Source organism: Nicotiana tomentosiformis, chromosome 7 (assembly GCF_000390325.3).
Source record: "Nicotiana tomentosiformis chromosome 7, ASM39032v3, whole genome shotgun sequence".
NCBI classification, from domain to species: Eukaryota; Viridiplantae; Streptophyta; class Magnoliopsida; order Solanales; family Solanaceae; genus Nicotiana; species Nicotiana tomentosiformis.
Window position 1 is genome coordinate 30,595,327 of NC_090818.1, and position 140,209 is coordinate 30,735,535.

General features: G+C 38.5%; 10 protein-coding genes and 1 long non-coding RNA gene across 12 annotated transcripts in view; 5 read left to right on the forward strand and 6 right to left on the reverse strand.

Moving 5' to 3' along the window:
* LOC104120979 (protein trichome birefringence-like 43) overlaps positions 1-321 on the forward strand; it is a 2,008-nt gene extending 1,687 nt beyond the window's left edge. The window contains exon 5 of the mRNA XM_009632861.3: positions 1-321. This exon is cut by the window's left edge and continues 243 nt beyond it. Coding sequence (XP_009631156.1) covers positions 1-7 — 7 coding nt within the window. The 3' untranslated portion in view covers positions 8-321.
* A 20,732-nt stretch (positions 322-21,053) lies between these two features.
* Positions 21,054-22,322, reverse strand: LOC138895129 (uncharacterized). The gene is made up of 2 exons (XR_011409331.1): positions 22,190-22,322; positions 21,054-21,297 (listed from the first exon to the last, which is right to left on the reverse strand). It is a non-coding gene; the product is annotated as an uncharacterized lncRNA (long non-coding RNA).
* On the forward strand, positions 21,944-24,778 carry LOC104121590 (protein trichome birefringence-like 43). The gene is made up of 5 exons (XM_009633616.4): positions 21,944-22,527; positions 23,180-23,351; positions 23,713-23,891; positions 23,997-24,155; positions 24,254-24,778. Exons 1-5 carry the CDS (start codon positions 22,121-22,123, stop codon positions 24,498-24,500), a joined length of 1,164 nt encoding a protein of 387 aa, XP_009631911.3. The 5' UTR covers positions 21,944-22,120; the 3' UTR covers positions 24,501-24,778.
* An 8,837-nt stretch (positions 24,779-33,615) lies between these two features.
* LOC138895423 (uncharacterized) lies at positions 33,616-34,317 on the forward strand. Its single transcript, XM_070180109.1, has one exon. The coding sequence runs from the start codon at positions 33,616-33,618 to the stop codon at positions 34,315-34,317; it is 702 nt and encodes a 233-aa protein (XP_070036210.1).
* Positions 34,318-62,120: 27,803 nt separating this feature from the next.
* LOC138895424 (uncharacterized) lies at positions 62,121-62,804 on the reverse strand. The gene has a single exon (XM_070180110.1). The coding sequence runs from the start codon at positions 62,802-62,804 to the stop codon at positions 62,121-62,123; it is 684 nt and encodes a 227-aa protein (XP_070036211.1).
* A 3,404-nt stretch (positions 62,805-66,208) lies between these two features.
* Positions 66,209-76,253, forward strand: LOC104098751 (probable LRR receptor-like serine/threonine-protein kinase At1g07650). 2 transcript variants are annotated; one of them, XM_009605562.3, is made up of 24 exons: positions 66,209-66,466; positions 66,577-66,751; positions 67,822-67,893; positions 68,000-68,068; positions 68,175-68,246; positions 68,975-69,046; positions 69,154-69,225; positions 69,510-69,581; positions 69,731-69,802; positions 69,887-69,958; positions 70,070-70,141; positions 70,705-70,776; positions 70,878-70,943; positions 71,219-71,284; positions 71,367-71,405; positions 71,556-71,617; positions 72,057-72,451; positions 72,536-72,731; positions 73,220-73,372; positions 74,037-74,155; positions 74,329-74,539; positions 74,649-74,889; positions 75,412-75,562; positions 75,787-76,253. In XM_009605562.3, the coding sequence occupies exons 1-24, from the start codon at positions 66,355-66,357 to the stop codon at positions 76,156-76,158; spliced, it is 3,075 nt and encodes a 1,024-aa protein (XP_009603857.1). In that variant the 5' UTR covers positions 66,209-66,354; the 3' UTR covers positions 76,159-76,253. The 2 variants fall into 2 exon arrangements, with proteins under 2 accessions (XP_009603857.1, XP_009603858.1); XM_009605563.3 differs by having other exon boundaries at positions 66,210-66,466; positions 71,559-71,617.
* A 1,657-nt stretch (positions 76,254-77,910) lies between these two features.
* LOC104098750 (uncharacterized) lies at positions 77,911-82,480 on the reverse strand. Its single transcript, XM_009605561.4, has 10 exons — positions 82,157-82,480; positions 80,837-80,922; positions 79,914-79,980; positions 79,473-79,615; positions 79,274-79,322; positions 79,053-79,190; positions 78,855-78,935; positions 78,593-78,769; positions 78,411-78,497; positions 77,911-78,253 (listed from the first exon to the last, which is right to left on the reverse strand). The coding sequence occupies exons 1-10, from the start codon at positions 82,478-82,480 to the stop codon at positions 78,191-78,193; spliced, it is 1,215 nt and encodes a 404-aa protein (XP_009603856.1). The 3' UTR covers positions 77,911-78,190.
* Positions 82,481-82,697: 217 nt separating this feature from the next.
* Positions 82,698-86,421, forward strand: LOC104098749 (uncharacterized). The gene is made up of 8 exons (XM_009605560.4): positions 82,698-83,101; positions 84,140-84,356; positions 84,439-84,576; positions 84,730-84,808; positions 85,107-85,175; positions 85,579-85,654; positions 85,986-86,048; positions 86,135-86,421. The coding sequence occupies exons 2-8, from the start codon at positions 84,195-84,197 to the stop codon at positions 86,211-86,213; spliced, it is 666 nt and encodes a 221-aa protein (XP_009603855.1). The 5' UTR covers positions 82,698-83,101; positions 84,140-84,194; the 3' UTR covers positions 86,214-86,421.
* A 2,970-nt stretch (positions 86,422-89,391) lies between these two features.
* On the reverse strand, positions 89,392-96,504 carry LOC104098748 (ubiquinone biosynthesis O-methyltransferase, mitochondrial). The gene is made up of 9 exons (XM_009605558.4): positions 96,186-96,504; positions 96,017-96,106; positions 94,804-94,882; positions 94,531-94,608; positions 92,877-92,925; positions 91,539-91,588; positions 90,603-90,752; positions 89,854-89,934; positions 89,392-89,751 (listed from the first exon to the last, which is right to left on the reverse strand). Exons 1-9 carry the CDS (start codon positions 96,449-96,451, stop codon positions 89,626-89,628), a joined length of 969 nt encoding a protein of 322 aa, XP_009603853.1. The 5' UTR covers positions 96,452-96,504; the 3' UTR covers positions 89,392-89,625.
* Positions 96,505-117,659: 21,155 nt separating this feature from the next.
* On the reverse strand, positions 117,660-119,573 carry LOC138895425 (uncharacterized). The gene is made up of 5 exons (XM_070180111.1): positions 119,319-119,573; positions 119,054-119,191; positions 118,679-118,807; positions 118,155-118,480; positions 117,660-118,101 (listed from the first exon to the last, which is right to left on the reverse strand). The coding sequence occupies exons 1-5, from the start codon at positions 119,571-119,573 to the stop codon at positions 117,660-117,662; spliced, it is 1,290 nt and encodes a 429-aa protein (XP_070036212.1).
* Positions 119,574-120,308: 735 nt separating this feature from the next.
* Positions 120,309-121,127, reverse strand: LOC138895426 (uncharacterized). Its single transcript, XM_070180112.1, has one exon. It carries the CDS (start codon positions 121,125-121,127, stop codon positions 120,309-120,311), a length of 819 nt encoding a protein of 272 aa, XP_070036213.1.
* Positions 121,128-140,209: the final 19,082 nt, after the last annotated feature.

Consider the following 140,209-nt stretch of genomic DNA (forward strand, 5'->3'; position numbering starts at 1 on the left):
TTCCTAGTTTTAGTATATTTTGCTTTGTTTTAATATATTTTTGTTTAAACTTCGCTTGAAAATTTACACAAAATTATAGTCCCTTTAAACCTGGGAAATGAATTTTGGCAATTCTGAGTATCTTTTCGTCTAACTTTTCTACTACCTCTAAGAGGAAAAGCAAGTTCACCTGATACTTAATGATCATATTATACGTTCAAGACTATAGCTCTTACTTTTAATTTGATGAAATTTAGCTAGCTATAGCAAGGACCATATGTAGGCTGTCCTGTATTAATATGCTCATCTTTATATGTTAAATAAAATGAGGGGTTTACTGTATTTTTTGACATAGAAATGAAAGATGTATTGTATTTTATTTTTCTTGAGTGATAGCATGTCTAACTAGTAAAGACTTGTTCGACTAGGAACTCTACATAAACATGTTTCAATTTCATTATTCACTATGTGTATACGAGTGAAACCGGGTCCATGGGACGCCCTGATTTCCAATAAGGTAAATCGAGAGAGACGTGATGATAAGGAACCGGAATCAAGGCAAGGGTCTCATCGAGCCAGGGTCCGGGGGCACAACGCCCGCCCTCGGAAATGTCGGGGCCATGACCCCGGGATCGGTCCAAATCCCAAAAGACTTCAGAGAGCATTATCGGACAACCGAGCACGATCAACAGAAGGCCGTGATATCCGTGACCAGCCAGGTATAACGACGTGAATCTCGGCACGTACCAGCGGAAATCCGGTGATTAGTTAAACAAAATATTTTTACCTTTTATAGAATTGTACCTAGGGTAGGACTCCCCTACAATATAAAGGGGGTCTGATTATTCATTAACAACACGGTAACACGTATATCAAGGAAATATACTATTATTTTCTTTGTTATTCAAAGTTCTTATTCTTGTTCATTAGTGCTTGGTCATTGTGAATCCGGGATCGAGGACAGATATGTCATTAAGGATGTTGTTAAGTCAAGAATCACCCTCCTCAAGTGGTTTGATAATTTATTGTCTCCTTTATTTGTTTAATCTAGCGATATTTACCGTTTGTATTGAATTAATCCACGTATCCTTAAAATCACTTACAAATTTAATTGTTATTCATTTTTTAGAGTAAACAGTTTGGCGCCCATCGTGGGGCTAAGGATAATAGTGGCAATTTGATACAAATTTCAATAACACACCTTATTTTTCACTTGTTCTTTGAAATCTTTAATTTTAGGTCAAAGCTTAAATTGACGAACTCCCAATATGCCCCTTTGAATGTGGATACTGAGTCTGGGCACCATGGCGAGAACAACAATGTGGTACCCACTAACGAGGTGCCCCCTGAGTTCCGACCGCGGACTCGATCGACGCTAACTCACATATGGCCATCAATGCAAACTTGCCTACCGATCCTGAGAACAGCATCTGTGGGGGAGTCCGATCGGTAGCCCAAAATGCACATGACGGTGAAGGCGATGGGATAAACTTACGAGCAATCTTTGAAATATTGCAGGCTCAACAAGCAGCAATAGCCCAGTTGCAGAACCATAGCCGCACCCCCAGCAGAGTCGAGCCCGAACCATCCCATGAAAACGCTCACAGAAATGAACCAATCGTAGAAAGGCTGAGTGAAGCTAAACCCGAGACCAACCCCGAGATTATAAAGATTCTTGAGGAACTGACAAAGCGGGAGGAATCAGGAGAAAAGAAAATCGAAGCCAATGACAAAAAAGTAGAAACCTATAATTCCAAGGTCGACCAAATCCCAGGAGCACCACCGATATTGAAGGGCCTGGATTCCAAGAAGTTTGTTCAAAAACTTTTCCCTCCGAGCGCAACTCCAAAGATGATCCCAAAGAAGTTCTGCATGCCCGAAATTCCTAAGTACAACAGAACAACCTCCTACACGTGCGCCATCAAGGGGAACGACTTGGAAGATGATAAGATCGAGTCTGTCCTGCTGAAAACGTTAAGAGAGACCTTGTCAAAGGGAGCTATGATATGGTATCACAACTTACCCCCTAATTCTATTGACTCGTTAGCTATTCTTGCAGACGCCTTCATGAAAGCACACGCCGGGGCCATCAAAGTCGAGACCGGGAAGTCAGACCTTTTCAAAGTGAATCAAAGAGATAATGAGATGCTCAGGGAATTCGTGTACCGATTTCAAATAGATTGAATGGACCTGCCTCCGGTCGCGGATAATTGGTCCATTCAAGCCTTCACCGAAGGACTCAATGCTCAAAGCGCATTGGCTTCACAGCGGTTGAAGAAAAATCTGATAGAATATCCAGCGGTAACTTGGGCCGACGTCTATAACCAGTACCAATCAAAAATCAGGTTCGAAGATGATCAGCTTGGGGGCCCTTCTGTTTATCCCGTCAGAGCAAGTGACAGATCCAAAAGAGACATTGATTGTGAACCAAGATAAAAAAGAGACCGATATCAACCATATAATAGAGATCGAAGAGGTAATGGGCCTGGATGAAACCTTGTGAGAAGTGAAAGAAGAAGCGACCGAGGTCAAAAATAATCGGAGACTCATGAGCAAAAGCTGTTTTGACAGACCCAGCAGGCCTAAGGAAACGTCGAGGTTATCGGAGTACAACTTCAATGTCGATGCCGCTGCCACCGTATCTTCCATCGGATGCATCAAAGACACCAAGTGGCCTTGATCTTTATAGTCTGATCCTGCCTAAAGGGAACCCAACCTAATGTGTAAATATCATGACACTCACGGCCACAGAATTGAAGACTGCTGACAACTGAGAGAGAAAGTAGCTCGGTTATTCAACAACGGGCACCTCCGAGAGTTCCTGAGCGATCGAGCCAAAATTCATTTCAGGAATAGGGACTCCAATAAGCAGATCGAGTAAGAGGAACCTCATCACGTCATTAACATGATCATTGGTATGGTTGACATTCCCTAGGGGCCGATGTTAAAACGCACCAAAGTGTCCATCACAAAGGAAAAACGGAGTCGAGATTATGTGCCAGAAGGAAGCGTATCTTTCAACAACGTGGATGCTGAAGGCATCGTACAGCCACACAATGATGCACTGGTAATATCTGTACTCACAAAGAAATCTCGATTTAAGCGTGTGTTAATTGATCCATGTAGCTTGGCCAATATCATCAGATCGAGGGTCATTGAACAACTGGGTTTTTGAGACCAAATTGTGCCTACAGTCCGAGTTCTTAACGGATTCAACATGACATGTGAGACCATTAAAGGGGAGATAACCCTACCGATGAACACCGCCGAAACCTTTCAAGAAATAAAATTTTACGTGATCGAAGGAGACATGAGATACAATGGTCTGCTTGGGAGGCCAAGGATTCATAATATGAGGGTCGTACCCTCGACACTTCACTAGGTGATGAAATTCCTAATACCGGGAGGGATTAAAATGATTTACGGAGAGCAACCGGTCGCAAAAGAGATGTTCACAGTCGATGAGGTAGTCCCGATATCCGCACTCTCGATATCAAAGAACCTGAGTTCAGTCACCAAGGAAGAAACCAAATAGTAATCACCATTACCGGTCCCGACCGAGCCATAAAAGCAGGGGACGGGCGAGGATGATGACTACGGAGTTCACAGGTCTTTCATAGCCTCCGACGCTACCGATTCCACCAAATCAATGGTCGAAGATCTGGAACAAGTCATAATGATCAATCATCTTCCAGATCGGAAGGTATACCTGGGCACAGGGTTAAGTCCCGAGCTCAAGAAAAAACTCATTGAATTCCTTACAACTAACATAGATTGTTTTGCCTGGTCCCACCTGGACATGACAGGGATCCCGTTGGAAATAACTACTCACAAGTTGAGCCTGGATCCGAAGTTTCACCTGGTCAAACAGAAAAGAAGGCCTCAGTCCGAAGTCAAGCATGCATTCATCAAAGACGAGGTATATAAAATCCTTAAAATAGGATCCATTCAGAAAGATAAATACCCGGATTGGTTAGCAAACGTAGTAGAAGTCCCTAAAAGGGGTGTAAATTAAGAATGTGTGTAGACTATAAAGACTTGAACAAGGCATTCCCCAAGGACTCTTTTCCCTTGCCCAACATCGATCGCATGATCGATGCAACGGTCGGCCACGAGATCCTCAGCTTTCTCGATGCCTATTCTGGGTACAACCAAATTCGGATAGACCCGGGTGACCAGGAAAAAACATCTTTCATCACTACATACGACACCTACTAATATAATGTAATGCCACTCGGACTAAAAAATGATGATGCCACTTACCAACACCTTGTAAATCAGATGTTCGAAGAGCAAATAGGAAAATCAATGGAGTTTTATATTAACAACATGTTAGTTAAGTCCCTGCGAGCAGAGGACAATTTGAAACATTTGCAGGAAACCTTTAACATATTGAAAAAATACAATATGAAGCTGAACCCGGAGAAATGCGCATTCGGAGTCGGGTCCGGGAAATTCCTCGGATTCATGGTGTCCAACCGAGGAATCGAGATCAATCCCGATAAGATCAAGGCCGTAAAGGACACTATTGTGGTGGACAATATCAAGGTCGTTCAAAGGTTAACCGGGCGCATAGCCGCCTTGGGTTGATTCATTTCAAGGTCCTCCGGTAAAAGCCATCGGTTCTTCTCATTATTGAAGAAGAAGAATAACTTCTCGTAGACCCCGGAGTGCCAACAAGCCTTGGAAGAACTCAAGTGGTACCTTTCGAGCACGCCTTTACTTCATACTCCGAAGGTAGACGAGCAACTATACACGTACTTAGCGGTATCCGAGATAGCGGTAAGTGGAGTCCTAGTCCGGGAAGAGGAAGGTACGAAATTCCCTATCTATTATGTTAGCAGGACTCTAGGCGAGGCCGAAATTAGGTATCATCACCTGGAAAAATTGGCACTCACTTTGCTAAGCGCCTCTAGGAAGCGTATCTTTCAACAACGTGGATGCTGAAGGCATCGTGCAACCACTCAATGATGCACTGGTAATATATGTACTCATAAATAAATCTCTAGTTAAGCGTGTGTTAATTGATCTAGGTAGCTTGGCCAATATCATCAGATCGAGGGTCATTGAACAGTTGGGTTTATGAGACCAAACTGTGCCTGCACTCCGAGTTCTTAACGGATTCAACATGGCATGTGAGACCACTAAAAGGGAGATAACCCTACTGGTGAACATCGCCGGAACCGTTCAAGAAACAAAGTTTTATGTGATCGAACGAGACATGAGATACAAAGATCTGTTCGGGAGGCCATGGATTCATAACATGAGGGTCGTACCATCGACACTTCACCAGGTGCTGAAATTCCTAAAACTGGGAGGGATTAAAATGATTTACGGAGAGCAACCGGCCGCAAAAGAGATGTTCACAGTCGATGAGGTAGTATGGATATCCGCACTCTCGACATCAAAGAACCTGAGTTCAGTCACCAAGGAAGAAACCACATAGTAATCACCAATACTGGTCCCGACCGAGCCATAAAAGCAGGGGACGAGCGAGGATGACGACTACGGAGTTCACAGGTCTTTAATAGCCCCCGACGATACTGATGGCACCAAATCAACAGTCGAAGAGCTGGATCAAGTCATATTGATCGAGCATCTGCCCGATCGGAAGGTATACCTGGACACTCGGTTATGTCCTGAGCTTAGGAAAAAACTCATTGAATTCCTTACAACTAACATAGATTATTTTGCCTGGTCCCACCTGGACATGACAAGGATCCCGTCGGAAATAACTACTCACAAGCTGAGCCTGGATCCGAAGTTCCACCTGGTCAAACAGAAAAGAAGGCCTCAATCTGAAGTCAAGCATGCATTCATCAAAGACGAGGTATTTAAACTCCTTAAAATAGGATCCATTCGGGAAGATAAGTACCTGGATTGGTTAGCAAACGTAGTAGAAATCCCTAAAAGGGGAATAAATTAAGAATGTGTGTAGACTATAAAGACTTGAACAAGGCATGCTCCAAGGACTCTTTTCCCTTGCCCAACATCGATCGCATGAACGATGCAACGGTCGGCCACGAGATCCTCAGCTTTCTCGATGCCTATTCTGTGTACAACCAAATTCAGATGGACCTGGGTGACCAGGAAAAAACATCCTTCATCACTAAATACGGCACCTACTGATATAACGTAATGCCACTGGTACTAAAAACGCTGATGCCAGTTACCAACGCCTAGTAAATCAGATGTTCGAAGAGAAAATAGGAAACATTAATGGAGTTTTATATTAACAACATGCTAGTTAAGTCCCTGCGAGTAGAGGACCATTTGAAACATTTGCACTAAACCTTCAACATATTGAAGAAATACAATATGAAGCTGAACCCGTAGAAATGCGCATTCGGAGTTGGGTTCGGGAAATTCCTCGGATTCATGGTGTCTAACCGAGGAATCGAGATCAATCCTGATAAGATCAAGGCCATAGAGGACACTATCATGATGGACAATATCAAGGTCGTTCAAAGGTTAACCGGGCACATAACCGCCTTGGGTCGATTCATTTCAAGGTCCTCCGATAAAAGCCATCGGCTCTTCTCATTATTGAATAAGAAGAATAACTTCTCGCGAACCCCGGAGTGCCAACAAGACTTGGAAGAACTCAAGTGGTATCTTTCTAGCCCGCTTTTGCTTCATACCCCGAAGGCAGACGAGTAGCGATACCCGTACTTAGCGGTAATACAGATAGTGGTAAGTGGAGTCCTAGTCTGGGAAGAGGAAGGTACGAAATTCCCTATCTATTACGTTAGAAGGACTCAAGGCGAGGCCGAAATTAGGTATCCTCACCTGGAAAAATTGGCGCTCGCTTTGCTATGCACCTCTAGGAAGTTAAAACTGTATTTTCAATGCCATCCCATATGTGTCGTGACTGCTTACCTGTTGAGAAACATAATGCATAAACTCGAGCTCTCGGGACGATTGGCCAAATGGGTCATGGAAATCAGTGGATATGATATCGAATATCGACCCTGAACCGCCATCAAATCTCAATATTTTGTGAACTTCGTGGCCGACTTCACGCCAGCCCTAATACCCGAGGCCAAAAGGGAATTGTTGTTGAATTCGGAGACTTCCTCGGGAATTTGGACTCTTTACGGATGGTGCCTCGAACGCAAAGGGGTCCGGACTTGGCATCATGTTGAAACCACTAATGGGTAGTGTAGTTAGGAAATCCATTAGAACTGTAAAATTGGCTAAAAACAAGGCCGCGTATGAGGCCATGTTTGCAGGTCTCGAACTGGCTAAAAGCCCGGGGGCCGAGGTGATCGAATATAAATGTGATTCCCTCCTTGTGGTGAACCAAGTTAATGGGACATTTGAAGTCAAAGAAGAACGAATGTGAAGGTACCTGGATAAATTACAGGTAACGCCACATCGGTTCAAGGAGTGGACCCTGCAACATGTACCTTGGGATCAAAACAGCGAAGCCGATGCTCTTGCGAAGTTGGGATCGTCGGTTGATAACGATGAGTTCAGCTCGGGAACTGTAACGACCCAGCTAGTCGTTTAGAGAGTTATAGCCTTGTTTTCCCCATTTCTACTTCTTTTGTGTTATTCAGCTGTATTATATTATATCGGGTTAGTTGGTTCGGGATCGGAGTGGTTTCAGAGTGAATTGAGACACTTAGTCTCTTAAGTAGAAACTTAAGTTGAAAAAGTCAACCGGATATTGACCTATATATAAACGATCTCGGATTTGAATTCTGATGGTTCCGTTAGCTCCGTTAGGTTATTTTGGACTTAGGAGTGCGTCCGAAATATGATTTGGAGATCTGTAGTAGAATTAGGCTTGAATTGGCGAAATTGAAAATTTGACGATTTTAATCGGCAGTGAAAAATTTGATATCGGGGTCGGAATGGAATTCTGGAAGTTGGAGTAGGTTCGTATTGTCATTTGTGATGTGTGTACAAAATTTGAGGTCATTCGGACGTGGTTTGGTTGGTTTTGGCATCGGTTGCCGAATTTGGAAATTTAGAAGTTCTTAGGGTTGAATCCGACGGTAATTTGATGATTTGATGTTGTTTTGAGTGATTCGAAGGTTCGACTAAGTTGGTATGTTGATATATAACATGTTGGTATTTTTGGTTGAGTTCGGGAGGGCCTCGGGTTGATTCCGGGTGGTTAATGGATTTGTTGAAGTTGGAAATTGCAGCTGGAGCTGCTGCTTCTGCTATTTCCGCACCTGCGGAAGAAAGGGCTGCAGGTGCGAGGCCGCTGGTGCACGTGGGGAGTGCGTAGGTGCGGGAGATGCTAGGCCAAGGCTAGGAATGCAGGTGCAAAGAATTGGCCGCATCTGCGAGCCCGCAGGTGTGAGGCCTTGAGCGCAGATGCGGAGATGAGGCGTTTGGACTGGTTTCACAGATGCGCACTTAGGACCGCAGATGCGACTCCGCAGGTGTGAGGATTCGGTCCGCAGATGCGAAATCTGTGTGATTAAGTGAGTTGCACAGGTGCGCACCGGTGTCCGTAGATGCGGAAGCGCAGGTGCGAGAAAATGGCCGCAGGTGCGAAAAACCTGGGCAGAAACTATAAATAGAACCTTTCGCGAATTTTTGTCATTCTTCACAATTTCAACTCGGTTTTTGGAGCTTTTGGGAGAGGTTTGAAGAGGGAATCAAGGGGATTTCGTTGAGGTAAGTTACTTCAGCCCTAATTCTTGTATATATGGTGATTTCCCATTGTATTAATCATGGTAATTTGTGGAAATGAGGGGTTAGGGATTGGAATTTTTGGAGAGTAATTTAAGGATTTGAAGGACCAAACGATGTCGGATTTTGATGAATTTGGTATGGTTAGACTCGTGAGTGAATGAGATTTCTAGTTTTCTAAATTTTGTTAGATTTCGAGATGTGGGCCCGTGGGCCGTGTTTGAGCCAATTTCGGGTTTTGGTCTAATTTTGAAGCTTTTCTTGTGTAATTCATTCCATTAGCGTATATTGATGGTATTATACTGATTGTGATTAGATTTGGAGCATTTGGAGGCCGAGTCCAGAGGAAAGATCATTGCGAGATAGAGATTTGACCGGTTTGAGGTAAGTAACGATTGTAAATCTAGTCGTAAGGGCATGAAACCCCGGATTTTGTATCATTCTACTATTTTGGAGTGACGCACATGCTAGGTGACGGGCGTGTGGGCGTACACTGTTGGGGATTTGTGACTTGGTCCGTCCCATAGCAACTGTAAAGTTGCATACTTTGTTGAAACCATTGATACTTATATGTTTTAGAAAGATTTTCTGTAAATTGGGTTGAATGCCATGTTTGGGCCTTGCGCCAATGCTGTTTGGACCCTTAGGGGATGTTTCTTACCATCCTCTAACTGTTTTCGATTGAAAATCTATACTCAGTCATGTTTATACTTGTTTACCGCATAACTCAGTTTTATGACTCTATTTTGATGCATATAAATGTTTTGGGCTGAATGCCCTATTTTACTGAAATGCCCGAGTGGCCTGATTTGTGAGGATGAGTGTGGATCGGGGCTTCCCTCTTGCAGTATACTTTATGACTGAGTGAGGCCGAGGGCCTGATTTGTGAGGATGAGTGTGGATCGAGGCTGCCCGCCTGCAGCATACTTTATGACTTAGTGAGGCCGAGGGCCTGATTTGTGAGGATGAGTGTGGATCGGGGCTGCCCGCCTGCAGCATACTTTATGACTGAGTGAGGCCGAGGACCTGATTTGTGAGGATGAGTGTGGATCGGGGCTGCCCGCCTGTAGCATACTTATTATCACTCGTGAGTTTTTCGTGCAGATTATAGTGCTTGGGCTGAAGGAGCCCATTCGGAGTATGTACACACCCCCAGTGAGCGCAGGTACCTACTGAGTGCTAGTACCGAGTGCCGAGTGCTGAGTGACTGGGAGGCATGAGTGATTGTGAGGTATACCCGAGTGGCAAGAGTGATTGTGAGGTATGCCCGAGTGGAAAGAGTGATTGTGAGGTATGCCCGAGCGGCACGAGTGACTGCGAGGTTTGCCCGAGGGGCTGTATATGAGTGATGTTTTGCCCGAGGGGCTGTTTATGATTTCATCATTTTTGCTCACCTTTGCATTGAGCCTTTGTTGGAAAAACTGTTGGAAAAATATCTTTAAATGATTTTTACTGGAACTGGGTTTAAACGAGATGTTTGATTCAAATCCTTATTTTAAAAGCATGTGGTATTTTACTGAGATTTCCTGATGAACGTTATATACTTTATTGCTCGTCACTACTGCTCAGTCTTTATTTATTATTTTTACTTACTGAGTTGGCGTACTCACGTTACTCCCTGCACCTTGTGTGCAGATTCAGGTATAGATGGACACGGTAGTGGTTACTGAGTGTTCTGATTGCAGATTTTTTTGGAGATAGCAAGGTAGTTGTTTGGCCCGAAAGTGCGCATTACACTCTTTTTACCTTGAACCGGTTTAGTCCCAAATGGGTTTTTCGGTAAGGTTTTTAACAAGGCAACAGTAGATCGTGCTAACTTAGAATTGAAGACCGGTTACGAAACAGAGTCGAGAGTCGCATCAACAGTATCCGAGCCCTATCAACGATCGATCTCTAATACTGGGGCCATCACCCTCGGATAATGATTTTAGCTTGGAAGAAAACTTTATGCTTGAACAATCTAGGGTCGGTGGATAGGATTCATTGTAAGGTCCAAACGGTCAAATGAATTGTGCCCACATAGAACACTTAAGCCATAACATGAAGCTTGTAAACATTTGCAATCTTGTATGTTACGCACGGAAATAAAAAAATGTTTCTACCTTGCAGATATATATTTTGTCCCTTAAGGATAGATATTGAGCTCAAGGGCTGCCTCTATCTGTATCCAAGAGATCACCCCAACTCGGCGACTGTCATCCAAGGCAAAATCGGGCGACTAGAGCTATCGAAGCTCGGGAGCACAAAAACCTTTTAGGCTGTGCCAAAAACATAAAAGGCTACGACCACCACCAATAGGATATTGTCATCCTAGGCAAGCCCAGACGGCTCGGCTGTCGAAGCCATGGGGTACAAAACCTATTAGGCAATGCCCGCATTTAAAAGTCTACGGCCATCCTAGAAATAGCTCAGAGACGTCCGAAACCCGAAATCAAAATATAAGGCCTTCAAAAATTCCAAACCGGTCCAAAGGCTACCCTCGAAAAAACTATAATCTAAAACATTTAAGTAAGCACTTTGGGGAAAGCTTCCGGTCATACCAAGCCCCCACGAGTTTCAAACAAAATTACATCGAGAACAAGCCTTATTCGAACCTCCGAGCAAGACCCTATACTACATTTTATTTCGTGCTAAGGCATTTGAAATCTTTGTAATCATAAAGAAAAAAAAACAAAAGAAACAAGCTCAAAATTTGCCAAAGGAAACAAAATCCTTATATATATTCCAATAAAGAACTTTACAAAGGTCAAACGGCCACAACAAAATGAACAAAAATAAAAAAACAAAAGGAAAATCTCTAAGGAACCTAAGCCTGATCTCCACCAAAGCCATGCTCGTCACTAGAGTCATCGGGGTCTTCTCCGCCCTCGGGTTTGCCGGACACCTCAGAGCCTTCCTCGTCTTCGGGGTCAGCCAGCTTCTTGGCCTTGGCCTTGATCCTTTTAGCATCTTCGATCTCGGCCGAAAGGTCGAAACCCCGGGCATGGACCTCCTCGAGAGCCTCTCTTCGAGACTACCACTTCACGTACTCAATAATGACTTTTAGGTTGTCCTTGGTTGCCTCAGCATCAGCTCTGTACTGGGCCACCATCACTTTAGCATCGACTCTGGTTATTTCCATCACTGACTTAGCTATTTTAAGCTCATTGCCAAGGGAATCCCATTCAGCGATGGTCGAAGCCCAGTTGAGACTGGAGGTCTTTGATATTTTGGGAGCGAGCCTCAGCTTTATCCCTCGCAGCTCAAAGTTGGACCTCCACCGAGGCCAGTTGCTCCCAGGTAGTCTTCTTCTCTGAAGCCAATCGCCCATTTTTCCCTTCCATTCTTTGGCCATAGCCTTGACCTCGTTCATCTCGGCTTGAAGTTGGTCACCCAACCCGTAGAAGTCTTCCAGAGCGATTGAGTCCACACCATCAAAAAAGCAACAGAGGGGATCGTCCACACTATGAACCCCTTCGTTGGACCGCACCTTCATTGCTCGGGCTTCATGGAATCTATAAACGAAGGCGACCCCAAAATTTCTATAACACAGGGCGTAGCGGAGCCGACGTCTTGAGAGGTCTCCACCCTCACCTCTACACTAGCCTCCTAAACCTGAGGCAGATTAGCCTCCGTTGTTTCCCCCTCGGCTACCACCTGCTCCTTGGGGATGGACGGCTTGCAGGCCACAAAAGGTTCGTCCTCCTCGGGCTCATACCTGAGCTGGTAAAGCGAGTTCGAGTCAGTCACTCGGGATATGGAGCTTTTCTTTGGCTTACGAGCTAACCTTCTCCTTGGCTTCTTTTTTTCCGAGCCCGGGGAACTCGGAGCCCTACTTCTTTTCTTGTCTATTGTTGCGGCTTTGGGCTGCCCCGAAGTAGAGGGATCAACAGGCAAGTCTTTACCCTTACTAAGGGCCTAAGATCGATGGTCTTAGGCAAGCCTGCAAAAAGAGAAGAGAAGGAATGAGAACATAGTGTTGAAAAAGAAATTTTGGTGCTACATATTCAGGAAAAGAAATCTTATCGTGGTAACGGGCCTCCCAGCGGCCCTTCGAGAGCTCAAGCCACGAGCTCTCGGCATAAGGCATCTATGAACAAATGCCCTCGATCCACTCTTTGAGACGAAGAATGGCATTTGGGACTCTAGCGAGGGCTACACCACAGCAATACTGATGAGGAAAAAGGAGGTAAAATGTAAAATCAACATCCAAAAGAAAGGGACACTTACGTGCTACATTCCACTTCTCGGGGAATGAAATAAATGCGACGGTATCAGGTCGGCGGTTCTCACCCGTACAATGCATCCTTACCAACACCAATCTCGGTCCTTGCCAATGCTTGAAAATGGGGCTTTGTTGGCCCGGTGCACGAGCTTTATCAGCCCCCCACCCCACCCCTCCCCACCCCCGAAATATTTGGGGACTTTACAAGCAGAGTAAATGATCGATGGTGAACAATCAGGAGTCGATCTTATTCACAAAGTATCAGAGGAGGATTACAATCCTCCACAACAATGGGTGAATCTGACCGAGGCATACGTCATACCTCCTGCAGAAGTTGAGGATAGCCGGGTTCATCAGGCCCATCGTGAAGGGATAAGTGTACACACTTAAATACCCCTCCACATGGGCAGTAATGTCATCATCAAGCCCGGAAACTACTATGTCCTTATCCACCCAGCCATAGTCCTTTCGAACCACGGGAAGGACGACCTCGGTGATAGAGCAGATGTACCTGGACACTGCCTCGCCTCGGGCTTGCACCGATGAGGGATTTTCGACTTTAAAATCATCTGCGACCGAACACCCCCCAGGGATGAACATTTTCAACGGGGGCTCAACTGTCGGTTCATCGTTATCCACGCCCGGAGCGGACTTCTCGAGGACAACCACATCAGGGGTGGTCTCATCGACCTCGGTGGTCAGCTGTGAGAAAGAAGAAGCACCTTTTGGGGGAACAGACTTGGAAGTCTTTGTCATTGTTATCTTGAAAAAGGTTTGAAAGTGTGAAGGAAGATTAGGAGATGAAGGGTAAAACCTTGCTAAGAAAATCAAGCACGCTGGCTTGGGTAGAGGATAAAGAAAAGATTGCAATTTGTTGAAATATCTTGAAGAACGAAGGTAAGAATATTAGAGTATAAAGAAAGCCAGTGATATCTTGAAGGATCGAAGATAGAAGCGTGCTCAAAAGTAAATAATGAACAAAGAAGGGAGTATTTACATAAGCTTTGCGCCGTTTCACATCCAGGGACGGCCTGACGATGGCTGACACGTGTTTAAAGTCATTATGACGTGACTGGCGGGGCATTTCAGTTTCTTTATTGTTTCTATCACGGCGAGTTGAAGAAGGAATTGAAGAGCTCATATCGTTCCTCGTCGTTTCCGTAAACTTACTCTCTAAGAAACAAGGGGACTATTTGTATACGGATGAAACCAGGCCCATAGGATGCCTCTATTTTCAATAAGGTAAATGTGGTACGTGATGATAAGGAACTGTAATCAAGGCAAGGTTCTCATCAAGCCACGGTCCAGGGGAACAACGCCCGCCCTCGAGAATGTCGGGGTCATAACCCTTGGATCGGTCCAAATCCCAAAAGACTTTATAGTGCATTATCGGGCAACCAAGCACGATTAACAAAAGGCCGTGACTTCCGTGACCAACCGGGTATCACGGTTTGGAACTCGGCACGTACCAGCAAAAATCCGATGATTAGTTAAATAGAAGATTTTTACCTTTTATGGAATTGTACCTAGGGTAGGACTCCCCTACTATATAAAAGGAGGTCTGATTATTTATTAACAATATTGTAACACGCATATCAAGGCAATATACTATTATTTTCTCTGTTATTCAAAGTTCTTATTCTTGTTCATTAGTGCTTGTTCATTTTGAGTCCGGAATCGAGGGCGGATATTTTATTAAGGTTGTTGCTAAATCAGGAATCACCCTCCTCAAGTGGTTTGATAATTTATTACCTCATTTATCCATTTAATCTAGCCATATTTACCGTTTGTATTGAATTAATCCACGTATCCTTAAAACCACTTACAAATTTAATTGTTATCTATTTTTTAGGGTAAACACTATGTATTCTCTTTTTCCCAATAAAGATGATTATTTAATAATAATAGTGGGAAAATAAAATAACTATACCACCTACGTCCCCTCCTTACATGATATATCCTAATCATGAAAATTACATATAGAATCTTATAACTAATTACATGGTATAAGAAATATAGTAAAAATTTACTCTTGGATTTTTTAACGACAGTTTATTATATGGGATAATTGTATAGGTCAAAATTTATCTCAGTAGTTGGGACTAAGTAACATCGAGAAAAGAGTCTACTGAGGTAGACCAGGAGATGTCAAAGCCCGTGGTCGAGATGCAAAAGATGGTCGATGTCGAGCATCGCAAAAAGTGTTATAACGGCTAGTTTATTAGGGCAGGATATTAAAGAGAATATTCCATTGGATATTCTTTGTACTTGTACTATTATGATTTATTGGGGGCATGTCCTAGATAAATAGAAAAAAAGATAAGGAATAGAGGCATGTGATATTCATTGTGATAAGATCAGACTTTGCAAAGAGATATTCTCTCTCTCTCTCTCTCTCTCTCTTGTAAAGATACAAAGACTACCTTTTCATCAAGATTCTTGCTCATATTATTCCACACTTTTCCATCAGATCCGAGAATATTTCGAATGTTCTAAGATCTGTCTGTCATTCATCATTGTCAGGAGGAATAATCATTCATCTCATTGTTTATTGGATGAACCACTTCTCATATTTACTTAAATGTCATTTATTGCTATTTATTATCAATTACCCTTTCATTATTGCACATACTTTGTGATTATTTAATGTTTGTTATTGTCAACCCCTTATTGGTTCTGTCCACCTTAGACACGTTTTCAAGATTCACATCTAGAGATATTATCGTTAATTAGGTTTAACCCGTTATTACATAAATATAATAGTTTTAACCGAAAGTTATACTTTTTAGTCAAACAATAATATCAATATTGTGATTTTTTTCTCTCCTAAATAACTATTAATTCCTCAAGACACACAGCAGTAACCAATCTCCACTATTAGTCCACTTTTTCTATGAAACTACAGTATTCAATCTAAAACTACAGTATTTAATTCAAAATTTTAATATTACTATATTAAAAAATGCAGCATTCATTGAAAACTGCACTACAATATTCAATTCAAAGTTACCATATTCAAAGCAAAACTACAATATACAAATAAAAACTAGCAGGATCAGATATGCGTTTTGGGAATGAAGGGCTCATGGACCATTGTCCTACTCTGATAAACTGGGACAATGGACCTCAGCAGAACCAACACAGATTCAGACGACACAAATTTTCAGCAACAAGTGAAGGAAAGTTGGGACAGGAACATAGACGGCACATGCATATATAGACTGGTGGGAAAATTTAATTTAACAGACTTAAGTCTATTCTCAAAGCAATAAACATATGCCAATTTAGTAATGTTGAAGGCAAAGTTGTACAAGCACAAAGAGAATTGGAGGGCTGTCAACAAGCACTGCAGAGGGACCCTGCTAATTTGGTACTAATAACTAAGGAAGTCCAACTTGCCAAGCAATGCCAGAGATGGACACAAGCAAGGAATCGGTACCTGCTGCAGAGGCACTGGTTGAATGCAGGGGACATGAACACTAAGTTTTTCCACAGCATGATTAAAGCCTGAAGGAATACCAAAAAAATCTTTACTATAAGAGATAGTGATGGGGTTACAAAACAATGATACACCTGATATAGCTGACGCTTTTGTGGAGTTCTACAAAAACTTGCTAGACACTATATGCTCAAACAGAATAAGGGTATATAGTGCAACTGTAAAAGAAGGTCATGTAGTCTCAGTTGAACAAAGGAAAATGCTGACAATAAAATTTAATGTTCAGGAGAACAAGCAAGCTTTATGGTATATTGTTGGGGACAAGGCACCAGGGCCGGATGGATATGGAAGTCAGTTTTTAAGGATTGCTGGGATACTATTAAAGAAGATTTAATAGCAGGAGTGATGGAGTTTTTTAGAGCAGGGAAAATCTTGAAAGTATGGAACAATATAGTACTCACTTTAATTCCAAAGTCAAACCATGCAGACACAGTAAGTGACTATAGGCCAATTGCATGCTGCAACACTATATAAAAAATAGTGTCCAAAATGCTCTCTAACATGATGAAAGTAGTCATGCATGAAACCATATCTTCTAATCAAAGTGCATTTGTTGATGGGATAACTATAGTGCAAAACATCCTCATATGACAAGAATTGGTGAGGCTCTACCACAGGAAGCAGACAACTAGTAGTTGCTTGATTAAAATAGATTTGAAGAAAGCATATGATATAGTGGAATGGGAATTTGTGGAAGAGATGCTACATGTGATAGAATTTCCCCAGCAGTACATCAAATGGGTCATGAATTGTATTACAATTGTGCACTATTCAATTGATATTAATGAAGGACTGTATGGTGGTATCAAAAGGGAGAGAGGACTGAGGCAAGGGGATCCAATATCCTCATTGCTATTTATCGTATGCATGGAATATTTTACTAGGATAATGGGGGTTGTAGCTAAACATGAGAGATTTAAATACCATACCAAATGCAGAAGTTTGAAACTGAACCATCTATGTTTTGTTGATGATGTATTAATGTTTAGCAAATAGGACTTCCAATCAGTACTACTACTTCTCAGGGGATTAAAGACATTCTCCAACACATCATGGTTATGCACAAATGGCAACAAATCAAATATTTTCAGTGTAAATATGCACCCTCAAAGCCTAAATAATCTGCTTGAAATGACTGGATACAAAAAAGGAACCCCCCTTTAGATACCTTGGTGTGCCCATTTCAGCCAGAAGAATCTCTAAAATGGATTGTGAAGTTCTGCTAGACAAGATGACTACAAGAACTAAAGGTTAGGGTACCAGACCTCTTTCCTATGCTGGGAGAGTGTTGCTTGAAAACTCTGTGCTTCTATATATTCACATCTATTGGTCTTTCATATTCATACTACCAAAATAGGTACTTAAAGCCATTACTGCAATATGCAGAAACTTCCTCTAGGATGGAAAGGTTGTCACAAATGGACCTCCATTAGTGGCATGGGATCTAGTATGTAGGACCAAGAATGAGGGCGGACTGGGGATCACAGATAGTATGAAGTGGAATGAGGTAGTTATTGCAAAATATGTCTGGAATGTTGCACAAAAAGCTGATAACTTATGAGTAGAATGGATAAGCAAAATATACTTAAAAGATAAGGAATGGTGGCAATACACATGTCCAATGGATTGTTGTTGGTACTTAAAAACAATATGTAAAATTAGAGATGTGTTTGAACCTAGATTTATACAAGATGGGTGACAACACACTAATGGACAATACACTATAAAAAGTGGATACCAATGGAGAATGGGAGATAAAGAAACATGGCCATGGGGAAGATGGGTGTGGAGCAAACTGAATATACCCAAGCACAGCTTTATATGTTGGCTGACCATGCACCAACGACTGATAACTAAATCTAGACTATGCCACCTTGGCATAAATCAAGATGATAGATATTCTATTTGTGGGATGAATGAGGAAACTACACAACATTTGTTCTTTGAGTGCCCTTTTCCCAAACAATGCTTACAAGAACTGCTCATATGGATAGGGATAAGACTATAACAAACTGATATAGTTGAAATATGGAGAAGGATGTCCAGAATCACCAAGGGCAAGATATGTCGGGAAGTGGTAATTGCTACACTTGCAGACTGGTATACTGGATATGGAAGGTGCGAAATAATAAGATTTGGGAACTAAAACTACCAACTACAATGTATATGATATAGCAGATCAAGCAGGAATGTAGATTGAGGAAGATAAACTTTTAACTAGAAAGTTAAGCGTTGGAGAAAAAGAATGGCTAGACAGACTACTTAGATAGATTTATTGGTTTTTTGTTGGTTTTTGTTGTCTTCTGAAGTGTGTAGATAGAATACAGAAGGGGGAGATATAGTTAGAAAGGAGAGAAAAGGAATCATGTAACAGGCTGTGGTGATGAATCAGTAAAAAAAATTCTTCACCAAATAAAAACTACAATAACAATTTAATCTTATCTAGAAACAAAAAATTTCATATACCATTTTAGAAATGATTTGGCAAAAATATAAAAATGGACACTTAAAGTTTCACAAATTTAAGATACATAAATGTAAAGGAACACAATAACTAGATAAATAAAAAGAACGAATTAAGAACCACTACAGCAATGATAGCAGCTTAACTTCAACGAGAACTAATCTGATGAACCGTCTCAAATCAGGAGTAGACATTTAAATAAAAATATCAACACCCATTTCTCCCTCTCGTAAGTAAGTTACTTAAAAGGGTGTAAACATTTGAGAAGTAAGAAGATTCGAAGAAGAAATGACTAGGGTTTGAGACAATGAGAGGAGCAGTGAGAAAGCTTCTAGAAAATTCTCTCTATTATTATTGAAAAGTAAAGGAAAATGAATTCAGCTTAAACTAAAGTGAACTACATATCTATCTATATATATACTAGGATGGAAAACACTACTGGCCCAACTCCTATACATAAAAAAAAAAGCTATCATATATTATATTTGGGCCTATATATATGGAGCTTTAAACTTGGGCTTCGTGTTGTTGTTATATACTTCACTCCCCCCCTCCCCCGCAAGTTGGAGGGGGAAACAACCCCCAACTTGGAGAACCAGTGACTGACCTCCTAGTGTCAGGGTGTATAGCCCAGCCACTGTCACAATATGCAAACAATGATAAATCTGAAGAAGCAGTAAAGAAGATACAAAAGTTAGAGGTGCCCTTTAAGTATCTGAGCAAGTGAAAGGCTGCAAACATGTGAGGAACCCTTGGGGACTATATAAACTGGCTCGGGTGTTGAACTGCAAAGCATAAATAAGGTCTGGTGTGCGTAAGAAAATTGAGCTTGCCAATCAGACTTCTGAATTGCTTAGGCTTAGGCAAAAGAGTCCCAATATATGCCTTGAGTTTATGATTCAGATCCAAAGGGCATACAGCTGGAGCAACTTTTCTGCCCTTAGTGAATTTAAAATCAGCTGGATATTTATACAATTTATAATATTTGTCGATCAGATGGCCAGGTTTCTTGCAGTATTTGCAAACCTGATTTGCCCTACTCTAGTCAAATGATACCCTCTAATTATAATGTCTCTGAGGAACAAAGGACCTGAAAGGATTCACAGGAGTAGCACTAAAAGCTTGGGGGGAGGGGGATTTGTTGTGGTTTCATTGAAAGAAGCTGATTCAGGGCTGAATTGTGAGGAAGGATTGACATGTCTCTGTCTTTCATCCTGAAGTATTATATTATATGCACTGTCTAGTGATGATGAGGTTGCATCATGAGGAGATTGCTTCTAACACTGATATATGTATCATTCACACCCATAAGGAACTGATGTAGTTTATCTTCCTCTTCCTCTTTCTCAATACCAGCTTTGGTAGCACAAATGCAAGTACTATCATAGCTGGTATGCATAACCCTCAATTCATCCCACAATTTCTTTAATTTATTGAAATAGGAATCAACATCAAGAGAGCCCTAGTTAGTGGAAGCTAATTCTTTTTTAATCTCAAAAATTTTAGTCTCATTCACAGTACCATACCTCCTATTCAATTGTTTCCAAATATTCTCAGCTATTTCAGAGTATTGTACACTCTCAGCAATATTAGGAGATAGAGAACTGGTCAACCATGAAATGACCATACTGTTACATTGATACCACTATTTAGACTCAGGTGAGTTGGAAGGAGGTCGAGGTAAACTACCATCAATGAACTCAATTTTATTTCTAGCAGACAAAGATACGATAATACTCTTTCTTCAACCCCTAAAACCCGAGCCTGAGAAAGGTACAGTGACTAGGGACATGCCACGCATATTAGAAGAGTGAAGGAATAATGGACTCGAAGGTTTAGGAACAAACTTAGAAGGTTCTCGACTACTAGAACTAATACCAGTATCGGAATCAGAGGGAGCCATAACAGAATCAAGTATCAAGCAAATATGAGAATGTAGAGAAGATACAGAAATACTCGTTCCTTTTGCAACCGAAAAAGGCACGGCCTTGACAATGTCGACGAATCAGAAGAGATAGAAGATTCTGGCCTTCGAAATTTGAACAAACCCCAAAAAATGTTGGAATCCTAATTTTTGACGAATGCCGACGAAGACGAAAACCATGACAGAATGAGATGAGGGTACCACCGGAAGATGCGTGACGCCAAGATCATCCCTAATTGTCGCTCTGATACCATATAAATATTTGAGAAGCAAGAAGATTCGAAGAAGAAATGACTAGGGTTTGAAACGATGAGAAGAGCATTGAGAAAGCTTCCAGAAAATTCTCTCTGTTATTATTGAGAAGTAAAGGAAAATGAATTCAGCTTAAACTAAAATGAACTACATATCTATCTATATATACATTGGGCTTATACCTGAAAAACACTACTGGCCTAACTCTTATACATAAATAAAAGCTATCTTATATTATATTTGGGCCTCTATCTCGAGCTTTAAACTTGGGCTTCCTGCTATTGTTATATACTTCAACAAAGGGGTGAGCCGATCGTATCAACCTATACAATATACATAACAGATATTTAAATTAGTATTCAATAATTCAAATGAAATAATTAAAGCTCTGTACGTGACTATCATTTAATTTACTTCATCCTTCCCATTTTATATGATCTTCTTTGACTTGGACGGAGTTTTAAAAAAATACTTTTGAAACTTTTAATCTAAAATAGGTTATAGACATTTGCGAGTTTCAAAGTTAAATTATTTCTAAATTTTAAAATATATCATTATTTGCGGAACATACTAAAAAGAAAAAGGTATCATATATATATATATATATTGGTTTAGAGTGAGTGTAATATTAATTATCTGAGTAATAACTATATTAGTAGTGAAGATAAATATAAAATAGGTTTTCTAAAGATTCCCAGTAAAACACAAGAAAATAAGTATTAACGGGATTGTTACACAAATAGTGATTCAATATTTATTTTTTCTAGTCGGTATACATTGATTATACATTAATTATATATATTTTGTACATATATTATATTAAATATCTTACCTCTATTTTAGTTTAAGAGATTGGGTGGATGGCTATATAATCGTGTTAATCCTTCTTCTTTTTTAAACTAAAGTTGGAAACTTGCAAATTAGGAATGCCAATAATCCCAGAACTGCTAATCAATTTCCTTCTCGCAATATGCATGAACTAGATTGAATGAAGATAGGGAAAGTAACAAATGGCACAAGAAAATTTTCTAATCAAGTTGTCAATATCCATTGAATAGATAAAACAGAAATCAATAAATTGGAACTAAGGAAATCAAAAATGTTTAACCGATAGGAGAAATTAAGGATTACTATTTATGATCACTTATGCATTATATGAACAAACACAATCATGCATTCCAATTCAAAAATTCATTTAATGCATTTCATCTTCACCTATATATTGCACACATACAGAAGAGAACTCGAAGTTTTCTGATGGCCGTTTGTTATTCTGTATCTGCCATTGCCATTGTATCAACTTTTTTAACCATCTTTTCACTTTCCCTTTTCTTGAATTCGAAAACCAAGATCTTCAATAAAGATATAAGCATATTAGGAACAAACGGATGCGATATTTACAAAGGAAGTTGGGTTTTTGATGATTCATATCCACTCTATAATTCATCAACTTGTCCCTTTATTGAGGAATCATGGGATTGCCAAAAGAATGGACGCCCTGATAAAGATTACCTAAAATATAGATGGCAGCCCTATGGATGTAATTTGCCAAGGTATAAGTTTGTTTATCCTTTGATTAGTCATTAAATGAGTTCGATCGATATTCTTGAATTAATACAACATCAACTATATGTCTGTCCCAAACAAGTTGGGATTGGGTATAAGAATCCTCAAATCTTCATTTAAGCTCAACTCATATCATCATTATACCAGATAAACTAAAAAAGAGAAATAAGTTAAATATATACATAAATAATAGTAATATTATAAGTTTTCTAACATATCCAAAACATATTCCCAACTAGTAAATATCAAGAAATTGTAGATTTCATGGTGTTCCTATTTTTCTTATGACTGTTGTGGTGATACTAATATTTACTAATATTGTCTCCCTTTCTTTGCATCTTTCTTCTGGATTTCATGGTGTTCCTATTTATCCTATGATTGTTGTTGTGATACTAATATTGTCTCCCTTTTTGCTCTTTTGTCTTTTTTTTTTTTAGCTGAGGGTCTTTCGGAAACAGCCTCTCTACTCCTTCGGAGTAGGGGTAAGGTCTGCGTACACACTACCCTCCCCAAACCCCATTAGTGGAATTTTACTGAGTTGTTGTTGTTGTAGATTTCTCGAGACAACTTGTTTCCACGTAATTTTAGGTCTGTCCTGTCTTATTCTTAAATTAATATTTGATTTTTTTTTCCTTGTAGATTTAATGGAACAGAATTCTTGTTAAAATACAAAGGAAAGCGCATCATGTTTGTTGGAGATTCACTTGGTCAAAATCAATGGCATTCACTTGCGTGCCTGCTTCATGCATCACAACCACAAGCCAAGTATATTATGGATAAAATTGGAAGGCATTATACATTCACCATCCCGGTAAGCCTTTTTTTGTTTTTTTTGAATTTAGATTTCATATATAAAATAAATTATGACACTATTAAATTAGCTAAAAGATAATTACATTTAGTTCATAAACAATGGGATTAGTAACCTGAAAACTAAGACAGGTTGCTTATTAGTTTATATAATTAGTTAAATTCATTCTTTTCATGTTTTGTTCACTTTTTACACAAAATCTCTAGGAAACATCTTGATTTTTTTGGTCAAAGTAGACAAAAAGAGAAAAAGAAAGTTTTTATCAGATGTCTTTCTTTTGTTTTTTCTTTCTTATTTTTCTCCATAAAGACATGATTATAAATATATGATTTAATGGAATACTGGTGAAACGTAACTGTAGGATTACAATATTTGGTTATTGTTTCTTGGGAATCCTCTCATTGTTGACATTATCACGGAAAAGGGCTCAAGAGTACTGAAGATTGATTCAATCAGTTCGGAAAATGTCTGGAAACAAATGGATGTTTTGGTGTTTAATACATGGCATTGGTGGAATCGCACAGGGATTAATAAACAAACGTGAGATACATTATATTGGATAGAGCAATTTTTTCAACATTCTTTATGTATAGTATATGTTTATTCCCTACTAATTATTAATAATTAATTCAAGATTTTTTGCAGTTGGAATAGCATTCAAGATGGGAATACTACGTACAAAGATATGAACAGATTAGAACTTTACAAAAAAGCACTAAATACATGGGCAAAATGGGCTGATTCTAATCTTAACTCCACAAAAACAAGAGTCTTCTTTCAAGGAGTTTCTCCTGACCATGAGAAGTAAATTTCATTTTTCCTTTTAACTAAGTTTGTTCTTTTCTAAGGTAAATATGGTAATTAATATCTTGAAATTAAAATATTTTATTGATTATACTCAGATGTGAAGGAAAAACAAGACCAGTGCAAAGTCCAGGAAATTTGTTTCCAGGAGAAATAGAAGTAGAGAATGTTCTGAAAACAATGTCAAAGTTATATGTTCGCTTGATCAACATAACGAGATTGTCACAATATAGAGCAGACGGTCACCAATCCATCTATAGCTATAAAATGGACTGCTTGCACTGGTGTCTACCTGGGGTCCCTGATGCTTGGAATCAACTCCTTTACCACCACCTTGTTTCATAGTTTTAGCATATTTTGCACTTTTTTTCTTCTTAATATACTTTTCTTTAAAATTTCGCATTGAAATCTACACGAAATTACAGCCCCTTTAAACCTGGGGAATGAATTTTGGCAATCCTGAGTACCTTTTCATCTAACTTAACAACTACCTCTAATTAAGAGGAAGAATTCTGATCTTGTTATACATTCAAAGCTATATCTCTGTCTTAATTATGAGGAAATGAGCAGCCAGCTATAGCAAGGACCATAGGCTATTAATTTGGTTGTTATTAGATGAAAGACAGGGCCAGCTTCCTAACTATCCAGATGTAAGTTAATGTTCTTAACGTCGACGTACGAGGTAATGTTTAAATCGATAATAATGGTAATTTATAAATGTTTAGATTTTATGTTCAATTTTCTCTTGGAGTAAGAGAACGTAAACTTGATTCAACTTTCTATCTAAGGTTAGTCTATTGGAGTATCATATTTTGGTAAAGAACGGAGACAGTTTGGGTGGACTACTACAATTACATGCCCATATTTTAATGCAATGCAATTGAAATCAAGTTGCATTAATCATCTTTCGAAATTTTAAAAATTACTACTGATCAAAAGGTTAGGATGGACTGCTAGCTCTACATTCAATCATACCACTGTATTAGGTAAAATATGTTATGGCACGTGGCCATCGAAGAAGGAGACACGTGGAGCCTAAGTTGGGAGGACGAAAAACCAAGGCATTGAATACTCTGCGCCCGGTAGCATTCAATGAGGAATATTCCGTAGCATTAAAGAGCAACGGCCCGTTACAGAGAATTTGGCATTTATGTTCACCGTTACATCTTCATTAATGCTCTTCATAATTGACAGTAAAGAAGGGCACAACCCTAGTACCTTCTTCATATCTATAAATAATAAGCTCAATGATCATTGTAAGGGAGATGAATTTTCTCGCTAACCTATACTACATCCTATACAGAATTTTAATACCATTTTGCTTTCTCGCTTTTTGATCTCATCATTATTGTGCCCGAAAACCTTGTTCCCGGACTCGTCGGTTCTGTCATTTTATCTACATTCTAAGGCTAAGTATTTTATATTTCATCAGTTATTCCGTTACTTTTTGGATCAAGTTAATTCAATTGTCTAGAAACTACGAACAAATTCAACTGTACCGTTTTACGGGTAAACAATTTGGGGGCCACCGTGGGGCCTAGGCAGCTGTGCAATTAAATTGATCCTTGCCTTTTTTACTAACGTATTTTGATTACTTTGTCTTAGCAAAAAATCATAAAAATGGCACATAACACTGTTAACAGCACACGCAACCCTAAAATTCAAGGGGAACAGCCTCATTTCGAGGATTCAATCAGTGACACTCGCAATGAGGGGAACAACGCCACACTGGTACATGACAGGCGGTACCCTCGACAGGTTCGGGAGGTAACTCCTGATGATGTTGATGAGGAGCATCTAGCGGATGTAGTAAGGGTCATGCAAGAGTAACAGGGAATCATTCTAGGCCATCTCACTCGGCAGGATCAGGTTATGACGGAAGTGAAGCAGGCGCTATCGGGTGCCTCAAATAAAGCAAACATGCGAGATCTCGTTCCTCCTGATGTTCCCACGAACCAGATGACGTAGAGAGTGGATAATAACACTCCTAGGGACGAAGTTGGCTCCGACGGGGCTGGGGGAGTAGATACGGCCTCTACAACGAGAATGATCCGTTCAAGGATGAACTTTTACGGTTCATGAAGGAAGTAAACGCCCGCATGGATCAAATCTCGGGCGCACCACCAGTATTAAAAGGCCCAAACTCGAAGAAGTATATTCAATTACCGTATAAACCAAGCGCAACCACGGAATTAATCCCGAAGCGATTCAAAATGCCCGGAAGTGCCGAAGTAAGACGGAACTTCAGATCCACAGGAGCACATTACCACCTATACAAAAGCGGTGAAAGAAAATGATTTGGCTCCTCACGAAATTGAATCCGTATTGCTAAAGAAATTTGGTGAGACTCTCACGAGGGGAGCTTTAACGTGGTATTCATTATTGCCCGAGCATTCCATAGATTCCTTTGAGATGATCGCAAATTATTTCATCAAGGCTCATGCTAGTGACGAGCGCAAAACATACACTTAAATTGTGCTCGCTAGTCAAAGATAGTATAGTATAATTATCGTCTCCACAGGGATTCGATTTAAACAGTATTATCGTAGTTCGTAGTTCGTAGCTCGATTTCTATCCAGGAGGATCAATAATGGAGATTTATACAGTTTAAGAATTGAAACTAAATAAGAACCTAAACTATTGACTAATGAAAATCTCAATAAAGGTAAGCAAGGAAGTGATCAATGGGAGCAAATATGGGTTGATAGGATAGGTGCAAGATAATTATTCGGGATCTAACTCTAGATAATTTACTTTTAATGTTCAAGTGAACCTGTCAAATTCACTTAATTATCAGTACAATTATTTAGTAGGAACTCCTCTCTCGATTAAGTCTCAACCTCACAATATGAACCAATTTAAGCTCAGTGAAGATATGCAAGAATTCGTAATGGATTGGTCTTTAGGAGAACCTCTTTCGATTATCCTGCTAACTAGGTTTAATCAATGATTCAACTAGCCTCTTTCGATTACTTAGAAGAATTTATGAACTTAACCAACAATATAGTGCAAATATATCACAAGTTATACCTCTTTCGATTACAAGAACAAGTGAACATTGATGCAACAAATAAATCTTCCAAAAACGATTCAAATGCATAAACATAAAGTTATAATCCACTAACAATCATCAATACACCAAATCCATCAAAACCCAAAAGGTTCTACTCCATAGACATGAAGAAGTTCTTCACAAATGAAACAAAAGTATAGGAAAACATAAATACAATCCAAACTCGGATCTTGAGTGAGGAAGGAAGGATAAAATCATTGTGCTCTAGCTTCTCCCTCTTCTCCTTAGCTTTCTTAGGTCTTGGTATGTCAAAAGTGTGTCAAAATGGTGTTTTGGGGTATTTAATCTGCCCCCAAAGCAAATGTCGGACGAAAATACCCTCTCTTAGCGAAATAGGGCCTTTCCCGGACAGGACATGCACGACCGTGCACCTGGTCGCGCACTTTGCACACCATTCTGCCCAAAGTATGCGCCCAGTGCGCGACCGTGCACCTGAGTTGTATAAGTTGGGAATGTGGGGAAGTGTAAAATATGAAAGTTGTATTCCTTTTAAATATATTTCCAACGATATATTGTGGTGTCAACACGGAGTTCCGAGCTAAAAGTTATATACATTTTACTCGACACTGCGCAATATGCCTGTTCGATTCTTCGTTTCGTTCCACTATCATCCGTTGATCCCGAACTCGATCCCGACTTAATCCTTGTGTTTTTACTCAAACTTCAAAACTAAAAATAGCATGAATTCATGCCACAACATCTACATAGCTCGGAATCACTCCTACAGGGCATAAAACACACAATAAGTGCAAAACGATTCAAATACATAAACATAGAGTTATAATCTACTAACAACCATCAATACACCAAATCCATCAAAACCCAAAAGGTTCTACTCCATAGACATGAAGAATTTATTCACAAATGAAATAAAAGTATAAGAAAACATAAATACAATCCAAACTCGGATCTTGAGTGAGGAAGGAAGGATGAAATCCTTGTGCTCTAGCTTCTCCCTCTTCTCCTTAGCTTTCTTAGGTCTTGGTATGTCAAAAGTGTGTCAAAAATGGTGTTTCGGGGTATTTAATCCGCCCCCAAAGGAAATCTCGGACAAAAATACCCTTTCTTAGTGAAATAGGGCTTTCCCCGGATAGGACAAGCACGACTGCGCACTTGGTCGCGCACTTTGCACACCATTCTGCCCCAAGTATGTGCCCAGTGCGCGACCGCGTACTTAGTCGCGCACCTGAGTTGTATAATTTGGGAATTTGTGAAAGTATAAACATCAAAGTTGTAGCACTTTTAAATAGCTTTCCAACGATATATTTTGGAGCCAAAAAGGAGTTTCGAACGCAAAGTTATGTGCATTTTACTGGATATTGCACAATATGTATGCTCGATTCTTCGTTTCGTTCCACTATCATCCGTTGATCTCTGAACTCGATCCCGACTTAATCTTTGGGTTTTTACTCAGACTTCAAAACTCCAAAATAGTATGAATTCATGCCACAATATCTACATAGCTCAGAATCACTCCTACAAGGCATAAAACACACAATAAGTGCAAAACACGCCTAATTAAAGCTCAGCATAAGTAAAGTGCAGTGAATTAGAGTGAAATAAGCGACTAAAATACGGGATTATAGCCTACCATCAATACCCCACACTTAAACCATTGCTCGTCCTCGAGCAATCAAACTACACTCCACTTAGACATGACCTTTTTAAGCAACTCTCCTAACTCATCACACCAAAAATATTAGAACAGATTATGCACAAGACCGTAACATCCTCGCCTCAAGATTTGACTCAACAGCACCATGCATTTTTCACAACCTGCTCACTTACTCTAACACAGAGGTCAATGACATTACCATTCCTTCATAAATCAAGTGCCCTCACATAAGAATAGAGAGTGGTTCCACAAACAATAAAGTTTAAGAACAATTAGGAACTCAAGATAGGAAGAATTTGCTCACTCTCAGAACAACATTCATGTGCAACAAAAGATGTATCATAAGCTTGCCCGTAGTGTACTACTCTACTAATTGAGCTTATTTAGTCAAGGATCAAGTAGGACTTCAATTGGTTGTAATGTAGGCTGTGGGATGGGTAGGATACATTTGGATATATTGACTACACCTCCCTAAGCACTTTAATACATTCAATTGACCGTTCAAAATCCAACACTTATGTCAAACCATAACTCTACCTTCACATCAATATACATTAATTCCCTACTTTTTTAAGCACAATCACATCAAGTAACCACTATCAAGGAATATTTTTCACAATCATACACTTATTTTTTTTTCTTTTTCAATTCAATTGGCTCTTTCTTTTTCAAAATAGTGCACATTTCTCCTTAGTTCAATAGTTCCACTCAAAAGCCAAACCAACCACCCCACACTTCAACTTTTACAAAGTTCATAGAATTTTAAGTGCTCACGAGAGGTAAATGGTTTAAATAGATGGTCAATTCAAATAAATGGATAAGGCTTATAACGTGGTTGCCAAAGAAACAAGATTATAGGCTCAAAGGGGTTAACTACGATACATAACAATTAGGTAGGTAAAACATATAACTGGCTCAATAAAGAAATGCCTATATCACTTCCAAGACTAAACAAAACTATTATTTCACTTTGCAAATACACGGGGCAAGTTGTAGACATCAAATGTAATGCACAGAATAACACAAAACCTCACACGCACATGGCACATGACTCACTCGATATTGGATTATCACAACACTCTAGTAAAAGCAATTAAGCATAGTTAAGACTATACAATTTAAGGTACTTATACAAGTGTCAAAAACTGAGTCTAAGTGTCACGACTAAAGCACTCACTATTCTCAAAGCATAATAAAGTCAAGAGATATTGTTTCAACTCAAATCATAGCACAAGGTTTTCTACTACTACAAAAATAAAAACTAACTACACCCGGTTCAAACAAAACCCTTGAAAAAGAACCGCGGCACAAAGAAAAACTAAGAGGGAATTATTATACTAACTAAAGAAAATATATATATTTTTTCTTCGACTTTAAAACTTTCAATCAAAAGAAACGAAAAGACACATAAGAACAAGAAACGGAAAACAAACAGTTATTTTATTTACATATTTACATCTCCACCCTACACTTTAAATTGTGGCATGTCCCCATGAGACACAAATAAAAAGCAAGAGGTAAAGAAAACTCCCCTGGACTTTTTCCGCTTCCGAGAACTTGTGAACTCCACCCCTAATTCTAAATGCATTTTTCGATTTTGCTCCTCGGGATTCTTTATAGAGCTCATCAGGCCAAAGTCCTTTAGGGATTTTTGAAAGACCCGCTCTTTTCTTTCTTTCTTGGCCTCATTTTGAGCGGAGGATTGTTCTTGTAAGATTATCCTTAACTTGTTTTTGCATTCATTTACAAGATCAATCCCTGCATATTCCTGTAAATCCCCAAAAACAAAATTCACATGATCAAGGTTAGAGTAAGAAAATGAAGAGGAAAGGTCATGTGAGTACTCCTCTGGAAAGTCTAAGACCATTTGTTCCTCATTTTCTTCTACTAAAAATTGTAATTGTGGATAGGTGTATAGAGGGTTGAACTCTTCTTGTATTGCTTCATAATCAACCAAAGGCTCATTTTCAATCATTTCAGTTGAAACAGAGTCCTCTTGCAGAGTGGACAACTCTCTGTAGATGTTCATCATCTCGGATAGGCTCATTCTCACCGGTTATCTCCTCCATATATTCACCATCACAATGCAATGAGCTTTCTGAAAGTGTACTTATTATTTGACTCACTTGCATTGTTAGGTTGTTAATGGTTTCATCATCTTGTGTAAACCTCTCTTCCACCTTATTTATGAACTTGTACATAAGCTCTTCTAAACTACCATTCTCAGCTTGAGGTGGTTGTCTCACTTCGCTTTTATTCCAGTCATAATAAGTGTATTTATCCCAACCAGAGTCATAATTGTAACCATATGAATCATCATACTTGTATGGACTAGAGACAGAGTGGGAGTTTTCAAAATGTGAAACATAGGAAGAATACCTACCTGCTTGACAATCAACCCATAGATGATTTCCACCGCATTTAAAATACATAGCAGATCGTTAACAATATTCAGTTGCTAACTCTTCAACCGTTTTCTTAGGCTGGTTGTACTCCATCTTTACAACATTTAGAGTTCAGTATCAAGAATATGCTCTTCAAGATTTCTTCATCAAAAGAAATTTTGAAGAGAAATTAACATAACAAAACTAAAAATAAGAGAAAGAAAAAAAAATATAAAAACTAATTCCTGAATTAGCACTACAAACTATTTCAAACACTATTGATTGCCAATCCCCGGCAACGGCGCCAAAATTTGACGAGCGCAAAACACACACTTAAATTGTGCTCGCTAGTCAAAGATAGTATAGTATAATTATTGTCTCCACAGGGATTGGATTTAAACAGTATTATCATAGTTCATAGCTCGATTGCTATCCAGGAGGATCAAAAATGGAGATTTATACAATTTAAGAATTGAAACTAAATAAGAACCTAAACTATTGACTTATGACAATCTCAATAAAGGTAAGCAATGAAGTTATCAATGGGAGCAAATATGGGTTGATAGGATAGATGCAAGATAATTGTTCGGGATCTAACTCTAGATAATTCACTTCTAATGTTCAAGTTAGTCTCTCGAATTCACTTAATTATCAGTACAATTGTTTAGTAGAAACTCCTCTCTCGATTAAGTCTCAACCTCACAATATGAACCAATTTAAGCTCGGTGAAGATATGCAAGAATTTATAATGGATTGGTCTTTAGGAGAACCTCTTTTAATTATCCTCCTAACTAGGTTTAATCAATAATTCAACTAGCCTCTTTAGATTACTTAGAAGAATCTATGAACTCAACCAATAATATAGTGCAAATATATCACAAGTTATGCCTCTTTCGATTACAAGAACAAGTAAACATAGATGCAATAATTAAATCTTCCAAAAATGATTCAAATGCATAAACATAGAGTTATAATCCACTAACAACCATCAATACACCAAATACATCAAAACCCAAAAGGTTCTACTCCATAGACATGAAGAAGTTCTTCACAAATGAAACAAAAGTATAGGAAAACATAAATACAATCCAAACTCGGATCTTGAGTGAGGAAGGAAGGATGAAATCATTGTGCTCTAGCTTCTCCCTCTTCTCCTTAGCTTTCTTAGGTCTTGGTATGTCAAAAGTGTGTCAAAAATGGTGTTTTGGGGTATTTAATCCGCCCCCAAAGCAAATCCCGGACGAAAATACCCTCTCTATAGGGCCTTTCCCGGACAGGACATGCACGACCGTGCACCTGGTCGCGCACTTTGCACACCATTCTGCCCCAAGTGCGCGCCCAGTGCGCGACCGCGCACTTGGTCGCGCACCTGAGTTGTATAAGTTGGGAATGTGGGAAAGTGTAAAACATGAAAGTTGTATCCCTTTTAAATATCTTTCCAGCGATATATTATGATGTCAACACAGAGTTCCGAGCTAAAAGTTATATGCATTTTACTGGACACTATGCAATATACCTGCTCGATTCTTCGTTTCGTTCCACTATCATCCGTTGATCCCTGAACTCGATCCCGACTTAATCCTTGTGTTTTTACTCAGACTTCAAAACTACAAAATAGCATGAATTCATGCCACAATATCTACATAGCTCGAAATCACTCCTACAAGGCATAAAAAATACAATAAGTGCAAAACATGCCTAATTAAAGCTCAACATAAGTAAAGTGCAGTGAATTAGAATGCAATAAGCGACTAAAACACGGGATTATAGCCTACCATCAGCCGGTTCCAGATAGGTACAAGTCCAAAAGGCCGACATATTCAGGATCGTATAGGGAGAATCTGAGTTATTATGAGAGTTCGTTACCCGATTCTAGAAGGAAAGGATGTTACTACCAGCAGTCCCGGATGAATGGGTAGCTGAAGCGTTCACCAGAGGTTTAAATCCAAGAAGTTCAGACGCTTCCCGAAAGTTGAAGTAAAGTCTGCTCGAGTTTCATGCGATGGCTTGGGCGGATGTCCACAACCGGTACGAGTCAAAAATAAGGATTGAAGATGATTAGGTTGGCTTTCCATCGTCGACCAAAGGATGGGAGAAGAACATAGAAAAAACAAAAGATGATATTGACACGGATAGACGAACTTCGAAGGGCCGATTTTTGCCCTACAAGCGGACAAAAGGTTGTGGCAGGAGCTTTCAACAACAGACAAGTTCACCGTTGATAGAAGGACCGATCGTGGCCAGAACAGCAGATCGCTGTAGGATAAAGCAATCTTGGGGTCACTAGATTCTTCTTACCCAAAGTTATTAGAGTATAACTTCAACGTTAGTGTAGTGGAGTTGGTGTCAACCATAAGAAATATCATAAAGGCACGATTCCCGAGACCTATGAGATCTGATCCCAACCAGAGGGATCCTAATTTATATTGTGAATACCATGGCACTAACGGCCACCGGACTGGGGACTACCGACACCTCCGGGAAGAAGTGTCAACACTGTTAAAGAATGGTCACCTCAGAGAATTCTTGAGTGACCGAGCTAAAAACAATTATGGTCGGAACAGGGGTGATGCGGAACCCTCAAAAGCAGGAGAAGAACCCCCACGTCAAACGATCAACATGATCTTCGGAGGAAATGAGATTAATGGGGTCACCTTTTCAGCAGAAAAGAAGACAAGAGTATCGATAACTCATAGTAAACGGCTCCGGGAAGACGATATCACATATACGAACGAAGATGCAGACGGATTGCTGCTACTGCACAATGACGCACTGATAATTTCTTTAAATGTCTTAGATATTAAAATTAAACGTGTTTTAGTGGATCCAGGAAGTTCAGCTAATATCATACAATGGAGAGTACTGGACCAAACTAAACTCACCGGAAGCATTATCCCGGCAACGAAACTCCTCAATGGATTTAACTTCGCAAGCGTGACAACCCGGGGAGAAATTTTGCTGCTCACGAACGCTGAGGGAGTAATGAAGACAACTCTCTTCGAAGTGGTAGATGGGGACAAGGGGTATAATATCATCTTGGGAAGACCATGGCTGCACGATATGAAAGTTGTGCCTTCAACATATCACTAATTGTTAAAGTTTTTGACACCCGAGGTAATTAAACAGATAAGGGGTGATCAACCGGCAGCAAGAGAAATGAATGCAATTTCATTCTCCAATAGCAAAGGAAAGGAACGTGCGGCATAGCAATTACTGGAACCGGCACCAGCCCCCGAACCAGAGGAAGTTAGCCCAGGGGCAGAAGAGTCGGAACAATATCAGGTACCAAGGTATTTTCAAGCACCAGAAGAGACGGATGCGATGAAGTCCACGGCAGAAGAACTAAAGCAAGTTGCATTGTTCGAAGAATTCCTAGAAAGAAAATTCCATTTGGGAACAGGACTGCACCTAGTATTAACGCCGATTATTTTGCACCAAGGTATTAACGTCGATTGTTTTGCATGGTCGCACGAGAATATGACAGGAAAACCGATGGAGATAGCCATACACAAGTTAAGCTTGGATACCAACATACCTCCGATAAGGCAAAAGAAGCGCCCTATTGCTGAAGCAAGGGATAAATTCGTCAAAGAAGAGGTAACTCATTTACTTAGTATTTGTTCAATCCGAGAGGTACGATATCCGGACTGGCTAACCAATATAGTAGTAGTTCCTAAGAAAAATAATAAATTTCACATGTGTGTAGATTATAAGGATCTTAATAACGCGTACCCGAAAGACTCATTCCCATTGCCAAATATCGATCAAATGATTGATGCCACAGCCGGGCACTAGTTAATGAGTTTTCTGGATGCTTACTCTAGGTATAATCAAATCAAGATGAACCCAGAAGACCAGGAAAAGACTTCATTTATAACGAATTTTGGTACATATTGTTAAAATGTGATGCCCTTTGGGTTAAAAAAATGTCGGAGCCACTTATCAATGGCTCGTGAATAAGATGTTCGAAAAACAAATTGGATAGACTATAGAAGTATATATAGACGATATGCTCGTTAAGTCTTTGAATGCAGGTGAACACCTGAAGCATTTACAAGAAATATTTGACATCTTGAGGGAGCATAATATGAAGCTTAATCCCGAGAAATGTGCTTTCGAGGTCAGTTCAGGTAAGTTCCTAGGATTCCTAGCCTCACAAAGGGGAATTGAGGTAAATCCCGACAAACTCAAGTCCAGAGAGGACATCCCGGATCAATTGTCTAACGTAAAAGAAGTCTAGAGGCTCACAAGGAGATTGACAGCTTTGAGCAGGTTCATATCCCGATCATCAGAAAGATGTCATCGCTTCTTCGCACTACTCAAAAAGAAAAAACAACTTCGAATGGACAACGGAGTGTCAGCAAGCCTTGAAAGAGTTGAAGAAATATTTGTCAAGCCCTCCGTTGCTCTCAAAACCCAAAGAAGGTGAAACATTGCTAGTCTACCTCGCGGTTTCAGAAGTTGCGGTAAGTGTAGTTTTAGTCCGAGAGGATAAAGGTACGCAATCTCCCATTTATTACGTTAGAAACATTTTAACGGGAGCAGAAACTCGCTACCCACATCTGGAAATGTTGGCCTTAGCTCTCGTAGTCACCGCTCGGAAGCTGAGGCCCTACTTCCAATGCCACCCGATAGCTGTGGTGACTAATTTCCCTTTGAGGAATATCCTCCATAAACCCGAGCTCTTGGGTAGATTGGCCAAATGGGCTGTCGAAATGAGCGAGTTCGATATAGAGTAAAAACCGAAGACTGCAATTAAGTCGCAAGTCTTGGTTGACTTAGTGGTTGATTTCAGTACGGGACTATTGCCTCTGGCAGCCAAGGAGGCAATAATGGTGTCAGAATCGACATCGGGAGTTTGGGCCTTATTTATGAACGGAGCTTCAAACGTAAAAGGGTCCGGGCTCGGAATAGTATTCGTCATGCCTTCGGGGGAAACCTTAAGGCAAGCCATCAGAACGATTCCTTTAACTAACAATGAAGCGGAGTACGAAGCTTTGATTGCAGGGCTCGAATTGGCCCGGGGACTTGACTCTGAAGTCATCAAAATCAAATGTCATTCGCAGTTGGTGGTAAATCAGGTCTATAGAACTTTGACACGAAAGAGAAACGTATGCAACAATATATGGTAAAGGTTCAAGCTTTATTGGCGTGATTCCGGGAGTGGTCAATTACTCATATCCCGAGGGAAGATAACGCGGAAGCAGATGCATTGGCAAATTTAGGCACATCGACAGAAATCCAGGGATCGAAATCAGGGACGGTAGTACAACTGATGAACTCAGTCTTGGACACAGATGGTTTTGATGAGGTGAATTCGACTAGTTTGGTCTGGGACTGGAGAAACGAAATAATCAATTATCTCGAGCATGGAAAGTTTCCCAAAGACCCCAAAGCATCAAAAGCGTTACTCGCCAAAGCTGCACGATATAGCTTCAAGAAAGGCCAATTGTACAAAAAATCCTTTCGAGGCCCGTTGGCCCGGTGATTAGGAGCATCAGAAGCTAACTATGTCATAAGAGAAGTCCATGAAGGGATATGCGGCAACTACTCAGGTGCAGATTCTTTGGTGCTTAAATTAGTTCGGGCAGGATATTACTGGCCCTGTATGGAAAATGATGCCAAAGACTTAGTACGAAAATTTGATAAGTGTCAACGCTACACACCACTAGTACATCAACCGGCAGAACCCCTACATTCGGTTCTGTCCACGTGTCCGTTCATGAAATGGGGGATGGACATCGTCTGACCGCTACCACCAGCTCCTGGAAAGGTAAGGTTTCTTTTAATTTTGACTGACTATTTTTTTAAATGGGTGGAAGCAGGTCCTTATCAGAAGATTGGAGAACATAAAGTGGTCGATTTCCTATGGGAAAATATAATTTGCAGATTTGGAATACCAAAGGAGATTGCATGCCGCAGTTTATCGGCGCAAAAGTTACAAAGTTCCTTGAAGATCTTAAGATAAAGAGGATCACCTTTTCACCCTATCATCCGAGCACAAATGGTCAAGTAGAATCAACAAATAAAATGATTATTCAAAATCTCAAGAAAAGGTTGGAAGCAGCAAAAGGCAACTGGCCTGAAGAATTACCTGGGTTCTTCATCCTACCGAACAACGGCCAAGTCAAGCACAGGAGAAACCTTTTTTTCCCTTGTGTACGGCGCAGAAGCTTTGATATCGGTGGAAGTAGGGGAACCAACCTTAAGGTATTTCCAGGCGGACGAAGAATCTAACAACGAAGCAATGCTAATCAACTTGGAGCTACTCGAGGAGCGCAGGGACTTGGCGCATGTAAGAATGGCAGCTCAGAAGCAAATAATGAAGTGATATTATAATCGAAGAGCCAACCTCCATTATTTCAAAGTAGGAGACTTGGTCTTGAGGAAGGTAATTTAAAATACTCGGGAACTCAATGCAGGCAAGTTAGACTCAACATGCTTACCAGGTTTCAACTATCACTAGGAAAGGATCATACGAGTTGGAGAACCAGAACGGAGACAAGTTACCCAATAACTGGAACGTGGCTCACCTCAAAAGATATTACTACTAACGAACAACAGTCAAACGGAAAGTATGTGCTATACTCTTTTTTCCTTTGTTCAGTTTTGTCCTAATTGGGTTTTTCTAGCAAGGTTTTTAATGAGGCAGCGACGAAAAGCATACTACGAAGACAACAGTGATAAGACCTTTGATAAAAAGGCAAACAAACAAGTTTCCACTCGGGGACGATTAGATAATCTTGCTTCGATAGAAAATTCCCACTGGGAAGTTAAGTTTGCTGCCTAACAGAGGTTACCCGACTATTCACGAGCACAAACCACTAGAGGTCTGTTAGGTATTCTTTCGCTCGATAGCATGAATTCCTAAGGGAAAGCAAAGTATGTTACCTAGTAGAGGATTACTTAGCAATTCATTGATGGAGCCTTCGAGGGTACAAGACTTCCAATGTTCCAATTCGCACTCTCCGCCTTCGAACACTGGGGGGGAAAAATATGAGGATACAACAACAATGACTACCACGTCAACCGGGAACGAAAATTCGAAAATAAAAAGCTTCATCGGGACTGGGGATTGCACAGCCAGCCCCGCAGAAATAAGTTGTACAAGATAGCCACATGTAATGGAAATTTTTTTTGTATAGCAAGATGCTTATGTATTGTTTGAAATAAAAGGAATAAAATGAAATCCTTTTGCTTTTATCTTGTTTCTTGTCTGAACGATGAGCCAACCTTGTTATTTGAAAGTTAAACAAGTACTGCAAATGTTAGTGCCGTAATAAACAAGAGACGTCCTCTTCAAGAGCACCGTAAACATAAGAGGGCCCTCTCTTATAAAAACCCTCACGTTAAAGGGTTGGTTCTGGAAGAATTTATGTCTTGAATCAAAAATGCTATCGGAGAAAAATACACCCGAAACAGCATATGAAAAGGACGCAAAAAGCAAACTTTCGCAAATACTTATTGAAACCCTCACGTAAAAGTGACAATTCTTAGAAATAAAGTGCATCGAAGAAAATACATCCGAGACCACATACAGAAAAATGTGAACAGAAAAACATGCGCGGAATCCATAAAAGAATATAAGGGTTAAAACACTTGCACGGATATTCAAGCAAAAGTAAGACTCAAATAAAATATTTGAGCAAAAATATGTCTTCATGTACAAGAACGTGCCAAAAGAAATACAAAACGGGAAAAGATAAGTAAAACTAAACTGCAGTGCCTCCGGGCCCAGGAGAAAGAGAAGTGTTCACACCCCCGGGAGTGGTAGACGGTTGCATCGATGGCTCGAGATTTTTCCCAGTCTGATCTTCAATGTCGTCGCCCTACGATTCTTTTTCAGTTCCCAAAAATTTGGAACCAGAACCAGATGGGCCCGATACATCGGACCTCTATGATAGGCCAGTCTTAGCGGCTAACTCAAGCTCACGTGCCTTAGCAATTTTGGCATCAATATCAATGACACCGGCTTTGGATTCTTCCAAGGTTTTTCTCATCATACTGTATATGGCGTAAGTTTTTTCAATAATGAGGGAAGCCTCTCAGCGCTTGAGTTCTTCTTTGAGTTGAGTTATCTCTGCAGAAAGATTTTCCCGGGCAGACCTAACAGATTTAAGGCTGACGTCAAGCTCGCGAACAGTTGAATTAAAGAGCCTGTTTTGCTCTATAGTTTTCCTATACTTCTCTTCTAGTTGGGCATGTTTCGCCCCCGCGCTAGCAAGATCTTCGACTTTGGAGTTCAAGGCTGCTTCCAATTCAGTAGCAGCAGCCTCGTGCTCGGTTGCAGCAAGAATGGCGTCCTGGACTTCAGCCCATTTAGCCTTGGCTTCATTAAATCTAACCCTCAGCGGGCCAACTTCTTGGCTGAGGGTTATCACTTCTTGCTAGCTTTAATGCAAACGAGCTTCCAAAACGTCGGCCTTGGTGGCTCTGGTTTCCAGTTTTGAGAGACGGAGAATGGTTTGGTACCGTTACACTAAAAGCTGATCCCGTTCAGAAGTAAGTCCTTCCTTCTCACGAATCAACCTTTGAAGGCCCTCAGAAGCAAGGAAGTTGGCCTACAAAACAAGAAGAGGTAAAACTTAAAATACATTATATTCATTCAAAAGTAGAAGAAATAATAGAGGAAGAAAGAAATGTACCGCTGCGGCGCTATGCATAGCATTTTTCAACAAACACTCTCCCGATAATGTCTGAATCTTTTCCCAATCCTTCTCTGAAGCCAAAGGCTTCAGATAGTTAGCAAGCTCCACCGGCCGGAAAAGAATATTTCACCCGGTAGAGACAAAAAGAGTATCATTCCTCCTCCTCTGAGGATCTTCAGAAGGGGCAGCATAATTTTGCCCTAAATTCCCATGAACTGGGGACTATGGAAGAGGAACGCCCTCTTCATGGTCAGGTGCGTCCGCTGGAGATGATGTTGCTGGTAGAAGAGTGGATGAAGATGTAAGTGATGTAGTAGTTACTGGTGTTGAAGAAGGTGGTGATAAAGCTCATGGGGTAGAAGAATGAGAAACAGTTGTGTCAAAAGCAGCACTGGATATTGGGTGCTCGCCAACCGAAGACGGCAAGGGCCCGGTACTCTGCCTCGCAGTGTCGGGCACAACAATTGGGGCCTGAGAACTGGAGTTGGCAAGATATACCAAATCAAATTCTCCCCAAAGTGCCGAGACAACATCCACGGTTGGTATGACTATCTCAGCAGGTTGAGCATCTTGTTGAGATGATAAGGATCGTCGCATTCTATGAAGAGAAACTCCCTCATCACTAGATTCTTCAGCATCATCAATTATCACACTGTCTATGACCGGCCCGGAAGGAGGACCAAGCATCATCGCCATCGGAGCGTCCTGAAGCAGCCTCGCTGCATCAACGGGATCAGGCAAAACGTCCTCCTCGGGTACAGCAACAGAGCCCGCAGGTAGACCTAATTTCATAAACAAGTCAGAAGGGTTCAATCGATATGTAAAGCAGAGAAAGATAGAAGCGAGGTAAGTTCACATTACCATGATTTTTGGCCTTCCACTCGTATTTCGGGGCCAGCTCTTTCCACAATCGAGTTTCGGGCGTAGCGGCGTCCAAAATTTTCTAAACCCATCGGTCTAAGACTTTCACCACGGGCGGAACCCATCGAGTTGCTGAAACATACGAAGAATGAAAACATAGCCATAGAAGAATATTTAATGAAAGAAGAAATATTCGAGATCTTACAAGCGCAGTTCCAAGCGGCTGGAAAGGATGAAGCCGTTGTTGGAATGATACTGCTACTGGCAACCGCAGCAAACTGTTCCATCTACATGCGGTCACTATCATCATCCATACTAGTCAACAAAGCATGGTGTCCTCGTTTGCAGAGATTTATCATAATCCCCCCCCCCCCCCCTCCCAACCCCTCGAAAAATCTTTGGGGAGTAGGGATTCATCATGTGAGCTAATGTTAACTATTCTCTAGTTTCTTGGAACAAGCGTCAAAGGAAGGCAACCGTTCTCCACACAGAAGGACTTACCTGCGCAAACACACCTGATAGCGGAGGCAAAATTCCACAATCATGGAATCAAGCTCTCCACTCAAAGAAAACACACCCAAAGTAAAGGGATACATGTAAAAGTATGACCATCCTTGGGAAGGGCCATTCGCTCCAATAAATCGAGAGCGATGATATCCAATTCATGGCAATGACAATCTTCCTTCATAGCGAGAATACTGGAAGGACGAATGAATGAAGGGTACCTTCCAACAGCCTATGTACGAGGGTTAGTAGAAGGGAATTTCTCCTCAAAATCCTTTGCGGTATTGAATATTTTTGGTATGATGGAGTCTACGGTTGGAATGACAAAGTCGTCGGTTTTGTTTTTGCCTTTTGAAGAACCAGTACGTTTTAAGGAGGAAGCAATCGAAAAAGAGAAAGGGTTTTTGTTTGAAGAATATGAAGACTTAGTAGCCAAAATAAGATGAAGGAAGTTGGAATACAAGGGGGAAGTTGATACGTATAAGTAAAGTTTTGGCGGCTAAATTCTTGGCTAAGATTACCTCAATAACCGGTAAAAAGCATGCTAAATTATGGGAAGACGCGTGTTCGGGGCATTAAATACGGAGAGACAGGCATCTAATCAACCGGCAGTATCCTTCAAAAGGAATTATAGTAATTCCCGCCAAAAGAGTGTTTCTACCAACTTCCTGGTAACACAAAGTTATGTCACCGGAATCAGAGGGACTATCTGTATAAGGTAAAATCTGTTATGGTACGTGGCCACCCAAGAAGAGGACACGTGGAACCTAAGGCGGGAGGATGAAAAAACGGACGGAGATATCCCGTTTGTCACCGAAAAAGATAACGTTCATGAAGGCATTGAATACTCTGCGCCCGGTAGCATTCAATGAGGAATATTCCACAACATTAAAGAGCAACGGCCCGTTACAGAGAATTTGGCATTTATGTTCACCATTACTTCTTCATCAATGCTCCTCATAATTGACATTAAAGAAGGGCACGACCCTAGTACCTTCTTCATAGCTATAAATAATAAGCTCAATGATCATTGTAAGGGAGAGGAATTTTCTCGTTAACTTATACTACTTTCTATACAGAATTTTAATGCCATTGTGTTTTCTCGCTTTTTGATCTCATCATTATTATGCTCGAAAACAGAGACGGACCTACCTTGGAGGTAGGGGGTCACTGGAACCTGTTAGCCTCGGCAAAAATACTGAAAAAATATTTTATGCACATTTATATATATACTAGGGACCCCTCAAATAATTTACCTGGCCCCCTTAAGTAATAATAGCCGGACAGAAGTACTGGTTTTGTAGCCTGCTCAAGTGCTTTAGTTAGTTGATGGACCCAGGTTCGAAACTCAACTCCGTCACCTAACTCCTTCCCTTTTCCTTTTTTAATTCAACGATTGTTTACTTAGTACTAATCTACTGCTTTTTTTTATTTTATCTTTTTTGATTTTTTTAATGCTTGTACCAATACTCAACCTAGATTTTTAACCTTTTTAAAAAACCATCGCTCACTCCTTCTGCTTAAAAATAAATATTCTTTTTCAATTGATTTTTTTAACCTTTTTCTGTATTTGCTGAACTCTAATTGTACGAATCAGCGACAGTGACTCAGTTTGAGACTCTTCTTCAGCTGAAACAAGCCCTTAGTAAGTTTTTTTTTTTCTTTTGAAGATATTAACTTAGCAAAATAATCTGCTATCGAACTTTTGCTTTCTGCAAAGAGCCGAGTTAAAAGAGAACGCCAAATTAATGTCGTGGCTAGTAGGCATTTGAAAATTGAGTGCTAATGTTAATTTGAAATATTCTTTCACTGAAGTGTTTGTCTTCAAACAAAATTGTGTTTGAAAATTAGTATAAAAGCAAAATTTCGAATTAGGATATCTTTTATAGGATTAGGGTGAAATTTTAAACTTGTTTAATTTAATTAATACTTGTTCCCATAATAGTTAAGTTAAGTAGTAAGCCTTAAAATCTTATTATAACTTGAACATTGGAACTGTTTTTATTAATAAAGTGTATAGTAGAATAATATTCATTTCTTACAAATGGATTTTGGTCTTAGGATAACTTTGTTGTCCACTTGGTAACTTTTGCTTTCATCAAAGAGTTGAGTTAAAAGAGAACGCCAAATTAATGTCGTAGCTAGTAGGCATTTGAAAATTGAGTGCTAATGTTAATTTGAAATATTCTTTCAGTGAAGTGTTTGTCTTCAAACAAAATTGTGTTTGAAAATTAGTATAAAAGCAGAACTTCGAATTAGGATATCTTTCATAGGACTAGGGTGAAATTTTGAACTTGTTTAATTTAATTAATACTTGTTCCCATAGTAGTTAGGTTAAGTAGTAAGCCTTAAAATCTTATTATAACTTGAACATTGGAACTATTTTTATTAACAAAGTAGTAAGCATTAAAATCTTATTATAACTTGAACATTGAAACTATTTTTATTAATAAAGTAGTAAGCATTAAAATCTTATTATAACTTGAACATTGAAACTATTTTTATTAATAAAGTGTATAGTATAATAATATTCATTTCTTACAAATGGATTTTGGTCTTAGGATAACTTTGTTGTCCACTTGGTAACAATAAGGTATTTACGTATATAAGTAATGATATTTAATAAAATTAAAGTTTGTATTTTGCTGATAATTTATCATAATTATATGTATTTATACTATGTATTGACTCCCCTTAATTTTTTGATATGTTTACTTTTATATATTTGGAAACCCCTTAACGAAAATTATGGATCCGCCATTGGCCAGTAATTGATACGCTTAATATAATAGTGCTCCCGTAATGCTCAAATCCTGGGTCCGCCTCTGCCCAGAAACCTTGTTCCCGGACTCGTCAGTTCTGTCATTTCATCTACGTTCTAAGGCTAAATATTTTATATTTCATCAGTTATTTCGTTACTTTTTGGATCAAATTAATTCACTTATCTAGAAATCACGAACAAATTCAAATATATCATTTTACGGGTAAACAAACAAATTTGCAAAAGTGGATTGAATTTTTTTGTGCCAATTTTGCGTAGTTAAAATATATTTGAGAGGTGAGTCTGATTTTGACACTTCTAGAATATTTATAATTTATTGCTAAAAACACACTTCAAAAGTTGATGGACTGCTGGTCAACGTCAACAAAGCAGCCAAGTAAGTGCCAATGCCAGCTAATAAGTTTAAAAACTCAATTTGCAAGTGGACTCATATCATCTGCAGTATAAAAGTGATGTTGTCTTTATCAGGGTCGTCTCTCTCAGAATCTTAATCACTATATCAAAATGAACAACTTTTTAATTAACCTCGTAATTTTTATGGGGAACCTATAAATATTACTACATAATTTAATGACACAAAGAACCCCACGATTTTAACATTTTTTGGTGGTTTCATAAATTTAAAACAGCCTAAATTGTGTCCCCATCACTTAGTATTGCCATTATTAGTGACTTAGTGTTGTCTCTGAAGATATGGGGATGAAACATTTTAAAACAATAATAGATGAAAAATATTCCATGAAGACATTAAATTATCTTAAAGAATGGGAACATCATTTATCAAAGTTGACTAGTTAAAGTAAAGTTTTTCGTAATTGCAACTATATAAGCAACACTTCTAAAAGAAACATCAATTCACCTTTAAAATTTTGAAACTCTAAGGGAGAAGATTGCATCTAATAAAATAAAGTGAAATACTCTATTGAAATTCACACGAAAGCAGAACAGAAACCCAAGGAGAAAGAGCATCGAATCCAATTTTTGCACAATATTATGGAGTAACCTTTTTGAGGGATCTTTATCCAACTAGCCGAGCACATTTATTATTTATATTTTCTAGCTGGTATATATATATATTATACATAAATTATATATATATTATACATAAATTATATGTATGTTATATATTCGTCGATTATTTTTTATTTAAGGTGGGTGGACGGTTATTTAAGTTAATTATTTCTATTTTAACTCTCCTCTGTTTGTGATAGTGTTGGTATCTACATCCTCAAATTAAATATGATAATTTGACTAAATTACCCATTTATATCTCCTCAATTCACAGTTAATGATTTTTGTTTTCCTAAAGCAACACTTATTTCGAACCAAATTAATTTACACTTATTTTTGAAAAAAAACTACTAGTATTCAAATGGTAAGCCAGTACAGTATGTTATTTCGTCTTATTCAAATTCAGATACTCTATCAAAATCAATTTATAACAAGATGAGCTTATGACAAACGCGTTTTCCTGCCAACCTTCTTGTCTCTAATTTCCCTTTCCATAATCATAAGCGCGTTTGGGCAATCACACCGCAGCCTTTGAACTTCTTTATAAAAATATTCGCCATGCATGCAAAATAAAGAAAGAAGGGACAAAAGAAGACTTAAGTCAACTTTTTAATTTTAATATTTGTTCTCATTCAAAGAACTACAATTTGAAAAAAGCTTCTGATTTTTTCAATTATTAATTATTCAAAAGATTATTTTATCTTGGAAGTGTTAGGATTTAGATTATATATGTTCTCATTCAAAGAACTACAATTTGAAAAAAGCTTCTGATTTTTTCAATTATTAATTATTCAAAAGATTATTTTATCTTGGAAGTGTTAGGATTTAGATTATTTATATATATATATATATATATATATATATATATATATATATATATATATATATATATATATATATATATATATATATATATATATATATATATATATATATATATATATATATAACTCACGTCCATTTTGAAAATTTATATACTCCATCAGTATTATTTTATGTATGTTTATTCGTCTTTGCATAGAATTTAAGATGTAAGGAAGATTTTTGTATCTTGTAATTGTTTACCCGAAAAATCGGATAATGTTAAATTTATGTATGATTCTAAGGATACGTAATATCCTTTGATACAAAGATAACAGTACAAGTGTTTTGACTATGAGAATGAGAATGAGAATGATGAACGGAAAAACATGCCCAAGGAGAAATCTTTGTCTATAAGAAAAGGTCTTTTGTTTTTCCAATCTATCTGATGTTTACAGGGATCCCCCTTTTATAATAAAGGGTCATTACATTATTTATAACAAAAATAATAAAATAAAGCATATAGTGGAGAACCCATGATGATTTGTCTCTCCCTCGATTACCGCCAAGATTCTCTCTCTTGGTGCGGTTGTAACGGCTCTTGTCTGTGAGCTCGATACTGGCTCGAACTCGGTACTGGCTCGAACCCGTCACTGGGCGGCCTTTCGGTCTTGGCTTGAGTTCGACCTTCGGGGTAGGCGTGATGCACTTCCGACCTCGAAGCAATGCCTCTTATCGAGCCGACTCCTCGAGCAGCCTTCGGACTCGAGGCTCGTTTGTTCTATTTTCGTAGCTTATTGCCAAAATCCTACTACGGTTTCTTGCCACTCGATCTCGATCGAACGTAGAAAAATCGAAATCTATTTTGACCGCAAACAGATAGTCCCCTCGATTCTCATAAAAAATATTGTGAGAATCGACATGATCTTCGACGGTTCGATCGGACAACAATCTGACGTTTTATCAGGGACCGGTTATGACGTATGTGATAGATGTCCCATCGATTTAGTCTTTCAAGGTATTTAATGCTTGTCAGATGATGGTTGACCATTTCTGATATTGAATCGGCGTGATGCGAGCCTATAAATAACCCTTCCATCTAACTTTTACCACTTTTACGCCTTCGCTCTTCCAAATTCTCTTATCTTTTCCCTCTGTTTCGTTGCCCTAGAGCCATCTACACCAGAGTTTTGGTGTCGTCAATTTTTCATTTTCTTTTATCTTTCTTCCTCTCATATCAATGGCAAAAACTTCAAAAATTGTACCTCAGAAGGAGAAAGCTTCTTCTTCGCGGTCGTCCGGCGACAAGGCGCCGGCAGAGCCATCCACCTATGACTGCGTTCCCGGCCCGTGCACTCTGAAGATCGATTTTAAGATTGAGAATCCTTCATCTGTTCCGGGTCGATGCGAGCACGTGTCGATGTACATGTGCTCTATAATGGAGGGTCATCTCGAGACCGTCAGAAAAGACTGCAACTGGGGTCCCGAGGTTGTATTGCAGATCCCATCTCCTGAAGAGAACGTCATCACTCATGTGGAGGGGTTTTTAAGTGTTTACACTTATCCCTTCACGTTGGGACTCGTCGACCCGATGAGCATTGATTTCTGCAAAAGATATCAGGTCACCCTCGGTCAAATTCATCCCTCTCTATGGCGTATAGTGATCTTACTTCGCTTATTCTCTATCAAAGCCGGGGGGCTGGATATTTCTCTAAATTACCTCATACGATTGTACCGGCCTCAAATCTTTCGAGGACTAATTAGACTTCACCGTCGGTCATCGAAGGCTTTGATGTTGAGCATCGACGAAGACAAGGATCGAGGTTGGATGGGTCATTATATTTGGGTGAGGACCTGTGACCTTATTCCGGAAGGGAGGATGTCGTTCCCCGAGGAAAGGAATTTCGACCGTAAGTGTTTCTTGATAGTTTTTAGTGTCTTTTCCCGATTATTTCTGATGTCTTTCTCCGATATTCAGCTGCCCCGTGGATGCCACAAACGGTACCTGACCTCGAGGACTGGGTTCGGAAGTTAGCCTAGACTTCCTCTTATGCCGAACGTGTTTGGCGTGATTTGGCTAAAGGTAGATGGGAGGCCAAGAACCATGGTAAGGCTTCGCTTTTTGTTTCCTTCGAAGTATTCTTTGTGCTCTATCTGTTATTGATTTCCTTTCATGCAGGTGTAACCAAGGATGCCACTTTGAGACCTTCGAGCGGTGAAGAAGAAACCAAGTCCCTGGCTCCGAAATCGGGGAAAGATAAGAAGCGAAGAGCTGCCTCTCGGTCAGAGGACCTCAAGCCCAAAACTCAGAGGGTGAGGAGGAAGGCAATTGCCCTTCCGATTGACTCGATCCAACGATTGAGAAAAGAAGAAAAAGAAGAAGAAGAAGAAGAAGAAGAAGAAGAAGAAGAAGAAGAAGAAGAAGAAGAAGAAGAAGAAGAAAAAGATAACGCCTCAGCTTTGGTGATCAGATCTGCGAAAGCTATCGAGGTTGCTAGAGCTCCTGAGCCGATGGCGGCTGTACCGCTCGGGGTCGATCCTGAAATACTGAGTCTTGATCGGAGCACCCCAAGTGATTTTCTCAGGGTTATGATAGTGGGTCATTCGCCTTCTCTTCCAACCTTTTCCGAGGAGGCATTAAAGGAAGCTCGAGAATTAAAGACCCCCGATATGGGCGGAGGCTCTAGTGTAGAGGACCCTTTTCGGGATTGCTTCACTGGTGTCGATGATGCTTCCGATATTGGTGACGCTTCTCTTCTGCTAGAGGAGGCCCAACGTTTCATTACTCGGGTAATGATTTTTCTACACTTGGTCTATTTGTTCTTTTCCATACTTGACTTGTATTTTTTCCCTACAGTGCAGGCCATTAGTAGGTTTCAAGTCGATCTCAGTCAGTGTGAGGCCGAGCTTCAGAAGGTCTCGGGTGAGAGAGACGCCCTGCGGCTTCTTTGCAGCCAAAAGGACGAGGCTATAAAGGACCTCCAAGCGGAAGGGGCCGAACTCGATAAACAGGTGAGCCTCGTTCTCTTAAAGTATGGGTCTGACTCAACTGTGGAAGTTAACCCTTCGTTGTCTCAGCTGCAGCAAAAGGTTGAAAAGATCGGGTTACTTCGGGAAGAAGTCGATCAAATAAAAGTTGAATGTAATCGGTGGAAAGAGACTATCGACCGCCTGGCAGCGGAAAAGGAAACCATTTTGACCAAATTACTATCGGTCGATGTTTAGCTTTGAAGTATCAAGCAAAATGGGTCGGCTCAGGCAAAAAGGATCGAGGAGCTTGAAACACGTCTCGCTGAGGCCAAGGCGGAGGTTGAGTGGTCAAAAGTCATGGCGGATAAGTCCATTGCTGTGTATCGGGACGATGCCGAGGCCGCTCAGATGGAGGCACGGGAAGCGGCAGATACTGCCGACGCTCGAGCTCATTTGGTTGCCGAACTTGCTAAATATACATCTCGGAGGGAGACCCTCGAGGAGATACATGCACGAGGTTTCGATCTTACCGAAGAGATAAAAAAGGCTAAAGAGCTCGAAGTTGAAGCTGAAGCCTTGGCTTCTGATGATGATGATGGGAGCAAGAGCGGATCCGAGGACGGGGAAGAGCCCGACAGAGAAGCGAACGCCCCTGAGGATGACCCGGAAGCTTAGTTCTTAATTAATTTTTCGTATATCATGTAGACAATTCTGTATATATCACGCCAATCAATCATGTAGACAATTTTGTATATATACAACTTGGTCGACAATTTTGACTTCGTAGTTTCTATGATCGATCGATTGTTTTTTCAGACTTGAAGTGATGTAGCCCTTAGGCTTGCTATTTAAGTTAATGGTTCGAACTTGAAAAAACATAGCCTTTAGGTGTGATGGTCGAGCGAGTGCTCGCTCAAACTTAAAATGAAAGCATCTTATAGGCTTAATATCCGTCAAGTGAATGGTTCGAACTAGACGTAATATAGCCCGTAGGCGTAATGGTTGAGCAAACATTTCTAGTTTAAAGTAATGTAGCCCGTAGGTGTAATGGTCGAGTGAGTGCTTTCTCAAACTCGAAATCAAATTAACCCGTAGGCTTATTAATCGAGTGAATGTTTCGAACTCGAAGTAATGTAGTCCGTAGGTGTAATGGTCGAGTGAGTGCTTGCTCGAACTCGAAATCAAAGTAGCCCGTCGGCTTATTAATCAAGTGAATGTTTCAAACTCTAAGTAACATAGCTCGTAAGAATAATGGTCGAGTGAGTGCTTGCTCAAACTCAAAAATAAAAGTAACCCGTAAGCTTATTAGTCGAGTGAATATTTCGAACTCGAAGTAATGTAGCCCGTAGGCGTAATGGTCGAGTGAGTGTTTGCTCAAACTCGAAATCAAAGTAGCCCGTAGGCTTATTAATCGAGTGAATGTTTCGAACTCGAAGTAACGTAGCACGTAGGCATAATGGTCGAGTGAGTGCTTGCTCGAACTCGAAAATATAAGTAGCCCGTAGGCTTATTAGTCGAGTGAATGTTTCGAACTCGAAGTAATGTAGCCCGTAGGCGTAATGGTCGAGTGAGTGCTTGCTTGAACTCGAAAATATAAGTAGCCCATAGGCTTATTAGTCAAGTGAATGTTTCAAACTCGAAGTAATGTAGCCCGTAGGCGTAATGGTCGAGTGAGTGCTTGCTCGAACTCGAAAATATAAGTAGCCCGTAGGCTTATTAGTCGAGTGAATGTTTTGAACTCGAAGTAATGTAGCCCGTAGGTATAATGGTCGAGTGAGTGCTTGCTCGAACTCGAAAATATAAGTATCCCGTAGGCTTATTAGTCGAGTGAATGTTTTGAACTCGAAGTAATGTAGCCCGTAGGCATAATGGTCGAATGAGTGCTTGCTCAAACTCAAAATCAAAGTAGTCTGTAGGCTTATTAGTCGAGTGAATATTTTGAACTCGAAGTAATGTAGCCTGTAGGCATAATGGTCGAGTGAGTGCTTGCTCGAACTCGAAATCAAAGTAGCCCGTAGGCTTATTAGTCGTCGAATTTGTCTTGATTCTGATTGTGCAATAAATCTCAAAAATAGAGGAATTTTCTTGGACGTTGGTAAAGAGGGAGGACTTTCTTTGCAAGTCATTACACATGTGTTCACGTTTTGCACCTGAGTTCGGGCCAATCCACATGAGCATTGTTCGTTTTCGACCATTTGGCTCTTACAATTTATGGGAACCATGTTGTTGCGAAATAACTTTCTTGCATCTAAACTCGATGTATTTGAGGGCCTACTACACCCCCCCTCCCCCCCCCCCGTATTCGAGGTCGATTGTAAAGAGGCCTCATATATTATTGTAAGTGCAGCATAATCAACAGTTGCCTCATTAAAAACCTTGCCGAAAAACCCATTTGGGATAAAACCGATCTAAGGGAAAAAGAGTGCAACGCGTGCTTTCAAGCGGAAGATCCATCTTAGCTCTTGTTCGGACTCCTGCAGGGGTCAGTTTCAAAATGTAAATGAATATGGAAAGGTCGTACCTTAGCAGTAGTATCATTTTAGATGTGATACATTCCAGTTGCTTGATAACTGTTTGCCGTTTATAATGCCGAACTTATACGATCCCTTTCCGACGTTCTCGAGCACCTGATATGGTCCTTCCCAATTTGGTCCTAGTTTTTCTTCGTTCGGATTTCGGGTATTGATGGTGACTTTTCTTAACACTAAGTCCTCGGGTTTGAAATGGCGGAGCTTAGTTCTTCGATTATAATATCTTTCGATTCGCTACTTTTGGGCGGCCAATTGGACGATAGCAGTTTCTCGTCTTTCGTCCGATAATTTGAGGTTGGTATTCATAGCCTCGTTATTTGATTCTTCGATCGTGAATCAAAATCTGGTACTGGGTTCACCGACTTCGACTGGTATCAACTCTTCGAACCCATATACTAAGGAGAATGGGGTCGCCCCCGTACTGGATATGCCCAAAGGACTTCGGGCAGGATTTCCCTCCATTTTCCTTTAGCGCCGTTCAGCCTCTTCTTTAGGTTTTGAATGATAGTTTTGTTCTTTGATTCAGCTTGTCCATTCCCACTGGGATGGTATGGCGTTGATATTATCTTTCTTATTTTGTGATCTTCGAAGGAATTTTGTTACTTTGCTGCCAACGAATTGTTTCCCATTGTCGCATACTATTTCGGCGGGTATCCCAAATCGGCATACGATGTGATCCCAAATAAAGTCTATAACTTCTTTCTCTCTTATTTTCTCGAACGCCTGCGCTTAAACCCATTTAGAAAAATAGTCAGTCATAAATAAAATGAATTTGGCTTTACCTGGAGTCGATGGCAGAGGGCCGACGATATCCATTCCCCATTTTATGAACGGCCCCAGGATAGGACTGAGTGAAGTTGTTCTTCGGGTTGATGGATCATTGGCGAAAACCTTTGACATTTGTCGCATTTTCGAACAAATTCCTTCGCATCTTTGTCCTTATTGATCCAATAATACCCTGCTCTGATTATTTTTCGAACTAATGTATCGGCGTCGGAGTGATTCCCACAAGTGCCATCGTGCACTTCCTCTAGGATGTAATCGGTATCTCCTGGGCCCAAGCATACTGCCAATGGCCCATCGAATGTCCTTCGATATAGCGTTCCGTCGGAAGCCATGGTGAATCGAGCTGCTCTAGTCCGTAAATCCCTGGAATCTTTAGGGTCCGATGGGAGTTTTTCACTTTTTAAGTATTCAATATACTTGTTTCTCCAATCCCAGGTTAAGCTTGTAGAATTTATTTTGACGTGACCGTCTTTGATTACCGATACCGAAAGTTGAACGACAGTCCCCGAGCTCAAGTCATCTACCCCGACCAACAATCCCAAATTCGCAAGCGCATCGGCCTCATTATTCCGTTCTCGTGGAACATGTCGTATAGTCCATTGTTTGAAATGGTGCAAAGTGACAAGTAGTTTGTCTAAATAACTTTGCATTCTACCTTCTCGTACTTCGAAGGTTTTGTTTACTTGACTCACCACTAGCAAAGAGTCACAATTGGCTTCGATGACTTCTGCTCCCAAGTTTCTAGCTAGCTCGAGACCTGCAATCATGGCTTCATACTCGGCCTCGTTGTTAGTCAACCTGGTAGTTTTAATAGATTGCCTATTAGTATTACCCACGGGCGATTTCAAAACTATGCCAAGTCCGAACCCTTTTACGTTCGAGGCTCCGTCCGTAAAAAGGATCCACACCCCCGATGATGTACCCGATTTCAATAGGAGTTCTTTTTCGACTTCGGGTACGGGGGTTGGCATGAAATCGGCCACAAAGTCTGCTAAAATTTGAGACTTGATGGCGGTACGGGGTTGATATTCGATATCGTACCCACTGAGTTCGACGGCCTACTTGGCCAATCCGCCTGATAGTTTGGGCTTGTGCAAAATATTACGAAGTGGGTAGGTGGTTAATACGCATATGGGGTGACATTGAAAGTACGGTCTTAACTTTCTAGGGGCGTTTATCAGTGCAAGCGCCAATTTTTCTAGGTGTGGATACCTGGTTTCTGCTTCTCCTAAGGTCCGACTTATATAATAAACGGGAAATTGCGTACCTTGCACTTCTCAAACTAGGACACTGCTCACGGCGACTTCAGATACTGCCAAGTACAAGCAAAGTTTTTCGTCTGTTTTTGGAGTGTGAAGAAGTGGGGGACTCGATAGATATCATTTTAGTTCCTCTAATGCTTGTTGGCATTCCGGTGTCCAAGCAAAACCGTTCTTCTTTTTTCGTAGAGAGAAAAACTTTTGACTTCAATCTGATGATCTCGAAATGAATTGGCCTAAGGCTGCAATCCATCCAGTTAGCTTTTGTACAGCTTTCACGCTGTCCACGATGATTTTTTCGGGGTTAATCTCGATTCCTCGATTTGACACCATGAAGCCGAGGAACTTGCCCGAGCCGACCCCGAAAGCACATTTTTCGGGGTTGAGCTTCATGTTGTATTTCCTCAAAATCTCGAATGTTTCCTGCAAATGGGTTAAATGGTCCTCTGCGCATAGGGATTTGACTAGCATATCATCAATATAAACTTTCATTGATTTACCTATTTGTTCTTCGAACATTTTATTTACTGGGCGTTGGTAAGTAGCCCCTGCATTCTTTAGTCCGAAGGGGATCACATTATAGCAATATGTTCCATATTTGGTGACAAACAAAGTCTTTTCCTGGTCCTCTGGGTTCATCTGGATTTGATTATATCCGGAATAGTCATCGAGAAAAGTGAGGATCTCGTGGTCGGCCGTGGCATCGAACATGCAATCGATATTGGGCAGCGGAAAGGAATCTTTGGGGCATGCTTTGTTCAAATCCTTATAATCCATACACATTCTAAGTTTGCTACCTTTTTTAGGCACTACAACTACATTGGCTAACCATTCGGGATATTTTACCTCCAGAATGGACCCTATCTTGAGAAGTTTGGTTACCTCGTCCTTTATGAATGCGTGCTTTTCCTCGGACTAGGGTCTTCTTTTTTGCTTCACCGGTCTGAACCTAGGGTCCAAGCTTAACCGATGCGTCGTTATGTCCGATGGGATCCCTGTTATATCTAAATAGGACCAGGCAAAACAATCAATGTTATCGATAAGAAATCGAACAAGTTTTTTCCTAAGTTCGGGGCTCAACCCTGTCCCCAGCTATACCTTTCGTTCGGGCCAATGTTCGATTAGTATGATTTGCTCCAGTTCCTCAATTGTTAATTTGGTGGCGTCAGAATTATCGGGGATCACAAAGGATCGAGGGATCCTCTGATCATCATCTTCTTCGATCTTCTGGTTATCTGGCTGGGTCAAAACCGACATCTGTGATTGCTATTTGGTGTACCGTTCTTCTTCTGATCCCGATCCCTTTATCGGCGAAGGTGAGGATATTGATTTCGCTTCCTCGACGGTGAACATTTCTTTTGTGGCCGGTTGTTCTCCGTACACTGTTTTGACACCTCTCGATGTTGGAAATTTGAGGACCTGGTGTAGGGTCGAAGGCACAATTGTCATGTTGTGGATCCATGGCCTTCCAAAAAGGGTGTTGTATCTCATATCGCCTTCGATCACGTGAAACTTTGTTTCCTGGATGGTTTCAGCCACGTTTATTGGTAGGATTATCTCACCTTTGGTGGTTTCACATGCCATATTGAATCTGTTTAGAATCAGAGTCGCGGGTACTATCTGGTACTACAGACCGAGCTGTTCCACGACCTTCAATCTGATGATGTTGGCCGATCTACCTAGGTCGATTAACACACGCTTAATTTTAGTTTTATTCACGAGTACAGATATTACCAGTGCATCGTTATGAGGTTGGATGACTTCTTCTGCATCTTCATCGTCGAAGGACAAAGTCCCTATGGGTGCATAATCTTGAGTCCGAGATCGTTTTTCCCTCACAATCAATGTTTTAGTGCGTTTAAGCATCGGTCCCTGAGGGGTATCGACACCACCGATGATCATGTGAATGACGTGCTGCGGTTCCTCTTGCTCGTTTTGCTTGCCGAAATCCCTATTTTTAAAATGATTCTTCTCCCTATCACTCAGAAATTCTCGAAGGTGCCCTTTGTTAAATAAGCGGTCTATTTCCTCTCTTAATTGCCTACAATCATCCGTTCTGTGGCCATGGGTGCCATGATATTCGCACATTTGATTGGGATTCCTTTAGGCAGGATCGGTCTGCATGGGTCGAGGCTATTTAGTGTCTTTGATGCGTTCGATAGCCGACACGATGGCGGATGCATCAACGCTGAAGTTATACTCTGATAACTGAGGTGCTTCTATAGGATCAGAATATTTATCAAATCCTCTTTTGCTCATAAGTCCCCGAGAATTTTTCCCTCTATCAATCCTTCGATTGTTCCGAACTGTATTGCATGTTGAACCGTTGTTCATCCGATCTGTGATGTACGGTTGGTAGCGGTCCCCGATTCTTGCTCGTTTGATTTGACTACGGCGGGCTCCGTTCTGGGGTAATTTCTTGAAGCGGATTGGAATCCGGCCTGCTCTGTATATGCGTTTGGCTCTGTAACTGAGCTATCGCTACTTGTTGGGCTTGTAGCATCTCGAAGATCATACGCAAGTTGACCCCGATTTCCCCCGCGTTATGGGTGTCTCGGGCTACGGATCGAGTTCCGCCCTGAATGCTTCTTTCCGGTTCGGAACGCTGATGCGTCTCTAGAGCTATTTGTGAATTGACATCCAATGGTACTTCGGCTCGTATTTCGAGTGCTTCGATTCGAGTCTCAGTGCCATTATCGAAGGGCCTTCCGGCCCCGGGTGCCAAGTTATTGGTTTCACCTTGAAGGCCGGCTTCGTGGTCGATAGGTAAAGCCATTGCTGATTTGAAGTTGTACGCTGGTGTGTACTGTAGGTTTATATCAAACAATCACTGTTATCCTTAGCCCCACGGTGGGCACCAAACTGTTTACCCGAAAAATCGAATAATGTTAAATTTATGTATGATTCTAAGGATACGTAATATCCTTTGATACAAAGATAACAGTACAAGTATTTTGACTATGAGAATGAGAATGAGAATGATGAACGGAAAAACAGGCACAAGGAGAAATCTTTGTCTATAAGAAAAGGTCTGTTGTTTTTCCAATCTATCTGATGTTTACAGGGATCCCCCTTTTATAATTGAGGGTCATTACATTATTTATAACAAAAATATAAACAAAGCATATAGTGGAGAACCCATGATGATTTGTCTCTCCCTCGATTCCCGCCAAGATTCTCTCTCTTGGTGCGGTTGTAACGGCTCTTGTATGTGAGCTCGCTACTGGCTCGAACTCGGTACTGGCTCGAACCCGTCACTGGGTCGGCCTTTCGGTCTTGGCTTGAGTTCGACCTTCGGGGTGGGCGTGATGCACTTCCGACCTCGAAGCAATGCCTCGGACTCGATAAGATTATCGAGCCAACTCCTCGAGCAGCCTTCGGACTCGAGGCTCGTTTGTTCCATCTTCGGAGCTTATTGCCAAAATCCTAGTCCGGTTTCTTTCCACTCGATCTCGATCGAACGTAGGAAAACCGAAATCTATTTTGACCGTATACAGTAATCTTAAACTAAAGGTGTGTATATAACATTACCAAAAATACCTTTTGAATCTTATGGTTTGAAACAGTTCTTGCCATTCATATAATGTAGTATCATTAAGGATAATATGAGAATATTAAAATTATGAACTTATAAAATATAAAAAATAGCAGTTTTTTCTTAAACAGACTAAAAATAAAAGTAAAAACACGTTCACTGAAAGCAAAGGAATAATAATAAAATTTCAGCTCTTGCTTAAAATAATATTTTCTAAGTTAAATAGATCAACACCTAAATTCAGATTTATCGATGAACCAGAAGATTTATTTGATTTGATTTGTTAATTTCTGTCGGACTAAAGCATAGCTGAATACCCCCAAAAATAATGTAGCACTGTTTAGTTGTGCTTTCTAATGTTTGTTGTTATAATAAGACTTCAAAATATTTTTCTTCAAACTATTAACTAATTAAGAAAGCAACAAACAGATCTCTCCAATACCATCCTAATCATAGGTACCAATTTCGTGCTTTCGTTTTCTCTTATTTCACCCAATAGAATATTCCATCCAATGTTTCTCTAGTGTTAATTAGAAAAGAATTTCGTGTTACATAATGGTTTTTTCACAATCTTGCAATCCTTATTCACCAAAACTCTATCACCACACGATTTTACTATATCAAGTTAGCTGCTAAGTTGTGTTTTTCAAAAGTCAAACTAATAATTTTGACAATCACTTTAAGTTAATAGCTATTATAATTTGGAAAGTTTATAATATATTTATATATAATATACTTCCCAGTATTTAAATCTAATTGAAAAAAAAATTAGATTATGCCCGATAACAAAAGTGAAGCTAGCATGACGGACCAACCTCCATTGTTGGCTGTCCTCAAGCTTCTACAAAGAGAGAAATGGAAGGTTCGAGAGAGAGAAAATTGGGGAATTTTCTGTATGTTCTTTTTCTTTATTAACTACAGTACATATATACATGTATATTGAAAAACAAAACACTAATGACAGCTAATTACTAAACTACCCTTGTAACTATCCAACCAATCTCAGCTAACTAACTGATAAATATAATACACCGATGTGCTGCAATTCTATAATCTCAACACCCCCCTCAAGTTGGAGGTGAGGAACGCACTGGCAGCTTGTCTAGAAGATCTGAATGTTTAATTCCTGTGAGAGCCTTTGTTAAAATGCTAGCTGATCATGAGTAGAAATGTGATGAAGCGTAATTAGACCATCATGTAGCTTGTCTCGCACAAAGTGACAATCGACTTCTATGTGCTTTGTACTTTCATGGAACACAGGGTTCCTAGCAATGTGTACAGCTGTGCTTTGTACTTTCATGGAACACAGGGTTCCTAGCAATGTGTACAGCTGCTTGGCTATCACAAAACACTTGAATGGGATCAGTACATGGAACTGCGACTTCCTCCAACAATCTTTGCACCCATACCAGCTCTCCAACCACCTTTCTCAGTGATCTGTACTCTGCTTTTGCGGAAGATAGTGAGACAATAGTCTGCTTCTTTGATTTTCAGCTAATGGGGCTACCTCTAAAGAGCACTAGATACCCACTTATAGATCTTCTTGAGTCAGGGTATGCTACCCAATCTGAGTCACAATAGGTTATGACCTTGTAAGAAGGATCATTGGACAGAAAGATGCCTAGAGTAGGATCATTCTTCAGATACCTGAGTACATGTATAGCATCCTTCAGGTGAGGCTCTCTTGGTGCCTGCATAAATTGACTTAGGTGTTGTACACTGTATGCAATATCCAGCCTTGTGTTTGTGAGAAAGTTGAGTTTCCCAACTAGTTTTCTATAATATGATGGGTCAGACAGCAGAGTACCCTCTTCGGCCCTCAGTTTGATTGAAGACTCTAGTGGAGATGAAATAGCAGAATACTCCAGGCAATCATACTCTTTTAGTAGGTCAATGGTGAATTTCCTTTGGGAGATCAACACTCCATTACCCTTGTAAAGCATCTCTAGTCCCAGGAAGTGGCGTAACTTGCCTAAGTCTTTTATTTTGAATTGATTATGTAAGTAAGTCTTCAGTGCCTTAATTTCCCCAAGATTAGTCCCAGTAAGGATCACATCATCAACATATACAACTACAAAAACTGATGACTCACCTTGTTTTTTGTAGAACAAGGAGTAATCATTGGTTGAATGTCTGAAACCTCTAGAATACAGGGACTCTGTCAGCTTGTCATACCACTGTCTACTAGCCTGTTTGAGGCCATACAAAGACTTCCTTAGTCTGCAGACAAGTTGTGTGTCTTCTACCTTCAGACTCTGTGGGATTTCCATGTATACCTCTTCATGTAGGTCTCCATGTAGGAATGCATTATTCACATCCAGCTGATAAAAGTCTCATCCTTTCTTTACTGAAGTGCTAATCAGGGCTCTAACAGTGGTCATCTTCACCACAGGGGAGAAAGTATTTGTATAGTCAATCCCAGCTTCTTGTGTGTATCCCTTTACCACAAACCTTGCTTTGTATCTTTCCACACTTCCATCTGCTTTGTGCTTTATCTTGTACACCCACTTGCATCATATGGCCTTCTTTCCTGCAGGTAACTTAACTAGATCCCAAGTATGGTTAGTATATAAAGCTTCAAATTCTTGTGTCATTGCTACTTGCCAGGCAGGATTCAAGGTTGCCTCCTCATAAGAGTATGGTTCACACTCATGTGAAATGTTCTTAACTAATTGCTGGCTATTATGGCTCAATGTGTTGAAAGACACAGAATGGTTGTTGGAAAAAAGAGCAGTAAGTGAATTAGGAGTAAGTGAAGCAAGAGCTAATTGATGTTCAAGGTTTGTGTTGTTGTTTAAGTGACTATTTGGTTGTAAATTGGGCAGTGTATAGACATAGTCTTTGAGGTGTGAGTGTGTGCTAAGTGTCCTGCTTGATCTTCTATGTTGATTGGTTGGTTGATCAATATTAGGCTCTATGTTATGTAGTGCTTGGTTGAAAGATGCAGTGTGGAGTTTTGAGTGTTCTACAGATGAAGCATTTGATTCTGGATTTAGGCTTACATGTGAAATATGATTTGGTGTGCTTGTAGAGTTTGACAAAGGGCTAATGTCTGGTGTATCAGATATAGGACTTTCAGTGACAGAAGTTGATGCATCTCTATCATTATTACAATGATCATCAAGTGTATTTACTGTGGAATTGGGACATGGGGAATTGTGGTTTATCATATGCAACACAGAAGGGAAAGAGGAATGTTCATGTGAAATGGCAAAAGGGAAAACATCTTCATGAACATAACATCTCTAGACATATGTACCCTCTTTGTGGCTAAATCAAGGACTTTATATCCTTTGGTTCCAAAGGGATATCCTACAAACACAGGAGGAGTGGCTCTAGGTTCAAATTTGTCTTTGTGAGTTTTGAGTGTGGTGGCATAACACAAGCAACCAAAACTTCTAAGATATGAATATGTTTGTTTTATGTTGTGAAGGAGCTCAAAGGGGCATTTATTGTTGATAATTGAAGAAGGCAGTCTATTTATCAAATATATAGCAGTTAGTATACACTCTCCCCAGTATCTCATTGGCAATTTGGATTGATAAAGTAAAGCTCTAGCTGTTTCTAGCAGGTATTTGTGTTTTCTCTTAACCACACCATTTTGTTGTGGTGTGTATGGGCAAGTTTTCTGGTGGATTATGCCTTTCTCTTGAAAAAATAACATGGTTTTATTGTTCACAAATTCCAGCCCATTATCTGACCTGACAGTCTTGACTGATGTACTAAACTGATTTTCAATCATAGAAACAAGAGCTTTGATGGCTTGAAAAGTGTTACTTTTGCTACTTAAGAGATGACTCCAGGTTGATCTACTAAAGTCATCAACCATGGTAAGAAAGTATTTGTAACTGTCATGTGTGGTTGTGTGATAGGGCCCCCATAAATCTATGTGTAAGAGTTCAAATATTCTGGAAGTGGATGAAGTTCTTTAGCCAAAAGGTAACCTTATCTGCCTTGCCATAGGACAAACATGGAAAGTGAATGGCTGCTTGTGGAAAAATTCAACAGGTATAGTGGAGATAGTTCTCATTTTTACAAAGGGTACATGGTCCAGCCTGTTATGCCATAGATTCTAATTGTTATTTTCATGAGATGATGAAGACAACAAAAGAGAGAACTCACATTAAAGGAAGAGTCAGTTTTATTGCTTGAGTGAAGAGTATTTACATTGACAGTGTTATGTGACTGAGATGACTTATTTACACTTGACAAGGATTGTATGGGTGAATTGTGACTCTTTCCTCTATTTACAACATCAGTCAATGCAGGAAAACAAGAATGAGAGTAAAGATTGACAGGAACAGAAAATGAACCAGACTCTGAACACCCATGACACTCAGGGCAAAGGAAGTACAATCCACTCCTTGCCTTACCAATCTCCAGAGGCCTCTTCATTGAAGGGGCCTGCATCGTGCAAAGGTATTTACTGAAGTTAACTATGTAATTGAGGTAATCAGTTAAGGAGTAAATAGAGATGAGGTTGTATTTGAAAGTAGGCACATATAATACTCTAACTAAGGTTAGCATAGGACCAAGAGATGCATCTCCAATTTCTGTCACTTTCACTATATATCCGTTAGGTAAGGTAACTAGGAAAGGATAGGGCAAGGTTCCAACATTATTTAAAAAGAATTTTCTATATGTCATATGATTTGAGGCTCCACTATCTAATATCCACAAGTCAGCAATTGATTTAGAACATCTACACACGGTTGTTTCAGCAATCTCTTTATAGGTAGAGCAAGCTAGAATACCTGCGAAGTTTGCAGCTCCACAAGTCATGTTGTTGTTAGGACCTTCTCATGTGTTTCTTCCTCGGAATTTCTCCAGTAAGCTAAGTAATTGGTTGTACTGCTCTTTTGTTAGGCTCTAAAGTCCCTGACTTTGATTTTCTTCTTTCATCTCCTCATAATCTACACGAACATTTGCAGCAGATGCTGCATTTCTCCCTTTTGTGAACTTGAAGTCCTGTGAAAACCCATGAATTATGTAACAGGTGTCCCTGGCGTGTCCTGGCCTTTTACAATAGTCACAGAACATTCGAGACTTAGCAGTTGGATAGTTTGATTTGTTTGAATTGTATGGGTTTAGCCCAGTACTGCCTCCTCTCTGATTGTAATTGGTCCTGAACTTGGCATTACCGGGTCCATTTGCACTCAATGAGGTGGACTCCATGACTAATTTGTTGTTTGGTCTGACTTCTCTCTATTTTTCTTCCTGGATAAGGATAGAGAAAGCCTGAGCTATGTTGGGCAATGGATTCATCATCAATATACTGCCTCTCATAACTGTATAAACTTCATTCAGGCCCATTAGGAACTGAATTAGTCTTCGATCCTGCTTAGCTTTATGCATATTTGCCTTTGCACCACAAGTGCATTGGCAATTGCACTGTGCATGTGCATTCAAGGTGTTCAATTCCTCCCAAAGTCGTTTCATTTTAGTGTAATACCCTGTGATGTCCAAAGCCCCTTGACTAAGGTCACTAATTTCCTTTTGCAGTTGATAAAGTTTTGCTCCATTAATTTGATAATATCTGTCTTCTAACTCTTGCCATAACTCCTTAGCGTCGTTGACATATTGTAGACTATCAGCTAGATCCTTTGAGAGTGAATTCAAAATCCACGATGTAACCATATCATCACAACGAGCCCACTGATCGTAGGTCGCTTCATCAGTGTTAGGCTTCTTACACTTTCCTGTGATGAATCCGACTTTGTTCTTTACTGACAAAGCCCTAAGGACTCCTTTTCTCCAGGATCTGTATCTGGTTCCGTCAAAAACAACAGGAACTAGCGTCGTTCCGGCACTTTCCGACGGGTGCATGTACAATGGGTTAGTTGAATTCAAATTACCAGTTGTACTTTGAGTTTCCTTATCTCCAGCCATCGATTGAAGTGGATCGGAGCAATTGATTTCTCAATTTGAAGAAATTAGATGAAAATTTTCAGAAACCCTTCCGTCAAGGCGTGAACTCGTACTTGCTGAATTTGAGAATCGAGAAGAGAAATTGATGAAATTTAGAAGGATTTATGTTGAGAAATTAGAGCTTAGCTCTGATACCATAACAAAAGTGAAGCTAGCATGACGGACCAACCTCCATTGTTGGCTATCCTCAAGCTTCTACAGAGAGAGAAAGGGAAGGTTCGAGAGAGGAAATTGGGGAATTTTCTGTGTGTTCTTTTCTTTATTAGCTACAGTACATATATACATGTATATTGAAAAATAAAACACTAATGACAGCTAATTACTAAACTACCCTTGTAACTATCCAACCAATCTCAGCTAACTAACTGATAAATATAATATACTGATGTGATGCAATTCTATAATCTCAACACCCGAAAATCTGAACATTGATAAATAGTGTTCTCGATAAATAAAAGAAAAAATAAATTTTCACAACCATACTCTTTTTATTCCCTTTTACTTGTCACTTTTGCCTTTTGTACAACACTTAAGAAAAAATAACTAAAAGGATAATTTGACAAAATAACCGTCATTATATTATCTCAAATTTTTTACTGCTTGTTGTTTTTACCACATTAATCTCCCTCTAGATTTATTAAAGTAAGGTTAAAATTGAAAAAGGGAATCAATTTTCTCTTGTTTTTTTTTTCCGAAATTGCAAGTCTTTTGAAACAGTAATTTTGTAGTAAACGTGACAAGCAATACGGAGGGTGTAATAAAAAATGTTAGAAGCGGATTTCACCATCAGCTAATAGAAAGGGGACCGTGCCGTACTATTTCACAACGCGTAAAACTGTGTGTCGTTTAATAAGTTTGACCGGTTCTCATATATTCTTTCTCCCAATTAGAGGCTATTATTGGTTAGCAAAAAGCATTTAAGTAACGGGTTGACAATTTTATGTATTTAGATCCTTTGACTTTACGGGTCAGATCTTGTCAATTAATATACTGTCGGTATTTCGCCTCTTAATTTTCTTTCCGAGAAATTAAAATAAAATAGTCCTTTTTTCGTCAAACGAGAGATAATTTGACCAATGAGAATAGAAGCTTAAATTATAGAGAGGCAAGAAAAGAGCCAAAACAAAAATATTGTATTATTATCGGACGTTCAAGTAGCTTAACCCAAGGCCTCGTGGTGATTATGCACACAATTGTTCAAGGAGTGGCTTACTGAACAAATAAATATTCAACAAATTGTGAGTCGCAGTTGGGAAATCGGACCACTATAGGAAGCAGAGGCGGATCCAGGATTTAAATCCTATGGGTTCAATTTTAAGATTTTTAACATTGAACCCATTATATTTTTAAAGTTATGGGTTCATATCTACTATATTTGTAATTTTAATGAATTTTTATATACAAATTTTTACTCCGCATCGAAAGTTATGGGTTCAGTTGAACCTGTAGCTAGTAAGCTACATCCGCCTCTGATAGGAAGAACATTATAGACAAAATGACAGTCCACTTCTATGTGTTTGACGCACTCATAAAAATTATACTCCTAATAATGCATTGTAGATTGGTTGCGCAAAAAAGATAACCTAGTCGAAGAATAAGGACATCAAAATCACTCAATAAACAAATCAACTTAGTAACTCAGCAACAACTTTTTGCAGCTCAATATTCAGCTTATATCAGTTAGTCTGTCATTTTTTTTGTTGACAGAAAAAAAGATAAGGAAATGGCTCCATGTGCTCTGATTCATTATTTGGGAGCATTACCAAAGTGTTTCAAAGGTGGGATTATCTTGACGTACGTCTGTCTCTGCCCTAGATCAACCTAAGTTTAATGAAGTCTCTATCGTTCTGCTGAAAAAATAAAATATGAATAAGGAAATCGCGGTTTGCTTTTTAGACTTCTATCGATTAGGACTACTTATGAGTTGAATAAAGAAGTGGCTTGTGTATATAGAGAAGTCATCTATAGCAGTCATGTAAGTATTCTATGTAGTTAGTACTTGAGTAAACTGTAAAGTATTTGAGAACATGATAGGCAATATACTTCTGAGGATAGAGAATGAAGGGTTTGCAAAAATTGACTTAATTGTTGTGTAGCAAAATAAATGTCTGATTGTTCGAGCGTGTAAGAATATGTTTAACTAGTCAAATAAGTTGCCTATTCGAACTATGATTAGGCAAATAAGCCACTATAATCATGCTTAAGTTTGAAATTAAATATCTGGGAGACTTATAACAGAGAACACATCTAACATGAAACATTAGACTCTGCAAACAAATCCATGCATGGTAAAATTCTTTTGGCAAATCAATAAACCATTAGAATCGAGAATGATCTTAACCCAAAGAAGGTATGCAAAGTGTCTAAGTCCTTAATTTTGAACTGCTTAATTAAGTGATATTAAGATGATGAGAAGTGGATAATTTTTTTTTATTTCAAGTCACAGATTTTATTACCACTACTTATAAATGCAAAAGTTATAGTGTTGAGAAGAGTGGATATATTTACCTGCACATCGTGTATGTTTTAATAAAATAAACACATCACATGCGTATTTTAAATAAATATTATTTATTCAAATTAATTAAAATGTAGTCTTATCTTAATTAATTACTGGTCCATGGTAAATTTAACTCGGTCTAGTACATACTACATAGATAAAATGCAGACTTTTATCGAGAAAGAGGTGGAGTGGCTGGTTCTGTAGTGTGTATGCTACATTTGTATTGATTCCATAGTGGCAAGCAATCTCTTCTTTTATCTTTTAAGGAAATCATTATCTGAAAGTACTAACCGTTTCCTGAATCGTGTCTAATTTAACATCTCAATTCTGGTCTAGACAGATACTTGAAATAGTAAAATAGAAGAATTATTCAGTGTTTAATATGAAGATATTAGGTCTTAATTATGTGCTAAGTACTATTATTGAATTTTTTAGAATAAAATACAAAAAATATAAACTAAATATAATAATAGTTTTATATAACTTTTTACAAAATATAATATGAGTAAATTTTATAATTTTGGAAAAGAAAGTTATTTTAACAAGTAAAGAAAAAGAAAAATAAGGTAGAGTAAATGTGGAGTTTGTTTCAGTTTGCACTAAAAGGTTAAATTGGTCGGTGAAATGAGTTCACTATTCAATCAAAACGCGCCAAGTGACAGTACCGAATGGGAGAAATTTAGTATACAGTGTTTCAAGAATCTGATTAAAATATTAAAAACACCACAAAAATAATTAAGAGAAAATTAATCTTAAAGAATTTACAATATACTAGAGTAATAAAAAGATCCAAGAAAGGGGTGTCGCAATTGTCACTACCAACCAATCCCCTCTTTGTTCAAATTAATTCTCTTATCTCCTACATATATATAATGCCCCCACCTCATCAGCACTTCACTCTTATAAAATGAACTTTCACCCAATCTTCTTTTTTCTATGCTCATAAAGGAGTACTGAAATTCTCAAGTATTTCGTATTGCTTACAATTTAATTATAGGTAGCTAGAAAATGAGCATAATGCTTCTTAAATCTATATTCTCTTCTTCTTTTTTCCTAGTTTTCTTCACAGTTCACTGTTTAGCAGCCAGTAATTCCAAGTCCAAGCTCCATCCAGCAGAAGGTAATTATAAACTTGTTTAATTATTGTCTACACATATATATTCCTACTTTGTAAAATATTATCTGGTTTTTCAATTCCCCTTGGGTTCATTTTTGGCTATATATATGCAGTGAAAGCATTGAAAGAGATAGCCAAAAAGCTTGGGAAAAGAGATTGGGATTTTGACAAGGATCCTTGCAGTGGAGAAGGGAATTGGAGTGTTGCAGTTACTGTTAAAGGACTTGAGAGTTCTGTTGCTTGTGATTGCTCTTTTAACAACAATTCGACCTGTCATATTACCTCCATGTATGTATAACATCCCCTCTATCTAATTTGTTTTTGAACAAACATAATATAATCTGCGGGAAGGGAGTCTCGGAGCAACAGCAAAGTTATCTTCACGTGACATATATCACGGGTTTGAGCCATATAGTCAATCATTGAGGCTTGTATTAGGGTAGGCTGACTATCATTACACTCTCTTGGATGCGGCCCTTCCTCGAATACTGCATGAACACCGGATACAGACTGTCTTTCTTTGTTAATAATAAAATTTGCAGTTTTTTATTTGTTGGCAAAATGAGAAGATTGAGGTTAAGGGAGTTGTTCTTGATTTCAAGTTTGAAAGGTTGAGACTTTGATTGAATCTGTACATTTGTTTTGATCCTGCTAATTCTACAGGGGCTCACCTTTTGCGAGTGGGAAATGAAATGAATGTGTTCACTTTAAGTAACACTTACTTCTATGGTTCACTGAAAATTGAGTCAACGTCTTATTTGGCTGTCCACTCCAGCTTGTAATGAGGTGTCAGTGGACCCATGAGCTTAAGTAGCATTGTCTTAGTAAAGTTTTCAAAAACTTAGAGATATTTCAATTTTTCCAATAAGTGTATTAAAAAAATACTATTTCGAGAAAAAAATTAACTTATAAAAATTATTTAGAGTTCCAAGTTTTGTAATTCAGATTACCAATTTCATTATTATGGACAACACTGGTAGTTTGGTACAACGGATTAGTATAATAATTCGAGGATAAAATTTGTAATTGTATTTATTTTATGTTTGGTCATAGGTATTAATTAATTTCATGATAAATTTTACACTAAAATGACGAGATTAACTATCCAATATGGAAGGCGAGATAGATAATTACATGGGATATCTAAGCCCATGCAAGTTTATCCCAAACGACCCCCCTAGTGTATTGAAGTTGAACTTTCTCAAAAACCTACCAAATAAACAACATTGTATACTTCGTCTTTGTCTCTATTAAGTTATGTAAAATTTCATTTAGCCCATCTATGTTGAACTTACATGCAAATTTAATGCAACGCCACTAGTCGCAATTAGCTAAACACCAAATTTTATATGCCACAGAGCTCTGAAAGCACAGAATATTTCAGCAAATGTTCCACCAGAATTCGCCCAACTTCGCCATCTTAAGCAATTGTAAGTCCTCGTTACAACATTACTTAATAGACTTTATCCTTTGATATATATTTAAATGTTTAAAACTTAGAATCTGCACTAATCCAACAAAATGATGATTATGCAGGGACCTCAGCCGTAATTATCTCAATGGTTCAATACCGTCTCAGTGGGCGTCACTGCGCTTGCTTGGCCTGTATTAACTATTTCTCACCTTAAATATTTTCATTACTGCTTAATTTTTCTATTCTGGTTTAGAATATGCTATTTGGCATGTAAACACTTGTTATTTAAATTTGCAGCTCTGTTATGGGAAACCACTTGTCTGGTCCATTTCCAAAAGTTCTCACCAAAATCCCTACGCTTAGGAACCTGTAAGATCAATTCTTTTTATGATTCCTACTAGTCATTTATACTGTTGCATTTAGTTTGTGCTGAAATGTGTTATTTCAATCTGTTTTCACCATAGAGTTTAAGTTCTCTTCACTGACTTTATATAATATTTATACAATTAGGTCATGTATAAGGTAATTACAAGTAAATTTCTATGATAAGCACCAACCTGGTCAAAATGGTAACTTAACCTGGCATTATAGGTTAAATTACACTGACAATATAAAACAAATCTTTGCACTGTCTATGACTTAAATCCTTTACCATTTCAGTCTGGTGATTTCTTGATTGAGCATATTACACTACACTGTGATACTGAATTGAGAATCATATTGTGGCGTGTAGGGAAAAAAATCCCTATAAATCATGTCTCTATGTGTACATTTTTTTTATTATCCTTTTCCTAAAGCATTTTACTGGTAGGGTTTTGCCCTGAATTTCTTACCTATTACGACTCTCTTTTTTGAACGAGGAATAAATCTTCTAATAATAAATTATATGTAGGTCGATTAACCAAACCATAATAAACTATTATGCCTAGTTTAGTATATTTTTCTTTGCATGCATCATGTTAGCTTCCGCATGCACCGTGTTATTTAGATCCCAACATTTATTTCAAAAGCAAACTGCTGCTCAGACAAAGAAATTATGATCACCTGTATTGGGTTCTGTGAGAGTTAAAATACTTCTTCTATGATTGTCAATACAGGAGCATTGAAGGAAACAGATTTTCAGGATCAATTCCTCCAGAAATTGGCAATTTGGTTCATATGGAAAAGCTGTAAATTCTTTTTTTCTCCTATTATATTTATGCATGTTCTTTTTTTCGATCTGGATTTCTTTAGTCATTTTCACGTTTTATTAATGCATCTCTGCCTTAATTTTCAGCGTGTTGTCCTCGAATGAATTCACCGGAGCTTTGCCACCCACATTAGCCAAGCTAACCAACTTAACTGATTTGTGAGTTCACAGTTCAAATTCTCTCTCATTTTGCTCATTCTTTCTTTCCTTTGTGATGAATGATCACATAATTAACTTTCTTCTTTTTGAGTTTTCTTTTGATTGCGGTTATAGCACTAGCTTCTATTACTAACTGTCTATTTCTTCCACTGATTCTGCTACAATATCCTTGAGGATCTTAAGTTGACATTTCATTTTATAACTATTTTTGTTCTGCTATTTGTTCCTTTGTAATCAAATTCTACAACTAACTCATAATATGCCATGTTGTTTGGCGATATTAGGAGGATAAGTGACAACAATTTTACTGGAAAGATACCAAAATTTATCAGCAACTGGACAAAAATTGAGAAACTGTAAGCTTTCTTTTTCCCCTACTACTCAGTAGATGAACTCTAGTTTCTAGTTTCTCAAGAATATTAGAAGGCAAAACTCCAAATTTTCCTGCATATTTCAGTTGTTGCTTTGATCTCATGAACCTTCAATGTTACTCTAATTTTTGCAGGCATATACAAGGCTGTTCTCTTGAGGGTCCTATCCCTTCTGCTATATCTTCCCTTACAAGCTTAATTGATTTGTAAGTCAATGTGAAACTCCTGTTCAGCTGTGGTTTCTTTAAGAAGTAAACTAACTAATTCTTTTTTTCTGTGATGAATTTTAGAAGGATCAGTGACCTAAAAAGTGGAAAATCTGGTTTTCCACCATTAGATAATCTAGAATCCATGAAAGTACTGTGAGTTTCTTTACTTCCTCTTCCTCTAATGGACTGATTGGAGGGCATTCCATTTCAAGAATTTGGAAAGATTTTCGATCAAAGATTCTTAATTGCTCTTGCGCAATGCAGAATACTAAGGAAGTGCTTAATTCATGGTGAGATTCCTGAATATATAGGGGACATGAAGAAATTAAAGACACTGTAAGTTTTAAGAATTTCAATAATTCTTTTTCGATTGAGTTCTCCTGTTTATTGAAACCTTTACTTTGGGGAAGGGGGTTCTTTCTGGCAGTGCCCTGAAGAGGCAAATGCTGAAGATACCAAACCTCACTGTTCTGTGTATGGAGGAAACATGTTGTGATTAGTCAAAAATTAATAACGGCAATCAAAGATGATATTTTCCAGGAAATGGACTGGGGTAGCGGAGTATCTTAAATGTCTAACTATTAGGATATTGTTACACTGACAACTTTTCTATTGATGATTATACATCTGAAATGAAGGAAGTATCTTTTCCTCCTTTGAACCGATGAGTTATTCTATATTTTGTTCTATGAAAGTCTTACAAAAATTGAATGAGGTGCACAAAATAATGACTGTGGCCTTTTAATTTAACTCTGACAGCATCTTTTGATTTGTATCTTCAGGGAAAGAAAAATGTCTATCTGTTTTCATGCTATATACACATTCGTTATGATTATGAAAATTTTCAGCTGAGATTTGTTTTGCAATGGAACTTACTATTATTTGCTTTGTGAATTTAGGGACCTTAGTTTTAACAGCTTGTCTGGTGAGATCCCGTCATCTTTTCTACACCTATCCAAAGTAGATTTTATGTAAGTGGATATTCTTCAGATATCCTTGTTTCTTTCTAGCCATATGCTTATCAATGTAATTCTTACATTTTTCTCTTCTTTTATTCTTCTGGTACTTGCAGGTATTTGACAGGAAACAAACTTACTGGACCTGTTCCTGAGTGGATATTATCAAGAAATAAGAATGTGTATGCTGTTTTCTCCAACTTAATTCCTATAAACTTGAAATCAGTTGGCAATTGCTGAATAAAAATTTGTTTATGACCTGCATCCCTTTTGTGCAAATAGTGGCTTATATTGAGTATATCATTGCCAAAGAAGAACCGCAAAAAAAAATAAAAGATAGAATAGATTATTGCCAAGCTTCAAAACCGATCGTGGAAGAGGTTATTATTGTTATTATTGTTATTATTGTCGACTTCCTAAACTTTCGTTTTAATTTGGTCGTTTGTTTGCCTCACAGAGACGTTTCGTATAACAATTTTACATGGGAAACCACAGCACCTATTGAATGCCCGCGTGGAAGCGTGTAAGTTATCTGATAAAATTGGTTATTCTTCATCTGACTTATTTGTTTGCAGTAATTTCTAACAATAAAACAATTTATCCAGAAACTTGGTGGAGAGCTATTCTGCGTTGGGACAAGAATCGTAAGACCAATGTGCCTATGTCTCATTTTTCTGTTGCAGTGATCCTTCAGAGGAAACTATTGTTTTCTTGAGTTTTCCTATAACATTTGCTATATGATATAGAACTTTTCTAAGCACACTAACGACTTTTTTGTTGTGTCTTCTGTATAGCAGAAACAAAGTTCATCCTTGCCTGAAGCATGATTTCCCTTGTTCAGAACCAACAAATAAGCGTAAGTAGAGTTTTACGAGTTCATTACCTGATTGATAGCAGAACAAAACCTTTGTCTCCTGTCAGATAAATAGGTGGACTTGTAGTGTGAGGTCAGCTGTTGGTAGAAAATACAAAAGTGAAACAACATTGTCATTTATGAGTTTTACACAAATTTGACTAGCATGCTGAAAGACGAAAGCTTATGGCTGTTGGATCGATAGAGAAGTATCTTCTTTTCTGAATTGAAAAAGATCTATGTATAATAACTTTCCATTTGCTTACAATTTATCTACTTAGGCATATGAAAAAATAAGGGAACTAATCATAGCGATATCCAGTAACATAAATTCAGGAATTCTAATACTGAGAATCCAATAACCGTATTACTGTCTTCTGATCTGTCCATATGATTTTCTGCTGAACTTTCATTAAGAATTCCATTGTTTACTGGTGAGCAGAACAGTATTCTTTGTACATCAATTGTGGAGGCAAGGAAGTATCGATCAAGAATGGTACAAGCCGCAAAACATATGAAGCTGATTTAGAAGCCAGAGGTGCTTCTATGTATTATTCAAGACATAACTGGGCATTTAGCAGCACAGGAAATTTCATGGACAATGACGTTGATTCTGATGTCTATATCGATACCAATGTCTCTGCCCTGCTTAATGTCAAGGCTCCAGAAGTTGAACTATACAAAACTGCACGTGCATCTCCCCTCTCCCTCACATATTATGGACAGTGTCTAATGAATGGAAACTATACTGTCAAGCTCCATTTTGCGGAGATAATATTCACAAATGACACTTCATTCAACAGTCTTGGAGAACGGATATTTGATGTGTACTTGCAGGTAAATTTCATAGACGGGAAAAAGAATGAGTATGAATTTCATGTTTGCTGTTACCAGTGTATTTATTCTGTCTTCTTGAGACAGGAAAATTTGGTGTTGAAGGATTTTAACATTGCAAAAGAAGCTGGTGGGCCGGGGCAGCCCATTGTGAAAACTTTCACTGCAGCTGTGACAAGCCACACGCTGAAGATCCATTTTTACTGGGCAGGAAAGGGGACTACAGGAATTCCCGTTAGAGGGGTTTATGGTCCTCTAATTTCTGCTATATCAGTGGATCCTAGTATGTACCTTTACTCTCTTCAAGTTTACAGTTATCTTACTCATAGTTGCATATATGAATCCTATTTACTGAATGCCATAGGGGGCATATATCAAGGCTTATAAAAGGTTTTTAGGTTGTTTTGAATGGAATAACCAATTCACACACTGGTAAAATTTCAGGTTGTTATGTGCTTTGTTATTAGAGAGCACAAGGCTTATCATTTTAAGGGTCTGTAACCATCTAATTGTCATATGTTAGTGTATTTACACTGGAACCTAAAAAAGGTTGTCATATACCCTTAGTTTGCATGATGCATTTTGAGTACAGTGAGGGGGCCTCTTATACGTCCCCAATTCAGTTCCTTAATCTTGTTTGGTAGTGGAAGCATCCGGATTTATACTACGATTTACTAGAAAAGTGTTTCAAATTGCATATGCAAGTCAGACTGGCTTGCCAAAATTATCAAAAGTCTTGAGATGTCACATTCTTTTTCCTTCTCCATGCAGATTTTACACCTCCTTTGCCTGCCGCTCAACGGAGTAAAATTCATGTTGGCATATTGGCCGGGGCAATAGCTGGATCGGTGTTTGTTTTCCTTCTGATCATTGGTATCTTATATAAGAGAGGTTGTCTTGGAGAAAAAGTATCTGCTGATAAAGGTAAATAACTATTGGAATTTTACTTTTGAAAGTTCTACCATAATATCATTTACATCCCGTTTTATTTGACCTTCCTATTGGAGGGTTAACAAAAATCTTCTTTGGTCTTCTTTGTACCGGGCATGTCATTCATATTAAATCATTTGACTACAACCTTCTTTTATAGACTGTTAACCTACCGCAACTCTCCTCCGTTCTCCTCCTTTGATAATTTGACCATAATCCTGTTAACTTTGTTTATGAAATGATTTTGAGTTCAGTGGTTGTTTATCTTGTTTCCAGATACTTTCCAACTACAATTGGCTGTTCTTGGGTACACAACCAAAATAAATATGGATGGGTACATGTGATGGCTAGACACCCAGACATGCACCTACTGGCACACACAACAAAGAATATAATGCTTTTGTACAATATCTTAAGTTAAACGCTAAGCTATATGAATAGTTCTAGCTATTATTTTACTTCTTACCAAAGTATATCACCTTATATACTTGAAGTTATTCTTTACATTCTTTTGACTCGTTCATCTCATCAATCAATTTAGGCTTTCAAAATCATTAATGGTCTGAAGAACTTGACCAGGTCCTATATGAACCTCGAAAGAAACGCAGTAGTGTTATAGCCATTAGCTCCCACTGAGATACTTTTCCTCTTTGAACAGAACTTCAAGGACTGGATCTACAAGCTGGACTATTTACTCTCAGACAGATTAAAGCCGCGACAAAGAATTTTGACCCAGAAAACAAGATAGGGGAAGGTGGTTTTGGCTCAGTTTATAAGGTAATCATCTCTCCCACAGCATATTAGATCAACCAAGGTGTACTATCTCCAGTAAAATTAGCATGTCACGGCTATGCAATATAGGATTCAATCTATAGTCATCTTGCTAGCTTAAGTTGACCATAAGCTGCTCAACTGTGAACTGAGTTTTGAATCATGATTCTTTTATACAGGGTCTATTATCTGATGGAACAGTAATCGCAGTGAAGCAACTTTCTTCAAAGTCAAAACAAGGAACTAGAGAATTTTTGAATGAAGTAGGCATGATATCTGCAGTACAACATCCGAATCTCGTGAAGCTTTATGGATGTTGCATTCAAGGAAATCAACTATTGCTAGTGTACGAGTACATGGAAAATAACTGTGTATCTCGTGCTCTTTTTGGTAAATACTTCCTTACTCTCACAAACAAAAACATGTCTGCTGCTTATGCACTTGACATTGTTTATCTTACTGAGCTGATTTATTCTTATTTTTCTTTCTCTTACATTAGGCAAAGGCCCAATCTGCAAAATGAAATTAGACTGGCCGACACGAAGAAAAATTTGCCTAGGAATTGCAAGAGGTTTAGCATACCTTCACGAGGAGTCAAGCATGAAGATAGTCCACAGAGATATCAAGACCAGTAATATTTTGCTTGACAAGGACTTCAATCCTAAAATATCCGATTTTGGCTTGGCAAAGCTACATGAGGATGATAATACCCATATTAGTACGCGGATTGCAGGAACTGTGTAAGTATGATGAAACTAGTTCCTCTTGTTCCAATACCATTAGAACGACCTTTGGTTGATACGATTCAGAGAAAATGGTTTGACATTTAATCCTCTCATGTATTTTGAAAAAATCATGGTACTGTTCTCATCACACAACATTTTTGCAGGTATAATCTCCTAAAAAGCAAAGAAAGCCAAAAACTTATTAGTTACCTAGAGAAATATAGCTTTTTTCTAGATATTAAACCGCCATTATATCATATAACTCCACCTCTCTTTCCCTGCCATGTAACTCCTTGGTTTACTAATTTTTAGCACCATGACATCCTACTTACTTTAATTGTAATTCCCATTTTGGATTTCAAAAGAGCTATTAGTGAACTTAAAAAAACACTAGCTATCTTATTGCTACTTCAAATATTAAGAACTGAGGAGATTGTTTAATGTCAGAATTCTCTGTAAATTAGCAAGTAACTATATTAATGGCAAGGAAACCAAGATCTGATGTGTTGTAACTTCTTCGGTTATTTGATGATACAGGGGTTACATGGCTCCAGAATATGCAATGCGCGGCTACTTAACTAGTAAAGCAGATATTTACAGCTATGGAGTTGTTGCATTGGAGATTGTTAGTGGGAAAAGCAATACAAATTATAGGCCAGCGGAAGATTGTGTTTATCTTCTTGATTGGGTAACTGTATTTTCCCTCTTAAGATTGAGTATTTTTGCTTCCATCATCCTTAAAAAGGACTTCCCCTTCTACTTTCAACTTAATTAAAACTGAGTAATGGCATATTATTATTGTTCCCTACATCAACTTGAACGTTCAGAATCAAAGAACTTCTCAAAATTTGCTTAGCATGTCATATTTTCCCAGTACATTAACTGTTATTTATTTTGATCTGTTTGGGTTAGGCTTATGTTATGCAAGAGCGCGGGAGTATATTGGAATTGGTTGATCCAGACTTATGTTCCAACTACTCAACACAAGAAGCAATGGTGGTACTAAATGTTGCACTTTCATGCACTAATGCATCTCCAACACTTAGACCAACAATGTCTCAAGTGGTAAGCATGCTCGAAGGCCAAACTCTCGTTCAAGATGTCCTTTCTGATCCAGGGATTTCAACAACCGGTTCAGGATTCAGATCGATGAGAAGTCACTTCTGGCAAACTCAAAGCCTGTCAACTGATGGTACGCGTACTGATTCCACTATCTCAATTGGAGATGGAGAAGAAAATGGTATACTTCAAAGAGTTGAATCTTCTGTACTATCTAATAAGTAAACAAAATGTCCGTTAACACATGTAAGTGTACATATGAACATTTAAATGTAGAATGAATCATTACTTTATCCAAAGAGCTGCAGCTTGAATCTTCATACCAGTCTTAAACAACTACTAATAGAATCTTTACTATGTCATGGTAATGAACATAATTTAAGAAACTAAAGAGGCCTTTATTTAGATCAAAGTGTTAACGAAAATCGTACAACAAATAGGCAAACGAATTTATTTGAATTGCGAAACGAATTGATGAAATGAGTTGAACATCTAATCTAAACCTTACTGAAGTGACATATAAAGCAGCTCTTTATCTTTTGTAAGATAGAAGGCTGAATCACTAAGAAAGGAATTCATAAGAAATATTATTCCTGTTTTCAAATTCCAAAAAGAATATGTTGGATATGTTTTACGAATATGGTTTACTAATTTGAACATTAAATATTGCATGATTATTGGCAAAGGACCTTAAGATAGGTTCACCACTGTAATATGAGAGGGGCCGCTTACTACTACCAAGTGCCAACCTCATCCTAATAATTGCCGATGATAATTTTGGACATCATCATTTATAGTTCTACTTTTTTTCTTTTTTGATACGTTAGAAAATGCTAAATAGAAATATTAAAATCTTATGCAAGTTACATTGCTTAAATCTACCAGAATCAAAAACTCCACCTCTTTTTTCGCCTCTTCTCATACTAGTAGATCTTGTTTATGTCTATGATCTTCATTTGCGAGAAAGTCTGCATATTTGTTTGTAGATGTGTATGATATTTTTCTTTTTGGCTTCAAACCATTGTATCTGCAATCTAGCCCTAAGATCATGATATTGTATGTCATCTTCTTTGATAAGCTTAACAACAAATAGATAGTCCGTTTTCACTCCTTCAAATGAGATAAGTGGCTTACTAATCAGTTATAACTTGGATGTCCCTTTTTTTCCACTTGCATCCAACACTCTCTATGTCACCGATACCAGATAGAAAACCAACCACATCGACAATGTCAATTGAAAGAAGTAGTCATTTCAAAATTACATTGGTATAAAGAAAAACGTACCAACAAACATTGATCGTAATCAGTATACCTGATAACATGGTGTTTGTTCAACCTTGAGTCGATCATTTTTGGTTTTATAAACTAAAATCCATTCATAGGAATATTAACAATATCTTCTCGTTGTTTCTGGAACGCAGTTGTTAGGAAGAAAGAAATTTTAATAGTACTTGTCACTGGTCTATATTCATTTGCTATAGCGGCTGATCTGCGTGTGCTAGTTATTGTCGCTAACTTCGTTCGACTTTTCAGTGAGTACTTTATGTTTTCCACCACTTGCTCGTCCTTTTGCTGGATAAATTGCCATTTGATGCAATAATTGACTCGTGTATTGAATTCTCTATTTGTGTGCAGCTCTCAACATTTGGAACTTTCTTTTACTTGCAATTAAACAACAGAATGATCTTTGTCAAGATTAACCTATAAAAAAAGATTTTAAAATATTAGTACTACTTTAGTATAAATTGGTAACTATTAACGAACTTAGTCTGGTACAGTTTCCATCTGTGGAAAAATGACGGAATACATTCTGTGAGGTCCATTTCGATATATATATATATATATATATATATATATATTTTAAATTAGGAGCACTGATGAGCGGAATTTGTTTGTAGTATAAGCAGGGCCTTATAGTTTTTGATCAATCTGCCTCAGATGCAGTTTTAGCTATCTTGCTTGTAAACTTCCAAATCGTCAGCACAAAGCACAATGAATTTAATTATTCTATTCTCACTCGGAAAAGGTAACACTATCTCATGGTCTGCTGAGCTTACTTCTCTGCCCAGATTCACTTTAAGTGAAAGAAAGAAAAATTACCAGGGAAACCATAAACACTGATTTAACAATAACACTTGCATAGAATATGTACGGTTTCACCGCATCAATATCTATCGAAAGCCCATACTGCCATTAACATTCAACAACTGAAGCTCGACTCAAAGAATAAGCACGGATGATGTCCTTAATGCAAAGCTCAGGCGCCAATGTTCTCAATCACAGCACCTTTGTCCATCCTCTTCACAATACCGGCAATAACCTGAAACATAGGATTCCAAAACAAGCACTTGCTGAAGCAATGAGACTATAGGTTATAAAGCCATAAGCTGCCTCTCTGACCATAGTGATTTTTAAATCAAAGTCGCCTAATCAGGTATAGCAGTTAACTGAAGATTTCTGAGTGTTATGAGTCTCACCTTTCCAGGTCCTAATTCATAGCTCTTCTTTAGCCCTTTTGTTAGGAGGGTTTTCACTGTGGTCTCCCATTGAACTGGTGAAGTCACCTGCATAACTCAAACACGGCAAATCAACATTCGCAGATTGTGTCCATCCATAATTAATTAACTTAATGCTGTGGATATACTGTTTGTGTCCTTACCTGGCAAGCTAATATTTTCTTAATTGTGTCTGGATCTGCATGTGGTTGCGCATCAACATTTGATATTACTGGTATTCTGGGAGTTCTGATCTCTGTTGCACCTAGAGCAGCTTCTAGTCTTGAGACAGCTGGATTCATAAAACTTGTATGGAAAGCACCAGCAACAGCTAGACGTACCTGGAACAATCAAAATCCAACGTTAAGATGTGAACACCATTGGCAGTTGGCAGCCAAAACCACAGGATTTGGAGAGAGGAAATACCGTCATTCGAGCTTTGAATGATTTTGCTTTTGCTTCTACCACTTCCACTCCTTTAAGACCTCCGGAGACTGCATAATTTCCCTACAAAATATACAATGTCAACAACAAAACTGGAAAATGCTTAGCCAGGTGCAATATTGCAAAATGTATAATAAATATGGAATTTAGTCTGGTTACAGAGCATTTGAAAAAACTCACAGTGCACAAGAAATTTGCAATCTGAACTTTGTTTGCTTCATCAACTTCCTCATTAGCTGCATCACACAGTTTTTGTACCTTCTCGGAGTCCAGTCCAATTATACTAACCATTGCACTTTTTGCAGCATCAGCAGCGTCCTGAAGGTAAGGGAAAGAGTAGATATTTTTAGAGTTCCATGCAAGATATATATTTTTTTTATCATTGGATTGTTGAACATTACCTGCATAGCTTCTCCTCTTAGCTTGACCAGCTTAAGCCCATCCTCGAAACTGGCAGAGGCAATAGATTAATGGGGACAATAATGAAATTTAAGTACATGCCTTTTAAAGAGTGGTAAACACTAAAGGATAAAAAGTAACATCTAATACATAAGCAACTCCTAATGTATGTCTTTCCATGAGGTTATGCAGGGTAGCAACCTGAAAGCTCCCGCAAACGCCAGAGCAGTGTATTCGCCCAAGCTTAGACCACATGTGACATCAACAGAATCAATTATTTGCTGACCGCCCTCACGAGCACGGAGTATCTCTACTGCAGCTAAGCTAGTGACATAGATCGCTGGCTGGGAATAAGTAAGTTATGAGCGAGTCAAAAATTGATGTTAAAGTTATATCCTATTGTCATCACAAAGATGATCCATAAAATCATCTCTGAGAAGAGCAAAGCAAAAAAACAAAGGCATGCATTAACAGCAAAATGTGCATACATTACAGAAGCCTTCTACTTTTCCTTTTCAGCATATTGTTTAGGGAATCAATATGTTGTAACTATTAGGAAGTCATTTTATAAAACCTCAATACCAAACAGGATATGTGGAGCAACACAAAAGGAAAATGAGGAAATGATTAATGAAAGAATACCTGACTTAAAACAGTGGAGTCTAACTTCTCTTTTGGACCATTAATACATATATCCAAAAGGTCAAACCTGTAAACCAAGAATAAAGGAATATTAAAATAAAATGCTTGAATATCAATGAATACATCTAGACTAGAGAAAGTTAGAAATGACCACATTTTCAAGAAGGTTCAAGTAGTACACATCGAGGATAAAATGAGAGGTCGCTTGACAAGGTATGGTCATGTCCTGCGTCACCACCAGATACACCGTCCAGTAAATGTGAAATCATTGGTGAGTGGAAGTGTTAAAAGGGTATGAGGTAGACCTAAAATCACTTGGAAGAAAGTTGTACCGAAGGACCTATAATTTCTTGGTGAGTGGAAGTGTTAAAAGGGTATGAGGTAGACCTAAAATCACTTGGAAGGAAGTTGTACCGAAGGACCTATAATTTCTTGGGATCCATGCAGACTTACCAAAAGATAAGACACAAGGAAAGAAAAAGATCTATATAGGACATACCTTGTAGTTGAGAATATGTTTGGTTATGTTAGAACTTTTACTTTATGCCTATGCTTTTCTAGGAATTGTTTAGCCTTTTAGAGATTTATACGTCATAGAAAATATAAAGAACTTCTAGTACTTTTTGTCTTTATTTTTATTTTTACTTTATGTAATATTGGCCTGAGATGAGTTTAAATTGAGTAACATAGTCAATGAGGATTCGGATAGTCGACCCCGACCTCCCGACTTGTTTGGGACTGAGGTGTAGTCATTGTTGTTTGTATCAATCAATACATCATTAACCCTGAATATTAGAAAAACACAATATGAAGATTTTTTTAGAAAAAGAAAAAAGATTAATTGCAGATGCACTTATGCGATAAAGCAACCTTCTGAGAATGTTGACTAAAGCATTTTAGGAGACTTGAACCAATGTATTTACCCCATAATTTCATTTGCTCTCTTGTATAATTCAGCTGCAGCAGGCACCTTCTGAGCCTCTGCACCCATTCCAACAGATTGTGCCCCCTGCAGAATATAGTGCAGATAAAATAGTTTGCTACGAACTTACGGAAGCTCCACTAATCGGATAATTGTGATCTTAGTGACATGACTGTTCTAGAAATTAGCCATCTACAGTAATGACCAAGAGCTACTTAACCAGAGACCCGATATCCACTAAATTAACAATGGGCAGATAGGTTTAAACTATAGCTGCTTGAAGGTAGACAGAGTAATTGAACCTGGTCAAAGTTGAAGCATGATGGCAGTAATTTACTGCATATTATCTGGAAATACTAACATGATAATATTCCTAGCTTCAGTCAATATCTGCCTTTCTCTGGTTACATTACACCGTGCTGAAGAAAACATTATTCAAGCATTCTTAGGGACAAATACTCATCAAGTGATTATGATCATTTTGATTCAGCAAGAATTCTAATCAAGTAACTAGACAAAATGAATTAGCACAAATCACACATAAAATGAATTTAAAGCAAGCAAATTTTCCAACATATTTTCAAAAATCAGTTGATGCAACAAAGCAGTTATACAACGTATTTAAGATGAAGAGAGAGAAAATTTATCAAATAATTATCGTCATTTAAATCAGCAAGAAGTACCAATCAAGTGACTAGACAACTGAATATAGAATTAACATAAATTCCACACAAAATGATCTCAAAGCTAGCAAACTTTCAATCTAACTTCAAATCACTTGAAGAAGTAAAGCAATTGTACAACATAGACTTTCCTTTTTCCATTCAAAATCTAATCAAGTAGCAGAAATGTAAGATAAAGAAGAGACGAAATACTTATCAAGTGCTGTTTCCGTCCCTATTTGTATGACATTGTTTGACTTAAAAAATAAAGAAAGGCTCTTGAAACTTGGGGTCTAAAACACGTCTAAGACATTAATGGTAAAATGACGATTGTTCCTAAATATAGAAAATTGTCACTCTTTTTGGGACAAACTAAAAAGTAAAGTGCGAAAGCTAATATGAGACAAAGGAGTAATTATCATGTTGAAAAAAAGAGAGGGAGTAATTATCATCATTTCGATTCTGCAACAAATGCTAATCAAGTAATTAGACTAGTGAACTACAGAATTAGGCATGAAAGGCACCTAAAATCATCACAAGAGCTAGCAAATTTTCAACCAATCTTCAAACCAGTAGATGCAATTATACAACACAGACATTTTTCTTCTTCTCAATCAAATCCAGTACGAGAAATGTAAGAATACAAAAGAAATTGAGACCTGTCCAGGGAAGAGAAAAGCATTGGTGGGCTTAAAGTCAGCGAACAAGGCATCATCGACGGCAGTTCGAGATCCAACGGAAACGCTCATGAAAACCCTAGACTTATCCAAATGTATAGGGCTAAATCTTCGGGTGCCATTGCTTGAAACGAAGCAATTCAAGGTGGAGAGGGAGAGCGGGTCGCGGTTATGGAGAGAAATGGAAGGAAGAAGCAAGGAGGAGGATGAGCTCATTGTGGAGATGGAGTGAGTGAGTGACCGAGTTGATGGAAGAGCGAGTCGACTCAGTGGATGGTGTTGATATTGGCGGAGGAATGCATGCATTTGGGACAAGGGAGACGATTTATACTATGAGAAACTTATATATCGTGCTGCAATGGCGGAGTTAACGAAGTGCTCTGGTCTTGAATTTCATAATATAATATGTTAGGAGTTACAATATAAGTTTAAAACTGGACGATATAATGTGCTGGAATCAATATTACCTCCATAATTCAGTATGGTGGAACATGTTTCAATAAAAGTTTTTTATTACCAATCCGAAAATTAGCGGACTACTTTCAGCTGTAAGCCAATCACACAAGGAGTCCACTTCTTTTCTTCCAAAGCCCATCTGGAGACTGTTTTTTCACTAATTTGGGCCCGAATTTTTCAATCCAAATTCGAAGGCCCCATATTTACCTGCCAGCCACAGCGCGTAGGAACACGTGCTCCAACGCTTTCGATATTACTTTAGGGATATACCAACCAAACCTCTCATCGGCGTATTCGTCTTCTTCCATCAGTCGATCAATTCTTGTATTTTCAGTATTTTTCATGAATCCTCCAATGCATTGAAGTTTGTAAAAATCATATTGCAATTCATATTCCTTTTTCTCAAGTTCAGATTTCAGATTTCTCTTTGTCGGAGTCCGTCGGCCGAATTTCAGCTCCGATCACGTGCGGGTGAGTCAGTTCTCTTTTAGATCCTGTTTTCAGTAATAATTTTATAATTCGATCCGTAAATTTATATACCTGAAGTTCTTATGCTTAATTCACGTTTATTTGATTTGCAACTTCAATATTATGCCTACAGCTTTGTGGAATTCAATGATCCAGTTGATTTGATCTGTTAATTGTGATTACCGTTGACTTATAATCTTCCGGTCGGTTACTGTAGGATTAATCGACGCCTTAGATCATTGCTTTATGTATAATCCACAAATTCTAAATTTCTGAAAATTTTACTCTCTCCATGTCAATTATGTGAACTATTTGACTGAATGAGTTTAAGAAAGAAAGAAAGACTTTTTGAAGCTTATGTGTCCATATGTGTGGCGAGAGGCGGATTCAGGATTTAAACTCTATGGGTTCAACTCTTAAGGTTTTTAGCATTTAATCAATTATCTTTTTAAAGTTATGGGTCACATTACTATTTGTTGCAATTGTAATAAATTTTACACATAAATTTGTACTCCGCGATAAAAGTACTGGGTTCAGTTGAACCCGGTATCGATGGGCTGGATCTGCCCCTGTGTGTGGCTAGAAAAACTTCTCATCAAGGGTAAATTGTTTTCAAATATAGAAAGAGTCATTTTTTTGGAACGGACCAAAAAGGAAACATGATCAAATAAACTGGTAAAGAGGGACTATTTTGAGTCTTTTCTAGTATTTCCTAAAGCAATAATTTTTTAAGTGGAGTCAGAGCTGTGTTACATTACTGAGAGTTGCTTAAATTTCGACATGTGTGGAATTATGTAGTAAGGAATATACTCAAGCATCATTTTGTAACTTTTCATAACCTGTAACGTGAAACAAGAAAATTCAACTATATATGTGCAAAAAGTATTTTTTGGAGTACAGCAAGAAAGGTGCAGAAGGTTAGAGGCCTCAAAGCAGGAAATTGTTGTTTGCCTGGCTTACTATTGGATATACTAAATATTTCTAAATTTGGATTATATTCGGCCAATTTTTTCTTGCTGCTGATTAGCTTTTCCTGTGAAGGTGTAAGTGGCCAGAATAGATTGGAGCAAATAGTCGGCATAAACAACATATAACAATGAGGCGTATGATTCCTTCACTGGTAGATTTATGTGTTCAGACAGCTATAGATAATGTCAGATACCTAGGGGATGTTGGTGAAACAGATTCTCATCTACTAGAGCGCATTTTGCCTCACTGTACTCTTGAACAGTTAATACATGTGGAGAATTCGACACAAGTAAGAAACTCTATGTTTAGGTTATCCTCTTACAGTGTTCCAGAGCAGGCTAAAAATTTTAACTTTTGAATTCTTCTTTCAGGGAAGAGATCTCAGTCAAGTGACGGATAGACTTTGGAAGAGGTTCTACCAGATTCAGTTCGGTGAGAAGAGCACCAATCAGGTGGTCGAGAGAATGAAGCAAAAGAAAGTAACATTTAAATGGAAACTGTTGTATGAGGTGATTTATCGTTTCATATCTTGTTCTCCCATTCCATGCTTTTACTCCTTTATTTTGATGTATGTCAGTATGTTTAGTATTAGATCATGTCTTTTTCTTATTGTGATTACCAAATCATTCAACATTTACAAAAGGGTATAAATTTACTTGCAGGCAAAGTCAAAAGAAGTGGAGGAGACTCAACAAAGGTCATTCGAAAGAATCAAGGAATTGTATCAAAAGGAAGATGCAAGTATGTGCTTTACTTCTGTTTTCTTTGTTCTTTGATTTGTTTTCCCAGTAAGTATTACCATCCTCTCCTAGTACTTTTAAGAATAAATTACAAAATTCCATACCAGCTCAAGAGTATTTAAGCAAATCCTCCTCAGAAATTTTAATTTGGTTATTATGGTGATAGGTTGTGTCGTGATCACATCTGACTATATCTAGTTCTTGAAACTTGTTTAGTTTATTTCTCTTGTAGTGGAGATGTGGTATAAGTTTACCATTATATTTGGCTTATAGTCGGACGGTCTCTTTTGTCTTTGTAGAACGGCAAAGCCGACAAGTTCGAGTCTGCACAAAGGTTCCACCTTCTAGCAATAAAAGAAGCTTTTGGGGTACGTTCATGTTTTCTTCTGATCCCTTTTCATTGTCAAAGTCAATACGTAATGTTTATTGGAGAATGTATGGTATTTTGTCATAAGATACACCTTACAAGGTAACAAGGTTACTTCTCTAAACCCTCAGGGGTTGGCCTGGTGGCAATTGACTTGAGCCTTGGGGTTTGCTCCCTTTCAAGGTCTCAAGTTCGAAACCCACTGGGTGCAAACAATTTCTGAGGGCCATCGGACTGGGTAAAACCTGAATTAACCGTGGTGCACTTGCGGGAAACTCCTTGCCGAGGGCCTGTGCACCCCCGGGATTAGTCGGGGCTCAAAGAGACTTGGACACCCGGTGCAAATCAAAAAAAAAAAAAGGTTACTTCTGTATTTGTTCCTGAGTAAAGAGGGTAATTTGTAGGTAGTGGACCTGGTAGCAGTTTTTGCAACACAAAGAGTACCTTGATGAAGAAGGCAAAAATAGAGTTTGTCAACAGGTAAGTTTGGCCTCCGTTGGAACACATGGTTCTGATATTGTATTCATGCAACTATAGGCACTCTTTCCCCCACTCCATATTGGATATCCTTCCCAGAGTTTGTGTTTGTGTTCTTAAATTTGTCCTCAACGGTCTCTATCTTCATGGGCGTGTGTCGAATGTATATTCTTGGTCTTTAGCTTATATGCAGTTTGATTGGAAAATTATGTTAAGAAGCTTAACATTTCTAGTAACTTGTATATGTTTTTGTGTGAGTTGCTCAATTAGCTCCGCTTCTTTGAAAGAGCCTCTTTATTCAGGTAGCTGATTCTGTTTCTGCCGTTTCTTACAGTCGAGAAGTAAAGAATCTCGCAGCTATGAAGAATAAGGCTGTGCAAAGAAATCACAGCCACAGGTAAAGATCTACTTACAGTTTTGATGCTTCAACATACTATATTCTATTATTCTCTAATCTTCTTTTTAAATTTTCAATTTTCTCAGCCAAATTTCCCCTGCAAAAAAAACAGGTGGTTTTTCCTCTATGGCTTCTTCCTCGAGATCAAAATTTACAAGGCGGTAAGAGAGATTCTACACTGGCATTTAAAGTATCAAAGTCGGCTGTTGAAGAAAATGATGATTACTTTGTTTTGTGCAACATCAAAGCGCAATTCTGTATTTTTTCATAAAACTTTTGCGGGCTTGAGTGTATACTTTCCATTGTTTTCAATCCATAGTATTGCAAAGTAAAAATGACATTGTATAGTCGCGGTAAAAATAATAGCCAAAAACATGTATAAAAAATGTATATTTTTTGTATATATATATTCTGTATATTATATACAAAAATTATACAAATTTTATACACTTTTTCGGCTACCATATGTAAATAGTTTCTGGCGCGGGCTAAAAGTGATCGTACATCTTTTGCAAATAGTGCTTTTGGATTTCTTGTAAAATAGGAAATTGGAAGTGTGAGAACATCAAGAGCCTATTTGGAAAACCACTTAGGAATTGGATTTGGGTGTAATTGGGTGTAATTACACAATTTGGCATCTTTGTCTGGCCAAGTAATTATTTGGTCAGCATGTAAACTCGGTGTAATTGGAGAGGTGTAATTACATTCTCCAATTCTAAGGGGAGGTGAGAATTGGTGGTAATTACACTGTGTAATTACAAGGTTATTTTTTAATTTCTTTACATTTTGTTTATATTTTAACTTATTTTTTTTATAACTTTTTATTTTCATTATTTTAATTTTTTATTTTATTTTTACTTTTTAATTTCTTTTTTAATTAAAATATATTTTTCTTTATACATTATTTATCTTTTATTTCTCTACCTTTACTTCTTGTGATGCAATGTAGTTGCTCGTATATTTTATTTCTTATTTTCTTTATTTAGCGTAACTGTGTTACTATTCTAGTTTTTGAAACTACACCTCCTAATATAAGAATTAATGAGTCATTAACAAACCTGGCATATAATGAGTGTTGTCATTAAAGTAGAATTCGTTATTGAATGAGATTATAAACTTATTATGTTTCCTAATCTTAAATTGTATCGAAAGTTATTTTTATTATGTTGGAATTTGACATATGTTCAACTGGTTTTTTTTTTGAATTTTGAATTTTGAAATTGTGTTATATTTATGGTTTGAAATTACTTGTTTTTGTAGTATTGGCTTGTTATTTCATACTGCATGTTATTTATTTTTTAATTAGAATTGATAGATTAGTTTTGTCAAACATTTTAATAATGTTATGACATTATATTTATAAATATTAATTTATTTTATCAAACATGTAGTCCATGATGTTCTTACAAAACTTATGTTTTTTGTTTTTGTAATTAATTAAATAAAATATTATTAATTTAGAAAATATATATCAATTATTTTTACAATATTAGTTACAAATATACGATTACTAATTAATGTATATTCAAGAAAAAATATGCTTCTTAAATACCAAATTTAATATCATTTATACTTATAAGAAATCATTTATAGGCATATATTTATTATATTAACTTTTAAGTTTTGATAATTACTTCTTTTAAATTTAATCTAGTTGTGTAATTACACGTGTGCAACCAAACAGTATATTTGTAATTACACTGTAATTACATTATGACAAATAAATAGGTGATCGTAATTACTACCTTAGTAATTACATCAATTTTAATTATCTAGTGATTTTCCAAACAGATCCCAAATAAAACTAGTTTCATATGAATAGTGTAAGAGGGGCTCAATGCGAGATGTTTTACCTGATATAGGGCAAGGCATGGCATACGTCCCGATGCATGGTACGCCTTGTTAACTGTTAAGTTTTAAAATTTTACTATTCATAAATTAATAAAGTAGTAAAAGAATTCAAAATGTTGAAAATGTGTTACAAATATTTTCAACAGTTGAAAATTTAACATATTATAGAAGCATGCAAACCTAGTACTAACAGTATAAAAATGCCTTAAGATACTAAACAATTACAACATCCTAACAAATCAAACAAATATTGATAAGAAAAAAACCATAAATTATATAAAAATAATATTATCAGAGTGTACATCACCTCCTTATGAGTAAACAAAGAATTCTCCTCCAAGACTATTCCTTCAATATTGTTTTCTACTCTGAGATGTAACCAAATTTCAAAAGAAAAATGTGTTTATCTCCAAGTGAAACAAGTTACAATTACATTATATAACCCACGTGTTATATGTTCCTCAACAAGTAATTTAGTCAAGCAATAGCTCTTAGTACTGTAATTAAACTATGGGTATTGAGGAGTCGAGAGTTGGCCAATTTAAGTTTATTTTATAGTCACCAAAACTAATTAAGAAATTTCACGCTGACTTGTACAATGCAGAAATGTATGTCCGTGCATGTCTGGTGAACAAGTCAGCGTGAAATTTCTTGCATCAATGCATCAAGACGAAACTGTATAGAGCATGCCCAAACGCACGAGGTGTATGTCTCACAAAGAAAAAAGTCTATGTTACGTCTGCTTCATGGTGTTAAACGACGAGATCCATTTTAAGACATTGCATTTGAATATTAAGTTTTCTCGTCTTTGTATACCTAAAAATCATCTCAAACTTCCCTAACATTCACTACAAATCAGAAATTGCGGGATTGCTCAGATGGTCAGCACCCTCCACCTACAACCCAGGGTCGTAGCTCCAACAAAAGGGGGATCAAAGGGGAAGGGAATAAAAAAAACAGAAATCGCGGAGAAGTATGATGCAACCAAATAGTACCACAAAATTCACAACGAGGTTCTTTAAAATCTGTCTTAAAGCTTTTCGTGATTCTATACCAATGTCTGAACCCCACAAATTCTCGTCACAGGACTTACATGGATCTTGTACTAACTTGATTCTCAACCTGCTACGGGAGGTCAAGCTATGACCCCATTAGCTATTGTCTTCTGATTGCAGTTGCATCCCTGACCGACTATACATATTCTTGATAGACGAATATCCTTACCCTACTAGCTCGATGAATAAAATAAATAAGATGAAAGGAACAATCTGTGGGGAAACATGCGTAGACACACCAAATAAAAAAAACATAAGCTTCGCCTACAATAGAAGGAAGTTTGCCATGAGTTGCACAAAGCAGCGAAATTGGCATGGAGATGTCTGGAATGCACTCCCTTTTTCGAGGCTCACCGTACTGTATTTATATAAGAAAAGATTTCTTCGAAAAATAGTAAGAGAAGTGGCCAGACTTTAGTCTGCTTATACTATTCCAGTTTTGAAATTTGCCTATAACTTGATGTATTTCCCAATACCATGATGTCTGCTAGTAATTCAGAATATTCAAAAAGAAAAATTACATAGCTCAAACCCTCCAAGGGAAAACAAAAAATGTGAGAACAGATGGGCATTGCATTCACCATCCAACAAAGTGGAAAAAAGAGATTACATACAATTACAGGATGGCTTAAGAGATAAGAGCAGAATAAAATTGACAACTTTATTGCAACTTAATCTAGAGTTTCATCGCTATTGGCTGGTTTTGTTCCCAAAGCAATATAATTAACACTGATGTCATCAGATAAAAACCAGCGACCTGTCAAAGGGTTGTATACAAATCCAGCCATCTCTTGCACCTAATAAATGCACAAGATTACCATTTCAGAGTGGCGCAAAAACATAGAAATGGGGTTTGATAATGATTTAGCTGAAAACAGAAAGGCAGGTAGTCCACTCACAGTTATAGAAGCACGTTGAAGAATAAGGACTAGTTCTTCTGGGGTTACAAAGCTTGACCATTGATGTGTCCCTTTAGGAAGCTGCAAAGTCCATTCAGGGTTATTAGAATATGTTAAGTTAAGCTGGCAGCAATATGATCAATGTACAACCATTATGTTCTTGGAATGGTAAAATCAATCTTAACTCTTCGTCTCTTCTAACTCTAGGAAAGCAAATACAAGAAGGCGACAAACAAACACAGACGTGGGAAGCAGGGCTCAGGGCTGATACTCAAGGAGCACCAACTTTCCATATTTCCTTGCTACAGATAATCAGCAGAAATTTTCCTGCTAACATGGCAATTCTCGTGCACAGATAACAATAGTATATATCAGCAAGAAGACTCGTAACAAATTCAATAGCAGAACGTAATTGGCATACCTTGAAGCATAATCATCTTTAAATCCAGGACATAACATGCTAAACAGAATTGTTTCCATTTACACGTATGATAAAGCAAGAACATAAAAATGATCCGCATAAATTGAAAGTTCAATTTAAGCTAAAAGAAGAAATACATAGAGAACTATACAAAAACACCTTTGCTTTAACTGGATCCATAGTTTTAAAGTGCACCGGCAAATAGCATATATGCATATCTATGGGACATTTTGGGATCATTTAAGTTTTGCAAGAAATCAATCCATATGTGTGTAGACATAAAACCAACAATGACCAGAATTTAGTAGAAATTACTAAATATATGTACCCATTGTAGGAGATACTCTGCTGCAACAATCGTTGTTGCATATGCTCTCATTGAACGATTAATTGTGGATATAACTGTAGCGCCACCAGGGATTGTCAATGCTGATACTGACTTGCAGAATCCAGCAGGATCTGCTACATGCTCAATCACCTACGCAAAGACGAAAATAAGATTCACATATTAGTAGAGATCAGATCAAAAGTTGGGAACTCGGAAGAGGGGAGGTTTTGACCCAACTGTTGCATTTTCACTTCAGCATTCAGACTTCCTAGCTCATGTTCATTATGTCCATCGCTTTGTAACATGTCATTTACATTTAATCATTTAAGAGGTTACTTATACACTACTCCAGTCCAGTATATGCTTGTTTATCAGCTTAAACAAAAATTAAAATAACCAAACCCAACTATAAAAATGCAGAATAAAAGATCATGCACATGGACTTTTAAAAAGAAAAAACAAGGAGTTGCAATCACCTTTAAACCAGGCCCAAATATTCTCTTCCCGCACCCACTTCCCTCACCCACACGAAAAAAAGACGGACTTTAATTTCCATTATTCGTTTCATATGTTCATGTGTGATGTGTATACAAATGTTTATATCTGACCTGCTTGATCGCCATCAACTTCATCTTATTTAATTATAGTACAAGTATCAAATTACATAAATCCATCCGTATCAGTAAATGTCACAGTCTGACTCTAACAGCCTCCAATTATCAGACTAGAGAAAGTGCAACAAAGCTAAAAAAGTGTAAATCTGCTCAAAAGACCAAGGACTTAACTCAATGTACGGCGCAAACTCCAAATTAATAGTGAAAGCTTGCGAAGCAAAAGATACAAATAATGTAAGTACAGCTTACTAAAACTGTCGGATTGCAATTAAGAAGTTAAAATATCTTAGAACAGAGTTAGGTATTACTTACTAAATCATACCTCTAAAGAAATTACAGCATCAAATTGTCTCTGTTCTTCGACCAGGTTTTCTGTTGACATAACATTCAATAGTGTCATTTTTCGAAGAATAATCTTGAGATTCAGATAAACACAGGATTTTAAAATAAGGTTACCGAAATCTTTTTTCCTGCAGTTTCAAGACATATCTCAGCAGCCAAGGTTGTTATACAACATAATTAAAAACTATCAACATACACAAGCATCAAATCATTAATGTTTCCGTGTCTTTGTGACATAAGAGTAATTGCCATATAACTAAAACAAATAGCTTGAATGCTCAAACACTTTCAGTAGCCGCTCTGGAATTTAATTAGGTACAGGCGTCATGGCAAAGTCCATTTCTTTTTCTACTTATAATTTCTTCAGGAGAGCAAACATAACGACAAAGAAAAAAAATTTAGAATTTAAAGCAGAGACACAAACAACTAAGATCGCCACAAAATAATTATTGCATACCTTTTTTCTTTCACCAGGATCTCAAGCTCCAATAATTTTGCAAGTTCAAATACCATAATTGAATACGCAATCTGTTTTAAATTCAAGTCTTTCTGAAGCTTGACGATTTTATCCTTTTTGAGTAATAAGTGTTTTTTTTTATATTACACTCAAGAAAGCATTCATGGAGAGAAATAGATAAAGTAGACAGAATTTAATATAGTAGACCAAGTACATGACATTTCAATTGAGTTTTCTCTGCATTCATCTGCTGGAAAGTGAAATTCACAGTGAGGACATAACCAACCACACAGGTCAGTGAATGCAGCGAGTTTGCGGCTTTAACAACTCTTGTGCTGATTATCATGAATAGCACACTATCCCGATCAACTACCGACCTCCATAATCTCCATAAGGAAAAAAGAGGCTAACCAATGATGATCTGAGGATCCAACAAATACTGAGCACTCTTGTGGTTCACACAGTTAAATGGCAATAATTTCATACTATTGCAGCTCAAATCAGAACCACACAAAATTTGCAAAAGGCAATGACATACAACAGTTTTGATCAGAATCCACTTCAATTATGTAGGAATGAAAGTGAGGGATGCCAAAATTCATTTCAAATTGATAGGTTGAGCAGATAAAAGCAGTGTTTGTCCATTGACATGGTTTCATAATGATAGCCGATGTAATGCAGACTAGTTCTCCAATTCTCAATCAAAGAAGGCACCAACAAATTCCGGCACCTAAACCTGCTCATAGATCTGTTCCTTTTTAAATGGTGTCCGATCACTGTATATTGTAATAGAAATTTAGCATGCACATAGAAGTTAGCAATATTTGAACTTAATTATTATCAAACAAGACAGACATGTACCAGCGGTTGTGCACCGATATTCAATTGAAGAAGCTTTTGGATCCAAATCCTGAAAGAAATATTGAAGTCCATAAGTATCCACTACATAGCAAGGATACGGGTTTGACTGTCATATCTGTATAGGTATGACATGGAGACACACGAAGATAATAAGTGGAACTGAGTCACTGACACCATTAAAACACTATATCATGTATTATATATGTCACTCTCTACATAGCAGAATCAACAAAAAAGATACTGGAAGAAGCATAAGAAGTAAATTCAGAAATAATGCAATATCAATTTTTTATTCTTAAAAATAATGCAAAATCTGTTTTAACAGAATTTAACACCAGAACATGAATTCTAGACACACACCCATAAAACTAAGATAGAATTTAAAATAGGATTTACAGCTTAATAAAGCAAAAATAATGCTGAATCTATAAGTGTAAATATAGCTTAGAACTCCTTAAACTGGAAGTTAATCAGTTCTATGAAGTTGTTTCGATTACTTCATCACCAATAAGATTTTAGAGAACACACCCCGTGTTTTTAATTTCTTAAACTATTGTTTGGTACATAAAGACCCGAAGTTGTCACTGAAAACTGTTGTCGCGGGCTCAAGAGTTGTGCTTTGGTCTCTTGGAAGGACAAGCACATCTAGATACGGGGATATGCTGTGAAGAAAATATAACGTAAAATAAGGAACTACTTTTTTAGTTCATATACCAAAAGTTAGTACCCTACATATATTTTATCCAATATGATTACGACACAGTTACATGGACTAAAGTTCAATAAAAAATGCAATCTTTTGAATATAATCTATTTTTCTGGTATATATCAATCATAGGAACAGCTAGAGTGCAACTTCAATTGGCGAACATCCCAGAACATCACAGCATATATGATTGCACGAAAACAAAGATCTAGAGGATAGTCTGGCTTGTTCCCATTTTATGCAAAAAGGAAGAGACTCAAAGAGTGGAAGAGGCAAACAGAACTTTGCACATTTTGGTTAAAATATGGCAAAATCTATACATCTTAATCAGAGTGTCTTGTGCCAAATTTACTAAAACCCTGGACTTTGTAATGTGTCTACTTTATCTGCTGGTCAAACTTATGACACTATTTCTACGCCAGCAGCATGAACCACTGGTCTGAATGAACACCAGTTTATTGCTCCATCTCCCCCAATAATGCCTCAGATTTAACCATTTCTTTATTTTCAGATCACCTAGAAGGGAAGAAGAAAGATCTCGTTTCTTTAACAGTTTCATTGCTTCATCTCTAGTGGACCTTTGAGTAGGATTCAAAACCTAGACAGAAGGAACTTCAGATAAGCAAATGTTCTATATTGGAACTTTTCTTGCATTTTCTGTCAACATTGGGTACTTCTGATTCACAGTAAGCATTCTAGTGATAAGCTCAAAACTTTTCTAAACGTTAAAATCCTAGTACCTCTTTCTTCCCAATCTCTTTGACCATCAAAAGAACTATAATTTTGATGGGAGCAAAATTGCAATTGTCCCTCAAGGTAAGGTCGTAACGATGACTACAGTAAAATATTTCATGCGCGAAAGATCTTCAGAAACTATACATTAACCAGACAAGACTTAAAACAGCAGTTTAATAGTGCACAACGGGAACATCTAAGAGTAAAACATACCGCATGAAGGCGAGCAATCTTAATATTTTTGTCCACAGCGTCAACTCCCATGACAGTAGCTCCCATTCGAGCCAAAGGCTGAATTAAGAGGGAAAATGAGATGTGTGTATATATCTTGCAGCATGGTTACACACACACACACACACACACTGGGCGCCATTGCCAAGCCATACGTTTCAAATAGGCAAATAACTATATTCACAGGAGAAAAGTAATTTGTCATGCAAATGTACAAGTGAACTCAATCAAGTACTAAGCTTGAAGAATGCATACCTCAGTTAAAATTCCCCCTCCACAGCCAACATCGACAAACTTTAATCCTTCAAAAGGTCTAGTGCAATTTGGATCCTTCCTGATACAACGAAAAAAGGTTTAGCTTCCAGGGATACAACAAGAGTAAAAAGTGCATGTAGAGCAGTGTCAAGATGTACAAAATACACTGCATGAATAAGAATGCACCATCTTGAATCAGAGTAATTCACTCGGTTTGAGCCACACATTGTGTTGGTGTTATGTGCATTTTAATATTAAAATTATAATATTAAAGTGCATTTCTTTTTGTGATGTTAGTGGCTATAAATTGGCAAGAAAGTGGTCATTATCTTTGGTATAACTCATATAACCACTAACACCATGATCTACTACTAATTACCCACTAAAACTTAAATTTGTAACCACCAACCCATGTTCTAAAATTTTATTACCACATTACCTTGTTATTTATTTTATGGAAGAAATTCTACACCTATAAATAATGGTGTTTCTTTCTTGTGTTTGGATATCGGAAAAGTGTTGTAGTGTACATGAAAAAGTGAGGTTAGTGTAGTGAAAAAGAGAGTTGAGAGAAGAAGAAAACTAAGTTTCCAACTTATTCTCTACAATAGAGAATATTATTTCGTTAAGGAAGGTGTTCATTTTTTGTGGAGCTTTGGACTCAATAACTTGTCCAGAATTTGTTCGAGTCATACGACATTGTCGGGCAGTTGTGTCCTGGAAGGGACAAGTCAAGAGTGTTTACTGCGGGGCCGGTGAGATTCTATCGCAATGGGCTTGAATCTCCTTAAAAAGAGCGAGATATCCGTGCCTAAGCGGGAAGAATGTTTATTTATTTTTCTTCATCTTATTTTTTCAACTGTAATTCCTTGTATTTTCACCAACACATTGTTAGGACGTTGATACAATAAATACAAATAGCTTCTTTATAAAGACATGCACTTCTGAGAGTTTTCGAGTAGAGCCAAAGGTAGGGATAATTTGATTTTCTGTTTTTTAATTTTAAGTGCAAATTTTGTAGTAACTTTTTCTAGAAAGTATAACGGAAAATAGGAACCAATTGGCTGATTACCCAATCTAAAAAGGCAGGGGCTTGTTACACACAAATTGCAAATAAGGGAGGTCAATGTACTAACGAACTCTAAAAACAGCCCAGCATGATTTTTTTAAAATAAGCATGAAAAGAAGGCTGCTAATATACTATAATAATTACCTGAAATGGCGACAAAGAGAGGACCTAATGAAAGCAAGTCTTGTAGGGTTCATCATATGTAATGGCTTAAACGGTCCTTCTGCATCCCACCTGATTTTAAACTCAAATTCAGTACCAAAAACAACTATGACTCAATTAGAAGAAAAAATTGCGAAACTTTATATGATACCAGGTCTCGGAAATGGCGGAGAATTTAGCAAGTTCAAATTCATTGAGAGAACTTGTAGAGGTGGTGGAGGGATTAGGGGATGGAGGTGGTGGAGGATTTATAGGAGTTGGCTGAGAAACTTCCGAATAAGATCGCCATTTTACTTGATTATGTAACGAAGGGAAGTTGGAATTGGGGTCTCTCAGTTTATTATTGAAACGAGCATTGCTGAGTTGAGAGATTCTGCATAGGGTTCTCAGTCGGTTACGAACGAGTTTCGAAGCCATGGCTGACGAGCTCGAAAATATGGTGTAACGTGTTGCTAATGGGACAACAGCTTTGTCGCAACAGTTTGTGTTACACAGTTAGGTGACCCCGTCATCATTGGGCCTGATTGGGTTGGCCTAAACTTGTTTCTTGGGCCATCAACTTAAAAGGAATTGTTATACAAATAGCCGGCTAAATTTAATATTTACTTTATCTGTGGCCGGTATACATAGATTATAAATTAATTATACATAGTTATACATATATTGTACATAAATTTTATATATATTATACATTCGACTGCTATTTTTAATTTAATAGAAAATGTGGACGGCTATTTGGGTTAATTCTTCACGTTAAAATAAATAAGAGATCTTTACACAAATAGTCGGCCATATTAATTGTTTACTTTTTCTAGCCATATACATAAATTATACGTTGATTATAGACAATTATACACATTTAATAGATAAAATATGTATTTATTATACATTCACCAGCTATTTTTAAATTAAGTCATAGGGTGGACGGCTATTTGGGCTAATTCTTCAATAAATAGTCAATTTTGGGCCGCTAATCAAGCTTTAGCCACTATTTCAATAACTATTACATATTTACCCATTCTTTTGACGTGAAAAATGTTGAAGAATTAACCTAAATAGTCGTTCACCCGACCGCTTAAACTAAAAATAACCGATTGAGATATAATATATCCATAATTTATGTGTATATATATATATATATATATATATATATATATATATATATATATATATATATATATATATATATATATATATATATATATATATATAAAATTGTATATAATCAATATATAAATTATGTATATGGCTAAAAAAATTTAATAAATATGGACGGCTATTTGTGTATAGATCCCAAAAAGGTTTGGACAACAATACTCCAAACTAAAACACGAAACAACTCCACTTAAAAATTTGTTGGAATTTCAAATCTCAGAAATCCTCATGGGTTAAAAACCTTTATAAGTTTAAATTCACAATCTAAATATAAAAATTTGTCGTCACAATGTCGTAGTGACTCAATATTTCTTCGCTCCAATGGTTTAAAATCTTGAATAATTAATTCCTTCCCCCCTTGCCGTTGATTTAAGGAAGTCTTAAACATTTTTCTTTCTGATCTTACGGCTTGGGTATTTAAGGACAGGGAAGAAGTGGCCAAGGGACATTGCTAGTCTACAAAGAGTATTTGCACTATTCAAGGACTGGTTTGCCCACGTGAGGGTGTGACATTTACTGTGTTTTCTTCCTATAATAATAAGTGTGTCTATGTGAGGGCCAAATAGAGTTAATAGTTAGTGCTTCGTATTTATATCAGCCAATAGGTATTCTTTTGCCGAAAATTTTGAATTAGCCGATTGTAAATAGCTGATGGTAAGTTCGAAGTGCTAAAATTTTTTTTGCTGAAACTGATTTTTTAAATAAGCATTTACTTATTGGATCATGGAACGGGGGGTGGGGCGGGAGGTAGGGCAGGGTTTAGGGGTGGGGCGGGAGGCAAGGGAGGTAAAGGGAACAAGGGTGTCTGTAGGTTGAGAATTGGGTCATGGAACGTAGGTACATTGAGGGGTAAATCTATAGAGTTGGTGAAGATCCTCCAGAAGAGGAGGGTCAATATAGCGTGTGTCCAGGAGACAAGGTGGGTAGGGTCGAGGGGCGAGGGACGTGGACGGGTATAAACTTTGGTACTCAGGAGTCCAGAAAGGTAAGAATGGAGTGGGCATCTTGGTGGATAGGGAACTTAGAGAGTCGGTGGTTGAGGTTAGACGAGTGAATGATAGATTAATGACTATTAAGTTGATGGTTAGAGAGTGCACCATAAATATCGTTAGCGCCTATGCGCCGCATGTGGGCCTAGATGAGGAGGTTAAACGACGCTTCTGGGAAGGGTTAGATGAGATTGTGCATCAGGTTCCGCCTGCTGAGAAGCTATTCATAGGAAGGGATTTCAATGGGCATATTGGGTCGACCGCAGGTGGTTATGGCGAGGTGCATGGAGGCTTTGGTTTTAGGGAGAGGAACGGAGGAGGTACATCGTTGTTCGACTTCGCTAAGGCTTTTGGGTTAATGATTGTGAACTCTAGCTTTCAGAAGAGGGAGAGGCATTTGGTTACTTTTCAAAATGCGGTGGCGAAGACCCAAATTGACTATCTCCTCCTCAGGAGGTGTGACAGAGGGTTGTGCAAGGATTGCAAGGTGATTCCGGGTGAGATACTCGCGACGCAGCATAGGCTCTTGGTGATGGACGTTGGTATTATGTTAAAGAGGAGGAAAAGGTCTACTCGAGGAAGACCGAGAATAAGGTGGGAAGCCTTAACTAAGGATAAAGTCCAAGCGTTGGAGGGGCGGTTGTCGGCTATGGGAGCTTGGAGGAGCAGTGGTGACGCGAGCACTATGTGGTTAACGACAGCAGACTGTATTAGGGAGGCTGCGAAAAAAGGTGTTAGGGGTCTCGACGGGTGTCTCTGGTGGGCACAAAGGAGACTGATGATGGAATGAAGTAGTCCAAGGTAAAGTGGAAGCAAAGAAGGCGGCGTACCTGAAGTTAGTGGGGAGCATAGGTGAGGAGGAGAGGCGAGTGTGCATGGATAGGTATAAGGCAGCTAGGAAGGAGGCTAAGCTGGCGGTCACAGAGGCTATGACTGCAGCTTATGGTCGTATGTACGAGGAATTCGGGGGAAAGGTGGGGAGAAGAAGTTATTCCGGCTGGCCAAGTTGAGAGAAAGGAAGGCTCGGGATTTGGACCAAGTGAGATACATCAAGGACGAAGATGGTAGAGTATTGATGGAAGATGCCCAGATTAAGAGGAGATGGCAGACTTACTTTCATAAACTTCTGAATGAAGAAGGGGATCGGGATATTGTGCTAGGCGAATTGGAGCATTCCGAGAGTCACCGTGACTTTGGGTATTGCAGGCGTATCGAGGTTGAGGAGGTCGTGGGAGCTATGCGTAAGATGAGTAGGGACAGAGCGACCAGGCCAGATGAGATTCCGGTGGAATTTTAGGAGTATTGGGAGAGCAGGTTTGGAGTGGTTGACTAGGTTGTTTAATATTATTTTTAAGGGGAAAATGATGTCGGATGAGTGGAGGTGGAGTACGATGGTTCCATTGTATAAGAACAAAGGTGATATCCAGAATTGTAACAATTATAGAGGTATTAAATTACTGAGTCATACCATGAAAGTGTGGAAGAGGGTGGTTGAAGCGAGGGTGAGGATGACAGTGTCTGTATCCGACAACCAGTTCGGGTTCATGCCGGGTCGTTCGACTACAGAAGCTATACACCTTGTTAGAAGGTTGGTGGAACTATACAGAGAGAGGAAGAAGGATCTGCATGTGGTGTTTATTGACCTAGAGAAAGCGTATGACAAGGTTCCTAGAGAAATTCTCTGGAGATGCCTGGAGACAAAAGGTGTGTCAGTTCCCTACATTATGATGATTAAGGACATGTATGATGGGGCTAAGACTCGGGTTAGGACAGTAGGAGGCGACTCTGAGCATTTTCCTGTTGTAATGGGGTTACACCAAGGTTCTGCGCTTAGTCCGTTCTTATTTGCCCTGGTGATGGACGCGTTAACACACCATATTCAAGGGGATGTGCCATGGTGCATGCTATTCGCCGATGACATAGTTCTGATTGATGAGTTGCGAGCCGGTGTTAACGAGAGGCTGGAGGTTTGCAGACAGACTCTTGAGTCTAAGGGTTTCAAGCTGAGCAGAACGAAGACGGAATACCTGGAGTATAAGTTCAGCGCTGAGTCAGGGGAAGTGGGTGTGGATGTGAGGCTTGATTCGCAGGTCATCCCGAGTAGAGGCAGCTTCAAGTTCCTTGGTTCGGTTATCCAAGGGGGAGGGGAGATCGACGAGGATGTCACACACCTTATTGGGGTAGGATGGATGAAGTGGAGGTTAGCATCTGGAGTCCTGTGTGACAAGAGAGTGCCACCGATACTCAAAGGTAAGTTTTATAAAGCGATGGTTAGACCGGCCATGATATATGGGGCTGAGTGTTGGCCCGTTAAGAACTCACATATCCAGAAGATGAAAGTAGCAGAAATGAGAATGTTGCAGTAGATGTGCGGGCACACTAAGATAGATAAGATTAGGAATGATGATATTCGGGAGAAGGTGCATGTGGCTCCCATTGATGACAACATGTGGGAAGCGAGGCTTAGATAGTTCGGACATGTTCAGAGGAAAAGCCCAGATGCTCCGGTACGGAGGTGTGAGCAGCTGGTTACATAGGGCACGAGAAGAGGTAGAGAGCGGCCTAAGAAGTATTGGGGAGAGGTGATCAGGCAGGATATGGCGAGGCTCCAGATTTCCGAGGACATGACACTTGATAGGAAGATGTGGAGGTCGAGTATTAGGGTTGTAGGTTAGGAGGTAGTTGAGTCGTGCCTTACTTCGTAACATGGTGGGACTAGCCATGTAGGATTTTTGTCTAAGATAACTAGTGGGAATATTGTGGCTTACTATTTCGCTTTTCAGTGCAGGTCCTATTTACTAGCTATCAATTTTGCTTTACATCTTTCTTCTAGATTTCATGATGTTCCTATTTTTCTTATGACTGTTGTGGTGATACTAATATTTACTAATATTGTCTCCCTTTACTTTGCATCTTTCTTCTGGATTTCATGGTGTTCCTATTTATCCTATGATTGTTGTTGTGATACTAATATTGTCTCCCTTTTTGTCCCTTTTGTCGTTTTGTTTTTTTGAGTCGAGGGTCTTTCGGAAACAACCTCTCTACTCCTTCGGGGTAGGGGTAAGGTCTGCGTACACACTACCCTCCCCAGACCCCATTAGTGAGATTTTACTAGGTTGTTGTTGTTGTTGTTGTTATTTGGATAGACAGGCGAAAACTGATAATAAGCAGTTGATGTGTTTGGTAGAAAAGTGCCGATAAATTGTTCTTTTATTAACATGGCTAAAATATCCTTAAAAACTTTACAAAAGGTTATAAATTAAAAAGTTTCTTTGTAAAGAAAAATATGAACAATGAATATGGAATAAAAAGAAAGTTAGAAAATTTATTTTGGGAAAAATATTTTGTGCATTAGAAAATATTATTAAGGATAAACTAGTAAAAGTCTTGGTCAAACTAAAAGTGCTTATAAAGTCATAAGTTGGGGGTGACCAACTTATGACTTATAGCTGATTTTAGCTTATAAGCACTTGGCTTATAAGTATTTTGGATATTTATCAAACGCGTAAATAAGCCAAAAAGTGTTTATAAGTCAGTTTGACCAGCTTATAAGCATAGCCAAACACCCTCTTATTGTGTTCTCTCCAGTTTCTTGCTGTATTTAAGCTATCAAGTAACAATCCTTTTCCAAAGGCATAATGTGGCAAAACTGTATCAAGGCTTGGGAAAGCTCATTCATTTTATATAACATGAGTATAGTAATTGATGATTGTTGACATTTGTTGTACACTTGTGACAAGTGATTGAGTGAACATTACACTCGCTCCAATTGGAAAAATGTTCCCTATCTACAAAAACAAAAGGTAGGTATTATGTTCTTTTCAAAAATACTAGTTTTGATCTCCCTTAAGTTACCTTCTTCACGGGATGATTATATCGTAGATAAATCATTTTTTTTCTTCATAAATCATAAATAGGGTCATTTTAAGTCCCCTTTTCCCAAACTTGAGTTAATATAGCACATGTAGGGTGTGCGTGCGTTAATTTGAGTCAATATTATCTATATTTATATTATATTAAAAGCATGAAGGCCCTTAGCAAAATATCGTTAAGGGCCTTTATAACAATATATATATATATATATATATATATATATATATATATATATATATATATATATATATATATATATATATATATATATATATATATTGTTACAAAGAATATTAAACCAGTTATGTCAATTTGCTAAATCCATAAAACCAAATCAATTAAAATTAAAAAGCGTTTGCGCTGCATTGTTCATTGACTAAAATAATTAATGTCCTCGTGTTCAATATGAAGATTTTGTCTCATAATGGATTGAAGGTAAATCATGACTTTTCTCTTTATAGAATAATTGAGATTGGGTTTTGTGAAGCTATCAAAAAAGATGACTACAATAGGGTTGTTACATTGTATCGTATTGTTACTTTAAATATAATATTTATTTTGATTGTTACTTAAATTTTATTGTATCGTATCGTTAAATCCCTCGTTACATAAACGACGAAATGTGTCACTTTATGTAACGACTGATTTGGTGTGGTCACATCGTTACCTTGTCTTTTTCTCTCATCTTACCCTTTATTACTTTTAAATAATTTTATTTTATCATTTACCCTATCTTTTTGTATAATAATTTTATCCCATATCATAATTTTTGTTTATAATATTGCAGTTCTATTCTTCATATTGTTGGTGCGTGATATCATAAAACGATGGAAAACGATAAATCCATCCAAGCATTGTATTCATCAAACGATAATGTACAATACAATATAATACAATACAATACAATACATTATGAAAAGATATGTAACAACCATCCAAACAAGTTGTAAGCATGCAGTGAAAAAGAGCAAGTTGTTGGAGACTGAGTTTATGAGATTTTGTACATATAATAATGCACGTTCATAGCAACAAATTTTGAGAATAGATTAATTGAAAAGGTTCAAAATTGTCTCTCGACTGTTAGAAATAGGACGGATTTACCCTCCATTAAGAGTTGGTATCATTTGTGCCCCTGCCATGACCTAAAGGGGTCGTTAATATCCTCATTCACTAACGGACGCAATTTTCAAATTTTTTTATTCCGAAAAAAGTATTTTTCTCTTTTTTAAAATTCACCTAGCACACCACATCCCCTCCCTCTCTCCATTTCTTTTTTCTTTATAAAAAGGGTAAAAACAATGTCCGTGAACTATACAAAATGGAATAATTAAGTCTAAGGCAAACGAAGAGAGAACAAACAACTACAACAGGGAGAAAGTTATGACTTGGAGAAATCAAGAACCCCCCATTTGCGTGGTTGCCACTTTTTCACACACGATAAATGGTGATTTATGCCATCTGCTGTCTCGTATTAACGAAAGGGAGCATTTGGGATAAAATTACACTGACATGCATTGTATTTTTTGCTGTAAGGACAAAACGATGTATCTATTTAGGTTTTGATACTTGTAATTTTTTTTCTCCTTTATTTTCCTATCTTCTTAATGAAAGCACATATTGGTGAAAAACTCAAACCGTATCATGATTGGATTAATTCATGCGAAAAGAAAAATCTGGAGTTGTTGCTACAGTTTTGCACCGGAAAACAAATAGAACAATTATACCCTTTCCCAGCCCCTTATTTTATTTATTTTTTTAATTTTTTTTTTCTCCCCCTCGTTTTCTTTCTCTTTTTTCTTCCTATCCTTTCAACCTAAATCGATGAACCTCACCCAAAACCTCCCAAGGACCCCAAAAAATTTTCCAAATAAAGTAACACATGCTAATAAAATTACACTTACGCTCACTTACAAATGTACAAACGTAGCACACCATCATGAAACTTTCATGTTCAAGTGAATCTTTAGTATAATTGTACTTACATACCATGCGTGCTTTAGACGACTTATCTTTCTACTAATTGGCCTTTTTCCTCTTGGTTTGATTTTCTTCCGGTGAATGGATACATCAACCGATATATACTCCATATGTTACGACTACATGTAAAGGAAGAAAGTAACTCAAACTAAAGAAAATTTCAGACATAACACTAGTGGGAGTTAAAACATGATTTTTGGTAGACAAGGCTTCTTTGGCAACCTTTTTATGTAAAATTTAAATTTAAATTGTAAATTTTGTAACACAAAGCATTCAAGGGGAGATCAACTCGTGAGTGAAATAAAAATTTTGCTCTTTTTAAAAAAAAACTATTTAGTTACATAAAAAGTTAAAACTCTATTAACGGTAAAGCTATCCTAGTCTTACATGTTCTCTTTGCAGCTAGCATCGTCCTCATTAATCTTGGAGGGTTCTATGCTATTAATAGATGATGGTATACACAACGTAAATTTATTAGGAAGTAACTTATCGAAAAGAACCAATTAGAGTTTAAGAGATTATATCAAAGAGAACCAATCTATTTTAACTGTTGTATGGGTCAAAATCTATCTTTAAATTTTTTTTAGTAAAAATAGTATTGGTGGAACGTTCCAAGTTGTCACTTGTCGAAGTAATCTAAGAAATGGCGAAGTCTGTGGTCGATGAGTCAATAAGAGCTGAAGCTGAAGAGTCAGCAAGGGCTGAAGCCGAAGAGTCGTCAAGGATTGAGGCCGAGGTCGAGCACCTTTGACAGAGCTATAACGGCTAGTTTCAAGATAGGACATAAAAGAGAATATTCTAGTGGATATTCTCTATACTTGTATTATTAGGGTTTTTAGGAACATGTTCCTTATAAATAGAAAGAGACACAATGATAGAGGACATGTAATATTCATTTGTAAAATACACTTTGACTTTAAATGAGAGAATCGGATCTTATTGCAAGCATACAAACACAACCTTTTCATTAAGATTCTTGTTTATATTTTTTCACTGGATCCGAGAATAACCCAGATATTCAAAGGATGTCCATCACTCATCATTGTCAGAAAGAACATTCTCTGATTCCATCTTTTCTTGGATGACTCATTCATTCTATTTACTGTCATTTACTATTATTCATCAATATTTAATGCTACATTATTTCCTTGGACTTCTTAAATATTGGTTGTGTGCTACTGCTGCTATAAAAATACATCTACATAGTATTTATTTCACTTCTGAGAAATTCATCTTTGGCATATTATTGTTAACTAAGATTAACCCTCATTTATATAAATTTAATTAGTTGAACCAAGATCTATATTTTTTGGTCAAATAATTTGGCGTCGTCTGTGGGGATTTCTTAGGTAAATTTTCAGTTTCCTCTAGATCTATAGCTAACGCAAGTCACTAACCTAACAAACCCCGAGATCTTCTTTCTTTGTATGTACAAAAACCTACATGGAAGGTAACCAAAGAGAAAGGACAAAAATAACAAGTGATTTCCCTTGCAACCTCATGAACACTATCAACGAGAGTTGCGAAACTGTAGGTAAGGACGTGACACCCAACGCTTCCCCTAGGCGAGATAGGTTGCCTCCCTCTCACTACATCATAACAAAACCCAGTGGAAAAGGGGCCTCCACGTACGTAGAAGAAGGGATACCCCCAGCTATGAAAAAACTCCTCGAAGCATGGCTAACCGATATGCTGGTGAGCGTCCTCAACAGACCCGCTCCAGGCATAACTACAGAAACCAAAAAGATCTTTCACGATACGATAAATGGACGAGTAATGCAACTAACCAAGCCCTCCGATGACAGGTATGACTCACAGTATTACTAACAGTACAAGTGACAGTGCCCTCGCTGTCGTCCTAAAGAAGATGGAAGAAATGGATAATGAAAACAAAATACTCCGAGATCAAATGAAAGAACACCAAGAACGAGTCGACAAGATACCGGGCGCTCCTAAGCTGTTGCCAAAAAGGGACGCCGGTAGATTCGTAGAGCAGCAACGATGACGCTTCCCCACATGCCATACCAAATACCTTCAAAATGATGCCTTACCTCAGGATATACGATAGAACGACCGATCCTGAGGATCATGTGACTCATTACGTCACCGCCGTGAAATGCAACGACCTCGCCAAGGAACAAGTATCCTCTATTTTGCTGAAGAAGTTTGGCGAAACCCTTACGGGAGAGCATTAATATGGTATTCACAGCTACCAGCCCGCTCCATAGAAACTTTCGAGAAAATGGCCGATAAGATTGTAACCGCCCATGCTGGAGTCAAGAAGGCCGAGGCAAGAGTAAACGGTATGACAGACTCGAAGAAAGTATCATTTTCGACGAGTCAGATGCCAACGGTTTGACTTTTCCTCATAATGATGCCCTCGTTATTACTTTACGCATTTTAGTAATGATGTCAAACGTATCATGGTGGACGATGGAAGTGGTGCATGCATTATCCATCCCCGAGTCCTTACCCAAATGAGACTCGAGGATAAGATAGTGTCGCGCTGCATCACGCTAACCTATTTTAATAATGCAGTTGAATGGACATCTGGGGAAATTACACTCCCCGTCTTGGCCAGTGGCGTGACTCTGGAGAAGACATTCCACATCATAGACCAGGCCATCGCGTACAACGCCATAGTGGGATGACCATGGATATATCCCATGAGAGTCATCCTCTCTAGCCTATACCAAGTAATTAAATACCCAACATCATGGGGAATATTCAGCATACTCGGAAAACATCGCACGTCACGAGAATGCTACCGCATTGCCTTAGACAGCACGACAACCCAACAGAAAAAAAAAACAAGGAAAAAGAGGCATAGCAATCAACAGGGCCGAGGTCAACGCAAAAAGAGACCGGGGACGTCATCATGGATCCTGAAACGGTCGAGGCTATGGACTCAACCATAGAAGACCTCGACCCCGTTCAATTGGACATCAATAACCTTAGAAAAAAAGGCCTATATCGGGTGTAAACTCTGAGAGCCAAGTAAATTCAGTCAATTCTTAATAACTAATGCATATTTGTTTGCCTTCAGCCATGCAGATATGTAGGGCATCCTAAGGGAAATCACCACACATAAATTAAACATCGACCCATTCTACAGGTCAGGCATAAATTCAAGTCCGCCATCAACGATGCGATCTGCGAGGAGGTAGAAAAGCTGCTAGAAAACGGCTCCATCAGGGAGTCAAAGTACCCTAAGTTGATCACCAACGTAGTGATGGTCAAAAAGAAAAAAGGGAAATGGTAGATGTGCGTGGATTTCACAGACTTGAACAAAGCATGTCCGAAGGATTCGTTCCTATTACCCCATATCGACCAACTCTTTGACACAACATCCGGGCACGAACTATTGAGTTTCTTAGACGCATACTCAGGCTATAACCAAAATCTTATGGAGGAAGAAGACCATGAGAAGACCACGTTCATCACCCACCAAGGAACGTATTGTTATAGGGTCAAGCCATTTGGGCTGAAGAATGCGGGGGCTACATATCAAATATTGGTGACAAAGATATTCAAAGACGACTTAAAGTACAAGGGCAGCGAATTGACGTTTTTTTTTATTTTCAGTATTCTACGTAGTTGACTAGTTTGCCAATTAATCGACTAGAGATAAAAATAGAATAATAATAATAATAATAATGCAGAAATGAAGAGTAGGAAATAAAGACACCGGGATTTTTATACTAGTTCGGATTCAATGTGAATCCTACGTCCAGTCCCCTTGGGTTGTAAGGGTAATCTCTTTCAGTATTTGAAGTATCTCGAGTACAATATGGTTGATGTAGCTTTACACCAACGACTTAGTTTTTATGTCGCTTTTCTCTTCTTGATACAATGCATCACCAATGTTTATCTCTCTTTCTTCTCTCACTAATTACACAACAAATCTACGGAGAAGTACACGGCTTATTTGGAGTAGAACAAAAAGAGTGATAATGGTTCGTTCAAAGTAAGTCTTCTTTAAGTTTGGAACATATGTATATATATACTTCGTAAGGCCTTCTTGACTCTTGATTAGCGTGAATCTTAAGAGATTACAAACCCAAGGGAGTTAATCCTTGAAATGAATCATAAATTGATTCTTTCCAAGAATAAAGTTAAGTTTCTGTTGATCTTCCTTGATTTGTAATCTTGACAGACTTGTCATCCGCTAGGCATATCTTTTCCATTAATTGAGTGATCAACGATAGATCCCTTGATTTATGGCTTCAACGATCTCCAATGTAGCACTTTGCAATCTTGTTTCCCTTTGATTTGGGACCTTCCTATAATAGCTTCCGTCAATCATCTATCAAATCATTGATTGATTCTTCTTCTGGATCTCCACTGCTTTTTCCTTTTTCATCTCTAATCATTGATTCTTGTCCTTTGCTTTGCTTCTAGAGCTCCCGTTAATAGATTGTTTCCTTAATCTATACTTGAATGATAGGGCATCTTGATTCCTTTATTTTATACCTTGTGATCCTTCACCAAATGTGATATATTATTTTTTATCATTGAAACTCATATTTAACAATCTCCCCCTTTTTGATGATAAAATAAATAATATATATATATATATATATATATATATATATATATATATATATATATATATATATAACAACATTTTACTTCCTTGTTGTCTTACTCTGCTATAGTCGACTCCCCCTCAACAGGTGTTACATATACTCAGTTGACTCCCCCTCAACAAGTGTTGTTATTTGTCCTGCAATGTATGACTTCTTTTCTCCCCCTTTTTGACATCAGCAAAAGAGGGGATATGCATATATAGAGCTGAAATTAAGTAGAAATAGGCACATCATAGGCAAATATTTACAAATTATAGGCATGCAGAGTTTAGCAAAAGTTAAAAATAATATCCAGCGAGTGGTTATCCGGTCCAAAATAGTGAAATAGCTAAAACATTGTCTGAAACATCCATAACTAATGAGAAATCTGACCCTTATCTTTGAAACGTTGGGCCCAGTCTCTTTGGAGATTGCATGGATGTCCCCAACAATGGATTGAGTTACAACAAGAAGGTCCTTGATGATGGTCAACCTGTTGTCAATAGTAGTCAGTTTCTCTACAAGATCAGGATCACCTACACTATGATGGAAAACAGAGGCTTTGATCTTAGAATCGGGATGAACATTATTGACTTCACCTTCTTGTTTCTTCACCCAGGAACCTTTAGTTCATGAATATCCCATACTGGTAAAGGCTCTAGAATTGTAGGACTTTGAAATAGAGACAAAGGGGTATTCTGAGATAGAGATGTTGTGGCCTTCCAAGATGTGGGTGATAGCCATACCATAGGGTAGACTGGTGGGATCATCATCACTCTCAATCATGAAGTTTATGACCTATGAGGATAGTTTATCCTTAATTTTGGTCACAAGACAGTAGACAAGAAAGGTTGGGAATGAGCCAGTACGAGAAACAAGAGTAGTTGCAACAATGTGGGCCAGAACTCGAGTTTCAAAACTAACATCACTGGGACATAATTGGTTAGGAAGGAAATCAGATGGACACTCGGCAATACAACATTTTGCTTGATCAAAAGAAATTTTAAAATTATCAGGACAAGTATTCTTTAAAATCATAGGAAAACCGGAGCACTTACACTAAAAAATTGAGTCAAACATGGCACAATCAAGGACAATGCATTTTCCTAGAACTAGGGATTCTAACTTATCAGGCTTGCTAGAGCAAATATTGGCATAAAATATTTTCACTAAAGGTTCATGGACTTTGGGAGGGGGTACAGAGAGAAATTTAGACCATCATTGAAAATCAAACAGATCCTTTATTTTGGATTACTACCATGAGAAATAGGCTTGTCTTTCAGAGCAACAAAGAAATCCCTATTTGGGGTATCCCATAAATTGAGGTCGGACTCTAGAGAACTTGAGAGGTCTATTTTGGATTTCTTGGGGGTAAAAGATTCAAGAGGGTCTTCCATGGGCCTTTTGCCAAGAGCTTTTTCTCCTATTCGGTGAGAGTTGTCAGATGGTTCTGCTTGAGAAGAGGAAAACCCTTCTGAGTGATCAGACCCTAGGTCTACTTGTTCTGGAGGCTGAGAAGAGGGTTTTCCCTTGGAACGAGTACTTTTTCTTGTGGAGGCAGACGGATTCTTGGAGTATTTAGCCATTGACTAATTTTGAAGAAGGGTTTGAAGGATTCTGAAGAAGGGTTTCTGAGCGATAGGAACAATGAAGACATACGAAAATGGTTCTGAGGATTAGAAAGAAGGGATTTTGACGGTTGAGTGCAGGAAAGGAAAGGGTATCAGTGAAGGGTCATGATGATTGATTTTATTTTCTTGAATCTGCGACTGATGGGAAAAGAGAGGGAAATCAAAGGCGCTTAATAAATGCATACTTACAGAGAGAATAAAACTAAAAGCATTAGATACGCAAGAATTAAAACTACCACATAGGTCCTAATTTTTTTTTATCAAGCGAAATAATGCCAAGTAGTTCTCTTGGGTAGGAAAATCTATCTTCAAGTAAAGGCTTAGTAAAAATGTCTGTTAATTGATCAGTGGTGGCAACAAATGATAATTCTATATCTCCCTTAAGGACATGATCTCTAATGAAATAACATTTAATGTCTTTATGTTTAGCCCTAGAATGATACACAGAATTCTTTGAGAGACATATAACACTAGAGTTAACACAAAATATTTGAATAGGTTTAAAAAATAGTTCACAGTCACCCAGTTGATGAGACATCGATAGTAACTGTGCACAACATTGCCCAATGGTAATATATTCTTCCTTAGTTGTGGATAATGCAACTGAGTCTTTTTTCTTACCGTTCCATAATATTAATGCCTTTCCAAGTAATTGACATGTTCTGATGGTGCTTTTTCTGTCTTCCTTATCACCTGGAAGATCAGCATCTAAAAAACCTTCTAGCTTAAAATTGTTAGAACGTGGGTACCAAAGTCCATAAGAGATAATTCCGATGAGATAACGAATTATTTTCTTTACTGCAGTCAGATGCGATTCCTTAGGAGCTGACTGAAACTTGGCAAATTTATACATACTAAACATAATATCTGGTCGACTAGAAGTCAAGTAAAGCAAAGAGCCAATTATTCCATGATATTTAGTTTCATCAATTGGATTTCCTTTTTCGTCCTTGTCGAGACTTGTTGACGGGCTCATTGGTGTACCAATTGCTTTAGCACTGCTCATTCCAAACTTTTAAATTAATTCCTTTGTATATTTTGTCTGGCACACAAAAGTTCCTTCTTTAGATTGTTGAATTTAAAGTCCAAGGAAAAACGTAAGTGATCACGCCCAACTATGCCTTATGAAAAGGACTAAGCAGTCGTTGCAAATATAATCCGGTTTACAAGTCCGGATTCAAATTCCACAAGGAATTAACCTATTAATCACAACTGCCAGTTTCGCAAGAATTCAAGTAATCAACTTTCAGAAATATTGAATAATGCGTTGAGTATTTACTAACTAAAAGCAAGGTAATTAAAAAGTTATAATTTTATTACTAACAAAGTAAATATTGTAGACAAGATTGGAAAGGTCTAGGGTTATGATTTTTTCTCTCGTCGGAATCCTCCCCGCCACGTCTCATATAATTTTGCTTAGATATTTTCTACCGATCGTGAGTACTTTAGGTGTCGTAACTCTCTTCCGAGCAACTACAACAATATACTAGACGTATTTTGCCGAAGTACACTAGCTAGCTTTAGTTTAGAGCTCACTAAGTTCACACCAAGGTTTCGTTATTCCTAATCCCACCTTTAAACCCTCCGTATTGATCCCTCATATACGTTAGAAGTAATATTGTTCAATAACTACCTAAATATGTACCCTTTTCCAAGTAATACACACTAAATAGGTATAGCCGATTGAGGGCCCTTCAATCAACCACAATAATCACGTAGTTGAACAAGTAGAGAAAATCCAATGGCAAACTTATATTAAATGCAACAAAAATTCATCCTCCAAAAGGTTCCATCAAACCCTAGAATAAAGAGTTTAGCTACTCATAATTGTTTTCAACACTACAATATAAGAATTCATCACCAATAATAGAAAAAGGAAGAAGAAAGATAAAAACTCATTTTTGAATCTTCCGTCTTGCTCCTTGCTCGTTCTTGCCTTCAAGATGTTGTGTAACCCTTAAAAAGTTATTATTTGATGTATTTATATCACTTAGGGTTGATTAGGGGCGGAACGTTTCCATCGAACTTCATATGGGAGAAGCTGGAATCCGCTTCTGCCTTCACGCGTCGTGCGCCCATGGACGCGGATTCAGCTTTTGAAATTCTTCCATTTCGCGAAGCGATCTGTGCCTTTGCTTCACTTCGCTGTTTTGTGCCTTCACTTTTCTCCTTTTTCGTGTCCGTTTTTGTGCCACGCACGATAATAGACTAGCTCTCAATCCTTCCATTTTTTTCCCTTTTGTAATAATTTGATATCTTTTGCTCCATTATCATTCAAGCTCACTCCTACAAATAAGAAATATGTAATGATTGTAGTTCACTTCAAATATCATGTAATCTCCCGCATGATATTTCTAACCACCACACACTTAGACTTTTGCTCGTCCTCGAGCGAATAAAATTAAGCACATTGGCAAGAAACAAATTTCCAAACCTACTCAAGCCACATGCCAATGACAATAGTTTATACCAACGCTTAGAACCTAGCATAAGCACTATTCATACTTTTCCTCAAGATTTACGTCATGCCAAGACTAATTAAAATAATTGTGTGACTCTCGCTAACATCCTAGCCTTAAAATTTGACTCCAATACATCTCAAACTAAGACTCGCTTCTCGTGCCAACTCAAAAACCAAGGCCTTTACCAATCTTTTGCAGATCATGTGCCCTCACCAATAAACCAAAGAGAGAAAGTAGTTCACACATGCAAACATAAGTTTAAGTATATTTTAAGGACTCTCCAATCGAAAGAATTCGCTCACTCTCGCAAAAATAACTCATATGCCACCCAAGTTCGTACCGTAGGCTTGCCTGTAGTGTAAGACTTGACTAATTTAAGTTCGCACAGACTCGGATCAAGTAGGACTCCATAGGTTATAATGTAATCTAAGGGACGGGTAGGATATATTTGTAAAACAATAGTGATTATCCCTCCTAAATACTTTAATACACTATACTTCACTTTTAAACACCTTCTCATCACGAACAAGTCAATATCACGCCACGAACCAATACATAATTAGGCCCTTCTTCTTCAAGCATATCATAATGTAGATGCTCACTAGCCCGGATCAATACCTGGGAGGTGTACTTCAAAATCTTTTTGTTTTTTTTCTTTTTTTTTTCTTTTTACACTCCCCTTAATTTTGGTGTTTCTAGCTAGTAATTCATTTAAACACAATGCGCCTTCTCGGCCTTCCTATGATTCCATTCAAAAGCTACACAGTCTCTTTCTTTACTTTTATAGTGACTTAAGTGCTTTCGGAGGTAAAGGGTGAACAAGATTTGATTAAGAACAAGGAGAATTTAGTTTGTAATGTGGGTTCCAAGAAAAAGGTCTACAAGCTCAAAAGGGTTGACTATGGATAATATTAGCACCGGTGGACAAAAGTGGCTCAATGGTCAATCAAAGAAATACCTATATCATCTCCTAGCCTAACGATACTTAATCATTTCGTTTCGACTCACACACGGGACAAGTTCTAAACTAGATTGGGATGGCACAAAGTACAACTCAAACTTCTCACCTCGCACAATGCACATGACCTACTCAAGACGGCTCAGACCCGACTCTCAAGTTAATGCAGCTAAGCACTGTCATCATAGAACTAAATCATATACGAAGTACATAACATAAGTCAAAAGATGAGCCCAAGATTCAAAGTAAAGTCACATATATTCTCAAGGCACATAATCACAAGAATTACGAGGAAAGTACTAAGCACAAATGCTCCAGGTCTAATCCCCTATATAAATTATGTCATGAAGCACAATACTCAATTTCTTCCCATTCCAATATTAGTTCAAAACAAACAAAGGAAAAGAAAAAAAAATTGCATTTTTTTTCTTTTTAGACTTTAAACCCTCAATAAATTTGTCTAGGAAATCCATCGTCGGGCAAAGTCTACAAATTCTTTTACAAAGTTTGAGAAAGAAAAAAAAACTACCTAAGACTACCCGGTGCAAGAAAATGACATCCTCGGGAAAAAACCTTGGTTTAACGAAAACTCGAGATTACACCAATAAAAAGCTAACTACAATTACAATGACCTTGAATGTGATCATAGCAAAATATATCACTAACATTTAAACACATGCCACAAAAATCAAATTCTGACACCTCCACCCCACACTTAAGAGAGTGCACTGTCCTCAGTTGCACAATATCACAGAAACAGACAATAAATAATCAATAGTAGAGTGGGTGTCAGAACTCCTTCATCATATCTCAGGCTGTGGGGAGGACCGGTAGCAAACCTCGGTCCGCAATGCCGATGGATCCTCCAATGCGACACTAGATATGTCGACGGCTGCTATCATCTCACCCTCCCTAGTCAGAGCAACATCCCCAACAACCATCTCTTGAACCTCCATCGGCTCCTCAGTAGCAGTGCCATCAGTAGCACTCAAAGCAGACAACTCTGCATCCCCCAGCTCCTCAAAGTCTGTCTGAACTCCAATATGTCGTACCTCTCTTTCTCCACGAACAACCTCGAGTAGCATAGCGAACTGCTCTCACATCCACTAATCTCTAGTCTCTTGTGCGGCTAGGAAAGCACGGTCCCGTCCCTCTAAATCTGCTCGCAACTGCTGAAGTGCACCCTCCATATCAGTGATGCGCTCACCATGGCCCTTCTTCTTTATAGTCATTTCTGTTGGGTCCTGAACAAAGAAAATATCATGGAATGCCGAATTTGTGCCTCCACCTATCTCATCATTCTTCTTAGTCAATTTGTATTTATTAAGTAACGCAGTCAAAGTATGCACAAAGTAGAGCGTCCACTGCATGTTCTTTCTGGTCTTCCCCATTTGACTTCGCAAGATAGCTCCAACGTTCACTGCAATATCTTTCATCAGGGCATATACCAAGAACACTCTCTCCCAAATCACAATAGACTTGTGCGTTGCTGGCATGAATCTATTGCAGACCTAATTCAACCATATTCAAGCCTCCTTGTTCATGTACATCTTTGCCAACCCATCAGTTTCTAACTAATCGGCTGGTACAGATCCCCCACACAAGACCGCAATTATCTGGTCCACATCCAGCCTTTGCTCTCTCCTCCAGTACTCTGATTCGGACTGCGAGGGTATGCGGTAGTACTTATTTATTGTCGTGGCAGAGATATCAACTTGAGTCCCACGAACCCAAACAATGGCATTGCCCTTGTCTTGTTCCCAATTTGCATACAACTCACGCACGAGAGTCAAATTTTCCTCGCCCTTCGGCCCTTGAGCAAAGCGTGTCCACTTATTCTCCTCTATTGCTCGCAAAATATCCGGGCAACTTGACTTGGTAGCCCCAAAATTCAACGGTCTTTCAAACAGTATTGGATTGATTTGCTTAGTCTTTATAAGCTTCCATTTGTTTCACACACTTTCACTCACTTTCACTCACAAACCTCTTTTCCCACACGGCCGTAGCACCCGGAACACTCGACTCCCCTTCACATTCGGGCAACGGAATCGTTGCCTCCTCCTCATCAGATGAGTCATGTTCAGATTCTGACTCGACAACCTTTTTTGCCTTTCCCTTTCCTTTCACCTAAGCTACTTTCCGCTTCTTAGCCAGTGGTAGCTTTAAAGCCCCCTCTCTAATTTGTACCAGAGCCTCTCTTAGCCTAGGTGACCGTAATTGATGCGCCCTTTGCTTTATTTGTGCAGGCTGCTCAGTGCTCAGATTGGTGGCCTCAGTGTCCACCTCGGAATTTCCAGCCTTTTCCTTATCATGACTAGCCTTTGTTCGCGCCTCTGCATCACCCTTCTCCGCTACATTCTTGTTAGTTGGTGGTTTCTTTGGGGATGGCTTACCACTACCACCTGCACCATGGCTTCTATTTGATGTCTTAGAGATGGCCATATCACCTACAACGATACAAAATGCATATTAGTATAATGTGTAACATTGAGTCCTAGCGGTATACATTGCACCCCACACTTAGCCCAAAAGCGTAAGTGTGCAACCAGGGTACAAGTTTCTATTACAACTTAATGAAATTTATATAAGGTTACTTATCATCATTGTAAATCAAGTGGGTAGGACGACGCACACGTCGTGCACGAGTCGTGCCTAAGTTGGCCGCGGGTCGACATTCGTTCTAAAACAAATGCAATTTAAGTGCAAAAACCCCCCAAACGGCTACCCCACACTCACGAGATGTTCATATTACCAAAACAATGAGTCTTGCTACTCAGACTTCACAAAACCTATCAAAATTCTTATTCGGTCAATTTTTCGAATACCATATATGCATAATATTTACCATCATGTTTCAATGCAAGTACATGTGTTTTGCCCTCCCAATTTAAGTAAGGTGGTGGTAATTGTAGTTTTCCACCTCACTATGCACAACAACCAACATAATCTTGAGCAAACTATGCTCCAAAATTCAGAATTTAATTATCCTACCAAAATAAACCATAACAAGAAAGAAAGAGAAAAACAAAAATAAAACTAAGGGAAACGGGAGGGGTCTGTTACGTGGAGGTGGGGGTAAGGACAATGAAACAAACAAAGAAAAAGAACAACATACAAACTACTTACCTTAGGCGTTGAGGGAAGGAGGCAGAAACAAAGAGTGGGAATTGGGATAAGAGGAACGAACACGGGAAGGTTTGTTTTTTTGAATGAATTGGGAAGTGGGGTGTTAGGGGTTCTGAATGAGGAAAAATAATTAAACTAACTTATTTAGGAGTATAGCCCAAAAAAGAGAAAAAGAAAATTAATAAAGGAAAAAAGAAAAGAAAAAAATCGCGAAGTGGGGCGCACCATGCCCCCACTTTACTGTTTTTTTTGGTCAATTGGCTGGCCTGGGCCGTGTCTGCCTTCGCGCGAGGCGCGGATTTAGACGAGCCCAATGCTGGCTATTTTTTCAGCTGTTCAAATTTAGCCACTTTCGGCCTTTTGTCATGATTTATTCACCTCGAGACATTCCAATTCGTACAACCTCATTCCCGAAATATTCATAAACATGTCAATACTTCCGCAATTCAAAATCAAACACGAAAAATAAAGAAAAAATACAAATATTGGATTGCCTCCCAACAAGCACTTGATTTAACGTCGCGGCACGATGAATTACAACAAAACCATGGGTTGCCTCACAAGAAGTGCCTGATTTAACGTCGCGACACGACTCGTGCTATCCCTTATCAAGGATCTTTCAAGTACAAGGTCGAGATCACTTTATCTTCCTCAACCATGCCTTGATAATATTTTAGTATTTGCCCATTAACTTTGAACTTGTGGGAGCCATCTTCCGATGTAATCTCGACGGCTCCAGTTGAATGCGAATGCATATATACCACACGAAGTCTTGACCATCTTGACTTCAACTTACCCAGAAACAACTTCAATCTCGAATTGTATAGCAATACCATATCTCCAGGTTTAAAACTCCGCTCAAGAATATTTTTGTCATGCATCATCTTCATTCTCTCCTTGTATAGTCATGTGCTCTCAAAGCATGAAAGCGAAACTCATCAAGCTCGTGAAACTCTGTGAATCTACTTGTATCCGCAACTTCCATATCGAGATTCAGCTCTCTCAATGCCCACAAAGCTCTATGCTCTAACTCTACGGGTAAGTGACATGCCTTCTCAAACACCAATTTATACGACGACATGGCAAGCGGAGTTTTAAAAGCGGTACGATAGGACCAGAGTGCATCATCTAACTTTCTCGCCCAATACGTTCTTGTAGCATTCACAGTCTTTGTCAAAACTCTCTTTATCTCTCTGTTTGAAACTTCCACTTGCCCACTCGTTTGTGGGTGATATGGGGTGGCAACCTTGTGGCACACACCATATTTTTCTAACAACTTTGCGAAGGCTCGATTGCAGAAATGAGTGCCTCTATCACTGATTATTCCCCTTGGAGTGCCAAACAGGGTGAATATATTCTTCTTAAAAACCCAATGACACACTTTGCATCATTTGTAGGGAGCGACACAGCCTCCACCCATTTTGACACATAGTCCACTGCTACGAGTATGTATTTGTTTCCGTATGAGTTGACAAAAGGCCTCATGAAATTGATTCCCCATACATCAAACACTTCTACCTCCTGAATTGGGTTTATGGGCATCTCATGTCGGCAGTAAATATTCCCGATCTGTTGGCATTTATCACAACCCTTCACCCAGAAGTGTGCATCTTTGAACAATGTAGGCCAGTGGAAGCTCGACTCCAACACTTTTGCAGCTGTCCTTACTCCCCCATTATAGTCACCATATGGGGATGCGTGACAAGCCTGTAAAATAGAATATTGGACCATCTAGGGAATACATCTCCAGATCATGTTATCAACACAAATCCTGAACAGATAAGGCTCATCCCAAAAGTACATACGACAATCACGAAAGAACTTTTTCTTTTGTACAGAGGATAGGTCATGGGGGATAATAATGCTTTCCAGGTAGTTTGCAATATCTGCATACCATAGTGCTACCTCAAGGCTTGTGGCCAACAGTTGTTCATCCGAGAAAGTTTCCATGATCTCGTCTACCTCAACCTTCTTCTCCTCTCTTTCTAACCTGGATAAGTGATCCGTCACTTGGTTCTCCGTTCCCTTTCGGTCCTGGATTTCCAGGATGAATTCTTGTAGTAGCAACACCCATCGAATCAGGTGCGGCTTTGAAGCCTTCTTCTTAATTAGGTACTTGAGGGCAGCATGGTCAGTATAAACAATTACCTTCGAGCCTAACAGGTATGACCTGAATTTGTTGAATGCGAATACCACTGCTAGCATCTCCTTCTCTGTCACTGTGTAGTTTAGTTGGGCACCACTCAAGGTTCTACTTGCATATTATATTTGGTGCATGACCTTCTCCTTTCGCTTCCCTAGCACTGCTCCCACAACATAATCGCTTGCGTCGCACATCAGCTCAAATGGTTGCTCCCAGTCGGGTGCAACTATGATAGGTGCAGACACCAGCCTCTTCTTCAATTCCTCAAAAGCTACCTGCAGTCATCAAAAAATATAAAAGGGTGATCTTTTCCAAGCAATTTACACAAAGGGTTAGCAATCTTGGAAAAATCTTTATAAATCGCCTGTAGAAACCAGTATGGCCAAGGAAACTTCTTATTGCCTTGACGGAAGTGGGTAGTGGCAACTTTTCTATTACATCAACCTTTGCACGATCTACCTCAATGCCCTTACTTGAAACTAGGTGCCCCAAGACTATACCTTCATGTACCATGAAATGACACTTTTCCCAGTTCAGCACCAGATTAGTCTCCATACATCTCTTCGACACTCTTTTCAGATTCCTAAGGCAGTCATCAAATGAGTCTCCCACCACTGAGAAATCATCCATGAAGACTTCTATTATGTCCTCTACCATATCTATGAAGATGGCCATCATGCACCTTTGGAATGTGGCGGGTACATTGCATAGGCCAAACGACATTCTCCGAAAAATGTAAATGCTTTATGGAAAGGTGAATGGAATTTTCTCTCTATCCTCTTGGGCAACAAAGATCTGATTATACTCCGAGTATCCATCCAAAAAGCAAAAGTGGAATCTCTCTACCAATCTATGTAGCATCTGATCAATGAACGGCAGGGGAAAATGGTCTTTTCGGGTGGTCTTGTTCAATCTTCTGTAGTCCATACAAATTCACCATCCCGTGACTGTTCTTGTTGAGATCAACTCATTGTTCTTGTTTTGCACCACAGTCATTCTACCTTTCTTTGGCACACATTGAATTGGGCTAACACAGCTACTGTTGGAGATGGGAAAAATGATTCCAGCATCTAACCGCTTGATCACTTACTTTTTCACGACTTATTTCATGTTGGGTTTCAACCTTCTTTGATGTTATCTGGAATGTTTGTTCCTATCTTACAGTAAAATCTTATGCATACAGAAGACCGGGCTGATACCCTTAATATCTGTAATGGTCCAACCAATTGTAGTCTTGCACTCTATTAACACCTGCAAAAGTTGTTATGCTTGCACATCTAACAAACCAGATGAGATAATAACAGGTAAAGTCGAGTTAGGTCTCAAGAAAGATACCTGAAGTGAGATGGTAGCGGTTTCAGTTCCAACTGTGGTGGCTCTTCGATCGATGGCTTAGCTTGAGGGGTCTTTCTTTCTTTTTAAGTGTAAAGACTCGAATTCGAGCTCTCTTTTCCAGTACCCTAGGCCTTCAAGATCCAACACCCACTCCTCCAAGTCCTCACTATTTACCTCTTCTAAGTTCATGAGGCAGGCCGTAAGAGGGTCGTTTGCATTAAGTGCCTCATCATCTTCTTCCATGATCACATCCACAGCTTCTATCAAAGAGAAATTTGCAAACTCACTTGGTCGCCGCATAGACTTTTTCACCTTAAATGTTATTTCTTCATTATTCAACCTTATCTTCAGCTCCCCAGTTTCACAATCAATCAGAGCCCTTCCTATGGCCAAGAACGACCTTCCCAAAATTATGGAAATCTCCTCATCAACCTGGCAGTCCAAAATGACAAAATCTGCCGGAAACACAAACTTTCCAACTTGCACAAGTACATCGTCAAGTATACCTGATGGACTTTTCACCGTTCGGTCAGCTAGCTGTAGTAACTTGGATGTGGGCCTTGCTCTTCCAATGCCTAACTTTTTATAGATAGCCAATGACATCAGATTTATGCTCGCCCCCAAATCACACAATGCTTTGGTGAATGAATAGCTACCTATGGTACATGGAATTTTGAAGTTTCCAGGGTCGGATAGCTTCTCATCTATAGGTCTTGTCAAAACAGCACTACAGGTCTGAGTCAATGTCACGATTGCCAAGTCTTGAATGTCAAACTTGCATGACACCAAGTCCTTCATCATTTTTGCATAACCGAGCATCTCCCTCAAAGCATCAATTAGAGGAATGTTTACCTGAATTTGCTTCAAAATTTTCATGAATTTTTTGTACTGCTCATCCTTATGATATTTAGCCAACCTCTATGGGAAGGGTGCTGGAGGTCGCTTCCTTCTTGTAACTTGAGTTAGATCCTGCTCCGACACTTTTTCTGATGCCTTCTCTTACACTTTATCATTCTCCTTTGCAACCTCTTTTTCTTTGCTTGTTTCCTCTTGTGCATGTTGTACCGTTACCTCTGTTAACACTGTTGAATCATCTACCTCAATTGGCACTGGCATAAGTATCTCAGTTGGTCGGCTTTCGTGAGCAATTTCTTACTCTAGATCAAGATCTCTACCATTTCTTAAACTCACCGCCATAAGCTGCTTCGGGCCCTGATATTTCGGATTGACATGTGTGTTCGCAGATAACGTCCCTTAGGGATGATTATTCAGAGCCATAGATATCTGCCCTAATTGAATCTCAATGCCTTTTATCGCTGAGTCATATGCTTCAACCTTCTCTTGAATTTTTCCATTAGACCCAATCAGTTATTGTAGCATCCCTTTAATTTTAGTCAACTCATCATCTTGTCTCACTATCTGTTGTTGTTGAGGCTGTTGATAAGCTAGCAACTGATTTTGCTAATTGTATCCTTGTTGCCTATGGTAAGGCACGACTTGACCCTATGGTCGCATAGCTCCAGGATTATTGCTATTATTGTACTGCTGTTGTGCTGGCCTATATTGTTGATTTTGCTATCCCCAAGTCTGACTACCTTGTCTCTAGCCTCCATAGTTGCCCACATAGTTCATATTCTCCTGATAGTTATGGTTGTCACTTTCACCACTCCACGAGCACACATATGGTTGGTTGATGCATGGTGTACATAAGCGCCCTCATTAGTCGTGTCAACTATGTGTACCTACTTCTGGCCTGATTCATCAATCTCCTTGGTGAGGATACTCATTTGCGTCATCAGAGTGGCCATATTCTCGGCTATGGAGTTGTTTGGGTCCAAATCTACTGAGTGAACTACAAGGGTGATTGTAGTGTCTATTGTCATCCATCCTGAGTTTTGAGCAATTTTATCTAGCATGACCTTACACTCTCTAAATGATTTGCTCAAAAATGCTCCACCTGGTGAAGCATCAACATTGGCCTTCAAGCTATCTGCCAATCCCATGTAAAACCTTTGTCCCAACATCTAATCTGGATTGACATGATGTGGACACTTAACTAGCATCCCTTTGATCCTCTCCCACATTTCTTGTAGTATTTCAGCCGGTTTCTGCCTAAAGCTCAAGATCTCATCAACTTGCTTAGCAGTTTATTGGGTGGGTAGAACTTGATCAAAAACTGCTTGACTAATTCCTCCAAAGTGGTGATGGAGTTTATGGGGAGCAAATTGATCCAAGTCTGAGCTTCTCCAGTCACTGAGAATGGAAATAATAACAGTCTAATTGCTTCCGGTGTCATATTCAGTTACTTTTGAGTGACACAAATTGACAAAACATTTTTCAGATGTTGTTGTGGATCTTCAATGCAAATCCCGAAGAACAGTCCTTTGTTCTGCAGCAGTTGTAGCATGTTGTTTGTGATTTGAAATGACTCTACTTGTATTTGATGGACTGCAATTGCATTTGCCAGATTTTCAGCGGTGGGTTGCGCCCAATCATACAAGGCCGCTTATGGCACAAGAGGTGCCATACCGTGATTGTTCGGGTCATTCCCATTGTTTCTGTTGTTTGGGTTGTCTATTACGTCACCCATGTCTAGTTTGATTCGTTCTGTTGAGTTATGTTGTCGTTTGTCCTTCTTGTTTGCACGATTTAATGCCTTGAAAGCTTTCTCATGATCCGATAATGCTTCAAATAATTCACCAGTTCTTGAGGAGTTTCTAGGCATGCACCTGTAACACCCAAGACTACAACCGTTAGAATTTCAATATAATGAATTTAAAATGAAGAAAATTGACTAAACAAAGAATCCTAGCGATTCTTCTAGCTGTAATTAATAACACCGTTAAATCCCCCGGCAACGGTGCCAAAATTTGATCACGCCCAACTATGCCTTATGAAAAGAACTAAGCAGTCGTGGAAAATATAATTCGATTTATAAGATCGGAGTCGAATCCCATAGGGAATTAACCTACTAATCAAAACTGCCAGTTTCGCAAGAATTCAAGTAATCAACTTTCAGAAATATTGAATAATGTGTTGAGTGTTTACTAACTAAAAGCAAGATAATTAAAAAGCTGTAATTTTATTACTAACAAAGCAAATGTTGTAGACAAGATTGAAAAGGTCTAGGGTTATGATTTTCCCTCTTGTCAGAATCCTCCCCGCTACGTCTCATATAATTTTGCTTAGATATTCTCTACCGATCGTGAGCACTTTAGGTGTCGTAACTCTCTTCCGAGAAACTACAACAATATACCAGACGTATTTTTCCTAAGTACACTAGCTAGCTTTAGTTTAGAGCTCACTAAGTTCACACCAAGGTTTCGTTATTCATAATCATACCTTTAAACCCTTCGTATTGATCCCTATTATACGTTAGGAGTAATTTTGTTCAACAACTACCTAAATATGTACCCTTTTCCAAGTAATACACACTAAATAGGCATAGCCGATTGAGGCCCCTTCAATCAACCACAATAATCGCGTAGTTGAACAAGTAGAGAAAATCCAATGGCAAACTTATATCAAACGTAACAAAAATGCATCCTCCAAGAGGTTCCATCAAACCCTAGAATAAATAGTTTATCTACTCATAATTGTTTTCAACACTACAATATAAGAATTCATCATCAATAATAGAAAAGGGAAGAAGAAAGATAAGAACCCGCTTTCGAATCTTCTGTCTTGCTCCTTGCTTGTTCTTGCCTTTAAAGATATTGTGTAACCCTTAAAAAGTCATTCTTTGATGTATTTAATCACTTAGGGTTGATGAGGGACGGAACTTTTCAATCCAACTTTGGATGGGAGAATCTGGAATCCACGTCTGCCATCGCACGTCGCGCGCCCATGGACTCGGATTCAGCTTTTGAAATTCTTCCATTTCGCGAAGCAATCCGTGCCTTTGCTTCACTTCGCTGTTTTGTGCCTCACTTTTCTCCTTTTTCGCGTCCATTTTCATGCCACGTACGAGAATAGACAAGCTCCCAATCCTTCTATTTTTCTCCTTTTTGCAATAATTTGATATCTTTTGCTCCATTATCATTCAAGCTCACTTCTACAAATAAGAAATACGTAATGAATATAGTTCACTTCAAATATCATGTAATATCCCGCAAATCACATGACAAATGAGATAAAAATACACTCAAAATAATATATTTTTGGTAAGTAAGCTCTCCTGTCATGCTCATTTCAAACTCACTTTGCATAAGACTAGTGAATTCCTTGCACAAAAGAGGGTTAGCACTTCCAAAAATAATATCATCAACATAAACTTGAATAATAAGATTACATCCTGATAATCTTTTGATAAATAATGTAGTATCTACTTTACCTCTTGTAAAGCCATGGTCAAGTAGAAATGAGCTAAGCCTTTCGTACGAGACTTGTGGAGCTTGTTTGGGTCCATACAGAGCTTTAGTCAACTTATACACATGGTGAGGGAATTTTGAGTCTTAAAAACTAGGAGGTTGTTTATATATACCTCCTCATAGATAAATCCATTTAAAAAGCACTTTTGACATCCATCTGAAAAAGTCTAAATCGTTTGAAGGATGCATATGCAAGAAGAATCTGTATAGACTCTAGTCGAGCTACTGGTACAAAGGTTTCATCATAGTTGACTCCTTCCTGTTGTGAGTAGCCTTGGGCTACTAATCTGACTTTGTTTCTCACAACCTTTCCATCTTCATTAATTTTATTTCTGAAAACCCATTTTGTTCCAACTACAGTAGCATTTGCAGGCTTAGGTAGCAGTTCCCAAACTTGATTTTTATCAAATTAATCGAGTTCCTCCTGCATTGTTTGTACCCAGCTGGAGTCTTTTAAGGCTTCCTCAACCTTCTTTGTTCAATGTGAGAGATGAGTGCTACATTTACCTTTTTATTGAGAGCTCTCCTGGTTTTCATTGTGAGCACCTAATTTTTGACCATATTTGATTTTTTTAAACTATTTTCTTTAGTATATAAATATTTTAAAGTTTAATACATATATTTTAGTCTTTATTTCACCTTTATAGATTTTATTTTAGAAAATTAGAAATCACAACAAAAAAAATATTTTTTAGAAGTAAATATTTTGTTTTTGTTTATAAAAAAAGAAAATTCACAAAAAGATTTCTTTTAAACTTTGTAGTATTAAGTTAGCTAGTGACTTTGTAATTCTTCCTTAATGACTTTATATGTTCTTGATTTTAAACTATTTAGCTAGTATTTTTATTTTACACTCTTAAAAGAAAAAAATAATAATAATTAAAGCAAGAGCCAATGATTTATTTTCATGTGGCAAGATTCTTCCTTATCTTCTTTTAACCAACCTCACATGCTCACTAACGGAAATATTCCATCACAGCACACACACTCTTTGGGTTTTCTTGCCCACCAATTCATCTCCATATAGACCTCACCCACATAACACCTAGGGAGAGGGGATAAAGGACGAGCAATAGAGAGTAAAGAGAGAGGGGATAGCAAAACAAAAAGGGGAAGGCTGCCTTCTTTTCTTAAGATCGATTTTTACTCATCTCGAGGGAAGCCAAACATTCAACAACCTTCAGCCATGGAATCCAATACCAAACCACCATTTCCAACATCATAGACCTTTCACTAAAATCCCAGAGCAGTAGCTCACCTACCTTCCTCCATAACCAGCCATCAAAACCACCAAAAAGCCACATAAAACTCCAACCAAACCACCCTTTTACCACCAGTCCAAAACCTAGTTCCACAGCACCTCAAAACAACCCTTTTTTTTAATATAAAACAACCCCTTTAATATCTGAAACTGCCGTCCAACTCAGTCGATTTGAATCCGTTCGAGGTTGTTGATTCCGGCTCGAGTTTCTGGGTCCATAGCTCGTCTGAGGATCACTGTTTGTGGAGTGCCCCTTCCTCTGTAATCGTTTGAAATTTTAAGCAGTAAAGGCCCATCTGAATTTTTAAGCTATAAAGGTCCATCTCTATCCCTTTTACTTTATCTGAACTTTTGGATTTTAATTCTACTACTTTAGAATTTTAAAATATATTTGGTATTGGTTTTTTTTTTGGATGCCATGCTTTTTTCTATCATGTCTATTTTTTTAATTATTTTATTTTTATGTCTTTTCCTATTTAATGATTGATCATGTTTTGATTCATATTTTTGAATATTATGAAGTTTTGCTTTATTGGCTTATTGAAGTTGATTATTCCAAATTCTCATGGACTTTATGTTGGGTTGAAACAACATAATGGTGGTATGAATAGTTATTTTAATATGTAATTGGCTAGCCAGGGCACTTTATAGTTAATCGTTCTATAACTAACCGAATCAATGAACTTTCAAAAATCTTTTAATTCTTTAGTGCTCTGTTGTACTTTTATACTCTGGCACTTGTCCTCACTTAATCTATAATTTAGTGTCAATTAGAATAAATCAAGATACATTGTTGGTAATTTATCACGTTGTAAATAGTTTTAAGGTTAGAATAATTTGTTACTCTTAATAGCTAAAATCGTACATCTCTCCACAATAGTATCTTATCCATAATTTTTGAACTTTCACATTTAACCTCAAACATAGGAAATTCATTAATGAACATTCGTAGCTTGCTTTAGGCACGATTAATAATAAATTATCGTGACTATGAGTACGGTTTCCGTGGCATGATCACGATACGTAAATTCCAACTCAAGTGCGCGTTTCACGCAACTTGATCACAACTTCAAATAATAATAATAATAATAATAATAATAATAATAATAATAATAATAATAATAATAATAATAATAATAATAAACATGTTGCGAATCGCGGGTACGTTTCACGTGGCGCGGTTTGCAATGTGTACCCAAACGACAAGTGTACGACATCATAACTTGTTCAATAAATAACTCCATAAATACTAAAAGGCAGTTTAAATACATAATTAAAAGCGGTCAAAGGTAAAATGCACAATAGGTTTAAAATAGGTAATAAATCAAATAATTAGGCCAAGTATTAATTGTTAAGCGACCATGCTAAAATTACAGAATTCGGGAGTGCTTCACACCTTCTCCTGGTTAATAGAATTCTTTAACCGGTCTTCTGTATTCGCGAACCATAAATATAGTCAATTTCCTCGATTTGGGATTTTAAAATAAATCGATGACTTGGTATACCATAATAATTATTTTAGGTGGCGGCTCTGATTAAATAAATAATGTCATTTCGAATAATGTCACTTTAATTAGAAAAACTCCCATATTCCTCGAAAAAAGGAGGTGTGACATTCATTCCTTCACTTGGATCTCCTATGATAAACTTGTGAGGATATTCCGGTTCACTTCTCTACTCATTTGGATGTGTTGCAATCGTATGAGTAGTTGACTCCTTCTGTGATTCTGGTTGACTGTTGGCAAGTTCATTAGTCGATTTTGTGACACCGTCTATCTTATCAGTCAACTTTTGAGATTTGCTTGACTGTGATGTTTCTTGGCTGATATCTTCATCACCTGCAATAATTCTCGGTCGTAGTGTTATTTTTATCAAATATGACATGTACTTATTCTTCTACATATAAAGTGCGTTTATTATAAACTCTAAAAGATCTGTTGTTTATGGAATAACCCAAAAAAATACCTTCATCACTTCTTGGATCAAATTTTCCAAGATTGTCCTTACCGTTGTTATGGATAAAACACTTGCTGCCAAAAGGATAAAAATAGCCTATGTTGGGCCATTTACCTTTCCATAATTCATATGGAGTTTTCTTCAAGATGGGTCTTATAAGACATCTGTTGAGAATGTGACAGGTTGTGCTTACTGCTTCTGCCCAAAAATGGTTTGGCAGGGAATGTTCCAATATCATTGTTCTGGACATATCTTATAGAGTTCTATTTTTCCGCTCAACTACTCTATTCTGTTGAGGTGATCTTAAAGTTGAGAAGTTGTGAGTATATCCTTGATCATTACATAAATCTTCAAATGCTCTGCTTTCGAATTCTCCTCCATGATCACTTTGAATGGTTGTAATAAGGTACCCCTTTTCTCTTTCAACTCTCTTACAGAAAATCTCAAAGTATTTCAAAGCTTCATCTTTATGAGATAAGAAAATCATTCATGTAAAACGTGAGTAGTCATCAACAATAACAAAATCATATCGTTTTTCTCATATGCAAGCAGTTCTGGCGGGTCCAAACAAATCCATGTGAAGCAATTGTAAAGGCTTGGTGGCAGACACAATGTCTTTGCTTTTGAAAGAGTTTCTTCTTTGTTTACCAATTTGACATGCATCACATACATAATTTCTAGAAAAATTGAGTTTAGGAAGACCAATAACTAAATCATGCTTGGAGAGTTTCTCAATTAGATGCATGCTTGCATGACCAAGCTTCTTATGCCACAACTATGGATCATTAGATATAGATTCTAAGGAGATGTGACTATCTAGATTTTCAATTCCATCAAGAATGTAAATATTTCCATACCTTTTTCCTGGAAGTATTATTTTACCTGACTCATCTTCAATAGCGCATCCTGTTTTCTTGAATTTAACTTCGTACCCTGAATCACATAGCTTACTTATACTTAGAAGATTATAGTTGAGTCCATCTACAAGATATACTTCAGTAATATCACAGTTGTTATTGAATGGAACTGTGCCAGTGCTAACTATCTTTTCTTTTGAACCATCACCACATTTGACACTTCCTCCATTTATCTCAGCAACTTCTTTGAACAGGTTTTTGTCACCTGTCATGTGACTAGAACACGCACTGTTTAAGTATCATTTTTCTTTGCGGATCCTTCTGTGGTGTTCCTGCAAAACAGAATTATCACTTTCTTTTAGGTACCTAAGCTTGCTTGGGTCCTTGTTGGTTAGTTCTACTAAGATCAGGATTGTTTTTGGGTTTCCAAATCCATCTTGAAATATTAGATTTATGAAATCAACAGAAAGAATATTTATGTCCAATTTTGTTACAGTAATGACACATAGAGGCTGATCCAGTTCTTGATCTACCACTTATGTTAGTACTTGTGGACTCAGTTCTAACAGGTCCTTTTCCAGTTGACTTGTAAGTCGCCTGGTTAGACTTCACAGAACTGTGACTTATGGACTTGCGCATGCCATTAAGTTGCATTTGTAATTCTTGAACTTTATCTTGAAGTACATCTCTTTCGATTTCACAGACTTCAAGCTTGAGTTCCCAGTATTTCTTTTCCCTATTGAGTCTCCTCAGTTCATTCATCATTTTTTGACTCTTTTAGGGTAATGTCAAGAATATCCTGTAATTCATTACATATATCATAGTTATAAGATCTTACCTCGCTTGTTTCACCTCATGCCATGAAATAATTTTCAGTATATTCTTTACATTCATCGTCTGATGCATCTTCATCGGTCCAGCAGCCTAAGTATTTGTTCATGTCATTTTTCAGAATGGTCATGAAGCACATATTTGTTATTTCTTCGTGTTCTGAACTGTCTTCATCACTCCAGCTTCCGAAAGATTTGTTTTTATTGAATCATCTAGAAACCTTTCTTTTAAGATCTGGGCATTAAGTTTGAACATGCCCATACCTTCCACACTCGTAAAATTTTCCATCGTTCTTGTCTTGTTCATTGTATTGCCTGGTTTGCCTAGGTGGCATCCTACCCCTTCTTGTGTTTCTTTATCTTCTCATTAAACCATCCATGTTCCTTGATACCATGGCAATCTCTTCTTCAAGAGTTTTTGGGTCATCATTAATATTATTTTCAGGTCTTTCAGTTGTAGCTTTGAAAGCAACTGTTTTCTTCATTTCTTCCTGGTTTGTTTTCTTGAGATGTGCTTTCTCGAATGCTATAAGATCTCCTTGAAGCTCATCATATGAAAATTTCTTTAGATTTTGAGATTTGAGTGCAACTACGTTTGTCTGTCAAGTGGTAGGTAGACTTCTTAGAATTTTCCGAACTTGATCACCATTTGAGTATAGTTTACCAAAGGCTTTTAGATCGCTAATGATTTTGCTGAACCTTGCAAATATTTCCTCAATGGATTCTCCTTCTTTCATCTAGAAGAGTTCATATTCATGAACTAACATGCTAATGTGAGTTTCTTTCACTTTATTGGTTCCTTCATAAGTAACTTCCAATTTATCCCATATTTCTTTGGATGTATCACAACTTGGGATTTTCCCATACTCCTCTCCACTTATAGCATTATAGAGTAAATTTTGTGCCTTAAGATTGACCTGAACAACTGCCATTTGCTCATCTGTGTATTCATCTATATCTTCCGGATCAGCAGGTGGTTGAGCTGCTGCTGGTAGTGGATAGTTCCCCTTTTTGATAATGTGCGATACTTTTATATCATAGGATTTTGCATATATTTCCATTCATACTTTTCAGTGAGAAAAGTGTTGTCCATTGAAATATGATGGTCTAACTTGCGACGTTCCTTTTTGAAAGAGTGCTCCAACAGTTACTTGATTTATCATGATCTTTTCTCACAAGCTGTTAAGCAAAAAGTGTGAGACTAGCTCTGATGCCAACTGAAAGTACAAGGGGGGGGGAGAATTGACATTTTTTTTATTTTCAGTATTCTAAGTAGTTGAGTAGTTTGCCAATTAATTGACTAAAGATAAAAACAGAATAATAATAATGCATAAATGAAGAGCAGGAAATAAAGACATCAGGATTTTTATACTAGTTCAGATTCAATGTGAATCCTACGTCCAGTCCCCTTGGGTTGCAAGGGTGATCTCTTTCAGTATTTGAAGTATCTCGAGTACAATATGGTTGATGTAGCTTTATACCAATGGCTCAGTTTCTATGTCGCTTTTCTCTTCTTGATACAATACCTCACCAGTGTTTATCTCTCTTTCTTCTCTCACTAATTACACAACAGATCTAAGGAGAAGTACAATAGTTATTTGGAGTAGAACAAAAAGAGTGATAATGGTTCGTTCAAAGTAAGTCTTCTTTAAGTCTGGAACATATGTATATATATACTTCGTGAGGCCTTCTTGACCCTTGATTGACGTGAATCTTGAGAAATTACAAACTCAGGGGAGTTGATCCTTGAAAGGAACCATAATTTGATTCTTTCCAAGAATAAAGTCAAGTTTCCGTTGATCTTACTTGATTTGTGGTCTTGACAGGCTTTCCATCCGCTAGGCATATTTTTTCTGTTACTTGAGTGATCAGCGACAGATCCCTTGAGGCTTCAACGATCTCCAATGTAGCACTTTGCAATCTTGTTTCCCTTTGATTTGGGACCTTCCTATAATAACTTCCATCAATCATCTATCAAATCATTGATTGATTCATCTTCCGGATCTCCGCTGCTTTTTCCTTTTTCATCTCTAATCATTGATTCTTGTCCTTTGCTTTGCTTCTAGAGCTCCCGTTAATAGATTGTTTCCTTAATCTATACTTGAATGATAGGGCTTCTTGATTACTTTATTTTATCCCTTGTGATCCTGCACCAAATGTGATATATTATTTTTCATCATTGAAACTCATATTTAACAAAGACCATTTGGCAAGACCATGGAAATATATATAGACAACATGTTGGTCAAGTTTGAAAAGGCATAGGATCGCATCGATCATTTGAAAGAAACTTTCGACATACTAAGACGGTACGGAATGAAGCTAAACCCGGAGAAATACGCATTTGGCGTAGCCTCGGGAAAGCTTTTAGATTTTCTGGTGTCACAATGAGGAATCGAGGTCAATTCAAACCAGATCAAAGCTATCGAAGGGATACCAGAGCTCTTGACTACCAAGAAGCAAGTCCAAAGGTTGACGGGACAAATCGTCGCCCTATCAAGATTCATCTCGTTGTCGTCTAGATGTCACAAATTCTTTGGCCTACTCAAAAAGGACAACAACCTCGAATGGACTCCCGAGTACATCCAAGCTCTCAAAACCGAACCTGGGGAATAATTCCTCGTCTATCTAGCCGTCTCTGAAGTAGCGGTAAGCTCAGTCTTGATCTGCGAAAATAAAGGTACGTAATCTCCCATCTATTACGTTAGAAAATCACTCATCTACACCGATATGAGGTACTCGCACCTCGAAAAATTGGCTCTGGCCTTGGTCGTAGCTTGACGAAAGCTTAGACCCTATTTACAATGCCACCCCATCTCGGTCGACATAACATTTCCCCTGAGGAAGATTTTGCATAAACCCGAGCTATCGGGGAGGCTAGCCAAATGGTGTATAGAGCTAAGCGAGCACGATATTACATACCAGCTGCGAACGGTGATAAAGTCGCAGGTGCTCGCCGACTTCGTCGGCGACTTCAGTGCAAAAATAATGCCTAAAGTTGAAAGGGAAGCGGTTCAAGCTTACCTCCAAACATAAGACCTCTGGGTTTTATACACTGATGGCGCATCCAACACATCAGGGTCCGAACTGGAACTCGTACTCGAGGTCGCTACAGGTGAAGTAATTCGCTAGTCCATTCGGATATGACTAACAATGTGGTCGGGTATGAGGCAATAATTGCAGGGTTGAGGCTAGTACTCAAGTATGGGGAGAAACAGTTGAAACTCTGCTGTGATTCCCAGCTCGTAGTCAAGCAAGTCACAGGGACTTTCCAAATTAAGGAACAAAGGTTGCAAAAATACCAGACCAAAATCTGCAAGCTATTACCTGAGTTCGACGAATGCAAGCTCGGCAAGATCCCATAGGCGTAGAATGCGAAAACACACGACCTCGCCAAACTAGACGCTGCTACCAAAAGTATCACGATCGGGGATAAAAGCATAGTCCATTTCCTCAACCCATCACTAGACCAAATCGAGGTAAGTATCATAAGCTTAACTTGATATTGGCACAGTCGTATTATCGCCTATTTGCAGGACTTCACACTCACAAGCGACAAGAAAGAAGCCAAGAAACTAAGAATACAAGCGGACAAATACAACCTTCTTTGTAGTGACCTGTACAAGAGGACCTACGGCGGCCCTCTGGCGAAATGTTTGGGCCCAAAACAAACTCAGCGAGTCCTCAAAGAAATCCATAAAGGACATTGCGGTGCTTACTCTGGCAACCGGGCACTAGTTAGATGCCTTATATGGGCGGGATACTATTGGCCCACCATGAAAAAGGATACCACAGACTTCGTGAGGAAATGCGAACAGTGCCAAAAGTACGTCTCGATGATTCACCAAGCAGGCGAGCACCTCCACTCAGTCACCTCCCTCTGGCCGTTCATCAAATGGGGAATGGACATCATGGGCCCCCTCCCAGCTGGGCGAGGTAATGTACGATTCGTTTTGGTGTTAACTGACTATTTCTCTAAATGGGTGGAAGCAGGACATTCTCCCAAATACGGGAACAAGATGTCATCACCTTTATATGGAGAAACATCATCTGCCGATTTGGCTTACCCAAGGAGATCAGCTGTGACAACGGACCCCAGTTCATGGGAAAGAATACCGTCGAGTTCTTCTAGAAATGGCATATCAAGAGAATACTCTCAAGCCCATACCACCCATCGGGTGACAGGCAAGAAGAATCCTCCAATAAGTCCATACTAAACATCATGAAGAAAAATGCTTGAAGATGCCAAGGGACTATGGCCGGAAATACTACCAAAAGTATTATGGGTCTACCGAAAAACTCCGACGACGAGCACATGAGAGATGCCCTACTCTTTGGTCTATGGGACCGAGGCAGTAATATTGGTCGAGGTCGGAGAACCCAACCTAAGGTACTCCCACAAAAGCGGCACGAGTAATGATGAAAGCAGAAGGAAGGAACTTGACGAACGAAGACATATGACGTACATAAGAATGGTCACCCAAAAACAAAAAGTAGAACGCTATTACAACAAGAAAGAAAAGGTCTGACCACCTAAAGTCGGGGACTACGTACTGAAAGCCAAAACTCAAGCGAGCAAAGATCCCCGAGAAGGCAAGCTGGGAGCAAACTGGATGGTCCGTACAAAATCATAGCCAAAGCGAACAAGAGTTCATTCCAACTAGAGACAATGGAAGGAAAGCAACTATCAAACAACTGTAACATCATCCACCTCAAATACTTCAAATTTTGAGAGAAAAAGTGTCCCCCAAGTCGTACTCTTTTTTCCTCACTTGAGTTTTGTCCCATTTGGGTTTTCTCAAGGAAGTTCTTAACGAGGCGACGAAGGGAACACTTCGAGTCAAAGTATGCGAAGGTAGGACCGTTGTTACTATTTTATTGCTCGACTTATTAATACTCTCCAAGTCAAACAATGAAGGGACTAGGTAGACTAGGATTGGGATTGGAACACCAGCCAACACCCAAACCTGTAACTTTCTCCAAGTATGTAACCAAAGCAACAATGTCGAAGTAATAAGAAACTTACGTTTATCAGGACACCTTTTTTGTATTAAGGTTATGTTTGACCATGCTCGAACAACATCTACCGGCTCTCGGCCTCGATTTAACGAGAGGTTATGTCTGACTAAGCTCGAACAAATACCTACTGGCCCTCGTCCACGATTTACCAAAATGTAATGTTCGACTAAGCTCAAACAAACACCTACTGGCCCTCGGCGCGATTTAACCAAAGGTTATATTCGACCCCGCTTGAACAAAAACCTACCAGCCCTCGGCCGCGATTTAACGAAAGGTTATATTCGATTTAGCTCAAACAAACACCTACCGACCCTCGGTCGCGATTTAACGAAAGGTCATGTTCGACTAAGCTCGAATAAACACCTACCGGCCCTTGACCGAGATTTAACGAAAGGTTATGTTCGACCACGCTCGAACAAATACCTATCGGCCCTCGGGCGCGATTTAACAAAAGGTTATGTTTGACTAAGCTCGAACTATTACCTACCGGCCCTCGGCCGCGGTTTAACGAAAGGTCATGTTCGATTAAGCTCAAATAAACACCTACTGGCCCTCGACCGTGATCTAACAAAAGGTTATGTTCGACATCGTTCGATCAAACACCTATCGGACCTCGGCCATATCTCAACAAAGAAACGCACTCGACCTATGAATATTCAGCTCCAAGTCCACAACCAGCGAAAAGACAACAACAATAAGAAGGACAAAAGCGAAACAAGCAAACAGTAGAAGCAAAAAACATACAAGTACAGAAAATAAACCACAGAAACGGAAAAAATGCAAGGAACAACTTTGATATTTCACACTTAAACTGTTTACAAAGGCTCGTGAAGATGTCGGAAAAAATACACAAAAAATCAAAAAGCAAACTAATGGTCACTGCCATCATGACCTACAGTGCCCTCGCTAACTCAGTCTTCAATGACGTCACCACCCTGACCACCGATACCCTCACCATCTCGATCCCCCTCGCCATCGCCACATTTGCCCTCAGGACAAGCGGTATCGTACCAGGCGTTCTCATCAAGCCAGTCTACACCCTCATACCCATCCTCCTCATTGGCCTCAGGCGTAACGGGATCATATTCACAAGCGACTCTAGCTTTACGAACCTTAACACGATTATCTTCGAGGGCAGCCTCAGAAATGAACCCCGCTGTATGCAAATCTCGAAAGACATCTAACTGGGCCTTGACACGAATCCATTCCTCATATAACTCTCGAGGTACATTAAGAAAATCTTAAATACGGAAAGAGGACAGTTGTGCAAGTAATTGAGCCTTCTCGTCCTCTAAAGCAGTCACTCGATCATGAAGAACATAATTGTTTTTCTCCAGCTCTCCGATCATCTCCTCGAGTCGATCTTGCTTAGCTCTCGTCGTTGATTGCTCGTTCTCCCACTCGGCTCGAATAGTCTTATTTGCCAATTCAAGAATCTCCGTCTTCCTCCGAGCATCCAAACCAGAGGACTGCGCTTTCTCAAGATCTTTTTGCTTCTCGGAAATTTCATCATTAAGGGCCTCCAGCTGAAGTCGGCACTCTTCTAACTGTCCCCGCAACTCGACTACTTGAGCTTCAAGGTCACTGTATTGGCCCTCCACACCCCTGCTGACCTCAAGCTCCTCTTCCCTACTCCTCAACGTCCCCTCAAAGATGTTACATTTCTCGATGACCTTTACCAGCTCATCATCCTTCTCCTCCAACTCGTCCCGAAGGGCCTGCATATCGCCGCCTTTGTGAAATAGCCTGCGGAGATCTCGATACTTGCCACGATACTCAAAATACGTATATTTCAATTTCACAAATATTTCTTTATGCCTCTTCTCCCTTCGGGCGCTCTCGATCTCCAAAATCACCGTCTGCAATCATAAAAAGGAAAGAGAAAAAAGAAGTCAAAAACAAAGATGCCATGAAAAATAAAAAATAAAAAGAGAAAAGAGGTCGAAGCACAAACACTCACTCTAAGAGCAAGGGCAACAATGCTCCTCGACAAAGCACTATCGTCTATTTCTTTAAGGGTCTCACCCTCTATCTCGGAACAGAGAGGGCCGAGGGCGGGGACTACCTCTTCGGTGTTCTTCAACAAGTCACGATCCATGGGGATCGCGATAGTCTTTGTAGACCCCTCCAACCTTATCTCAAGCTGGGTAAGCCCTTCTTCTTTCATCCTCAGGTCATCCGCATCAACGTTAGAGCCTGACTCATTGCACTCCTCAGTAATGTCTTTGCCCCTCACATTAGCCGGCAATGAGGTATCTGCAGTTGTTCAAGAGGTCGATGCCTCCTCTCGCCGCAAAGTGTTAAGAACATCAGCAGCCTTCCATTCAGTCTCCATCACCATAGAAGGAAGAGACACAATCACATCGACTCCCACAGACCTTGGAACCTTGAAACTCGGCTAAATATCATCTCCTACAATATATGGTCGCCATCTCACGCAGCGAAAAGTCCCTTTCCATTGCATCAACGGCCCTGGTGACTCCGTCGCCAATACCCATTGACCTCCTTTTTGAGGCAGGAGATCTCCATCACTAGGCAAAGGTTCATCGTCCTCATCAATGAGAGAATATAGACGAGAAGCTGAAATCTCCATGGCCGAAGTGGGAACAAATTCGGACGCAGTGACGGGGGGAACTGGAACAAAGATAGGGTCAGTCACGGTAGAAACAGATGCGGAAACTGAGGGCATAGTAACCTTCCTCTTCCGAAACGAGGGCGCGAGAGCTCTCGACCTCCTCGTAGACCCCCTGGTCGGAGCTAAGGAAAAACAGGAAAAGGGAAAATCAGCAAAGGAAAACAAAAAAAAAATTAAGACGCTGATGGTAAAAAGGAATTTACCAATCGAAGGGAGAGCAGGCCCGAACTTCTTGAAAAAACTTGGCCATTCATGGATCCCTACTATGTGAGGGAGGATCCGCTCGACCCTGTCAGAAATATGATGTCCAAAGGAGGAGGTGAGGTCTTGGCTGCAAAAAAAAAGAAGGTGAGAAGCCAAAATTCAGGACCGAACATGGGGAGAAACCAAAGTACTTACGAGTATAGTTCCAAGCCTCGGGAAAGCCGTTGACATTGGCCACAAAGTCCTAAGTTCTGACCAAAAAAAAAAGTTAAACTAGAATGGATGACTGGCCTTTTCATCCATCTTCACCACCAAGCATTTTCCCCATCGGTGGCAAAGTTTTAGCACCGTTCCCGTATAAAAGCTAGGAGAGAATATATGATTTAAATGTCGGAGTATCAATTCGACCCCGGCTAGCTCAGCAAACTTGATGAGCATCTTTATGGCTTTATAGAAGTACAGCACGAGCTGAGCAGGACAAACACCGCAGTGATGACATAGTTCCTCCACCAGCGGAAGGAAGGGAAAAGAATAGCCGACTTGGAAGGGGTAGGCGTAGAGGCGTAATACCCAGGACGGTGGACCTGTACCGTATCCCCCTCGGCCGAGATCAACTCGATATGATTGGGAAGGCTGAATTTGACTTTAAGCTCCGCTAATTCCTTCGCCGTCATCACTGACCGAAAAGCTCCAGGTGCGGCCTCTGGTGATTTGGTAAAATCGGATATGGAATCAGGGTTTTTTGGGATTATCTCCTTCACCAACGAGAAGGTTTCATCCTCAATGGTGGCAGGAGTGCTCTCCCCATGGGAGGGGAACACCACTGCCAAGGGACCAACACGACTCCCCTCTCCAGCCTCAGAAGGTATGTTAGACATGATTCAACGTAAAGAAGGAGAATAACTAACGAGAGGGAATAAAGAACAATGTAAGTCGCTAACACAGAGAAGATAAATTCGGAGAAGAAGAGAGCAAGAGAAAGGTATGGGATTTTGAAGTGTTAGAAGATTTAAGCTCCAAAATCGTGTTCAAAGAACTCTATTTATAAAGGTCATGACACCGAAACCGAAAACAAAAATGGCTCATCATGATTGGCACCGAAACCGAAGTGATAGGTCTAATCAAAGGTCACACGCGAAACAAAATGACGCATCGAGAATATGTGTCATAATGACGCGTGACTTCATGACGTCATCCTAACTCGTGGACAGCATAACTCCAGCAAATCGCCCGGGAAATTCAAAGCATTTGATATGTGCGGCCCACATAGGGCCACGTTACTTGCTCGCCACGATAACCACGACCTACGTAGTCCACTTGATTAGCTTGACCACCACCAACATGATCCGATCATCGAACCCGTCCGCGAAGCTGACCTTAATAAGCGGAGGGACTAATTGTATGGGTCAAAATCTATCTTTAGAATACTTAAGTCAAAATAGTATTGGTGGAAGTTCCCAGCTGTCACTTGTTGAAGTAATATAAGAAATAGCGAAGTTCGTGGTCAAAGAGTCAGTAAGGGCTGAAGCCGAAGAGTCGTCAAGGATCGAGACCGAGGTCAAGCACCTTTGACAGAGCTATAACGGCTAGTTTCAAGATAGGACATAAAAGAGAATATTTTAGTGGATATTCTCTACACTTGTATTGTTAGGATTTTTAGGAACATGTTCCCTATAAATAGAAGGAGACACAATGATAGGGGATATGTGATATTCATTTGTAAAATATACTTTGACTTGGAGAGAATCAGATCTTATTGCAAGCATACAAACACAATATTTTCACTAAGATTCTTGTCTACACTTTTTCACTGGATCTGAGAATAACCTAGATATTCAAAGAATTGTCCAGCACTCATCATTGTCAGAAAGAACATTCTCCGATTCCGTCTCTTTCTTGGGTGACTTATTCATTCTATTTACTTAAGTGTTATTTACTGCTATTTATCAATATTTAATGCTACATTATTTCCTTGGACTTCTTAAATATTGATTGTGTACTGCTGCTGCTATAAAAGTTATACATAGTATTTATTGCACTTCTGAGAACTTCATCTTTGGAATATTATTGTTAACTAAGATTAACTCTCATTTATATAAATTTAATTTGTTGAACCAAAATGTATATATTTTGGTCAAACAACTGTAATATATGCAAATAAAAATACATGTACACTCACTCACAATTGAGGTTTAAAAAGAGAGAAAGAAGAAGGAGAAAGAATATGAAAGAGAGGAGATAAAAATATAATTTTTGTTGGCTTGAAATTCTTTGAGAGGTTTGGGTGAGATTCTTGAATAGTGGTTGAAGGTGAGGAAGAATAAGGAGAATGAAAAGGAAGGGGAGGAAAAAAAAAGAAAATAAAACTAAAATAAGTGGTGGGGGAGGGGTATAATTGTCCCATTTTGTATAGTTCAAGGGTAGTTTTTTTAAGAAAAAAATAGGGAAGGTGGGGGTGTGCCACGTGGATTTTAAAAAGAGAAAAATATTTTTCTCGGAATAAAAAAATTCGAAAATTGTGTCTATTAGTAATAGAGGATAGAAATGGCCCTTTTAGGTCATGGTAGAGGCACAAATGATGACAACTTTTAGTTAACGTTTGGCCATAGATTCTCAATTTTTAAAAATAAAAAAAAAATTGATTTGGATGAAGTTTGGTTTGAAGATGAAAATTTGTTTGGACATAATTTTTCAAAACATATTTCACTTTTTTTTTGAAAAAAAAATGAAATGTGACTTATACCCATAAGTTTTAAAAACTATCAAAAATACCCAACAACTCTGAAGAAAATTCATACAAAACAAGCAAAACAAATCTGAAGAAAA

Excerpts from the sequence above, each read along its gene's own strand:
- LOC138895424 (XM_070180110.1), bottom strand. The coding sequence starts at position 62,804 with ATGGCTGGAGATAAGGAAACTCAAAGTACAACTGGTAATTTGAATTCA.
- LOC104098750 (XM_009605561.4), bottom strand. The coding sequence starts at position 82,480 with ATGCATGCATTCCTCCGCCAATATCAACACCATCCACTGAGTCGACTC. Across the intron at positions 80,923-82,156 it reads CTTTTCTCTTCCCTGGACAG|GGGGCACAATCTGTTGGAAT; the intron begins GTCTCAATTTCT and ends TATATTCTGCAG. Across the intron at positions 78,254-78,410 it reads ATGAATTAGGACCTGGAAAG|GTTATTGCCGGTATTGTGAA; the intron begins GTGAGACTCATA and ends CCTATGTTTCAG.
- LOC104098748 (XM_009605558.4), bottom strand. The coding sequence starts at position 96,451 with ATGGCTTCGAAACTCGTTCGTAACCGACTGAGAACCCTATGCAGAATC. Across the intron at positions 91,589-92,876 it reads ATATCGGTGCACAACCGCTG|AAAACCTGGTCGAAGAACAG; the intron begins GTACATGTCTGT and ends TTATGTCAACAG. Across the intron at positions 89,752-89,853 it reads TTCAACGTGCTTCTATAACT|GTGCAAGAGATGGCTGGATT; the intron begins GTGAGTGGACTA and ends TGCATTTATTAG.
- LOC104121590 (XM_009633616.4), top strand. The coding sequence starts at position 22,121 with ATGCATTATATGAACAAACACAATCATGCATTCCAATTCAAAAATTCA. Across the intron at positions 23,352-23,712 it reads ATTATACATTCACCATCCCG|GATTACAATATTTGGTTATT; the intron begins GTAAGCCTTTTT and ends ACGTAACTGTAG. Across the intron at positions 24,156-24,253 it reads GTTTCTCCTGACCATGAGAA|ATGTGAAGGAAAAACAAGAC; the intron begins GTAAATTTCATT and ends GATTATACTCAG.
- LOC138895423 (XM_070180109.1), top strand. The coding sequence starts at position 33,616 with ATGAGATCTGATCCCAACCAGAGGGATCCTAATTTATATTGTGAATAC.
- LOC104098749 (XM_009605560.4), top strand. The coding sequence starts at position 84,195 with ATGAGGCGTATGATTCCTTCACTGGTAGATTTATGTGTTCAGACAGCT. Across the intron at positions 84,809-85,106 it reads GTATCAAAAGGAAGATGCAA|AACGGCAAAGCCGACAAGTT; the intron begins GTATGTGCTTTA and ends TTGTCTTTGTAG. Across the intron at positions 85,176-85,578 it reads CAATAAAAGAAGCTTTTGGG|GTAGTGGACCTGGTAGCAGT; the intron begins GTACGTTCATGT and ends GGTAATTTGTAG.
- LOC138895425 (XM_070180111.1), bottom strand. The coding sequence starts at position 119,573 with ATGGTAGAGGACATAATAGAAGTCTTCATGGATGATTTCTCAGTGGTG. Across the intron at positions 119,192-119,318 it reads CACTACCCACTTCCGTCAAG|GTAGCTTTTGAGGAATTGAA; the intron begins GCAATAAGAAGT and ends TGATGACTGCAG. Across the intron at positions 118,481-118,678 it reads TGTTGGCCACAAGCCTTGAG|GCTTGTCACGCATCCCCATA; the intron begins GTAGCACTATGG and ends TCTATTTTACAG.
- LOC138895426 (XM_070180112.1), bottom strand. The coding sequence starts at position 121,127 with ATGAAAATTTTGAAGCAAATTCAGGTAAACATTCCTCTAATTGATGCT.
- LOC104098751 (XM_009605562.3), top strand. The coding sequence starts at position 66,355 with ATGAGCATAATGCTTCTTAAATCTATATTCTCTTCTTCTTTTTTCCTA. Across the intron at positions 66,467-66,576 it reads CAAGCTCCATCCAGCAGAAG|TGAAAGCATTGAAAGAGATA; the intron begins GTAATTATAAAC and ends ATATATATGCAG. Across the intron at positions 69,226-69,509 it reads CTAACCAACTTAACTGATTT|GAGGATAAGTGACAACAATT; the intron begins GTGAGTTCACAG and ends TGGCGATATTAG.